Raw genomic sequence first — 144,179 nt, forward strand, 5'->3', positions numbered from 1 at the left:
TGGTCACACGCCTTCACAATTTTGTGTCTACTGTTACACCTAACCTCAGGCGGATTCTTATCCACCTAACGTTTAACTTTCAACCCAGAGCATTGAACGCCACAATGGTAGTAAAAAATCCAGAACAATCTGCTCTACCTTCCTTCCAATTATCATGAGAAAGCTCAAAGCCCATCTATGCCATCCATCCTGAAACATTTAATAGGATCCTGGTTCACTGAAATTCAAAATAGTTCTTATAAGAACAGAGCAACTAGACCAGGTGGTTCAATGGCCACATACTGAAAGTATATAATAAAGGTAGCGATTTTCGACCAGTTGTTTAGGTTACATAATTAACAATATAATTAATGATGAAAAAACATACATCAATAAATCATGTAATAACGGAATTCGAAAACGAATAAGCAGCGCACAATACTCATATAATGCAACACATTTTAATGCACCAGTTGCTAAAGAAGTTCAAAATGTTTTTAACGAGAAAAAAAAAGAAAAAAGAATATATATATATATATATATATATATATATATATATATATATATATATATATATATATATATATATTGTACCAATCCCATATTTGGATTTTAGAATTCAGATTTTATTACTCTCGTATGACTAAATTGTATATTATAAGACACTGCTCATAAGAAAGTCTATACTATATGAAGTAGATACCAATTTAATTGGATTGCATTTGCTTCGTCTACGGTTCCATGGTCAATGAAACTTTTGGACAAACCTCAGATTATTTTCGTCTGACCTTTTCGTCCGAAAATTTTCGTCTAAAAATTTCCTCTGATAATTTTCGACAGAGTATTTTCCTCTGACATTTTGATATTTTATTAAATCAAGATAATCGTGTTCTTGCCCTCAACGCATTTTTTTAAAAAGTAACTAATTAGACAAACAGACTGAATTTTGTCGGCTAAATGAATCGAATATGATTGCCTTCTGTCTAATGACGTCCGCTGTTTCCGAGATCGAAATACACATAAAGTGAAGATTTGTTTGTGTAATTTTAATCTACTGAAATTACTTTATTCTAAGGGTTAATTCCAAATGATGGTTTTGCTAAGTAAATGAAGTGGAAGTCTGATTTCATGTTACATTTTTGTTTAAAGTATGCCTAAAGAACATGCGTTGCTTAAAATATGTGGTGACATGTTTATGCTGATTAAAGAATAACATTTGCAGTGAATATTGTTTTTGACAACCTGCTGAAAATTGTATTAAATCTTTCTGATGAGTCACGCCATAATAGATATTCATGCAACAATGTTATCGAATGAATGAAACTATATATTTGCTTCGATCACTCCACTTGCAGATAAAATGCATAGGAAGAGATGATCAGAAACACTAAAACATTGGTCGTGATTATTGTATGAGAACTTTTCTTCTAAATTTACCCCAAAATGGTGTTTTCATCACCTTCGATGGCATTTCCTCAACACAAAACGAAATTCTTTCCACTAATCCGAAGCAAAGAGCTTTCATAAAAGAGTGAATTTTATTTGCTCTAATTTGGAGTTAATTTTATAATTACCTATATGTACACACGAACAGGTCGCAATGATTAATTATAGATCGGTCATAGCAATGCCTTCATTTCCGTCATCACAAATATGGATAACAAGACGTAGCAACTACTAAGTGGCGTCAGTACTTACCTTGCCTATCTGTGCTCGCTTAAAAGTTGAGTCGGACTGTGAACTACAAAGACCCTGAACAACCGTAGCATAATGCGAATGCACATCAGGGTCTATGTTGTTTTTCTGCTGATTACTCCTAACAAACTGCACAGATCTAGTTTGACAGGGGCATTTTGCGACGGCAGATCTGGATCTGTGCAGTTTGAAGTTGACCTCGACTTGTAAGCAAGTAGAGACGGTAAGAGTACCGAGTAGGTACAAAATCTTGGAGATATAGGACGTAAAGTGACCTTGCAGTGACTTCTGTCTCCTATTAAATAAAAACGACATTATTCCACAATTGTACAGATAGCAAGAACAGCCCTGTGACGGAAATTGCATAAAGTCAAAGAAAAATTTACGAAATGTTTTAAATATTTGCAGCGATTTACAGCCTTTAGTGTACAGGGTGCGCATATACTCTGTTTTAGATACCTGATCTGTCCTTTATATTTGTGTAACGCTAAAATAACGTACTTGTCAACGTACCCTTTTCTGTGTGCATTTCAGAAGAGGAATCTTTAATCTTGAGCCTCTGAAAATTAGACTTTTTAATACTCATTCAGCGAGTATTTTATAGGCAATTCACGACAGGATAATGTATTCCATATTTTCCTTCTTTCTGTGTAATGGCCCTTACTTGGGAACACGATATTCAACCATTACTGGGAACACGATATTCAACCATTACTTGGGGAACACGATATTCAACCATTACTGGGAACACGATATTCAACCATTACTTGGGGAACACGATATTCAGTCATTACTTGGGAACACGATATTCAACCATTACTGGGAACACGATATTCAACCATTACTTGGGGAACACGATATTTAGCCATTACTTGGGGAACACGATATTCAACCATTACTGGGAACACGATATTCAACCATTACTTGGGGAACACGATATTCAACCATTACTTGGGGAACACGATATTCAACCATTACTGGGAACACGATATTCAACCATTACTTGGGAACACGATATTCAACCATTACTTGGGAACACGATATTCAACCATTACTGGGAACACGATATTCAACCATTACTTGGGGAACACGATATTCAACCATTACTTGGGGAACACGATATTCAACCATTACTGGGAACACGATATTCAACCATTACTTGGGAACACGATATTCAACCATTACTTGGGAACACGATATTCAACCATTACTGGGAACACGATATTCAACCATTACTTGGGGAACACGATATTCAGCCATTACTTGGGAACACGATATTCAGCCATTACTTGGGGAACACGATATTCAACCATTACTTGGGAACACGATATTCAGCCATTACTTGGGGAACACGATATTCAACCATTACTTGGGGAACACGATATTCAGCCATTACTTGGGAAAATGTGTTCAACTCTCACATATTAATAAAACATTCAACCCTAACTTGGGAATATATGTTCAATCCTTTCTTGGAAATATATATTCTATCCTTATTTGGAAGCAAGGATCGTAATAAAATGAACTTAGTATATGTATTGTTCCGTGTGCGTGGATTTCTTGTTTCCTTAGCTTTGTAAAAATATACATTTTTCAATTGATCAAATGCTTTGTATTTATCCTTAATATCAGCCTACAAAATAAGCTTGATGATATAACGTTTCTACTAAATGTTCGATACTTTAGTTGTAGGTGATATTTTTATTTTGGAAATGTATGTGTATCATTAATTGACGCAGAATAAATTTAGATATAGGAAATAATTTCCAGAACGATTCATACGTCGTATGTTGGGGCTAAGAATCATATTAAAGAACCGTTCTGATTATCAAATGAGTACTAACTAATGTATTGAATAGCATCATTCAGTGGAAGGATTATTATCCTGAATAAATTTCTAGCGATTTCCCTTGACGTAAATGGCATGACTTACTCCAGTTGCAGCAGAAAACTCAGTTTATGTACATATATTTCACTCAAGCTATAAACCGTAAGTGTAGGCTAATAGGACGAGTCCAACTGCAAACTGCTCAGACCCAGTTCACATATCATGTTCTGCAGAAACAGAAAAATGCACATATTTGCTGAAAATAATTATACGTCTATGACTATTTAACAAAACGAATTTATATTGTATTTGTTAAGTATTGAATCAAAGCTACTCACCGACGCTGCTTTATCCTTTTTTAAATGGAATGAAACCTTGCCAAAGGATTAGTGAATGGAAATGAAACTCAATATTGGCAGGTAATTTGTTAATCATGCAATTACGTGTAAGCTTTCTGTTGCAATTCCTCGTTATGAATCAGTTTGTCTGTGAGGATTTGCTATTTAAAACCGAAGCCTGTAAATACAAATGTTTGTTCTAATATAGAAACAGTGTATCGTGTACCCGTCAAATCTAATTCATTATATGCGATATTGTTTTTGCATATAGCTGCAACATAGTTGTTATTGAATATAACTGCACAAATCTCCAGCTTGCCTCCTTGCCAAATAACTTTGATCTCCTTTTTTTACAATATTTATTACTCAATAATGTTTTAGGGATCATTCCGCACATCTTAGTAAATGCAAGATTTAAACAAGAGAACCATCCAACTAAAACGTACATTTTCTAACAATCACAGTACCCAATTTTTCTCATGTCAAACCCAATTAAAACATATCTATTGTTTTCCTATAATAAATGAAGCAGTGTGAGAACTTAAAGTTTTTAATGACAAAAATATGTCTATAAAGTATCAAATCAATTAATTTTTAAATGGCTTGAGATAAAAGTAACTGGCTTCAATAAGACCAGTTAACGTATAGACAGACATTATCCTCTTAACACACGACAAGAATCTGATTTATGTATGTGCTTAATGCTGCTTTCTCCGCTTTTAGCATGATAGAAAGCGTCAGTTGCCTAAAACACAGCAACGCCATTGGGCCTTACTTAGACTACCCGATTCGGCAAAAGACTTGATATGAACACTGAAGAAAAAAAAGTTTGATTGCCGTCCTAAACTTATTTACCGTTTTCCTTGGTTTTTTTTTCTTTTTCGAATTAGTCACGTGATTTACTAATTCAGCTTGTATTCTGCATAGTCCGACTTCAGTAAAATATACTATGTTTGAGATATGAATATACCCAGTTTGCTGTTGTATATATTTATATTGCAGAAGAGATAAATGCGGTGTTATTTAAAGATTTTTTGCTATAATTACGCAGATATAATTTCATTCTGATTGATTGGATCTATATATTTAGTTATTACATTAGTATTCTGGTATTTTTGTTTATTCTTTTAAGTACTCAAGTCAGTTTTGCACTATTTAGCTGGCAAATGGTAAGATATGTAGCAAAATGGCAACAGGATTGGCAACTAACAGTTGCAAACAGAGCAATATAGGGAACAAAGGGACACAACTGGCAAAAGAACAATATAGTTGGCAACACAGGGGCTGGATGACTCTTGGTTTGTATATCATTGGGAATCAGTCGCCGCACTGGTGAGTCATTACAAAAGGACTGTATATGGATGCGGTGTATATTGTTCTTAGGACAGTATCAGCATTCCATAATGAAGTTTTATGAATTCCAGGAACTCGTTGAGTTCGGAAAGAGGGTGAAGCATCCCCGGGATAAATTCATTCGAAGAATCGGAAAATTTAACTTTAAACTGTGAATGTTGAATTTTTCAACAGTACATCTTGTTATATGAATCACACCTGCATTTGTATTAAAGCACATTCATATTATGGCGAAGGCAATGTTGGTGATAACGACATTATCATTTAGCATATCGTAATTTAGGGGAATGTCAAACTCCAGCTTTGGTGTACGTGCTAATAGCTTGTTTACGTAAATCAAAAAAAATCTGTGTACGAACATTAATGATGTGTGTAAAGCGATGAACATCGTGTCCCGGTTCCACTTCTCAAAAGAGTTTTGTTGTTTTATGTGTTATCTTTTATTGTATATTTTATCATTTTATTGTTACAATCATATTTGTGGTGGGGTCTGTAGAGACTCACAAAATGTATTATCATAAACATATCGTTTACATTGTGTTAGGTGGGTACCGGTGGTCCGAGTAGCCGAAAACGCTCACCTTTTCCGATCACTGACATCTTAACGTCTGTCTGCGTGGGTGAGAGTGTCGGCCAGTAGCTTCCCGTCGGTCCGTGGTTCTTTCCGGGTTTTTCTCTGGTTCTTCTCCGCCAGTTGTACTGGCCGTCCCCAATAGCCTATAATGCGCTATAAAACCCAAAGCAACAACTACGCCCATTCAGTTTCAGTATCGTTACAACAGTTCAATTTTCAGTGTGATTTGTGTATGTGATTTAGATTTTTAACGTAGCTTTAACAATTTTCCAGTCATATCGCTACGATGTCTGCAGTGTGGCAGTTTAAAATGATGTCTAGCACTGGGGCATCATGCCGCAGACATGTAGCATGATGTTCCACCCAGTCAGATTATCCTGACACCAGGCAAACCAGTCCTAAAACTAACCTCCTAATTGTGAGCGCCTAGCGAGGCAGCTGTTATTACCGTTTTTAGAAGTCTTTCGTATGACTCGGACGGGTTTTGAACCCATGACCTCCCGCATCCGTTCAATTTTCAGTGTTATTCATATAACACAATTCTTACAAATCAAAGTTTAGCGAGCTTATGATTATGATTTGGAACAATTTTAACATAGTTAATGTAGGTTACAAAATTTGTTTGTTATAAATTCTGTAGCATTTATAAATAAGTCCTCTTTTATACCAAGTACTTCTTAATGATGATCTATCTCTACGTCAAACATTAGGAGACGCTAGTAACCCAACATATTTAAAAAGATCGACAACACACGTGATAAATTGGTCCAAATTTAGTTGTCCTGTCTGGTTGTTCCAAAACGATGCCAGAATTAAATCGGTTTTAATGAATGTTGTAAAGTCCAGATAAGCTTTGTTTTCTAAAATCTGCATCAATTTTAATGTATTTATGTGCCAGCACTGTGGCTTAAATTAGTAACAGGATATTTCAAAACCGTAGTCGCCGCACGTGCAATATGTTTGCGTTATAATACAGTAATTAAAGTTGTCTGTTATCCAAATTTTAGTCGTGATGAGAATTAGTTATATACGAGAAAGAATTTAAAATATTGTACGTGTTGTAATTACTTAAGAATATTTTAAAGAACCTTAGTTCTTGCATAATTTTACTGATATGATTGATATTAATATAATTATGATTTTTCACGACTTTCAGTGGTGAAATTAATTCAAACGCTTGCGATTTCCGAGGCTCACAACGTTCCTCGTGCAGGGCCCTAAAATCGATATAGGTACATAGTATGTAAATTCAAGTCAAGCGGAGATTCGGTAATGGTAAACTTTAACTGTCCAATTATGAGTTAACTTTAAAGTAAAATTCTGTTATCATTATTGGGTTGAGAAGTCAGATGAGAATATGATGCTAATTAACCTTTACTCTGATTATTCCAGTGAATTGTTCTTTTAGTCACTAATACGTTACTATTCTTTCTCCCAAGATTGTACACAGTGCTCTAGACAATTTGCACAGCCAAAGATGAAAAAATGATAGGTATATTTGAAGTGTCTATGAACGGGTTCAAAGATTAATTTCGTCCTAATAATTCTCAGAAATGGCAATTGAACAAAATGCACGTTGAGAATTAGAAGAATATATAAGAACGACATGGTTGAACAGCCATGCGTTACATGATTTCACAATATGTTTTCTCCATGCAACAAGAAAAGGTTTTACACCATAATTTTGCACTACAAAAAACACAGTTCAGGCCTGTTTTCTTTAATGTGTGACCTTGTACAGTTCAATTTCATCTCCAAAATGGGGAATTGCACCATTTGAACTTATTAGTATATGAGTATAAAACATTCTTAAATGGATTTATTTTCCGATTGACGATTATCCAATTGAGACTTTATTAGTATCAGATATTAAAACATTCTGACATGGATTTGTTTTCCAAATGTGTATTTCGTATGCATTTAATTGAATATAGATATATTTTGGTTGCATTTACATTTTAGTGTGCCTCTTGCGAATGCCTCAGAACTTCAGTTTAGTGAAAGTCATTAGAGCCAAAGGCTATTGAGTTTAACACTGAGAAATTTTTTAGCCTTTTAAAAGCAATAACTATTTATAAATGACCCATCGAAATCCAACGTATAGAAACAAATTTGATTATTTGATGAGACTTGCAGTTTATTTTCATTTCTCTTCTGATCCGGCTTGTTGAAGTAATTGCATATCCAGCTCTGTTACAAATGACTCGCTTCTGTTATCGCACCATAAAAGATTTAGTATGGAATCACACGCATTCATTTTAGCCTACTGTTATATACTTCAGACTAGAGACATGGTTTCACACCGGAATAACCACACAAACCGTATATATCTGTGGCGTGTGAATTCAAATGCGACTTCCCTGATGCCTCCATGGAATCAATTCCAACGTGCTAAAATATTCTGGCCCTAGACAATTATTTTCTTTTATTGATCATGACAGACGTTCGAAAGTAGCGGATATTACGCTGTATTCGGCATTTTACTTTAAATCTTTTAAATCTTAAACTCTGGTAAATTGATCGATAATCAAAACATCCTATTCTACGTCAACTATATATATATATATATATATATATATATATATATATATATATATATATATATATATATATATATATATATATATATATACACGTTTTAGGTGCGTTGTGGGCAGTCATCCCGAAAGTGGGTTTACGGGAAGGACATGATATAGTTTACATTTCAAATCAAAATACATATACATAGGTTGTATTTCTTACATAGTAATTATGTATATGTTGAAAATAAGTATATACACTTATGTTATAGTCCTATTCATGTTTTCGGTTCGTGGGCAGATATATAAATTTCATGGGCAGTTTTGACCTTTAGGTTGAAGATGACAAAGTAACTGCCCAAAAATACGTTCACGAAGAACAAACATATAGCATTCTGCCCGTGAATACGGCCCCGGGAACAATATATAGCGTACTGCCCACGAATACGTTCACAAGTAACAAATATATAGCATGACTTTCCGGTGTGCGCGCGCAAAATGGTTGTCAAGACACGACGATAAACATTAATCTATTAAAGCATCCTTTGCAATGGCCAGCGTACATATAGCGGACGTGAGGTTCGTTTTTCACAGCTTGTTTGAAATAAATGGATGATTATATATCCAGTGTAACAACTTGTCTTGACAGCTTATGGATGCTAATGTTTGACATTTATTGTGAAGATGATTGTTCACTGCTTGTTGATGAATTCGTAGCTTCTGTTAATCGATGTTATAGCTCAATTTAACTGTCATACACTGATATGTTTAAGTCTGCTTGCACAGTTAACTATGCAGAGTTATGGAAATATAACAAATTGGTTTTAATAACTTTCAGAGTTTGTTTTACTATTACTCAATATTTGTTTCAAGTACTATAAAGGCTGTGATAGGTTGGGTGGCTTAGATTACAAATCAGGCCCTTCTCACTTGGGGGGTGGGGGGTGGGTACTGCCCATTATGAATATTACTGGTCCTAGATGTCCAACCTGATATTTATGACATACAGGTTCAACATCTTACTGCCAGCAGAAATGGTGTTCTGTAGTATTTTTCCCAGTCAATAGTTTATGGATATATTATGTCATGTACTATGCTTGTTTAATTCTCTCATCTCAGTTCTGACGTTACCATTGAATGCTATAATGTTCCCAGACATCCGGTATTCTTGGTTATTAAAATTATATATACACACAGATAACTGAAGGTGAGTTCTCATTATTCCCTAACAATTGTAATTAGTGGGGCTGTAGCAATTGATGGTCTGAGAATTCAAGTTAACTGGTTCAAAACTTGGGTAAACAACAAACTGTTTTCTTCCTTTGACAGGCATCATAAAGTTTTGCATCTTTGTCACTCTGATGACTGTGGTACACAAGTTACAGACTTTGCCTTAGAATGAGCCTGATTTTTGATACTTGTTACTGAATGGGGTGGGGTAGGGAAGTAACAAAATTATTAAAGGTGGAATGTATGCAAACCATGCTGGAAATAGATATGTGCCAGCAACTGCAACATGTAAGCTTCAATCAATTTGGAAACTATAAGCTTTATCCTGTAAATATTAACAGTTCACACCCTGTATAAAAGATGATTTTGTGTTTGATTAACTGGAACTGTTAATTTATTATGTTAAGGAATTTATTGTTTTAACCCTAGTAAATGTAATATAATTAGGTCAAAAGTTCCAGTTTGTTTATTGTTTCCAGAGTTGATTATTGTAACTTGAAGAACCTGTTTCTAAGTGTTAAATGAAACGAAAGAGATATTGTTTACTCAAGTGATATAAAATAAAAGTTTAAAATGAACTGAAAGAAATATTGTTTATTCAAGTGATACAAGATAAATGTAAAAGTGTATATTCATTAAGAAGTGTATTGTCAATTGCAAATAAATGAAGATTTATCTTATTTTGTTCTTTACTTGTGTACAAAATTATACCTGGATTGGGCAATAATTACTTGGACTCCATTTGGAAAAGAAAAATCTATATGTTCTAAATACCTAATGTTCATATCATAATGCTCTTTTAATGGATGATTATGCTTTTCAGCTGACGTTACCATATTGCCAAGTGAACTAATAGTATGGCTTTCGGTGTGGCCCACTAATCACATTTGTAAATGAATTATGCATACAATAGAGAAATAGCTCTTAAAATATCTTAGGAGTTGAACAATGTGTGTACACAAATAAACATGAAGCAAATCTTTGAACTTGTATGCCACACATGCAAGTGAATTGGTGGTTTTCATATGTAACTTGTGTACTCTTATGGCTTTTGTCTATATTACTTTTAGCCATTTCTATTCACACACCAGAACACAACCTTTTTTGTCTGATTCAGGTACTAATGCAAAACTTATTTCAGCTGTAACTGAAGTATACAGAATTTTTCCTGATACTGAGGCCTACTGTGTAGACAGTATAGCTGTAAGTCATCAAATCAAATGGAAGACAACAGTGTGCAGTTGAAGAAAATGATATATACCCAGTACCATTTAGAGTTATCTTAAAGAAAAGTCACAATGCACACTGATACAAGTAGTTTTAGAAAATGCATTTGTTCCACATACATTTTAACTTAACCCAAAAGTTCAGTCTCTTGCCTAAAATTCAATCAGATGTATGCATTTATTCCATAAAACACAAAGACATAATGAACCAAATCATTTTCATTATTGAGTTAGGTAGTAGGCTATGTTAAAGAGTGCAATCACTTTATCGATTTTTTTTTCCATTACATTTTTATTTATTATAAAATGACATTTCTTAGTGGAGTGCTAGCAACTGTAACTTGAGGAATATTTTGTACATGCTGGCCTAAGTGTCATGAATATACTGTGCTACATTTTGCTTTATTAGGTATAATACTATCATGAGACTTGCTTGATTAAATCCTGAATTTGTCAGCTACACTTACAAGTCCACTGGTAGAATTTAAAATCTGTGACAGTTTGGGAACTTTTTTTGCAGTAACTGCAAATCACTTTGCCTTCACAGTCAATGAATTCAAGCCATTGATAATTGTCAAACCATTGTGACTGAAAATGTGATTGTCTCTTAGTTGTGTCCTATTTGATAATTTTGCTGCCACAGAGTCTGGATTGTGTCTCTGAAGAAATAGTTCATCTAGACTATGTTGCAGTATTACATTTTATATGTTCAATTTAATGAATTTTCTTTCTTTGAATCATTCTTATGTCATAACTTGCGAAAATAGTTTAGTTAACAATATTTATTCAAACAGAAAAGATAACCTCACTTGACAAATCATCCTACTAAAGTGATCATGGCATACACTTTTATCTTTGAAATTCAAATATTGCCCACTCGTTAATTAACATAACTAATATTGCACATTGAAGGTGATCATATGTATCATCAGTTTAAAAAAAATAAAGACATAATACTATCATTTAATCACTGCATACAGGAAACAGACACTTGTGTCTGTAAAATGCCTTTCATTGGATTACTTTGGTTTATTAAAACCAAACAGTGATCCACTCAGGATTTTCTAGGGTAGATACAGAGAATATATTATGGTCATTCAGAATGCTATCAATACATCAGACCAGATTGTTTTTATTATTATTTAGGCAAAATAACTTAGTAAGTCAGATGGCAAACATGAGGATGGTGATAGGTTATGTGGAATTTGCATTGAATCATCTGATCCCAGAAGATTTGATACAATGTCACTGGTTGTGGTAATCATCAAGTGCAGTTGCACGGCACCATAAGACTTATCAAGATACCATAAGCTAGAAAGATGAAGAAAAAGAAAAACGATGACCCAAAGACAAATCCTGCAAACTGTGTGCAAAAACGATTCCACAGATTATAGATGAAAACTTTACTATATTTAGCTTCAAGATATTAATAAATTCGGATTACTTCCTCCAGTCTGCTACAGTAATTCATGCCCATTGCACTCATAAATTGATTATAGTCCTTGCAGTATTTTGTGTGGGCCACAATATTTTAATTGATGCAACTGATGCTCCATTCTTCAGTTCAGTGTTGATTCAAACATAGCAATGTCCCTTTGGGATGTGTGCATAAATAAAGAATGCCTGTCCCTTCATTACCACACTTGTTGAATTTATCGTGTCTCTCTGAAAACTGTACCATGTGAGAAAGAATTTTATAAAGAAACTGGACATAAGTATTGCTAGACATATACTCAGACCTGAGACTTCATAAAAGACTGCTTACTTGTGAGGCATTATTAGTGCTAGGGTTTGAGGTAATAACTTGCTATATGTTTGGTAAGGCAAAATAAGGGGCCTTATGACTTAAATTGAAACTGTGAAAAAACAAAAGGTTCAAATGCAATAAACTTTTGTTTTTCCTCATTTGTTATATTACAGTGCCATGAAAGGTCATTTCTTTTATCTTTTTAATCCCTTGCCAATTTTAAGTCATCATCACTAACCAAGTCTCTAAATCAATTCTTGGCATATTTAGCTAAAATGGTGTCTACTGTTCCATTATATCATTGATTGTTTAGCTTGCTTGTATGGAGCTTAACACCATTTTTCAGGACATCATAGACTTTACATGGCAGCCAACATATTTATTGGAAGAAATCAACACACATAACGCTACTGGCAAGCTTTCCCATATACACACATTGGTTGGACTAGAGAGAGTTGATTAGTGATGTGTATGCCTAGACCATTCTATAATCCAGGGCCCCATGATTGAATACAGCTTAAAGAAATTAACCCTAATTCAATTTCCTTGTTGCATTTAAATCATAACACCCACCATGCAAAGTGACACGTCTCAAGATTTTCAAATTTGTATATGTTTTGCAACTTTTAATTCTGAGTTGATGCATGTGGATGTGGAAATTCAGTTACTGAATACTTAGCTACTTATAGAAGGAGCTCTCACACTGGTAAAAGCATGCAGTTGGGATTTTATTTGCAAGAGGGCAATTAATTGTTCAAAATACTGTTTTAGCTAACTACATATGCGAAGGGTTGATGTATAAAAAAGAGGATCAAGAAATCCTAGCTAGTAAAGATAATTGTATCCAACTTGATAGAAAGTCAGAAGGCCTTTTAATTTTGTACAGCAGTTTCATTAAGGAACCAACTATAATACCATTAGAAGTTTATGAGCAGCAAAAACCACATTTAGGACCAACTAGACATCAAAACCATATGCATAGTTCCATTTACGGCCAACCAGACATCAAATAGGTCATCTAGTGAAAGCACAATGTCAAAATGACCAGCCATCTAGGAGAAGTAGCAAGGAAGGGGTTTTCCAGATGCCCATTAAAACAGCCATATTGGAGGTTAGATTGGCACTATTTTCATTTACGTCCAACTAGACATAAGAAGTCTTTCACTGATATGACGATTCATTCAGGAGAAGTAGTTATAACAAGATTTTCAGGATGGCCACATTGGTGGCCTTATAGGATGTCTGTACAGCACCATAATTCTCATTCAGGACCTGCTAGACATGAACATAAGTATTTTGTACACATGTTGACACGCTGACACAATTATCCATTCAGAAGTAACGATAAAAAGTTTCTTAATATGGCTACTGTGGCAACCACATTGTATGTGTGAGTGGCACCATCTTGTATTTTCTTCCAGATATTTTCACACAAATATCATATTTAAAGATAACATGAATTCATACAAGATCTTGTCGGTTTATTTCATAACAGATTTTTCCCTCATATTAATATAATCTTTTGAAAACATTTATACATTATAGTTCTAGAAATTTTTCATGCTCTCAGAAACTATTAAAATCACAGCAGAAAGTGTTATGTTATATCTTTATTCAGCACTGAAAAATATTTATGAACTCTTAAAGTTTTTTCCCCTATATTAACTTAATTTAATGAAGATGTTCAGACAATAACCTTTCCATTGGATTTATTTTTTCAAACATGGCGTAAAAAGGATGTTATAGTAACCAATTTTTACATTGCCTTCACCATCGCAGAAATCTCTATAATCAATTTCCTAGTAAAGAAAAGCCAAGAAAATAAATGGACAGTTAATATTCACTTCAGGATCACAGACCTCAGGCAAATATGTCATTGTTAAATCAAACATTTTTATTGTGTTTCCTTAGACCTAAATATATATATATACTTGCTGTTACTCTAAACGAAGGCTGGTGATCCAGTTGATAACCTTTTGGGGGTTTTAAGGATGTCTTTAAAATTAAGGCCTTAAAAATGTTGAGATCTTATATTAAAAATGACAATTTGAGCCTTGCAGATTCATGTCCACAGGTGCCCAAATAAAAAAAAAGGGGGGGGGGCAAGGGGCAAGCTTGTTGGTGTGTTATAAAATAACTGACTTATCATCGGTGTGCTGACAGGTAATGTGTAATTAAATCACTGTTGTAATATTAATAATGAGCGAGTCTGCACAAAGGAATTTCATACAGCTAAACTAACTCAACAACTAGAGGCAATTAAGAAATATATCCACATTCATGATTCTGTCAAATGGCAGATACAACAGCATCAGGAAGCTCAAGTGGCATTTACAGAAGGTAAAGAGCCGCTATACTTGTTATCTTTTTAGGGATGTGCTTGGATTTTGCCCTCAAGCTGGAGCAGTCATAGGATATATAATAAATCGCCACGGTCGGAATTTATCCCCAAGCTGGGGTAATCGATGGGTAAAGTCTTATCCACAGTCGGGGATTTATTCAAGCTTCAGGTGCAAGTTTTTGTGCATCTCCATGCCCTTGCATAAAACACAGTTACACGTTTTTTTATATAGATATTTTTCAGTTGTAGACAGGAATAATATGTATTTGCGAGTGTTTGAAATGAATGGGTTCATTATGAATTGAGTGGCACTACATTTCAAAAGCAAAATTGGATTGAAATGCAAGAACTGTAGTACGGAATTAGTGTTGGTTCTGGATCATAGAATGGAATTGTGTGTGTGTGATTGGATTTTTAACGTAGCTTGAATAATTTTTCAGTCATATTGCTACGATGTCTGCAGTGTGGCAGTTTATAGTGATGTATAGCACTGGGGCATCATGCTGCAAACATGTAGTATGATGTTGCACCCAGTCACATTATCCTGACACCAGGCCGATCAGTCCTAACACTAACCTCTTAATGCTGAGCGTCTAGCGAGGTAGCTGTTAATACCATTTTTGTAAGTCTTTGGTATGACTTGGCTGGGGTTTGAACCCATGACCTCCCGCTTCTGAGGTGGACGCTCTAACCACTAGGACACCGGAGTGGTCAGAATGGAATTGTAACAATTACAATGGAAGCAATTTGTATTATGCTTGTTGGGGCATTCCTCACTGATGGCTGTCAGTGACATCATCATGGGAATGTGTAACAGCCACATTTTGTAAGAACAAGGTGTAGTTGGTGAACAATACAGACACTTTTCTGCCATTTCCACTGGCATCATCTCATATGATGTTATTTAAAAAAACTTCCTACAACATACTCACAACATATAAAACCTATATGGAAATCTGATGAAAGCTGCTTGTGTTTCTGAAACACATATTCCATACTGGTGGCAAGAATGTCCAAATCTACATTACAAAAATGAAAACATTACCATCCACCTAGGAGTTGCAAATGTATGAAATCCTCTTGTTGGGTAGTTTTACTAACAGGCTTTACAGCAGGGCCTTCCATTAGATTTAAATGTGGCAGGTAAGTTGACAAAGTAGGGTGGGGGGTTGGGGGGACCTACCCCAATGGGGATAATTCATTTTTTTTTTAAAGTAGCATGGTGTAAAGTAAAAGTAGATGGGCTGATAAGGAATCCACTGAATTTACAGACTAAAGGTTCAGACATTTGTTTTTAAGAGAAAAATGAAAGAAGGAAACAATACAACAGATATTTTAATATGACTTTAATGTTTATTTTCTAGATTTAATTAAGATTATGAATCAGAATCAGTCTCCAACTCCACTGTAAAGTTTATCTATTACTTCTTCTGCTCAGGCACCTGCAAATTAAAACAAAATTGTAATGCTTAAATAAAGTCATATCATCTCAGCACTAGTTACATATGCAGAAGTCATGTTAATCAGCATTATAAAAATGTATGAAATTTTCTTCACTGCACTTGTGCTTCCCTTACTATCGTTAAGCCATGATACAAGATAACTTTGCACTTACTTATCATTTCTGGCAAGTGGATGGTGCAATCAATTTGCACAAAGATGAATTTATTTCATCCAAATATTTCATGTGAATAAAAATTCCAAATGGAGGCACTTGTCCGATCAGACAAGATATATGCATATTGTAGTTAGCTGGACTCTAGCTTTGATAGTCCTGGGCAATAGGATAAGCTGGTTTTGTTATCAGTTTAGAAATGCATCCACTTTGCAAATACTATGCTTTAAAAGACGAAACTGAATCCAATATTGATGAAATAAGAGTCATTTGGATTACCTTGTTTTTTATCATTCTGCGTTGGTTGGGTGCATATTTGAGGGTCTCTGATATGGTCTCTTCCATTCCATTTGCCTTTGCTTTGCCATTAGTTTTCAAGCAGGCTTCTGCAAGAGTAATACAATGTTTTAAAAAAGTTTCACAACAAAGGATGCATTGCATTTTTCTAAATGCCAGCAATAATCAATGGAATATTTTTAAAACATGTACTTTGAAATGTGGTCTCAAGTTACTTTATCAATTCATTTAAAAATCTCTGGCAAGTCACATGAAAAACACAATTTAAATCAAGCCATACTTACTTATCAAAACCTGACATATCACAAGCTCTTGAAATGCTTTTTTCCCTTTATGTCCCTTTGGACTATACTCTGGCCAGTCTTTTTGTTTTAAGCTTTTTCATCATCCTGCAGACACTATCCCCAATTGTAAACCTGCCAAGGGAGCTCAAGTAGCATATCTGAAAATAATAATAATAATAATATTACTATTTTTTGATTTTGATATTATTATTAGTAGTAGTATTTCATGATCGATGTGACAAAATATGCTTGTATATAGTTATTTTTTGCCATGGTTTTGCAAGCAAATTTAATTTCTCTAACTTGAAAAAAATTTGATAACATTAACTATGCAACACAATGTACTAATAGCAATTATAAACCAAATTAACCACCGTGAATCTATTAACTTCATAAATGACATTCACTCAAGGATTGAATTAAAGTAGCCACATAATATGTAATAGTGTATATGTAGTAAAATACCTGTTACATGTTCATCTCTAAACATGTTTTGGCCTACATCCGTAAGACAAAACAGCCGACCACTACATGTTCACCCCACCCCCAAAAATAATTATACAGGCACTGCAGAACTTGCATAATGCATATTGAGGTTCACAACAGCAAATAAAGGTTATAACAGTTTTTTTAAATAGAAAATAAAGCCCCAATTTACCATCTTCTTGGAGAGTTTGGGATTCTCCTCCAACCTCTGGCAAAGGCCCTCTAGTTCCTCCACTGAATCACATGGCATTGCAAGAATTTCTTCTCTATATTCTGTGTCTGGGCCTTGTGTATGAACTTGGAGGGCCAGCTGCTCCAACAAATTCTCAATATTTGTGTCCAGTTTCATAAGTACATTGAACTGGAAATCTGTAACAGATTTGTGATGAAATTAGTTTTGAAAGATCAAGATCATTATTATAAACTCCTTAAAAAGATCTGTACAGTGAACATGGGTTTAACAATGAAATATATTTATGGAATGAAATACATGGTTTTTGTACAGTTTATATGAAAACTTTTCCCATAATCCTTTATTTTTTTATTCCCTGGATATGTTGTTTCACTGCTGGTGTCTGTAAAGTCTGCATTCAATGTAGATGGTTTAGGCGTCTGACTTACACAAGACAATGGTATACATCAGAAAGAAAAATAAAAAAAACCAATGGAATGATGAACAGTCGACACATCAATGAAAAACAACTCATTGTTTATTTGCACAAATAAGTCTTGAACAGTATGTTTTATGACCTATAATTTAATTAATTAACATCTCACAATGTTCTGAAATAACAGTATCTAAGCTACAAGAGCTTGTGCTTTCATGTCATAATCTTCCATTTTGCAAACAAATTTTGATGTTGAATCAATGTATATGACCTTAGCATTGAACACTAACATTCAAAATGTCTACAAGATGACAAGACTATTATCAACTGAAGTGACAACAAACCAATGAGTTTTACGTGCATTGAACATAAGCATTTTTAAATGCTACAAAATGTGTTTTTAGTGTATGGCCACAAATTACCCAACATTTTGTCAAACATAAAACAGTTCTACTACCTTAGATGAGAATTAAATTCATAAATACAGTGTATAATTGACCTACTCGTATTTAGAGAGCTGTAAATGAAATAAGAGATTATATAAAAGTCAACACCTGTAGTATTTGTTTCATTATTCTATAATGTACATTTTTTTTCCATCCTCAATACTTACTACTTGCAGAGGAACTGGCAGAGAGAAATCTTTATATTCTCCACTCCAGAGTGGATGGGGATGGTGATGGTGTTGTCCTTCTGGATGCAGCTAAGAGTATAAAGATTATCACTACTCCTTAATTGCAGTAAAAAAGAAACAAAGAAATCAGACTGGATTTTTTGGCATGTAAACAAAATGCATACTGGTTGCAATGACCACTGTATATAAAGCAGTGATACAATATATCACAAAATGCATTCTTTTTTAACAAAACATCTAATCTCATATATACAGCATCATGAGTAAGTAAGTACTCTTAAACACATCTTATTAAACAGACAGAAAAATGATGAAATTTATACATACTTTTGATAAAGAATTTCCAATTGTGGCATGGTATAAAAGCAATTGATAAAACATAAAAAGAGACCAGATAAACTAAATAGAACATACCAGCAGGATAAGAGGAAATCTTGGAGTCTGCAAAATACTCTCCATTTCAGGAGGTTTTGGATGAGATGGCTGACCAGAAAGGTTTCCACTTGAGATTTTCATCTTTTTTCAGTTCTTCATTTTCATCTGAAATGTCAATGAGAACTTGTAAATACTGTATGAGTCCTTGAATACACTGACTCCTTGTGACATACAGGGTTTGCAGAACAATCGCTAGCAATATTCACCACTTTTAAATCCAGCTGGTGAATTTTCACCATGAAATGCATCCGAATGCAGTGAATAATCCTGGATTAAAGACAAAATAGTGTACAGAAATGTGCAATAAATTAGTCAAGCTCCAGACAAAACAAAGATATGATTTATCTCTGATTCATAATGACTTTTCTTGTGCTACACATTTTACCAATGCAAATTACATTGAATTTTGTAAATTAAATGGTACAATTAAGATATGTATGTCAAAAGATTACTAATCTTCAGCTTTCCAATTAATGCTAAACACAAGTATCAAGTCATGTATTTAGTCTCTCACCACCAATAAATGCATTTTTAAGTAATCATCCTAGAGTGCACCAAAGTCATGTGAACTTGATCCAATTCCAACATTACTGCTGCTTGAGTGCTTAGATCCAGTATTGCCTTCACTAACTGATGTTATTAATACCTCTCTCTCATCAGCATAATTTCCATCATTTTTCAAAACTCCCATTGTAAAACCTCTGCTGAAGAAACTAACACTACACCATAAGGATTTAAAGAACTACTGCCCGGTTTCTAATCTCCAATTCATATAAAAAATCTTACAAAAGGTTGTTCAATCCCAGCTTGCATCTTGTCTGAATTCAAACAGTCTTTTTAGCAATGTACAATCTGCATATCGCCCTTGCCACAGGACACAATTTGTGTCTGCAAATAGATTACACTCCAGCCCAGTTGATCTATGTTGTGGTGTTGCACAGGGGTCTGTTCTTGGACCTGTTCTCTACACTCTATACACTCAGCTGCTCTCAAGTGTCATAGATCATCATCCAGTGTCTCACCAGTTGTACACTGATGACACCCAAATATACAAATCTAGCCACCCAACTGAAGTTGATGCTACCATCCAAGGTGTAGAGATGTGCATTTCTGATGTGAAATCATGGATGACTTGTAACAAGCTGCAGATGAATGATGATAAAACTGAGGCCATTCTGATTACAACACAAAGACTTTCTCATTCACGTCCTTTACCTCACACAATAAATATCAGCAACACCAACATTAAATTCACACAATCAGTACAAAACCTAGGTGTTACTCTGGACAGTACTCTCACACTGCACCAACATGTCATGAACATATGCAAGGCTGCATATCTTGAGCTGAGACGCATCAGCTCCATTCTCAGATATCTTTCAGTTGATGCCACTAAAACACTTGTGTGTTCATTAGTACTTTCAAGACTGGACTATGGTAACTCAATTCTGTCTGGTTCATCTTAATATCTACTGCAGAGACTTCAAAAAGTTCAAAACATAGCTGCTTGGATCATACTTAGAGTACCACAATCAGAGCACACCTCCCCGCTGCTCTGTACCCAACACTGGCTATCCATTCGATCCAGAATCAAACACAACATTAGTTCTCTGTGCTACGTTTCACTGACAGACTCTAGTCCAACATACCTATCCGACCTCACCTATGTGTACACACAAGAAAGATACTTACACTCCTCTTCCGACAATCATATACTCATTATTCTCACTATGAAAACAGAGTCACATGGACAGCATTCTTTTGCATACCAGGGCCCAGCAACATGGAATGAATTGCCCACTGAACTTAGACACAAAGACGCAGTGATCCCATTCAAGAGAGCTCTCAAAACTACTTATTCTGACTGCAAAAACAAACTTAATGACTTAATAATGTTAACTACCTTAAATATTCTCAGCATGTTTTTTGTTTTCTAATTTCATGGTGTTTGTTTTTGTAATCATATCATTGTGTATGTTTTTATGTTGTCTAATGTTGCAAAGCGCTTAGAGCTTCTAAAGATTAGGCGCTATACAAAGTCCTCATTATTATTATTATTATATTTAGCTTGGATGAATATTTTTTAAATCAGTGGCCATAACTAAAACAATGGGATTTTGTTTTATGATCATAAAAGTATGTTGGACACCATCCATGATGTACAATGCTGTCTGACATTTCTATGCACCTAAGGTTTCCATCTCAAATATTAAAGCAAAATGCATACCAAATTTGACAGATTGACGAAAATAAAAAAAAGCAATGCTTACCATTTGAAAAGAGGCAATTGTCACTAGAATATTCTATTCAAAATGATATTAATTTTGGACACAGGGGATACCACCCCCATGTTTTCCTGACTCGTGATATGTCGGCCTATTCTGTGCACATCTTTAAAAGATGTAATGTTTATCCATCGAGCTATAGAAATGAAATACATTTACTGTAGACTGTTTCTGTCAGCAGTTAAGTTGAGTAATTAGGTCAGGTTTATAGCTAGTTTACAAAATTCAATGTAGAATGCCAATAAATGACAAGATATATTTTTGCAAACTAAAGTGATCTTGAAAAAAGATTAGTAAAGTTTAACATTTTATAAAAAATAAGCTATTATGTGGAAGAGAAACAACAATGAAATAGGATGCAATGTGTTTGCGTCTTGTTGATGGGGGAAAATTACTAAAGAATTTAGAAACAGACTATACGCTGGGGAATTTTTTGAGAATTTATGTTCTGGCGACAAGTTTACATATTGGGTAGCAGATGATTTTGCATGTGCGGGACAACTTCTTGCAAAATTGGAAACTTGGATTAAAATGCAGTATTGTTTTAAGGTATACATTACCATATTTTATATAATGTATTGTATGATTCTAAAAGATGCATAGTTAATCGGAATTTCTGGGTTACAGATTCAAGAAGGTCATGGAGTGGGTCTACATGTTGACTAATAAATTACTATTTGATCCCCTAGGTGATATTTCAATTCTAAATTAAAACTAATAATACTTAATGTATAACCAAAAATGCGACAACCTGGTGGAGAGGCGAAAATGGATATAAAAAACTTCCATATAGCCTCAGCAAATTTAAACTGAATAAATAGGGAAAAAATAATTAAACTAAACAACAAGACAAATTATGATATGATTTTCATACAAGAAACACATAATAAGTTGACTAAAGAACTAATAACTTCATATGAGGAAAAATTAAATGGGGTTATAATTGTGAATGATTATAAGGAGATGTAAGGGGAGGGGTAGCTACTTTTATCAAGAATAAAATGGGAGTAACTTGGGAGCAAAAAAACAAGGGAAACTTTTTTGCAGGAAGATTGATACATATTGTGATACAGGACACTCATTTTATAAATGTATAAATACCTGCTAATAAAAACAAAAAGCAACAATTCATTGAAAACCTGTTTAAATATGTAGAAACAATTTCAAAGGCCCCCCTCCAATCTGTGTTGATATTGATGGAAATATTGTGGATCTGATGTGCAATCTTACTGCATGCAAATCTTTCCAGAAAGCACCTATGTACTGTTTAGACACCGGTATTTGGTAACAGCCATATCTAGCGCAAAATTCAAAATGGTCATACGACAGAAGGTTGAGTAGGTACAATGTCATAGCCTCAATGTCTCCACGAAGTAGGGATAGTAATATTTGTGCTAGGGTTGTGCTATTCCATGTCGATTTACAAGTAACCAAACAGGATTTGATTTGGAAATATTTTTCGCAAAAAGATCTCTTCTGCCAATGGTAGCTCAATGGCTGGGAGAAATACTGGCAAGTCAGATATGTATAAAATGTACAGCAATGTGTGCAGATAAAATTGTCAAAAATGTTTGCAGGTTTTAATGAAAGGGCTATATCAGCCTTGAAAGTGCCAGAAATTATCATTATAGATGTGGCTTGAGTCTACATGTTTTCAGTTAACAAAAACAGAGTATCAAAGCTAGTAACTGGCATCCTTGTTAATTTGACTAATAACTATTTTTAATTAACCATTTCAGATTTATAAATATATACTCAATAGTAGTGAAGTGGGATGATATAGCGTCAATGGGACTTACCATTAAAAACCACCCTGGGACGATATAGCGTCAATGGGAAATTTAACATTATGGAAACCCTTGGGACGATATAGCGTCAAGGGGAATTTAACATGGGAATATGGGACTGTTTAGCGTCAAGGAGAATTGAACAGGGTGGGACTGTACAGCGTCAAGGGGAATTTAACATGGGCAAAAAAAAAAAAAAAAAAAAAATCTTGGGCCTGTTGAGCATCAAGGGGAAATGGAACAGGGTCAGGACCCTATTTTAATAAGGTCCCGACCTGATGGGTCTATGGAAATGGAACAGGCGAATATTGAAACAGGGAGGGGTCTCTATTTTTTATTTTTTTTAAAACAAAAAAAAAAAAGAAAAAAAAAAGGGTAGGCAATGAAAGTCAAGATCTTTTCGAGACCTATGAGTGGCCCTGAAAAGGGCCTTTGGGTTTCTTCTTCTTCTAACTCTTCCACTTCTTCAACCATCTTCTAACTTTTACCAATATTCCTGTCATCTTCTTCTTTATTTCTGACTCAGGCATCCAGTCAGGATGACCTATCACTCGGAATTTCTCCTGTATTCTTATCCAGTTATTGTTGAGTTTCTCAAAGCTTTTTCTTCTCTTTCTATTTTCTTCTTCTTTTCTTTCCTTAGACCACTTTTCTTTGATGTTCTTTACCTCTTCCGTCAGCACTTTCCTCATTACTTCTTCCGTTTTTGTCAACTGGTCGAACCCCCATTTTACGTATCACCACTCCATCCAATACAATACTTTTTCCAGGAAGCACCCGACTTGGATGACATGGTCCAGTGCTTCCTTCAAACTTCCCACTCTGACATAAGGTGGGTCAGTAAATCCTCTTGACTTGTTGACTTCTTCTTCTATCATCCCTGCGATGAGATCTCCGGCCACCTTTAGTCTTTTGACTTGAATAGTTAACAAGTCTTGCCTATTTCCATCACTCCATTCCTTTTCTATTCTTCCTACAACATATTCAACATCCATTATCCAAAAATAGATATCTCTTAATAGATTGAATAATTTTGTCACCTCCATCTTCTTTGTTTATTCCGTGGAATGGTCTGAACGATTGTTGTTGTTGTTGAGTTGAATTATAGTGGCGTGCGCTTCGCATTGAGCATGTACCACTGGTTTATGATGCCACAGGCACCTAACTGATTACTCCTTGGAGGAAGGAATGGAGCCACTTCCTCCAGGCATATCTGTGTTCACAGAACACTAATTGATTGGGCCGTCAGGTCAAGGTACTTTTGTGTACACATCGATCTGATTGTAAGGCCTATGTTTTGTTTGAGTGGGATTGGACCCAGCACACACTCTGTCATTCATTTGCATTGATTAGCGACTAGTGGGATTGGACCCGATCTAGTCCGTATTTTTAATTTATGATGCGTGCACTGCACGTATGTGTTTTGATGTCTGTCCGTCGCAAAGGGCGAAAGTGGTCAGGCTCGGGCGGAGTTGTCTTGCCACAGGTTAGCAGGGTTTTTCCGATCCAGGGTATTTTTGTTCTAAATTTCCGTCTTTGGAATTTTGAATCATAAAAACTCTGTGCTGTTTTTAAGAGAGATAGAGTCTATTGAGGTCGATGTTAGCTTTTAGGTGACAGTATTTGTCGATTGGTTTTGCAGCCTTGTGCTGCTGGCCCTGGATGGAGTTGGTGTTTTTTCCATCTTACTGAGTAATTGTTTTTGGGTCCTAATTATCTAGTTGTAAATTTTGGTTGCAGCCTTGTGCTGCTGGCCCTATAGTCACTGGTTTTTTTTGACTACCTTATACAAGTAATTTTTGGGGTGGTATTCTATATATTTGTTATATTTGCAGCATTGTGCCGCCGGGCCCGATAGTCGTTGGGTTTTTTTGACTACCTTATATGTGTAAGTTTAGGGTCTTAATACGGGGGATCCCTGATGGTCTATTCTTGCGACCACCTTATACGTTCTATTTTGGGACTATATGGTTATACCTAGTATTTGTCTTAGCTGTCACCTATGTAGAAGATAGACTTTTGGAGCTGTTAGTTAGGGTGTTAGGTGAGCATTAAGTTAGGAGAAGTGGAGAAGGTTTGTTTTGTTTTTCCCACCACCCACCCCCTGTATATTTCTTCCTGGTATTTGAACTAGGTGTTTTTTAATTTAATGATATTTGTTTGTAGAGTTTTATCAGTCAGTGGGCTAGTTTTGATAAAATGAGTTTTTCTATTGTTCAGAATTTGGTACTTGTTTTGTGAGTGTATTTATTTTGTAATACTTTTGGCTAGATTCGGATTAGATTCCCTCATCGATCACACTCGCCTCTCATAAATGGAGAGTTCGGGGAGACCGAATCCTTGTCTTCGCCATTGGTCCAAATTTGATATATATATATTTTATGTAAGTATTTATTAGTGTAATTTAGATAATTTCATTGCTTAGCCGGTTTCGGATTAGATTCTCTCGTCGATCACACGGTCTGAATGACGAATACTGTGGGTTCTTATAGTTAAAGCGCGGACGTGAAGGAAAACATCCCCCTAAGACTAAAATCTTATATTACCAAGATCATCACTTAAAACGTACAATTCACAATCTTCTCCTAAAGCAAAAGTAATCCACATAGTGAGTAATTTCAGACCACTGCCATTCAGGGTAACGTTCAAGAATCTCACTGAACTCTTTTGATGTAAACGGTCTAAAGCGATATAATAGTATGAATGCACCCTTGACCCAGAGAAATCTAACACACTGGTTGACTTTTTTCACTTATCTCTTGTGAATTTCTCGGAATAAAAGTTCTACAGTTATCCATTGAGATTTCACTCTGGCAAGCCCCTGCCAAACTTCCTTGTAAATCTTCTCTTGCAGTTCTTTAGGTAATGATTCAATATCGTTTTTGAAATGAAGTTTAAATACTGGTCTCGATGATGTCCAACATTTGACTCCTAACCAATCTGGTTTCTTCTTTAACGACATGGTAAGTTACTTCAATGTCTCGGTCCCACTAAGGGTAAGTAATGACAATTCGGTGACCAACGAGCATGTTCTAGATAGGCCGAATCTTGTGGTTCCCAGTGGTGAAGTGACACACCGCAACTGAAGCACTTGACTTTATCCCCTTCGTGCAAGTAGAAAAATCTGGCTCTGGCTAATTCTTTGGGGATCGGTCCTCCCAGATGCTTAGGCCATTTTCCTTTGAATGATTGAAGACGATTTTCAAAGTCGCAGTATTCCGACAAACACACAGGGAACGAATATTCGTCTTTCACAGGTTCGTTTCGATGAGGGCTGGGTGACATGGACAGGAGTTTGCTCAAGTCTGGATGACATCCGTAGGGGGGTAGACGTGAAGGTGAACATCCACATTTAAAATGAAACCCAGTAAAGTGTCCAAGAGGACGAGCAGCATCGCTTTCGCATCCCTCAGGTTTGACACGTACAGCATCACTTTCCATGAGAGGGGTAGTGAGAACAAAGTTCTCATGATGCTTTACGGCATCGCTAAGGTCACAGCGTACAGCATCGTTCCCATCGCAAGGCTCACAATCACATTCCACTTCAGAAGCCCCAAACTTGAATTGTGCCTTTCTGAACTTGTTTTGTGTTTCTCTGAAAGGATTCATCTTGTTCGCTTGGTCTTGGTAGTCACAATGAACTATCGATCTTGACCATAGCCCCTTTTTATACTAGTCACAATGCAGTCTCAAGCTTGTACATCATTCCTTTTTTATATCTAGTTTTTGAAGGTACTGTCTCTAAGGTACCGTCATAATTGTACCGTAGTGTAATGGGTGGAAAGGCCATAGAAAGGTAAGGGCAGTGCAAAGACCATCGAGTGTGTTCCAGAATAGCTGAACCTTTATAGATACATAGATCCATTCGTAACTTCAGTCCACAAGCGAAACACTGTACTTCGTATCCCAATCCTGACTCAGGTCCCAAGTAGACAAATCCTGTTCTAGCTAAAACATGCGAAGAAGGTAATCCTTCCCTATCCGTAAACTATTTCTGAAATGTGTCCAATCGACGGGCACAATCACAATAGTCAGGTAAGAAGACTGGAAAATGGTAGGGTTTGAACTTGGAGTTCTCATCAGGTTTCTCACTTGATTCTTGCTGTGGCATAGTCATGCTTCTGGTGAGTGGCTATCCACTTACAACCAATGTTTTATACCGACATGTCCATATGGCAATATAAAGTGATTGGGAAGCCGCACTCGCTTCTGATACACGATTTGACAGACTTTTTCCAAGGGTCGACTGACGATGTGGTGAGTGGGTAAACGTACAATCTTGTTCGGTTGATAGGTGGTCACTTTAAAGTGTTCATCTTCTCTAGACTGCAAAGCTTCTTTCAATACCCCAAAGTTCACCACTCGACTGGTACGATAATTCAGAGTCAATCCTTTCACTTTACACTTCGTGTGCACTTCTCCTTGTTTGTCCCGGTATTCGTAGCCGTAATTTTTAAGACCGCCACTGGCGAAACTTAGAATCTTGTCGTCAGAATGCTCGTCTGTCCAGGCTCCTAAACGGTCTCCTTCGATGTTAGGGTGCTGTTGACTCGGGTGATCGATGTAGATGCAACTATCCGTGTCAAAGTACAGGACGCGTTCCCCTAACAGTTCTAAAGCTTCGTACAGTTTTAAGCGAGCATGAGCTGTCACGTAAGCTGCAATGATGACATTTCCAAAAGGATCGGCTTCTACAAAGTCCAGATCTTCTTCATAATTGACTAAGATCAAATCTTCACGAACGACGTCCACGTGTTTGATGAATTTAGTTTTGTTGTGAATCATCTGGAAGTAGCAGGAAGGTTCTGTCAAATATTCTGTCTTGGGTAAACACGGTCGTTGTGCCATTTTACCCCACAAGCAATTTAACATCACTTTGGCAAACGATCGCCTGCCTTTGTTTTTCTCGATGTGATCTAAAGTAATGCCTTCTTGTGCCCAGTATTTCTCTTTGAATGTCTTTTGGTCTTCGGGAGTGTGACACCAGGACGGATAACCACTGGCTTCTTGCTTTAGTTTCAAAAAGGCATCCACGTAGTCTGCCAAAATGCCTTTCTGAGTGGGGTCACCCTTGTTGTATTGTTCTGTCTTGGGAAAGTGACAAATTTCATACACTTCTAACAGTTGGTATCCCATGTCCAGAGCTTTGAACAATTCTACGCTGACCCACGTCCCCGTCAAGGCCCGTTCAGCCTGGGTGTGCTGACAAGGCAGGCCTTGGTTGCACGTTTCAGCACAAGTACGGCACAAAGGAAACATCAGTTTGTCTTGACAATGGTGAGGTAGAACGGGATGGTACAAGTCAGTGGGAGCCAAAACTTTACATTTGATCAAGCCTTCATATTGTCGAATGTTTTTCAAATCGATGTGTTCCGTCAACAATTGTGGGTGCCCTGCAGGAAAGCGACAATATTTGCACACGTAGGGATACAGTGAACACACGTCCAAGTATTTGATTTCTTCTCCTTTCTCTTCGTCGGCTTGGTACAGCAAACTGGTGGCATTGGTCCTTCTTCCGTACAAACTATCCCTCGTGTTCAGGGGGTCCATGAACTGGTAACTTTCCACGAGGTGTTTAAACTCGGGATCGGTTTTCAAACGGTGATGGTACTCGTGTTCCCACATTTCCACCACTTAGTATCCTTCCTGTTCTAACTTTAGGCGTTGCTGACATGTGGCCTGGTACAAGTCTTCCATGGTTCATTGTAAAAACTGATTTTTAGTGCCACGGTCAGGGTAACAGACGGGGCATCAGTGAAATAAGCAACCTTTAAACTCGTACACAATCTTGGGGTTTTCTAAGTCCCAACCATCGACCGAATGCATTCTGATGGTCTTTTCACCCCCTCCGTTGCGGGCATGCTGAATCCATTTGTCTTCCTTGTCGCACAAGTAATGTAACCAGCGTAGGGCTTTGACCGAGTATTGACGTTTGACATAGTTGGTCATTTGAGGACTGATGACAGCCACGGTGTTTTCAGGCATGAATCATTGCCGGTACACTAAGGAACATGCTTTGGCAATGGTGCAAGCTTCTTTGAAAGGATTGACCCCTCCGTGTTCCATGAACAGTTGTCGAAATTTTCCACAGCAACACCGTAAAATGTCCACGTCGGAACGACAATACTTTAGCATTTCTTCCTGAAAGTCGAAAGGGTCAGAGGCGTGAGCCTGGTACCAAGCGTAGAAAGCTTCTCGTTGTTCGGTACGCATGTTGTCAGGGTCGTAATAGTGAGCCTCAGGCAAATGGGGTAGAACGGTGTGTTGATTGGCTTCCGTATTGAAAAAGTGTGGAAAGCACCCTTTAGCCATTTCTGTCATTCCAAACGTTTTAGGCATTCGACTCAAAGGCATGGCTAAGTAACTCATCGAATCTTTAAACTGTACTTGTCCCACTTGCATGAAAATGATTTTGGCTCCATTCAAAGTGACTTTAGGACGTTCGGTGCCATGTTCTGTATAGTATCTGTGAAGAAACTGTCCATCGTATCCGGAGAAATTGTGAGCCATCACTGTGGCATGACGATGACAATCTCCGTAACGTTCGATGTCCTCTTGGATCCACGTCTTGTCGATGGGGTGTAAGACCCATCGAGCGAAATCAGCTAGCGTGTTCGGTCCTCGAAAGATTTTTTCACGTCCTCCAGAAATCTTGCTGCAGTGAAGGCAATGACTGAAAATAGGTTCTTGAATGCACTTCTCGCACGCTCGATGAGCCACGCACAAATTAGGAATGTGAATACCAGTCTCTTGCATGCATTCAAAATCGAAAAAGATGAAATTGCCTTTCTTCTTGTGACCGATCTCTTTCTCTGGTTGGGGTTGGTATTTTTGCACATAGCATTCGTGTTCCAAGTCCACGATGTGGCAGCAAATGTGACATTTTTTCTTTCCTCGACACAGGTGTGCCTTGGCATTATTGGTAAGTATGCCTTGTCCACAGGTAGGGCACAATCTCAGCAGCTGACAAGCACATTTCTTCTGTGAACCTTGCATCTTCAAATGTTGTTGGTAACAGGCAGGGCTGACAAACGTGCGCAGACCAGTTGAACAATGCACTCGTTCTTGTCCTTCGCTCAGACAGGGTGGAGAGGCCAAACATGCTGAGCATTTCAATCCACATCTCGGTGATGAACCCTTCTGCTTTCTCTAACAGTACTTCGGACTTGAAATCTTTAAACTTCACCATGTATTTGTAAGCTGTAGTTCTAAATTTTCTAGAGGGATGCTCTTCCGTCTCTTGAATGGAATAGTACTTTTCACGGTTGACTAAGGGTGGTGAACTTTGTTTAGAGGGCTTGGATTCTGGTTCACTCATGTCCTCTTCAAAATCACTGGCATGAATTTGTGCCAAGACTTCAGCCCTGGTACGAGGCGATAAAGCACGTTTCTGCCTCTTACTTTCTTCTTCTTTCTTCTCAAATGAATTGGATCATTTCATCTTGATAGCAAAAAGTCAAATGACTAAAGTTTAAACACCATGGACTAATTTATAGTCATAGCAGACCAGCGTATATAAAAGGGTATGTGTCTTGTCCTTTCACTCTTCATTTCACTCTCAAACCGAGCACAACGATGGAAGAGACTACCCAGATCGAACGTTTCATCAGAGCTTTGCGAGGGGTCATCCAAAAATTCTCTTCAGACCAGCCGAGGGACTACTCTCCTTCCTTTCAAGATAAAAGTCAAGATACTTGCTATATCTGTCAGAAGAAAGGGCATTGGTCTTCAGAGTGTCCAGACCGTCAAAAAAGAAAAAAGGGGCTAGAAAAGACAAAAGTCAAGATACCTGTTATTATTGTCAAGAAAAAGGACACAGGTCTCCAGATTGCCCAAAAAAGAAACAAGGAGTCAGAAGAAGAGAGGGATTCTTCAGAGGAAGAAGAGGAAGAAAACAGGTGAAGAAAAAGAAACAGGAGAAGAAAAGAAGAAGAGAAGAAAGTGAGGAGGAATAGGAGGAAAAGACTGTGGTGGTGAAGAAATTCAAAAAACTCAGAGAGTGAACAATGAGACAGAAGAAGTTTATGAACTTTTTAAAGTGCTCTGTTGTGAATTGTGAATTGGATTGTAAATATTTATAAAAGAATAAATTAGGTATTAAAAGGTAAGTGACTTTGGGTTTTGATTTTAAAATAAGAACCTACACTCACACACTCATACACACGTACTACAGAGGTAAAATGTTTTTTTTTTATAGTTTGAATGGATGTTTGCAATTGAAAGTCTATCTCTTTTCGACAGACGTGGGTGGCCCTGAAAAGGGCCTTTTTTGGTGTAGGGGTGAGTTTAAGCAATCAACTTTAACTGCCTTAAGGATTTGCCACGGCCAAGGCCTACTTCTGGACTGCGTAGTGTTGATGATGATGATTTGGTTGAAATCACTAAGGGTGGCACGGGAGGCTTAGTCACAGGGTTAGAGTGTTTAGCTCGGGAAGGTCGTATTCTCTTTGGTCGTAATAAAGAAGTCTGATAACATTTGTTTCAGACTTCTTAACTCCGCTAAAATGTCTAACAGTACCGTGACCATTTGATTTTCACACCCTTGTTTCTTTGCTGCTGCTTCTTCTTCTTCTTGTTTTTTTCTTACCTCTTCTTTTTGCTGCTGTTGCTGTAGGAGAAAAGCTTGTTCCGCTTCCTTTTGCTGTTGTATAAATTTCTCCAATTCTTCTTTCTGTCTCTGTCTAAATTTCTCCACGTGTGGTAATGAAGGAGAAGGTGACGAAGGTTCCGGAACAAATTCTTGCGAGGTAAGAAAATCCACAAAATCCCAATTCACCTCTTCTGAAAGTAAGTCCGGTTTCCCTTGGGTAGTCTCCACAGCTGGTGCACCCCAATTTATCATTTTCTGAGTTTCCGTCATGTTGAAAAACTGTCGCATGAATTGACTGCACACAGGTGCTAGCAAATCTATACAGACCACATGACGTCACAGACTGCTCTCTTCGGACTGGATGTGGGCTGACTGAATTTTGTAACGCGTGTTTGGATTGGTCAGTGAACTCCGTTTCAATCCTTCCTCTCCCTATAAATAAGTGTAGTTCACTGCATTCCTTCACCTGTTCTCGGCACCTCAACATGTGGACCAACGTTCAATCTTCTACGCTTGTGTCTTCGATGATGTTCAGGACAGACATACCGATGTACGTCCGATCCAAGTGGACAGTTGTCCATAGGACAGATACCAGCCTATGGATACGTAGGATCTATGTGGAGAGGCAAGGATGTCTCAAAAGAGTTTTAGTCTATGGTCCTGCAGTCAGGCGAAGCCTAAGAACAAGAAGAAATCACAGATGCCCTTTATGTTAAGGGCATATTAACATAAACCCAAAGGCCCTTTTCAGGGCCACTCATAGGTCTCGAAAAGATCTTGACTTTCACTGCCTACCCTTTTTTTATTTTTTTTTTTGTTTTAAAAAAAATAAAAAATAGAGACCCCTCCCTGTTTCAATTTTCGCCTGTTCCATTTCCATAGACCCATCAGGTCGGGACCTTATTAAAATAGGGTCCCGACCCTGCTCCATTTCCCCTTGACGCTCAACAGGCCCAAGATTTTTTATTTTTTTTTGCCCATGTTAAATTCCCCTTGACGCTATACAGTCCCACCCTGTTCAATTCCCCTTGACGCTAAACAGTCCCATATTCCCATGTTAAATTCCCCTTGATGCTGTATCATCCCAGGGGTTTCCACAATGTTAAATTTCCCATTGACGCTATATCGTCCCAGGGTGGTTTTTAATGGTAAGTCCCATTGACGCTATATCGTCCCACTTCACTACTCTCAATGTGTTTATACCAATATTAAGTTTCTGTATGTCACTGTGTTTAAGTTTTGATTTTCTCTGTTTTATTTCACTTGATACAAACACATGCTGACTAATCTTGTCATGTGGTGTATCTCGATCATACTGTAAAAGTGCATAGCTTAACACAGGTTTCGAACTCTTGCTATGAGCAGCAGCAGTAAACATGGCATGTACTACTAGAAATCAACTTTTTTTCTTCTTGGCTATAAAATCATTAGGTACTAATGTGTAAACTATTAAGTTGGTAATTTTTTAAATATAATTATTGTGCAGATTTACTAAATGTACTTTTGCGATACTAAGTCCCATGTTTGTTTAAAGGTTCTAACAAGCTGGGGTTTTTATGCAATATGTCATAAGTATATAAGGTGTTGTGGGCTGCATGTATGAAGACAGCTCAGCAGCTTTCTAACTAATATTGCAATTACTATGAGCTTTTTTAAAAGTTATTTATTTTCTTTAAGTTGTTTCTTACTGTTCTGTATATAGTTTAGAAACTTTAAGCAATATTTTGGACTAGTCCGATAACATAAGACACATCACCCAATATATTTGTTGGGGGGCTGATGGGTCTTACTGCCTAACGAAGGGTGCTGTGTGAAGCGTTTTGATGTCGACTAACAGTGTAATGAAAGTCAAATTTTCAGAAATATCACACACAACTGGTAACCAATAACAATGCATTTCTACAAAGTAAAGTTATAATGTTTTTGTCAGACTTCACTTATCCTGATGTCTTTTCTCTAATAAATTCAAATTCTCACAAAAGAACCAGACCTGTTTTCAAGTTTTGTTGGCCCACATTTCAGTTGGCTGGAAAGCGATGAAAGTCAGGAATGCCAAAATCGGGTTAAGCTGAAACATTATTCTTTAAGGAAACAAATAAAAATATGTTTTGCCTATTGGAACTGTAAGCAATGTTTTGTTTCATTCAAGAAACATATTCCCCACATGAACCTACTTAAACAAACTTTGGCGTACCTCGACTACCGTTGCATTGCAACAAATTCAAATGTATGTCAATGGAACATGAAAATGTGTCCATTTGCTAGTGTCATATTTTCACTCCACCAGGATAAAGACAGCACTGTAAGTATATTAATTACACATAAATTAGTGGAAGAGTGTCGATATAGGCTGCCAAGTGTGTGAGCTATTCCTGAAAGATGGACTACTCATTCCGATGACAATTGACATTGGAACACATATACATGGCCGTTATTTGGGTAGTAAGACATAGCACTAAAACAAAATATTTTGGACTTGTACATTTTTGTTTAAGATTTTATTTAAGCACAAAATATTTATTGATGGAATTTAATGTGCTTTTCTCTATTCTAAATTATATAATTAATATTCATTCCTAACTTATTTTACAAGCAAACTACATATAGTTATATCATTTGTTATAAGAACTTGGCTATATTGTCAAGTGAGTGTTATCTTCACATACCAACACGTTTATTTTGTATGTACTGATTTTCTGTATTTAAGACTCTAATTCCATGCCTGAGAAATTTTTCTTATGCTGCAATACATGATTCAATTTCTTATACAGTATAGGTCCAAAAATGTTCTTAGGGATATAGAATACCCAAGTCATTGTGAGTGCTATCCTTGCTGATTTGATCTTTGCAATACAATTTAATCATTACTTAATCCATGATATGATTGAGGTTTTTTTAAACTAGTAATTTTTTTAATTACATTACATTTTTTTGTAATGTAACAAATCCAAATCACACACACACACTTAATCTAGCACTTCACACACATAATTCCAATGTCTTCACAAAAAGCTCAAAATGTCAAAGTCACTGTGAGTGTTATCTTCACTGACATAATATTCTAACTTCAAGTCAACAATAACTTATTAATCTAGCAATCCAGAAAAGCATAATTTAATGACATTTTTCTTTCATAATTTACTAGTTGTCTAAGTCTGAGGTGGGCAAACTATTTTTCAATGTAGCCACAGGTGTGGCGAATGAGAAGTGAAAAACATCATACGATGCCACAACTGAGCCAAACTTACATGGCCAATTTGCCACTTGTGGCAATTGGTGACAAGGTTGCCCACCCTGGGTCTAAGTCAGTGTGACCATTGTCATTACCAGCCTGAAACCCAATTTAATGCCATTTGTATAAATTCATTTCAAATAAATATTATGATATAGTTGAAGTGTAAAGTCAAGCAAGTATTCTGTTTGCAGATTTTACATTTTAGATATTACAGTAAAGTCATATTTTCTCTTGTGTAGTGAACTTTATTGCAACTGGTTCCAAAATAGTAAAACTTATTCAGTTTTCATTCACCAGAATAGGTATTAATACAATCCTGAATTAACTGTATGGTACTAAAATATACCCTGATCTTGTGTGAGATTGTAATATACAGAACTATACCTCAAGACAACAATAATATATTGAATTTATATTATATCAAGACTGTCATGGTTATGAACTCCAACTTTATTCAGGTTTTTTCATAATAAATGATCATCTTGTGTTATGGCTGAAAAGAAATCAGAGTTCATTTTAACTCCATTCTCTCCACATTTGTCAGTTGTTATGAGGCATACTCATCATCAGTGTTATAGTAAAATGTAATCTTATCTGGATCAATCTTGCTGGTGTAATATACGAATGGAGAAAGAATATTATCATCCAGATTAAAATATTTTTTATTCAGACTCTACTGAAAATTTTAGCTGGATATGGGATACGGAGCCTGATGTGTACGAACAAAGCAATGTGTACCATGACCTTTTTAATTTAACATTTTAAACTCCTGCAGAAGAAAGAGATTTTTAGATCCATTAAATTGTATTAACAAAAACATTTCTTCAGTATGATTTTCCTTTACTTAGTAGTGACACAACTCATATTTTAAAGTTGTTGTTTTGTGTTTGGTTTGGCTTTTTATGGTAAAGCAACACAAGTAAGTTATTTAGTGCCAAGGCACTTTAAGTATAGTGCCTTGCCCAAGGACGCACCATGGTAGCTAACCCAGGTTGGTCCGATGGTAGAATTTGAACCTACCTTATTTCACAGGTCCAGAAAGCTAACCACTGAGCAACTACAGCTCCCCATCTTATAGTGGAATGCTGGTATACTTTATGATCAAGAAGGATGGGTTGGGGTATGCATGTTGCATCTGAAAAAAGTGATGGAATTTTTGTTTACATAATATTTTAGTCATACAATATGAATCATTTTCTATAGATTTAAGATGTATCAGATCAAGTTAAGAAAAATTATATATTCTGTTTCCTGGGAATGTACTAAAATTCACTGTTAATGTTTGATTTTTTTGGTAGTAAGCTTACTTGGTATTTTTTTCTTTTTAACTTGAATACCTAATTTGTTAACATCCTGTCCTAAATCTTCATGGTTCTGTCTATAAAGTGACAACTGTTGATACATGTAGGGAAGTTTTTGTTTATATCTTTTGATTTTTGTGGTTCTGGAAGTTGCAGTATTTGTTGTTGTATTATTAACCATTTCAGTAATTTAATGAATGCAGAGTATACTGCTCTATAAATGAAATTTATGGGAAGATAATGTAAAAGTATGTTTCACTGCAAATATAAATTGTTTAAAATAATAATATATCATTTATCATATGACTATTCAATTGTGGTAACTAGTATTCCATCCAATATCTATATATTAAAATATGTCTTTTCATACAGCTGGTGATCATTTAGATACAAGTCCAATTGAACATAATCAAATTATCAGTGCAGGTGTTTTTATTAGTAGTAGTATTGCAAGTATAAGTGTTAGTATTAAGATTTCATATACAGGTATGATAAGTGTATCATAATGTTTAAATGATGCTCCTTGTTACAACATAAAATATGTTCATTGAAACAAATGGTTCACTGGTAAATTGGCAGTAAAGGTCTTCACTGAATTATGTTGCATAAACTATTTTACAATAAAACATATATGATGCATCTCAATTATGATGATGTGGAGGAGGAGGATTAATAATAATGCAGTTTAAGTTATCTTCATCACATAAGTTCTAGCAGATGTGTCATTTTTATGTGGCTCATTATCAGTTTGAAACTGGTCTATGATTCCTGGATCTGGACATATCTGGCCCCCTGCTGTTGTGCTGCTATGGTCTTTACAGTTCATTAGGATATCAGTTACACTTGGTTTACATTTAGAACCCCATGGGATGGAATGCCCAGTTTGAAACTGAGAGAATGGTTAATTATCCATAATATAACTCCTGCAGTTATTATTAGGTTTGATATCAAGGTCTTTCATTAAAAGCTTTTCAACTCATGTTCTGTTCTACCATACAGATAAATAAAGTCAAATTCAAGGCTTTCAGAATTGTCCAGTTTGTTTCATGTGTTGTCAGTTTAATGGGCAGGTAACTAAATGTGCAGCAGACGGACTGTATATTGCCACTGTACCACATAAATATCAGTGCTTAGTCTGCTCTCAGTGGCTGTGGTTTGATTAGTTACAAGTGTCATCACATGTGACTAATTATTAACCAATGTAATGAAACTTATATAATTAGAAGGCTGTATTTAAAAACTCTAAAGATCTTAAATGTGTGCTAGAGGGTAGGGTTAGCAGTTATAATCCCAATTATGTTGTGACGAGCAAAAAGCACTGCACACATTTGAGCTTTTAGTTTGGTTCTGGTAGGGTCAAAACATGCAGGTACATTTTGATCTTTAAAAATTAACATAATTCCCATGTAATACTTTCCAAACCTAAGTATGCAATTGATCTGATAAAAGTTTTGAGATTACTGTTTAGGCTCTGTTCTTACAATACTAGATATACCTGACTACTCCACAGTGAAATGGCCAACTGTTAAGTTATATAAGCCAGATGAGTAATGTTAGCCATTTGTTTAAGTGTTTTCTCATTAATTTCATTTGTGTCACAGAGTTGCATGCAATATTTCTTTCTAGAATAAATTTATTTTATTTTCTAATTGTGTATTTTATGGTCTCACTGGACATTTTATCTGGTGAATTTTCATCCGACAATGACCAATTGCAGAAAAATGAGAATAATTTTACACTGAAGATACTAACAAAAACAAACTAATGATTTTTGTAGAAAGCATACATGTGAGATTTTGACTGCAGTAATCAGGTTAATTCCTGATGCAGCTATTGATTTCTATACTGAACCATCACTGCCATCATCTCCTAAATTTTACATTCATTTTTGACAAGAAATAGCTATTTTCAATATTTTTCTGTGACAAGGCAGCTAAAAGAATCAGTATGTGGCTTATGCATGAATAAAGTTCACTAGTACTATAACAAATTAGCATACTTTTTTCATCAACCCTCAACCATCTAGATTTTTTTATATTTGCCTCTGTAGCAGACACACATAAAGGTCAGCAGCTCATTTGCAGATCAAGCATTTGATCTCCAATGCTCATCTAACTGTGACAGGCAGTCACTAACAAGCCAACCTATTTCCATGCCTAACTCAAAGTAAATCTAAACCACATTATAGATTTAGCTTATGTGTGAATTTAGAAATGCTAGGCTTGTGATAATTAGGTTCATGCCTTCTACCTTAAAAATTAGGTGTATGTCAAAATACAAAATTATCCAGTGAGACCTATGATGTTAATTTTAATCCCTATGGGATTTGTGACATAAAAAACCCAAATGCTTTATGTATGAAAAGGTAACTAATGGGGGCAGGATCTGCAGTGAATCAATGGTATGTATGATAGACTCCTGATAAAAATGTTTGTGTTACAATCCTGTTATCAAGTCAACCAGGTTACCTACTGCAATGTACCCTTGCCTTACTCCAATTCCCTCAGTACTCAGTAAACAACTAGTGTTGCTGTACATAACAAAACCAGTCCATACTGATTTTACCTATTTTACTAAATCCTGACAAAAATAATTCTCTAAATAAAGCATGATTAATATGTGAAGGTCTCGCATGTAATCAAACTCTTCCAAGCTTTTAATGATATGAACCGATTTATCAATGTTTATCAAATTTACATGAAAAACTATTTCTTATTTGTTATCAAATATGTTAGATGTTTTGATCATATAAGCATTTCTGCTACATTAGATCAAAATAATCTTTTTGTCAGAAATAGAGCCCTTATAGTATTTGCAAGGTCAACCAATCAGATGCAGAATTTGAGTTTAATATGAATATTTTTTTTACAAAATTGCTCCTTTGCTATATCTTGATGAGATAAATCTATTTACCAAGTCTGATAAAATTAATGAGAAATAGTTTTAAGAGCAGTAGCAAGAATGGCGAGTGAGATGTAGAACCACCACATTATTTGCATAGAATTTGCTTACAGCCTCAGACATACAAGCAAATAATTAAACAAGTCAGATCTAAATTTGACCATAAACACTGTTGTGCAAGTCGTAAGAAACTCTGCCAATCAGATGCAAGGTCACTTCATTAACATACCTTTATCACACTCATAATAAGCATCATTGTGAAGCTTGACTATAGAAGCCCAATGGCCAAGTATGATCAAACTTGAATCAGCAGTAGTGGTTATAACCTCGTGTATTTGTATGCATCTTCACTTCTTCAATCTAGATCTCATTTATATAAGCATGTATTCTAAATTTAGTAAAAACTGCACTATATGCATAAATACTGCATGCGGTGGTAACATGCTCAGTCAGGTGAAAGATCACTTTATTATTATTAATGGTTAATACTCATCAAACTTCGAGGACAACTTAATGATTTTAGTCTATATTGTGGAAGTATGGCTTTTAGGTTGGTTAAAAGAACTCAACTAATCTTATACATGATCACCTCGTGTATATACTTGGATTTTGCTCATTATTAGATTTATCCAAGATGTTGATTTAAGCCCAAAACCAAGTTTTATATAAACAAATTGATCAGAACTATGGACTCCAAAGTAGCTAATTTCTTACTGTTGAAAGACAGAAGGGATGTGAAATAAATAACACACTCTGGACCATTACATAAACCCACTTAGCCTTTTGACCAGTTGAGATAAAATAGCAACAATAATGTTAATTCAGATTGATAAATTATGTTTTCTCACATTACCTCTAGCCCTTTTCAACATGGATGGTATTTTTCTTCCACATATGTCAGCTCTTAATTAGTGGCCCTTTTCCATCATGAATGTTGTAGGTGAAACTCTCAGAATTAGGCTTTTTAATTTGTATCTGAAAAAGAAAAAAATTATTGGTCTGCATATATCAATGTCACCTTTTCTGTATTAAATTAAAATACCATATGTGTGTGTGTGTGTTCATTTTAGAATTTAAGCATACTTGTCTCCATGTGTTTATTTTACAATTGATGATGATAACACATAACTGGTTCAATTGATAAAATGTTATTTCTGACTTCTTACAACTGCTCATTATATCTGAATTTACATTCAATGTTTGTTTTAATTAACATATTTTGGATAATGGGCAAATTATTTATTTTGTAGTTTATCATTATATCATTTATCAGTAATTTATCATTCAAATATTTAAAATATAGTACCATTATACTGACTTCATATTCTATATGATATCCCAGCAATACATGTTAAGCAGATAAGTGCAAATAAAAATGTTTAGAATGTAAAAGCTACTCCAAGCTCAAAGAAGGTCTGCAAAAGATGATCTCCGACATATTACCAAACAAAAAGCGAAGTTAACGCAGTTACCTTTTTTATGATGTCTCAAACACCAACGGTACTGTACAGCTACGTCTTCTGAGTTTTACCGTCATCTTGTCTTTCAAACCAGAATTAATTTCTTGAGTTCTTACAAAATGAAGAAAATTTTAAATACTATAATTTATGCAGCTTCTTTACATGACATAAGATAAATTATGGCACAGTGTTATGTCTTTCAGCACGACGCAACTTCACATTTGGACGGCGTGCTGTGTGGGCATCCCTGACACAGCAACTGACATGAATCCTTTATTAGCAGACAATAATTCGGAATAAATCCTCCGCAAATCTAACATTCTCGATTTTTCATAGTTCCACTTTTTCACTGTTGCATTTGTTTGATTGTGCTCATGAAGTTCAATGAATCAAGTTCATCTGCTGTCTGAAATCCCGGTTCAGTTGGTATTTTCTTCCGCGCATGATGCCGTGTAAATACAAGTTACGGTCGACATTCAAAGTGGTTTAGGTTAATTTATTATTTTCCTTTATTAAGGTCATTTGCAGAAAGTGTTTCGCTAGGATGAGATAATTTTAAAAAAATATATCAAAAATAAAACTTTCTTTTCCAACTCTAATACTGGATATATTTCAATTTGTGATTGATACTATAAATAAATATTTAAAAAAACATTTTAGCCCGTGGCTTCGGCGCGCCACTCGTTTTTGTGGGTTTTTTAAAATGTTGTTGGTGTTGTTTTGGTTTTTGTGTGTGTATCACACTAAGAAACATACCAGGTATTAGGCCTAACGTAGGAAAAGAAATTATCCTCTATTTGTTACTATTCTTACTGTAAAATGACGCAAAAGTGATCAAATTGCTATTAAGATTTTGTTTTATATAACACTTACCGCTCGTTTTCCTCGAGATAAAGCAGCCACTTCAAAATGATTATAAAATCTGTGACAGATGAAGAATGTGGTTTAAATAATTCGTAATCGCCTGCCTTAAATACTGTAGGGATTTGCTAATGTATTTCATGGCCCTCGTTTGAATAGATAACAACGATCATGTATATCGACCAAAATTTGTATATTCCTGCCCACGATCATGTATTTTGTATTAAACCGTATATTACACAAGCGCTCTGTGGCGAACTCGGCGCGTGGGGGGGGGGGGGGCTCTATTATACCCGCTATATCAGCTGAGAAATATATTGAACAGATCAGGCCCCAATACTCTCGCTCTGACAAACATTAAAATAATTATATGCAGAATATCGGTATGTCTCCCTCTTGCCGAAAATGTCAGCACCATATATATTTTGCAAGTAATGTAATGGGTATAGTAACACACACACGCACACACAAACACACTTTTTTTGGGGGGGGGGCGCCGGAAATATGCCCCCCCCCCCCATTTCCAAAAAATTAAAAAGTATTTTATGTTTGTGTCTTTCCCCCTCAGGTGTGTTGTATGTTTTATTTAAAACAAAATTTTATATAAAAAAATTTAGTTTGTAGATATTTTGATGGGGTATTTATGTTTCCATAGTGTTATCTAAAGGGTTGTTCGTCCGAGTCTGGTTTCCCTCACCTTGCTCGAAGTTCCTTCCCTTGAAATATTTTGTGACCTTTGCTATATGTCGCCTAGGTCTCAGTGTTTGCTATATGTAATGGTGCTATATTGTATGTATGCTATATTTTCTTTATGTTTGAGACAGCAAGTATAGATCAACTATCTTTCCCAGTTGTATTTCTTCCTTTATGATGTTATATTGTATCTTTTAATTTGTTTTATGGTTTTCTAATTTTGACGATGGAATGGTGTACTATTTAGATTTTGTTTAAAAAAAAAATAATTTCTCATTTTATTATTCGAGTGATAATATGATCGTTCCTCATAATAGGTTTTAAAGATGTTGATAGGTAGGTTACGCTCGATCCAAGGTTCACGCTTCTTTATTCTTTATGTGTTTCTCCTGGGTCGCGTTAGGCTTCCTTCATTTAGTTTATCTGATTATGCTTTATTGAAAGATCCAAACGTATGTATGAGACCACATTATTGTGCAGTGGTCAACCATGCAGTGCGGGAGCTGTATGGATTTTAAGATATAGAAGAAGTTAGTAGGGTTTTAAACTAAGTGTTATACAGTATGTATTTGTGTCTCTGTTTTGTCTGTTTATGTTCTACATGGCGTGTTTTCAAAGACTTTTGATGGGCCTGTCCACTTCGCTTAGCGCCATGTGACTTAGCCCCATGATGTCATCGCTATTTACTTCCCCCTTATATTTTCCCTGTATCCCTTACTATATATGTCTTTAGAATTTTTTTTCATAGAAAGAAAAAAAAAAATAAATTACAAAATTCTTTTATTGTTTTCTTTCTTCCTTTCTTCCCTTTTCTCTTTTAAAAAAAAAGTTATATGGGTTTCTTTGAAATATTTGAAATATAATTTGAAATTTTCTTTAAAATGTGGCTGTTGTGGGGTGCGAGGAGGGGGTATGGGTATGGCATCAGCTCGCAATTGCGCTACGCGACCCTTCGGTCTGTCATACCTATTCCTCTCTCCCCCAATTCCAACATAAATTGCGTTATATCAGCCTGACGGTAAGTATCTGTTCGTCGTAAGACGTACTGAGTTCGTATTGTGGTTAATATTCTTATTTTTACGGCGTATCCTATTTAAAAATCTTTATCACCTGTTCACAGGATATCATCGTAGTTACTATATAGTCTATACATTTTTAGAACGATTTTGTTTTCGTAGTCTACATCTATGAATAAAATGTTATTTTTTTTATACTTATATTTTTTTGCAAATTTCCATTATTAACTTTATCCTATTATGTTTAGTTTTTTCACATTGGGCAATCGTATGTAGTTTGGTGAAGTTCGCTGTTTTACATAAAGGGCATTTCGGCATTATCCTGAGCATACGACGTTTGATTGCTTCTTCGTCTGTTAGCCAGGTGTTGTGCAGGTATTTAAAAAATTATACTTTGTGTTTGACAGATCTTATTTTCACCAATTTTTCCAAGTAATTTGTCCAATTTATCCCCCAGTTGTCCTGCTCTAATCTACATTTTATATTTTTGGTTACCTCCTCTCTAATCCAAGCGTCACTTTTACTTATTTCTATTTTCCATAAATCTGTTTTGTCTCTATATTTTAAAATTAGTTCTCTTATATATTTAAATTTGCGTGGCACTTCAATTTTTTATATTAATTTGTTATTTTTGTATATCTCTGGTCGGTTTCTCAAGGTGAAGCCGAACCAGTAGATGTACAGTGCTTCCCACGCTGTAGCCGGGTCTGATTGCAATTTTTTAATCTATTGATTATGTTAGTTAATTATAGTAGTAGGGGGCTCGGCAACCCCAAGCCCCCTTTACTTTTGGCCCTATATAATGTCTCTTTTTTTACATAATGCATTTTATGATTCCATATATAATCTATTATTTCCTTGTCTGTTTTGTTTAAAATAGTATTATCCATATATATGTATTTAATTATGTAGTTAATATTTGAGTATAAATAAGTCTTGGCCACTTGGGCCCGCTCCATGATACGTAATGGCGTCATGGCCAGATTTTCATATTTTCTCTTATTTTGTTGATAATATGTTCATAGTTTTCTACAGCTTCTTTTCTTTTTTACCAAAGTAAACCCTTAGAGCCTTTACCGTGTCTCTCAGTAGGTGTGTGTGTGTGTGTTGGGGGGGGGGGGGCAATCCAGGGTGGTTGCCCCTCCAGTTAACTATTTTTAAGATTTCGTGCTTGTTGTGGTTTATTTTGGAACCCGACGCTTTACCAAATTTTTCAAATTCTTCTACTAGATGCATATAGCATTTCCCCTCTCTTATAAAGTTGGTGCAATCATATGCATGTTAGAGCATTTTTTATTCTTTTTTAGGTTTGGTATTTGTATGCCTTGCATTCAGGGGCGGATTAAGGCTCACTGGTGCCCTAAGCACTGACAAATCTTGGTGACCCCCTCCTTTCAACGTACACCTGGGAAGATAACCCTAGGGTGTACCATGATCAAGAAACAGAACATTATGATCAATTGGCACTAGTTTTATCAATTTGTTTTTACAAATCTTCATTCGCTTTTTTTTTTCTTTTCACCCTTTTCTCAACTTTGTGGTGCCTCCTTTGGCCCTGGTGCCCTAAGCAAGTGCTTAGTCTGCCTAATGGTTAATACGCCCCTGCTTGTATTTCTGGGTTGTTTCTTATCGTGTGACTTAGGATTTCTATTGCCATTACGTATTGTAGCATTGATAGTGGACATCCTTGTCTCACTGATCGTTTTATTTCAAATTATTTCGTGCATTTCCCGTTTAATTGTACACATGAAATTATCCCAGTTTGTAGGATTTTGGTCCATTTCAGAAACTGGGTCTGAAATCAAATTTTTTAAAAACATTCTTTATATAGTTTTGTTTAAATCGGTCGAAAGCTTTCTCCTGGTCGAAGAGTACCATAACACTCATCATACATGTTTCATTTATGTAGTTAATTATAGTTTTAATGTTTAAAATTTTGTTTTGTATATCCCTCCCCCACAAGTTTGATTTACAATAATTATTTTGTTTATCCTACCCGTTACTCTATTTGTTAAAATACTACTTAAATCTTATAGTCCGTGTTTAAAAGTGATATGGGCCTCCAGTTTTTAATCTCGTCTCTATCCCCTTTCCCTTTGTATATAAGTGTGATAACTCCCTCCCTCATAGATTTGGTCATTTTATTTTTACTTAAAAATATATTGTTATACAAAGCGTTTAAGATCGGGGTCAGTTCACCGTGGAACTTTTGATAGAATTCCACGGTGAGTCCATCGTTCCCTGGCGATTATTGTGAGTGTAGATATACTTTTTGTGATTTCTTCATCTGAGATGACGTCATCACATTGGTCTCTATGTTCTGTTGATGTCATCTCACAGTCGACATTTTTTAAGTAGCTGTCGAATGTGCTGAAGTATATGTTCTGTGTGGTGTATAGTTCTTTATAATATTGGGAAATATTATTTAGGATATCTTCTTTTACAGTATGGGTTACAATGTTTATTTTGATTTTGTTTAAAATTGTATCACCCCCTTTTCTAAATTCTTCTCGCTTATATATGTTTTTTGCCTCGTTGTAGATCTCTATAAATTTTCCCGCCCTTATTATTCTCCCCTGATTTTCGTCTTCTTCAACGATTATAATTTTGTCTGTCAATCGTTTTTTTTCTCCATCGTCGTTTGTTGTTTTGCTTAGTTCAAATTTGAGTTCGTGTTTGTCTTTTTTCTGTTTTTCCGCCCTCTATTTGAGTACTGAATATATATTCTTTTCATTATGTTTTTCAAAAACATCCCAATCAATTATTATATTAATATTTTCTTCATTTTTGAAGGTTTCAATTTCTTGTTTTATTTTATTATTTGGCCCATATTTTTCTATTATTTTTTTTTTTTCATTTTTAGGTCAATAGTGAACATGAAATGGTCTGATAGTTTTTGGTTGGTTATTGCAGCATTAATATATATTAATGGATCATAAAAATTCCCGTAAAATTTATAAAACCTGCTAGACTGGTTTTATTTATAGTTAAAGGTAAATTCTCTTCTTAAAATGTTCAGTTTTCTATGAATGTCATGTAAATTGTGTTTATTTAATAAATTTACCATTTCAGTTCGGTATATTTTGTCACTTGTTAGGTCAGCCGTTCTGTCAATTTCGTCCCCTACCCAGTTGAAATCTTCCCCTATGATTAGATTTTCCATCGAATATTGTTGTAGGTAGGTATGTAAGTTTTCTTTAAAATTAGTTTCTTATTTTTATTAGCTGGCATGTACACATTTATAATATGGCAATTCAACATTTTAACATGTAGCAACCGTCCCTTAAAAAATTCCCCCACCTCAAACCTTTACTAGCTTACTGCCTGTTTTATTAAAAAATATTATTGTTGCAACCCACTCTAATATCATTGTTTGTAAAATTGTTGCATATCTTTATTGCGTTAAGTTTGTCTTCTACTAAAATTTTGAATTCTGGCTTAATTCCATAGTGTGTTTCTTGTATCATTATTATCTCAAAGTTTGTTTCTTTGGCTATTTTGTCTGCTTTCGCTTTGTATATCCCCTTGCTGTTGATAGTAGCGATCCGGAAGTTTGTTTCTTCCATTTTTGCTTTACTCCCAGGTGCCGCATCACTTTTAAATATAATTTAATTGTATATATTTCAGTTAAAGTTATTATATTTACACACACACCAGCACGCTCGACAAAGAGCGCTTGAGTAATATACAGTTTGATACATCCTACATGGTAGTGGGCAGGAATATATATATAGGTCGCTATCCTTCTGGACCGAAGTAGTAATATTGTTCCAATGTTACCACTCGACGTCCTCGATTTGTGCTTCATCGTATTTGCAGTCTATACACTTAAAGTTACAATGGAAAAGTGTACATGAACATATTTATACCATAGACAGAGCCTTGAAGTACTACTTATTTCGGTTTAGAAATGTAAATTAAAAAAAAAAAAAAAAAAAAAAAAATTATAAAAATAAAATAAAAACCCGGCTTGTGATAGTTCATTTCGATACATTTGCACAAGAGCATTTGACGTTCATTTTGATGTCAATATTATTTATATTGACTAAGTGCGATTTGTTTTCAAAGTTACTTTATTGCTGGTAGTGCTTCTGTTTTCAAGTTCGATATATAATAAAACCATGGAGCAGTAGTAATAACACAAATCATGAACAGCAACCATCATCATCATCATCGGGATTATTATTATCGTATATGTTGGTCACAGCTATGATCATTAATAAAAAGCGGTTGAAATATGAACAAGATTCCATCTCTTTAAATAGCAAATACCCTAGTAAAGTGTGTGTGTGTGTAATTTTTTACGTAGCTTTAAAAAAATGCAATCATATCGCTACCATGTCTGCATTGTGACAGTTTATAATGATGTGTAGCAATGTGGCATCATGCCACAAACATACAGCATTTTGTTCCACCCAATCCCATTATCCTGACACCTGTCCGACCAATCCGAACACTAACCTCTTAATGATGGGCGCCAAATGAGGCAGCTGCTAGTACCATTTTTACAAGTCTTTAGTATGATTCGGCCGGGGTTTAAATCCGCGACCTCTCGCATCCAAGGCGGACGCTCTGTAGAGACACTGCACCACCGGAGCGATCGCTTAACAAAGAATGTACGATATTGGTTCCTGTTGTTCTTGACAACTCGACCTGGAGACCTACCTGAGGGAAAATGAAGGCGCATTATAAGGTTATAATATACGAATCCAGAATTTTTTTGATAATTATAATTTTCAAGAAAGTTAGTGCCTGTTAGAATTTGACAAAGTGTGCTTGCAGTAGCGTACTAAGGGGAGGGGGAGTTTACAACATACTTCGATGCTGACACTACTGATTTCAAGCATAAAATTAAAGCTAAACAACAGCATAACATGTTAATATATTTTATTAAGTACGTCTTCATTTGTCTTACCGTGCGCCAAATGCCTTCCTACACGAACATGTTCCACATAGGTAAATAAGTTGTACCAATCGTAAACGACCACCGATTTCGACATATTTGATATCAATTTATAGGTTTCTCATCAGTTTAAATCGATCTATGCCACACACACACACACACACACACAATAAAAAAATATGGCGAAAATGAATAATAAAAAGTTGCTATTTGTGACTCATTGTCGCTTGCGACTTTACCGATCTTCGTATCCTTGATGCTTCCATCCTTGCCGTTTAGGATGGTAGCACATAATTGGATGCTAATACTATAGATTTGAAGCATATACTTAAAGCTGTATAACAGTAAATAATATGTGTATGTATCTTATTAAGTAAGTCTTCATATATATGTTCGTGCGCCCAATGCCTTCCTATACGAACGGTTTCGATATAAACGAATAAGTTATACCAATAGTAAACAAACACCAATTTTGACAAATTTCATATTATTATATAGGTTTCTCATCAGTCTAACTCTATCTGTGCCGATAGACATGTGTTAACATGCAAAATACAAAAAAGTGTACTTTTTACTGAATATTGGGTTCGACTTTACTGATCTTCATATCCTTGCTACGTTCATACAGCGTTCCCGTTCTGCGATGGTCGCACATACTTCCATGCTAATACTATAGATCTGAAGCATAGAATTAAAGCTGTACATAATTATAAAATATGTGTATGTATCTTATTAAGCACGTCTTTATCTGCCTTTCCGTGTGCCTACATCTGACCTATACGAACGTTTTCCATATGGGCGAATAAGTCATACCAATCGCAAACAAAGAACGATTTTAACACGTTTGATATCAGTTGACAAGTTTTTCATGAGTCTAAATAGATCTGTGCCAATATAAATGGGTGAAAATGCAAAATAGAAAAGTTAATATTTTTCACTCAGTATCGCTTGCAACGTTACCGATCATCGATTCCTTGCTACGTCCATCTGCCATTCCCGTTTTGCGATCGTATAACATTTTTACGATGCTAATTCTATAAATCTGAAACATATAATAAAAGCTGCACAACGGTAAATAATATGTGTGTATGCATCTTATGAAGTACGTCTTGATTTGTACGTCCTTGCGTTTAGTGCCTTCCTAACCAAATATTTTCCATATAGGTGAATAAGTCATACCAATCGCAAACAACCAGCGATGTTGACAAGTTTGATATCAATTGATACGTTTCTCATGAGACTAAGTCGATCTCTGCCAACAGACATGTGTGAAAAAGCAAAATAAAAAAGACTGTTCTTTTTACTGAATATCGCGTGCAAAATTACCGATCTTCATATCCTTTGCTACGTGAAACTACCATTGCCGTTTTGCGATTGTACCACATATTTCGATGCTAATACTATAAATTTGAAGAATATAAATAAAGCTGTACATCAGTAAATATTATGTGCGTGAATCTTATTAAGTACGTCTTCATTTGTCTGACTTTTCTCCTAATGTCTTCTATACGATCGTTTAACAAACAGGTGAATAAGTCATTACAATAGTAAATAAACCCCGATTTAGAGAAATTTGATATCAATTGATAGGTTTCTCATCAGTCTAAATCGATCTGTGCCAACAGAAATGTGTGAAAATGTAAAATAAAATAGTTTGTATGTTTGACTCGATATCGGTTGCGACTTTAACGATCTTCATATCCTTGATACGTGTCTCTGCCATTGCAGTTTGCCACGGTACCACATATTTCAATTTTAATATTATAGATCTCAAACATATAAGGAAAGCTATACAACAATATATAATATGTGTATGCATCTTATAAAGTGCATCTTTATGTGTCTGTATGTCCGCCCAATGTCTTTCTCAAAGAACTTTTTCCATACAAGCAAATAAGTCATAATAATAGTTTTAAAACTCCGATGTTGACAAATCTGATATCAATTGATAGGTTTCGCATCAGTCTAAATCGATTTGTGCCATAGAAATGTGTGAAAATGCAAAATAAAAAAGTTGGTATTTTTTTACTCAGTTTCGATTTAGACCTTGCCGATCTATATCCTTGATACTTGCTCTACTATTGCCGTTTGCCACGGTACCACATACTTCAACGCTAATACTATAAATCTGAAGCATATAAGGAAAGCTATACAACAGTATATAATACGTGTATCCATCTTATTAAGTAAGTCTTCATGTGTCTGTCCGTGAGCCCAATGCCTTCCTCAAAGAGTATTTTTCATATAGGCAAAAAAGTCATACCAATCATAAACAACCACCGATGTTGACAAATTTGATATCAATTGATAGGTTTCTCTTTAGTCCAAATGGATCTGTGCCAATATAAATGTGTGAAAATGCAAAGTAAAAAGGTTGATATTTTTCACTCGGTGTCACTTGCGACATTACCGATCATCATATCCTACCTACGTGCCCTCTACCCTTGCCGCATTGCGATGGTACCATATAATTCGATGATAAGCATTTGTCTGTTTTGTGCGCCTAGCATTTTACAACACGAACGTTTACCTCAGAGGCGAATAAGTCATACCAATCGTAAGCAAACAAAGATTTTGACAAATTTGATATTAATTGATAGGTTTCTCATCAGTCTAAATCGATCTTATGCCTATAGAAATGTGTGAAAATGCAACCTAGAAAAGTAGGTATATTTTACCCCGTATCCTTTGCGACGTTACCAATCTTCATAAACTGGATACGTACCTCTATCCTTGATCTTTTGCGAAGGCATCGCATACTTCGATGTTTATACCAATGATTTGAAGCATATAATTAAAGCAATACAACAGTAAATATTATGTGTATCTTATTAAGTACGTCTTCATGTGTCTGTCCGTGCGCCAAGATCCGAACGATACATTGTCCATATGGGCGAATAAGTCCTGCCGATCATAAACAACCACGGATGGTGAAAAATTTAATATCAATTAATATTTTGTCCATCAGTCTAAATCGATATTTGCCAATTGAAATGTGTAAAATTGCAAACTAAAAAATTGGTATATGTTTATTCGATATCGATTTCGACTTTGCCTGTCTTCGTGTCCTTGCTACGTGCTTCCACCCTTCCCGTTTTGCGATGATAGCGCATGCTTGGATGATAATACTATAGATTTGAAGCATATAATGAAAGCTGTACAACAGTAAATAATATGTGTGTATGTTTCTTATTAAGTAAGTCTTCATTTGTCTCTCCGTGCGCACAGTGCCTTCCTATCCGAACGTTTTCCATATAGGCGAATAAGTCATAGCAATCGCAAACAACCAGCGATGTTGACAAGTTTGATATCAATTGATAGGTTTCTCATGAGACTAAGTCGATCTGCCAATAGACATGTGTGAAAATGCAAAATCAATCGTTTTGTTCTTTTTACTGAATATTGGATGCGACATTACCGATCTTCATATCCTTGGTACGTGAATCTACCATTGCCGTTTTGCGATCGTACCACATATTTCGTTGCTAATACTATATATTTGAAGCATGTAATTACAGCTGTACAACAGTAAATAATATGTGCATGTATCTTATTAAGTACGTCTTCATTTGTCTGTCCTTTCGCCCTCTCTTCCTATACGATCGTTTTCCATATAGGTGAATAAGTCATAACAATAGTAAATAAACCCGGATTTAGACAAATCTGATATCAGTTGATATTTTCTCATCAGTCTAAATCGATTTGTGCCAACATAAATGTGCGAAAATGCAAAATAAAAAAGTTTGTATTTTTGGCTCGGTATCGGTTGCGACTTTAACCATCTTCATATCCTTGATACGTCCATCAACCATTGCCGTTTGCCACGGTACCACCTACTTCAATGTTAATAGTATAGATTTGAAGCATATAGGGAAAGCTATACAACAGTATATAATATGTGTATGCATCTTATAAAGTACATCTTTATGTGTCTGTATGTCAGCTCAATGTCTTTCTCAATGTGCGTTGTCCATATAAGCAAATAAGTTACAACATTAGTAATTTTTTTAAAAACGCGATTTAGACGAATTTGATATCAATTGATAAGTTTCTCATCAATCTAAATTGCTCTGTGAAATATATAAATGTGTGAAAATGCAAGTAAAAAAGTTGATATTTTTTACTCGGTGTCGCTTGCGATATTACGGATCATCAACGGATCATCATATTCTACCTACGTGCCTCTACCCTTGCCGCTTTGAGATGGTACCATATAGTTCGATGATAATCATTTGAATGTTAGTGCTCCTAGATCTTTACAACACGAACGTTTATCTTAGAGTCGAATAAGTCATACCAATCGTAAGCACACAAAGATTTTGACAAATCTGGTATTATTTGATAGGTTTCTCATCAGTCTAAATTGATCTATGCCTACAGAAATGTGTGAAAATGCAACCTAGAAAAGTTAATATATTTTACCCATTATCCTTTGCGACTTTACTATTACCAATCTTATATTCTTGTTACGTGCCTCTACCATTGATGTTTTGCGATGGTATCACATATCTCGATGCTGATACTAATGATATGAAGCATATACTTAAGCAATAAAACAGTAAAAGTTATGTGTATGTATCTTAAGTACATCTTCATTTCTCTGTCCGTGCGCCTATATCCTTGCAACATGATCGTTTTCTATAAGGCTAAATATGTCATGTTAATCGTAAAAAAACCCCCAAAGATTTGGACATATTTGATATCCATTTATTGGTTTCTCATTAGTCTAAAACGACCCGTGTCAATATAAATGTGTGAAAATGCTACCTTGAAAGTTGCCTTTTTTGTCTCGGTATTGCTTGAGACTTACCGATCTTCATATCTTTGCCACCCGCTTCTACCCTTGCCGTTTTTTGATGGTTTGTATATAATCAAATAAGTCATGCCAATTGTAAAGAACCACCGATGTTAACACATTTGATATCAATTTATAGGTTTCTCATCCTCCAAATCTTTCTGTTTTTAAGAAACGTTTTTCTAATTCAACTAACGGGTCATCACGCTAAAATTATGCTACTGACAAATGTCATCTTAATATCCTACATACTAAACTTAGATAAGCAGGTAGTCTCCTGAATTCCGACCTTTACATGGTGAATTTAGTTAACTCTTTCACGTGTGCATGTGCTTATGATAATGAAGAAGTTGAGCACTTTGTCTATTGCCCCTTACCTAATGCCAAAGATCCCAGCTCTTTCGCTCTACCTTTCAACACACTTCTTGGTTAAGTCTAGATTTATCATTGAAAAGTGACGTGACTACCCAGCTACAATAAGATGTCTTTCTGCTTGTGTGATGACCCGTTAGTTAAATTAGAGAAACGTTTCTTAAAAATAGAAAGATTTGGAGGATTTCGGATAGCATCAGGGAGAGAGTTCTAAAGACGAATCGTATATGGTAAAAGGTCGTGTGAAAATATAAAGTTTGGTAGAGATTGGTGTGATACTTTGAGAGTAACGTAGACGATAATTAGATGCCTCATATCTCCTTTGTGGAAGAAGTTCGCTTAAATAGTTAGGTACTTGAGTATTTATAATCGAATACATAATGCATAATCTCTTCCTTTTCCTTCGTTGTGCAAACCAAAGAGTTTCCGCATAAAGAGACTATCTAGAAGAATTAATGGGTATAGATCTGGAACGATCCGTGCATCTTCCATCTGATTTTCCCCCCTTTATTCTGATCTTTCCGAATCTTCATTAGAGCAATTATCCCAGACTCCAGAAGTATATTCTAAGGTTGGACTTATGAATAGTGTATATAATTTAGCCGAAGTCAACAATTAGTCTGTATTTAGACGGTAGTGTTTTATCTCCTTTCTTATACATCGGTATGTCATACGCTAGCTTGCACTATGTTAGGAACACGCTGGCTGGGAGTGATTTATTTAAAAGTATTTGCAATGGAACATACATTTCTTCAACTATACTTGTACAAGTTTATTACTTATTGGATTGGTTCCAGCGGTTTTGTTTAGGTCAAGACTAGTTATTACATCAATAATTTCTTGTTTATATATAATGATGGCAGAAATAAAAGTTTGATTTCTAACTTCAAAATGCGGTAACTGTTTATCATAATTTTTTAAACGTGTAACATATCAAACTTGCGAGTTCAACAGATCGCACTTCTCCTGATCACTTTTTGCAAATTTAGATGATCATTTCGTACGTTTCAGTGGAAGTAATAGGTTCCATGTCTTTGTAGAATGTACTTGTTATCTCATCATTTTCCAATAAGGTCGAGGATTTGATCCGATGGCAGGGGTTGAACCTGCATCCTTTCGGTCGCAGGTCTGAGACGCTAACCACTGAGCCAATGTGGCTCCTCTTAAGATTAATATACCCATATGATATTTTCCAGTATCATACGTAACTATATGATACGTTTAATAACACCCAATAACTCAGCAAATGCCGGCATGACGACATATGAATTGAAGGTGTAATGACGAATGTAATTTAAAGTCAATTATGTAACCTATTTTTATGCTTTTTATTGAATATCATTTCTGTCATGTGATACACATAACATAATCTTACATTTAAGATTATTTAAAATGAAATTTATGAAATTCATTAAATAGTTTCAATCTTTTGCGACTCTCGTAAAAGATCCTTCATTGTTGTTCATGTAATTTTACATGTCATTATATTCCTTTATTGATTTGCACTTTGGTTACAAAAGAGACAACTTTGTTACAAAAGAGACAACTTTGTTACAAAAGAGACAACTTTTGCAATTTAAAACTTATTTCATCTATACTACACTAGTATAGCTCATGAAATGAAGGCAGTTTACTTGGCCTCTAATTCATCTATAGGGAATGATACCTGCGGGAGACTGCTCTATCTGATCAGTGTGTAACTATGGAAACGGTAATTTAGTGACCTCTTCTCCAGCATCGAGCTTTAGGTTAAGACTGAAATTCGCTGTCTTATGTAATGTTCTGTCTCTGCAGTTTAAAGCTGGGAGAATTATACAAAGAGAAAAGCAAGTAAACCCTTCTGTAAACGGAGCAAACTCGCACTTTTACATTGTAAAACTAATTTCTCTTACAATCATTTATGAATAATTAAAAATTACTGAGTAGTAACTAAGAATATATAAATTCTTTAGATGGAGACCCAAATTTCATTTTTTAAATTATCGTATTTTTTTATGTTTACTTTCCAGATACATTTTAAAAAAATTTCTCAAGAAAATATGAAATCTAACAAAAGATGAACGAAAGTCTTATTATTTTGATTTTTTGTAAAGAGCAAAGAAAGAAAACTATTGATGACATAACCTTTCATCATGACATATACACACTAGCCTCCACAGAAGTACTTTTATGACAGTACGGTTAAAATAGAAATAAATATGCATATCCAGTTGTAAACTTTCCCGATTTATGACTAAACATTTATACTGTGATAGGGTGTTCTTAGTAAGTAAAATGTGTATTATACAATAAATGAATAGGAGGTATTCGATGAATGGACTGCATGCATTTCAGGTGCAGTGGCTACTCAAGATTATTTACTGATGCACAAACTAGTTAGAGTTGTCATACTGGTTGTCATTCCAGGGATACTGACAGTCAGTGATTTCCACCTTGTAAAATCTTTCCTCTAGGGCGGACAATAATAATAGTTTCTGAAGCTGATTTTATTAGCAATGGTTTGCAAAACAACAACAAATATCCTTGTGTTTTATCAACTCATTATGGTTCCGCTGCTTTGATAGAACAAAAAGGAATGCTCTTTATTGTTTTATGAATGTTATGCCCTGTGACAATGGCCAACATTATGCAGGTCACGATCACTTTGGCATAAACTTATTTTATGCATGGCAGTTGGAAACTACGAAAATCTTCTTAAAGGCGAGCTGTATAATCGGCAATTACATTGTTATTCTGAAAGAGTTCTGATAACTAAATAAATAAGTAAATAAATAAAAACACCAACTTTTATCATTAAAAGTTGCCAAGTGTTGTTTATACATTGTACGTGGCGTAATTCGTAAGTTTACTCGGCATCTTTTCAACTCAGTAACGCCTGGTAACGGTCATAATTTTACCTAAATATGTGGGTCCTTTGAGAGCATCGTAAATGTATGGAGGAAAAGAAATTGTCTTTTATGCTCATCTCAAAAGATTTGTTTGTATTTCTGCGAAATAGTCATGCCTAACCAAAGAATAGCAAAGAAAATCCCCCCCCCCATTGTAACTACAAAACCTTGAACAAGTGCGAAGTTACCAGTTAATTTTATTGTTTGTTTCTATTTTTCAAGTTGTCTTCGTGTGTGTAAATTGAAAGCTTGTTATTACTAGTCAATATCGTCAATCATATTTGCTCCATTATTCCATGCAGATAAGAAAGGAACTAATTTTGTGTTGAATTTGTGCCCCCACCCCCCACCCCACCCCGGCACGGTACAATAAACAAACACTTGATTGAAAATAAAATAAAAGAAACTAACCTTGCATTGTTATAATGTATTCCTTCTTTTTTCATCATGCGAAATTTAGAGAACAAAATATATCAACGAACTCCGTAAATGTAGCGGATGCCGGCATGCGTATGCATCCTTACTGTGTGTGTATCGCTAATGTCAAATAAAAAAAAAATATCGCAAAAGAAACGAAAATATCACCAGATTGCTTGAAGGCGCCTGCCATTCACGCATGTTAAGTTACAAGGTGCAAACGGACCAAGATTGTATTGTATCCAGGTTAACTATACGACGATATCTCGCAAATAAAAAAAAAAATCATTATTTTAAAGAACATACAATGTGACTGCAAATGATAATCTTTCGCTAGTATGGGTTACGAAAGTATTATTATTTATTTATTTTTTTTTTTGGGGGGGGGGACGCACCAGACAGATGCACCCCCCACCACAAAAATAAAGTGTTTTCATGTACTCTTGTATACCCCAAGATGTGTGTGCTTGTTTAAAGTTTTAAAAAAGGAATTTTGATCAAACGTTTAGTTTATAATTAGTCCCAGTGTTTTCTAAAGGGTAGTAGTCTGAAACATGGGTCTTATTCCCATTTTCAGATTTCATATCCTTGATTTTTAGTGATCTTTGCCAAGGATTTCCTATGTTCCGTGTATGCTATGTGTATCAATGCTATGGTGTGTGTATGCTACATAGTCTGTGTATAGGGACAGCAATACTATGTCAAATTTGTCCCTGTTGTCTTAATATATATTTTTCTATGGACTTTTCAAATTTATTTGTTTGTCCTGGTATAAATTTAGTTGCTTTTGAATTAATTTCAATTTAGAATTCCGGCGAGATGAACGGTATACTACCAGTTGAAATTAAAATAAAACCTATTGTTTTATGTGAGTGACTATGGTGTGGCGTTTCTCACATTAAAGTCTATTTTCAAAATGAGGCAGGTTGTATTCGAGTCAGGGTCCGCACTTTCTTTATTTATTTGTGTTTCTCCCAATTCGAGTTAGGCCTCCTCTCTAGTATTTCATTTATAATGTAAAAGAAGTAAATATCCAACCCAAAACCCCTTAGGAAGCTTTATACATTTACGGGTTTGGTTTTAGCATGAAAAACATAAGTGACATCTACAAAAATAATAAACTGGTAAAAAGACTAGAAAAACCAAGGACCTTTAGAAGTATAAAGGAACTTTTATGTAAATATAGGGCAAATGAGGAACTTTGGGGAATTGAAACTAAGGAAACATATAATTGGATAAGGGAAAACTTAACCTCTAAAATTAAAAATAAAGTAGAGGAGGAAATATCTCGGTTAATTGGGACAGACCTTGGAGGTACTGGACCAACATCGGCTCTCCAAAAATACAAAGCTTGATATTCAAATATCTACACGACATATGGCTGACTGGTAAAGTGGCACTCCGAAGGAGAATGATACGCATACATGTAAAATATCTCATGTGCAAATGTGCGAACTCCACAAAATATCATGCGATAGCACAGTGCGAGTTTAGGAAACAAGACAGGATACAATTATTATGGAGATATCCAAGAAATAAGAATACAGAAGAAACCAAATTTTATATCAAGACGGCAACTTTAACAAAAATTTAATAGGAAAAATAACAGATTACATAACTAAAACCATGATGGCATGTGACCAAGTCATAAACATAAAAAAATGAATAGGCCAATTTTTTTGTAATCCTTTCAAATTAATTAGAAAAAAGACCTTCTAGGAAGATTTGTGAATGGGAGGGACGGGGCTGCAAAGGGTGAAAAGAAGGGGAGGGAGATGGGGCAATGGATAGTCTCCCCTTAAAGGGGACCACCACAAAGTGAACCCTTGCCCCCATACCCCCACCCCGGATTGGAATCTGCTGTAGCCGCCACCCTTTTAATTTCTTATAAATTTTCCTAAAAAGCTTCAGTTTCTTTTTATTATCCATTAAAATTAAAATTAAATAATTAAATAGACTTTAATTATATTACGCAACCTATCACAAATCTTAATTATCGGGACAGAGAAACTATATGGGAAAAGTACGAGATAATGACGTCATGGGGCTATGAAAGAGTCGGGGAAAACACCCCATATAGGAAACTTTACATACAAACACGAAAACAAAGGATCTAATAAGTCTCTCTTCTAATTCTATTCGCTCTAAATGTGCAGCTCTCGCACTGCACGGTAAATCCCCACTGTGTGTGTGTGTGTGGGGGGGAAGAACAACCATTTTTAGAGATTTTGGCAGAAATCCAATGAATAATTTGAGACGGCCTAACTCTAGGTGGGAGAAATACAAGCAAATAAAAAAGTGTATGGACTCCAACTCGAGTACAGCGGATTTCAATTTACAAATTCAATATGTGAATAATGACACAATATATTTGCACACAGAACACATTAAGGTTTTTTTTTCTTAATTAAATTATAATACACCGTTACTTCGCCAAAATTCCAAAATATATTAAATGAATAAAAATAAACCTTTTCTTGATCCGATTATAAGGTCCTAAGATTACTGGGGAGATTTGGGAAAAAAAAAATGTAGGAAAACCCAACATGGAAGCAAAATATAGCATACACAAACTATAGCATATATACATATAGCACACACGGGATATAGGCGACCTCTAGCCAAGGTCAATCAAGAGTATAGGGAAGGGATTTCAAGTCAGGTGATGGAAAGATGGAAACCTACTCGGAAAAACAACCCTATAGATAAAACTAAGTTTAAAAAAAAATACCCCGTTAAAAATTAGAATTAAATGTTTTTTACCTAAATTCTTTTGCATAATATAAAACATACAACACATGGGGGGGGGGAATAAATACACATAAAACACCATAATTTTTTGGAAAAGTGGGGGGGATCTGTCTGGTGCCCCTCACCCACCACCCACCCCAGTACTTCGTCTTGTGGGGATAAATGTACGTCATTTCCTGCTGGCGTCCTCTATAGGTGGAAAATCGTAGCTAAGTAACAGTGATGTATACTTTTATTTCGAGAAATTAAATTATTTTTTCTGTACACTTGATAGTTTTTTTTTTTTGGTTCTTTTTGTTCAAGTATAACTACTTTTAATCATGTTATGCAAATCTGATGCAAAAAGAAAAATGTTGGTGCATGGCCGGTAACTTTTATTCGTCATGGCAACGGAAATTAAATTCCGCGCATGCGCATTTTGTGTGGGAGCACAAAAAACCCCACACAAAAACAAGCAAGTGAATGCAAACATCTACTAAAACAAGCCATTATGTGAGAACTTGGCCTGAAAAGAGCAAATATAGGTACTATAAAATGTTGTCTAGTCTCGGATTTGACAATCCTTATTTTTTTATGCTGATGAAACATTTTTCAGTAGAATTTTTTATCCTACAGTTTAAATGCCTATATTTACTGTTTATAATCATACCTGTTCAAACGTACTGGTCACATATAATAATATCGTCGAAATATTAACTAATACCATGCTGGATTTAAATAGAATGTCTAAATAATCATAAAACTAAAGGTGTAATTGATTATAACCAATATATATTGTTTGCAATAACAAGATAATGAGATCCGAACATTGACCAAACAGTACTTAGAGAAATTCAATATCGATTAGTTCATCCTCAACCTCCAACTGATATACTTTATTGCAAGGGGTAAATGGTACCCTATTGAAATGGAACCGTATTGAAAGACGTGTTAGGATAAAAGATACCATTGTTAAAGAATATTCTGACCGACTGAGATCTCAACATCGTACATCATAGCTGAAAACAGTGCAAGCCAGTATACATATTTGCATTATGCTCACGCAAAAAATATTGTATCAACCAAAGGGGTTTCTTGACCGAGCGATGTCAAGCCCTTGCGCGAATCCCGCTACGAGTCATAAGTTTCCCCTGATTCAAAGGAATCCTGTACAACTACTTCTGCAAACTGGAAAGTCCAACGCGTCCATTCTATCAATAATGTTACTCTAATTAATACATGACCACAAATCCCAATTTCCCAATTGAATGTCAAGGTCACAACTGCAAAGCTTCTCTTCGTTAACTTTCCGTAACTTACCACCAGTATTTCACGCCGTGAAACTATACAACTCAACAACCTAATACAGGGAACCGTTTTTACTACGCCACCTTAGGCCATTTAAATCATGATTTTTTTGCTTAATTACGCCTGTAACTTTGTAATATATTTACCACCATAGCAACAATAAATGGCGCCTGCCGAAGGCGGAACAGTCCTTTCCTGTTGATTCCATTGTATAATTTACCAATCTCCAGTCATAAATACTGCACCTGGAGTCACACGATCAATTCACGCAACTAGATTTGAATAGGGACTACTGAGTGACAGGGACACTCATGCGGCTCTGACCTGAATTCACCAAAAGTAAACCATGTCATCTTGAAACTCACTTACACTTCACTCCGTAACGTTTGCCCCTAGTAACTGGCTAATTATTTCGGTCTAAAGACTATAATCCCAGCACCGACTTCCCATATTCAAGCGAGTATATAATGAATCCTTAAAATGGAGAGCTGTAAACAAATGCGCATACTCCAAAATATATTACAATATATACATACTTTGGAATTTTATTAACTATTTTTGTTTATATATTTTCATTGTACTCGTGAATGGGCAATGTGATTTTGCGTTCTGCCTTGCTTATAAAATGTATTGTCTTTGGTCAACAAAAGTTGATTTAGAGTGGATAAGAAAAGAAGTTTTGTTAAACGATGATGGAATTAAATAAACACTGGGGACAATATCGTACGTTGCATCAAAATGATAACACATAAATCGCAGAGATTAACTGAGATTTTGCTTAACGGTCAATCAGTCCGCACTCGCAGTAGGGAAATAAGTGAATAATGCAAAAGCCGACCATTGTCTGATAATCGACGTACATCTGCCACTGCCATATATTGTAAAAATCCCATTACTACAGGGAAAAAAGAATTAACTACAACTGCTTCTTTGGGGCGTCATGTGTGACCAGTGTATATTAGTATTGTGTTAGAAAAATATTGCGACAAACCAAAGTAAAGAAAACAGTCACTTTTATCAATCAGTCCATATCGTTTTACAAATTATACTGAATAATTGACTTCAGTAGAACTCAGAAGAATGTATTCCTGTAAGCACATCACGATTGCGGTGTTTGTACATTTATATAAAGTGGGATCATTTTACAAGCAAAGTATACATTTAAAAATTAATACTACAAATGAGACAACACATAAGTACATACGGATTATAATCGTGAGATGGCAAAGAATGGTTCATATGTTGAGAGGTAACCAATACACCAACAAAATAAGAGTTCGTAAGAACATCTTATTTCCTTCTAAGATATACTTAGCCATAATGCAAATTGTTTCATAATATGAAACATTTAAACATATTCTGACCATGCTGGAAACAAAAATAGTAAATTTAATTTAGTTTAGAGTAAACTGTAAGTTAGTTCTTTCCTTTTGGCATGGTGTCTGAATAAAAAAGTATATTTCTCAAATTTGCTAACCACTACACTGTCATTATGTAATTAGATACCTAATTGTTGTACCATGGTTGTATACATATATCTATAAATATATATAGTTTTGTGGACATGTACGGTTGAATAATACCATCCCGTGTTTGTGTAGGACAATGCGTACATCACAATCGCACTCATAAATTTGAATCAATACCATCTCATGAATGGTTAGGGGCCGTCCATTTAGTATGTACGCATAGAGGGTGGAGGGGGGTAACCCAAATGCATAGGCTTGCGTATGGAGGTATGCTGATAATAAATGTACGCATTTAAGGGGGGGGGGGGCGCTGAAACGTCGAAAATAAGTTGTATAATACGTATCCTGTTCGACTTGGTTCAGTAGGCTTTTGCATTTTAGCGGACACAAGACAAACTTGTCCCACCCAGTCACACTATCCTGACAACAGGCCGGCTAATCCGAACACTAACCTCTTAATGATCGGCACCAAAAGTGGCAGCTGCTAGTACCATTTTTTATGTCTTTAGTATGATTCGGCCGGGGTTTGAATACGCGACCACTCGCATCCGAGGCGGACGCTCTATAGACACATTGCAAAACCATCGGAGAAGTAACTTAGAAAAGAATGTACGATACTGGTTCCTGTTTTTCATGACAACTCGACCTGGAGACCTACCTGATGGAAAATGAAGGCGCATTATAAGGTTATAATATACGAGTCCACAAAATTATTAAAATTATAATTTTCCAGCAAGTTAGTGTCTCTTAGCATTTGACAAAGTCTGCTTGCAGTAGCGTACTAAGGGGAGGGGGGTTACAACATACTTCGATGCTAATACTACTGATTTCAAGCATAAAATTTAAGCTAAACAACAGCATATAACATGTTTACATATATTATTAAGTACGTCTTCATTTGGCTTTCCGTGCGCCAAATGCCTTCCAACACAAACATTTTCCATATAGGTAAATTAGTTGTTCCAATCTTAAACAACCATATATTTCGACATATATAATATCAATGTATAGGTTTCTCATCAGTTTAAATCGATCTGTCCCCCAAAAAAGTCGAGAAAATTAATAATAAAAAAGTTGGTATTTATGACTCATTATGGCTTGCGACTTTACCGATCTTCATATCCTTGATATGTGCATCTACCCTTCCCGTTTAGCCATAGTATCACATACTTGGATACTAATACTATAGATTTGAATGATATAACTAAAGATGTACAACATTAAATAATATGTGTATGTATATTATTAAGTACGGTTTCATATGTCTGTTTGTGCACCCGATGCCTTCCTATCCGAACGGTTTCCATATAGGTGAATAATTTATACCAATAGTAAACAAACACAGCTTTTGACAAATTTCATATTAATATATAGGTTCTCATCTACCTACATCGATTTGTGCCAATAGACGTGTGTGAAAATACAAAATAAAAAAGTTCCACTTTTTACGGAATATCGGGTGCGACTTTACCGGTCTTCATATCCTTGCTACTTTAATACACCCTTCCCGTTTTGTGATTGTAGCACATACTTCGATGCTAATATTAGAGATCTGAAGTATAGAATTAAAACTATACAATATTATAAAATGTGTGTATATATTTTAATAAGCACGTCTTTATTTGTCTGTCCGTGCGCCTAGATCCGATCTATACGAAAGTTTTTCATATGGGCGAATAAGTCATAATAATCGCAAAAACAAGGTTTTGACACATTTGATATCAGATGAAAAATTTGATTTTAATTGATATGTTTCTAATCATACTAAATCGATCGGTGCCAATAGACATGTGTGAAAATGCAAAATAGAAGGTTTTGTTCTTTTTACTGAATATCGGGTGCGACTTTACCGATCTTCATATCCTTGCTACGTGAATCTACCATTGCCGTTTTGCGATCGTACTACATATTTCGATGCTATTGCTATATAGCTAAAGCATATAATTAAAGCCGTACAACTGTAAATAGTATGTGTATGTATCTTATTAAGTATGTCTTCCTTTGTCTGTCATTTCGCCTAATGTCTTCCTATACGATCGTTTTCCATACAGGTGAATAACTCATAACAATAGTAAATAAACCCCGATTTTGACAAATTTGATATAAATTGATAGGTTTCGCATCAGTCTAAATCGATCTGTGATAGTAGAAATGTAAGAAAATGCAATATGAAATTTTTGGTATTTTTGACTCTGTATCGGTTGTGAATTTAACGATCTTTATATCCTTGATACGTGCATCAACCATTGCCGTTTGCCTCGGTACCACAAACTTCAATGTTAATAGTATAAATCTGAAGCATACAAGGACAGCTATACAACAGTATATAATATGTGTATGAATCTTATTAAGTACATCTTGATGTGTCTGTATGTCCGCCCAATGTCTTCCAAAGCGAGCGTTTTCCATATTGTGTATTGTTCCACTTCCTATTTTTACACTACCTAATTTTGACCTAGTTTAATAAACACCCATTTCTACAGAGGACACATCTGTCGCAGCCTCGACATTTGTTTTACACATATCAGCATTGAGTCACGCAGACAAAAAGATTTGTCAAAAGTCATATCATTATTATTAATGAAGTGAAACAAGGACACATACGATGAAAAAAATAATACATTTCTCAAATTCACTTTTTTCCAACCAGGAAGTCCTTTTACAATCTTTACCAACTATTCTGACAAGGCAAATACAATTCCTACCATACCAAGCATCCAGTCTGCTACTCAACATGTGTTAGCTATGTGACTCACAGCTGATAACTGCATCTCCAACACTTTTTTAGAATTGTGTTTTGTGTTTTACATGAATATGTCATTACTGATTTTCTGAGGTGGTTCTTGGATATTTTACTTTGGAGTAATGAACATGAAACACACGTTTATGGTATATTTCATAAATAAATCAGCATCCTCTACATTACTGTTAATTTAAATAAAGTACATGTATTACTATTAGGATTTTTCTCTCAAAAATAGGCAATTTTACTTTAATACTAAATTTTCAAACGTCCATTAAACTAATCTTGATATTTAACTTATTTTGACAAATTAATTCTTTCTAACTGTCTTCTGTCTCCTATTATTTGCACTATTAGATAAATAAGTTATGAAGTATGCAAAACAGTTTTGTACCTTAAACAGTACATGTACATTACTAATTAGCATTATTGAAAACTTCTTAGATATCATAATAAATAGTATATATGTAATTATGTATGGTGCTTTTTGGCGACATTGGCAGATTATTCACTCCACATCCTGGTTCCCGGGCAGTTGTGATCTCTCACAATAATAATCACGGGCACAACGGCTCGTTACAAAGAAAATCAACAGATGTGGGTTCTAACCTGTAACAATATTAACATATTATATTGTTACAGGTTAGAACCCCATCCCTTGATTTTCTTTGTAACGACCCCCTGTCATCATGGGCAGTAAATTTGAAACATACTACTTCCGGGTCAATCTATTTTTACCATGTAAGAAATGCTTGTACATAATGGGAGGTAACTCAAGTTGTGCTATTCAATTCAATTCATTAATGAAAAAATGGAAATAAATAGGTAAAAAGGCAATTATTTATTTTGCAGATGAATATTTATCGAATATTTAACATTCAGCAGCGTAAATATGCATTTATTTTATTTATATTTGTGGCAAGAGTGCAGAAAAGGACGACGTGCTTCATGGGCAGATTTCCATCTGCCCACGAAGCTTTCATCTGCCCACGATACCAGTCCGAGGACGACAAAACTGCCCACGACCCACCTTAAATAATAGTATATATATATATATATATATATATATATATATATATATATATATATATATATATATATATAGCGAGAGAGAGAGAGAGATACGTTGCTTTCATATCGCTACAATGTCTGCAGAGTTGCAGTTTATAGTGTTGTCTAGCAATTGTGCATCATGCCTCAGACACCAATCCTGAGACAAACCGATGAGCGTTGTGTGTGAAATTTAGATTTTTAACGTAGCTTTAATAATTTTCCAGTCATATCGCTACGATGTCTGCAGTGTGCCAGTTTAAAATGATGTCTAGCACTGACATGTAGCATGATGTTCCACCCAGTCAAATTATCCTGACACCAGGCAAACCAGTCCTAAAACTAACCTCCTAATGGTGAGCGCCTTGCGAGGCAGCTGCTAGTACCATTTTTATAAGTGTTTAGTATGACTCGGCCGGGGTTGGAACCCCCTATCTCCGGCATCCAAGGCGGACGCTTTAACCACTTAGGCAACCGGAGAGTCAATTTGCAATATGAACAAAGAGATAAGAATGTCATTAGATACGATATGAACAAATATAAGGTGTGCAAAAAGCCCTAAAAATATTCACGTTTTGCCTACCTAGTGCTGTGATCCAAGAGAGTTTCAAGACAGGAGAAATGGCATAAGTACTAAAATGACGATTTAATATCTGATTTTCATGCAGAAATAAATTGTATTACTAAACCTATACTAAATCTTTTAATTGATGAAAGGCCCAGAACAGAGTGGCTTTAAACTGAGAGTATAAATTGTTCAGACAACAAACGCATCGTTCTGGTCTTCGCAGGCTGTCAAACAATGCATAATTATATCTTGTAAATTAACTTTTGTGCACGATTTAGGCAAGAGTAATAGCTGTATTTATTGAAGGTAACCACTTGTTCATGCCTGATATATATGGATAGATTCTTTCAAAATGTACGATAATACAGCGGTCAAACTGGGGAACTCTTGAATTCTATCCAAAAAGTTCATTAACTCTTTGAGAATAACAAAGGCAAATATAAACCAAATTGAAACATCACATACTCAAAATATGTGTTGCTACTGGTTTGCTTTTTAAAAAGTCCGTTAAATGTAAATGTTATCGAACCTGAACTTAGTCTTAATTCTTTTTTTTCTGATCCAATGATTATTGACCTTTTCAAAACTTTATTATAAGCACTGCTCACGTTCATTTGTATAATACGTTGTTTTCTAATGTATCAAAAATATTAAATTTAAAATAAATATTACTGAAACTAAAAGAAGTGTTCAAAATTTAATATAACCAAAACAATATTTTTTAAAGATATTTTGGTGGAAGATTACTGTATAGTTTCTATGCTGTATTCCAAGTAGTGTGAACTTTTCCAACCTTATGTACACAATGCTACTAGAGAAACAAAAATTGCCCACGTGTTGTCCAACATAATGTAACACGATGCAACGAGACAAACCAAAATTTCCCACATCTTGTCCAATATAATGTAACACGATGCAAAGAGACAGACCAAAATTTCCCACATGTTATCCAAGATAATGTAACACATTGCTTCCAATCAAAAGGTCTCATTTGACAGCCATCCAACTTGTCATAGGAAGTTAGAGGTTTGCTGTGTAATGTCATGTCAGTCCAATATGTGTTCAATTTATACGGAGTTTAGCATAAAATGGCACGTGATCCTCAGTATGGGGAACGAGAATGAAATTGATACACACAAAACTCTTAGATCAACGTTAATAATGGCCCGCGTTCCTCAGCTTGTGCGACAAGAGTGGCATTGTCTAACATATGCCTTTGCTAAGTTGTAATGTAATTATTGATAGGGTTATGTTTCTTCTAATTGTTGACAGAGTAAGTATCTATTCAGACGTTGATGAAACGATATTTATTAGAAACAAAGGACAATCATATACATAGATTCTTTAAATGATATTATATCATAATATGTTCAAGTGCTTATGTAAATTTGTATCACAGATTCATATATCGATGAATATACAGTTTGTTTTATCATTGCTTCCTTGAGCATGTTATACATAAATTATAAAGTGTCAGCGTTTAACATCTCAACATGTTTCAAAGACGAAAATGCGTTTCTGACAATTAAAGAAATGTTACATAGAAAACATATATACCAGATTTCATCTGACACTAAGAATGCCTGGCACATTTAGTTATTTGTCGATGACAGTTACAAAACAGAAACACAAAATAAACCAAAAGAAAGCGTCAAAGTTAACAAACTTTGCATGACGATGTCTACCAGTAGTATCGTTGTAGTACTTCACATACAGCAGGTAATGCTTATTTAATGGATAAAAGTATATGCATGTCAAGGGTTGTATAGTTCTAGTACAGTCTAAATGATGCGAGTTTTATAATCTGTATTAATGCTGAATTTTCTTTGTCATCTTTTTGTGCGTGTATACACGAATTCCTAATCCGAGCCGACTTATTTTCTCTAAATGGTCATGACAGAACTAGTCATGTAAGGTAATCGGTTCAATTAATGAAGTGTTTTATGCAAATCGTTATAGAAATAATTGATCTAAACACATTTCTGAGCCATACTTACAGATTTTCGTTATACATTCCTGAGCGTCATACGTAAGCGTATCTTTGTGTGCCGCCCATTGCAAGCCATTGATACGTTATATAACCTTAAATGACTATCTCAGGGAAGATTACTTTGTATGCCACGGACTGAAAGCGATGAATATTTATTACACGGTTTTCAAAACAGATGCTCACGTTGTATATCACAGCTTACAAGAGATGAGTAGGCATAAAGCGACCCAAAAAACGAGACTTACCACAGGTAGTACTACATAACAACCGAATACAAACAATGAATGAATATTATGCAATTTTAAAAAGATGGGCTTACTTTTTATGCCACCGATTACAAGCGATGAATGTATATTTCAAGACTTTAATAATGAAAATTACGTATAATAAGAGATTGAATTATTACGATTTCGCAAAGATTTTGTTCTTGCAGATCAAATATATTTTATCGGCAGACACCTCCCCCTCAAAATTGTACTTGTGCAGGTAATATATCTGCTGAATATCATCAATCATTTGTTGTTTTTGTTTTGTTTTGTTTTGTTTTTTGTTCTAATTATAGTATTTACCTTAGCCGCATCGAACAATGCTTGGTACACGTGACTGTAGCGCACATAAAGCAGGTGTGGTTGAAGTCACATGTAAAACTGTATGCTAGCCAGATACCTGAGTCAATCTATAAAATCCCAGCGTCTGAGCCTACGAAACGTGTTACCATTATTAAGAGATAAGATCATTTCCGGTAACGCATTACTTGTTATTTCATATGCAAAATTATTCAACTCTTTTTCCCACAAAACGCAAAAATGTTGTCTTCTCAACTTTACACAGTGTAAACATTACTTTCCTGGCTGACTTTCTTTTATTGCACGACATGTTTACGTTTTCGAAATTATATTATGTTTTATGAACTCATCCATCTATTTCTTGAGGCAGAGGAACAAAGATATTATAATAAAGAACAAAGTGTATATTATGTTGGTTGGAAGCTTGCACTAAAGTCATATTTAATGTTTGTAATGTACACAACCTTAAGGACTCGTGGATTTTCTATGTCTTTATGCTATTTAAATAATGGCACCTAAAACTTGAAACAGCTAGTAATTGCGCTTATATTAAAATTCTTAACAACTAAATGGTCGAATTTTCCATTAAAGGTGACATTAAAATTACAAATGTAATATCAATATCCCGACCCCTTGAATTTGCCTACACCTGGTTATGGAATCCTTCCAGATGTTTTAGCTTCCTTCCCCAACGACACAACAAAAAGTTTTCAAACTATGGACCTAATATCAATAATGCTCAAATTAAATTCAGATCTGTCAAATGTAATTCAATGTTAAGAATATATATATATATATATATATATATATATATATATATATATATATATATATATATATATATATATATATATATATATATATATATATATATATGTGTGTGTATATATATATATATATATATATTATATATATATATATATATATATATATATATATATTCTAACCTATATTGTTCCCCCTCTTGCAATTAAAATGGGTTTTACGATGAATGTTTTCACTACCTGATCATTATTATATAGCAAGTATAATCTTCAGCTTCTCTTTTTATTGTAGCTGTTATGGGCATACCAAAATATTTACTAGTAGGACGACGATACAATATCCAGATCTGTTACAGTTACAGTGTGCTCTCGTTATGCAGTGGCTCTTCTTTGACACGCCGCAAGGTTGGATACAAACAACGGCCGTTTCGATCGTGCACATGCACCAATTCTTTAGACGTGAAACGCACTCGCAGGCGGAATCCATCTTTGTTAGCTTCTGCTATGATACAGCTGTGAGGTCTTAGTTTGTCTGTTGAGGTTCCACTACTAGAAGACGAGAAATGGTCCCGACATTTTATAGTTAACTTATTTGTGTTGTGAATAAAGCAATAGGTCATGCCATTTTCGGGAAGTAACGATTGGTTCTTGTGTTTTTTGGCTAATCGCCCTGGGCAAAATACGTCCATTAGGCCAGGTCCTAGTTTAATATTGAATATTCCGTATAAGAAAGGGTTGACTGCACTCTGAAGAAGCGCAACCGTTTCTGCAAAAGCCATGACAGAACTGGGAATTTGGTAGGTGTAATTACTATATATCCTTATCAACGTTGTGACAAAATACGGTGTCCAACAAGCAATGAATGTAATTATAATGCAAAGTGTCATTTTAATTGTTTTCATTTTTGCCTTTGAAATTACTCCTCTGTTCGCCACAGTTTTTCTCAAAGAAGAGTTGTCGCTACTTAACTTGATGTCTACCTTTCCTTGTTTCCATACTACTCTTGCTACATTGATATAGCAGTATGATATTAAGATTGATGGGATAACCAATATATATACAGTCATAAAAGTGAAATAAACCTTCCTCTGCCACTCGGCTGTATAACCGCGGCTTTTACAGCCATATTTCGGCATACCATTTTCGTGGGTACCATCTACTGTCTGAACAAATATGAGTAATTGTGGAATAGCAAAAACAAATGCCAGTATCCAGGATGTAGCGATCATCTTCCTCGCACGAGAAGTGGAAGGTGTAAACCTGAATGGAATACATATTGCCATAAACCGGTCGAAACTCATTGCGGTTAGAATAAACGTTGTACTTGCTAAGGTAACAACTTGAGCATACGTCAAAATCTTACAAGCAGCGGGACCTAAAACCCATTCTCCAAACGCAACAAATAAGATCTCTGTAGTCATTGTCACAAAACATACAGTAAGATCTCCCACAGCTAGATTTATTATGAAGATGTTAACTCGGCTGTACCTTTTTCGATACCTGCTACGGTTAAGAACAATCAAAATAGCTGTATTGCCGGCAAATGTTAGAGTCATTATGAATACCAATGACGCAATTCGTTGTATTACATCCGGAGTCCAAATAACTTCTACTGCCGGCGTTGATAAAGACTGTGTTGTTGATGTCTCTGGGCAGAACACTGATGTTTTATTTTGAAACGGGTCACATAAAAGCGTCGTTTCTTGCCTCTGCATTGTATGAACTTGCGTAAGTGTCAGTGACAAGGATATATTTTGTAGCTTCTGACTGTTGTAGTCCAGACTGTGATCAGCCTTTTCAGATGGTTGTACCATCTTCTGAAAATAAATGAAAAGTAACCTAAAGTTAAAATCGGACACTTTTATCAAAACCTTTATTGGATGATCTAAATATTAGCTAAATATTTCCATGTGTGCTAGTATTCACTTTTAAACGTTTCTTTTGTATTCATAGGCACTGTTTATATGATGACTTACTTTATCATTGTATAATATTTTAAATTTTTCATGTATATTACTTCTTATTTCATTTATGAAACCGCAATGACCGCAGTATGTATAACAAATAACGTTTAACATAGCTGCAATGATCTAAATACGGACAAATAGTGTTTATTGAGACACACTGCAAAGCTCAATGCGTTCCACACTATGCAAAAATATAGAGATAGACAGATTGTAAATCAGGAAACACAACGGAGATCATATTTGATGCTGTCAAAGCTTTGCTTGTCGCCATTGCTCATATTTAATCTATAGGATTCGTTGCAAGAATTCTAGCATTTCACAGTGCGTCACATAAAATAGTTACGGAGTACCACACACAAAAAAAAAAAAAAACGTTCAGGGAAAAGCTGCGATGCTATATGAAGGCATCAGCTGACCACATCCTTGGCTTTCTATTGTTAAGTTCATATTCAGGTTTGGTTAATATGACTTAAAGAGAGAAATAAATGACATGCTTTAAATAAGATACGGGCAAGAACGGCGACTTTTGTCTTTTATGGTGTTTACATGCAATCAAACAGATTTTATTATAAATGTCAAAATACATGACCACGATGACAAATAATGAACGCGAATTAATTTCAGCCATTATACCGGTAACTAAGCTATGTTTCAATGGACCATTTAAAGCATGATTTGGGGAGGCCAGTGCAACAAGTACCGGAGTCGTAAGTGACGAGACACAAAACTGTAATGTGATGTGATGTGATTCTGATTTTTAACGTAACTTTAACAATTTTTCAGTCATATCGCTACGATGTCTGCAATGTGGCAGTTTATAGTGATGTCTAGCACTGGGGCATCATGTCGCAGACATGTAGCATGATGTCCCACCCAGTCAGATTATCCTGACACCAGGCAAACCAGTCCTAACACTAACTTCTTAATGCTGAGCGCCAAGCGAAGCAGCTGTTAGTACCATTTTTGTAAGTCTTTGGTATGACTCGGCCAGGGATCGAACCCACGACCTCCCGCATCCGAGGCGGACGCTCTAACCTCTAGGCCACCGGAGCGGTACTACAAAACTGTAAATTAATGGCGTACGTTTTGTGAGCGTATCGATTCTGATTACATCCCTTTATTAAATTGCTCATAGCCATCATAACTGTACGAAAGAACCATTCAAAACACCTCCTTTATTATGAACGTCTTTTTTCGACTTGTTTCTAATGGTTTTTATTTAAACAGTGAAACATTATCAAACATGTTCTGTTAAATAAGACGCAATGGAAACGCAGTATTCAGATAGCTAAGTAATTTATTAGTTATGATGATACTCTTGTCGCATGTAAAATGCATAGGTCAATGAACCCCTGTACCTGAATGTATGTATGTATGTATGTATGTATGTATGTATGTATGTATGTATGTATGTATGTATGTATGCATGTTTGTGTGTGTGTGTGTGTGTGTGCAAGCGTGCGTGCGTGCGTGTGTGTGTGTGTGTGTGTGTGTGTCCCATGGGACAAAAAAAACATACATACGAAAGTACGACACGTCTACGATGTAGAACAAGAAATAATTACATTATACATAAACGGTTTTTAGTCAAACGACTTTGTTGAACTCCAAGTCTATATTTACTGGTAATGTGTTTTAATCCTACATTTCACTTGTTTCAAGTTAGATTGAACGTTATTTTCCCCAGTGCAAGCACAAATATCATAGGTCCCTAAAGATTCACTAAGTGCCGTCTCTTCCTAATCGTGACACTAATCGAGATGAGTCTTCCAATGTAATTAATATCTCTGACCATCCAAAATCACAAAAATGACCACTGGAGAAATACAAATTACAAATAATAGAACCTAAACGAATTATTAGTCACTTCAAAAACTCATTTAATCAAACTTTAGTCATTTCCGTGCCATGGGCCTATGTGCGATAAAAGATCGTGTATGATAAGACCTTTCCAATACGGTTTGGTTGCACGTGTATGGTTCTTAACTACCAGTGTATAGTGTCAACCCTGCAGTTATGATTCTATAATATTTTGGTCAAAATAGGTACACAGTGTTCTTATAATATCTAGAAAGACAGTTATCTTAACTGTCGGAAATATTTTTAATTATTAGTAACGTCTTATGCTACCAATTTTTGGCGCCATTTAGAACCTCTCCTTTGGTGCTTCTCTTGCCATTTTTCCGTGTGGCTTCATTACAAATGACTAGTTTTCCAATGTCTCTGCTCTGATCTCAGGCGTCCCTTCTTACGCTTTACACCTTTCCTGAGGATAATGATTTGTTTAAACCATTTTGTCTTCGTACCTTTCTGACATCGTAAACACCGTACTGAACGAATATAATTGTGTCTTTGTACTGCTTCCATTATTGCAAAAGACGTTTAAGTACATTATTCTAAATTGTACTAATTGCTACTAGATAAATGCCCTTTACAAGAAATCTCATCTTTCCCTTAAAGGGTACATATATCGTAAGCTATTAGCTGAAATTAACTGGCGTGCTTGCCACTAGATACCGTATTTGACGTCTTAAAAATAGTATACGCTTAACAGATTTGACTATATATATATATATATATATATATATATATATATATATATATATATATATATATATATACTCTAAGCTTAACAAAGTATTACTCGTGTACGAACGAATTTGGTGAGATTTAAGCTCGTTGTAGGAACCTCACACAGACGATATCAGAAACAATATTTCTATTACTCTTATGTACATACAAGAAGAGTAAGCTCCCATTTTCTATGTTTGGGATTTCTCCACTGTGGAGGTGAATTTTCTATTCCAATATGGTCGCACTATAACCAAATACAAAATTCATTTATGAGAAAGATAAAACCCATTAATTAAGGTAGCATGGGCTTTAACTGCCGCATCCTTTCTACTTTGCATGCCTGAATGGAGAAACGTGCTTTTTTAGGGCAACTTTTGCTAGTTTGACTAAATGTGCATGCTTGGTAAAACACATTTGGGTATTATATCTAAGACACGAGATGGAAACTATTATTGAGATATCAATAGTTTGTTCTTATTTCTCATCTGTTTTAGTACACTTTTTTTGTTTTGTAATGTCAGATTCTCTGTGAAAACAGGTGCCTGATAATAAAAATGATCTGATCTTGTTTTCAGGATTGCATTCTATTGCTTTTGAGCCAAAAGACCTTTCAGTATTTTGCCAACGGCTCATGTACATTACAAGATTACTGTATAATTTTATTATGCTGAGTAAACGTAAGATGAATATAAAATCTGAGCAAAATTGAAGTATTAGGTTTTTTTATTATGCCTGCAAATTGCGACAAAGCTCCCATAATTTAATTACATATCGTAAGGTGTCCTACGTTTTGTAATGACTCATAATGGCCTTAAAAGCATAGCCCTCTAATTGATTATTGGTAACGTGATGGGGATTTGCTAAGTAAGGTTGTTTGACATGTAGGAAGAGTATATTTCCTCCACTTTCGATAAAACCAAGAACACTGGTAGTTCGTCACCGAAAAAATGCCTATTTTGAAAGTATGGAAGCAGCAGGAAATACTGTGGATCTGAAACTGCACTTTTCAATCCGAAGAAAGGATTTTAGCTGTATTAGACAACACCATTGATAGGATCTGTAAATTATGGCATGAAAGCCTGAATGTCGTTGTGCAAAGCACGAACTTAATATTGACAATGATTAGGAGGAAATGTCAATGAATCCGATGGGTAGTCGCCCTTACAATACAAATACCTGTGAATACCAGACTAATTCAGTAAATTTTATGAAATTTAAATTAATTCAGACCTTCATAGATATAAAGGTCACTCACGAACAAACGTTGCTTTTCGTTTTTTGCTTTGTTTTCCTGTTTTTTAAAATAATTTTTTGGTAAATTTAAATGATTGACCTTGAAAATAAAATATGAAAACCAACAGCAGCATCGTAGTTCGTTCATTTTTAATTTCAGTCATAAATATCCCTAAATAAATGACCAACTGATCCCTGTAAATTTCCAAATATACCATTGCTTTCACCTATAAGTTAAAACTGTTTCTTTCGTCCTGACATGTATACGGATTTTATAAAGAGAAATATTTATTTTTCTCTTCAGTTGGAGTAATTCGGTTCATGCGACAGAATGAGAGGATTCTAATATATTGTCAATAACGATTTATACCCTTAACGAATCAAATTTAGAAGCAAAATGTGCTTCAAAACGTTCAATATTCTTATCCATTCATTTATGCTTGAGCGTTTCAAATAGAATTCGAAGATTTCTCAGTGAAGCCCATCCGTCTATAAATGAGTGCAAATCTTCATCCGCCATTCCAGATGAGACTTTACTTCATGGAATTTGATGATGGGTATCTTTAACTGTGCACAATAGTTTAAAACGTGTGTTATCCATTCAGGTAAGTGTTGGTGGTGGGGGCATGGAATATGATGGTGGGGATCTACGAATTGTGCAGTCGTTGAAACTTTGTTTTATTCATCCAAAGGAGGCGAAGGTTGGAGTTGTGGACATGGAACATGATGCAGTGGATAGATAACGTTTGGTACAGTTGTTTAGAACTTTGTGTTATCTATCCAGAGTATATATCCAGAGCATATATAAGATATAATGCGAATGCTTAAAACGTTAATTACTTGGCCCCCGGGTATCTCACGTGTAAAGTAGGACAGTAGGAATGTGCCGGTATTTATCATTATGCCGTTCATTGCACTTCCATTATAAGAAACTTGTATATAATTGCGACCCGCGGCAACTGCCTCAACAAGGCGACCATTGGAAGCAGAAAATGCGGCGGCTCAGTGACTAGCCTGTATTAATGGAGACCAGAACGGTGCGGATTCGATTCCTACCACTGTATCAAACCATAAAGCTTATTAGGTGGTAAGCGTAAATATTCCATCTCAAATAAAGAAGGTAAGCAGAACCAAACTTTGTAGGGGAAATGGCAGGGATCCTTAATTTCCAGAGGTTAAAGTAGAGATATTACAATCTATCTCAGTCAGAATCGAGTTCAAAAGATTTGTCGATGTTTAGTGTTTAAACATTTCATCCACTACCACCACACATGCGGTCTTTTTTTATTTTAAGGCAGAGCTACTGTTGTGGTAGAGCCCTGATTTGAACCATTTTTCGCTTTATTGAGGCTAATTTAATAAACCAATCAATGAACTACATAAGCTCGATATGATTAGTATTCGTGCATTCATAACAGCGATGTAATATCGATCCTCGACGAAAGAGATTACAGTTTTAAGCCGTTTTCTGAGACTCATATTAAGATCTCAAGTTCCTTTCGGTTTTAATATCAATTATGCAAATCCTCCGAGAAATCTTTGACTGATTTCGTCTGCAAGAGACAATGGAACACTTATCCAATTTCCAATATAGGAAATGTTCTCAACATATTAGGATATTCTGTGAAGCAATTTAGTTCTAGAGAATATCGGCACCTTTTAGCAATGTCATAAAGAGACTACGTGTTTCACCAGTCTATCATTTATTATATATATATATATATATATATATATATATATATATATATATATATATATATATATATATATATATATATATATATATATATATATATATATATATATATGTCAATATAAGTAACCGATGTTCATTAGGTGCAAATCCTGCCTTCTCTAAAGAATGCATTAAAAGAGTGTAGCATGTGCTAACCACCTCGACCTTTCTACAAGAACTATCAAAGGACATGGCCACGGCCACCGAGGTTTCTACAAATAGAAAACCACTGAATTCTAGTAATTTCCAAATACGTTTTGTATTTTTCATGTTTATGACTTTTGGCTAGAAATGTAAAAAGAAATTGAATTTTTTAAATGTTTGCCAAATTCATATTATTTGTTTATGTTCCACATATTTTACTTGTAAAAAGTTTAGGAAAAGATAATTTGTAACTCTGGCAAATTTATAAATACTACTGTACAATTTGTAAAACGTACTTTTACAATTTTGAATTGCTTTCGGATTGACTTCAAGTCTCCTCTAAACACTGCATTTTTTCGAAATTTTATTATTACCTTTAGTCAGGATAATATTTTAAAGTTCATCTTTGATTTTGTTTAGTCTCCACTAAATCCCGAGAAAGCTTTGGAAGTTTTATTATTACTTTGTTCCATAGTTAAAATTTGTGTCTAACTTTTTGTTTTACTTCCGCTTAAGTCCATATTTGTTGCACAATTAATGTATTATATTTTGCAAAAGCCATAGAGTTTATACTTTATTCCTGATTTGTTCTTTCTCCGCAAAATGTCGTATTAGGGTTAAAATCTTATTATCATTTATACCTTATTGTGATTTAATCTCCTTAAGAGTTTCTGAAGTTTGGTATTGTACTAAGTTAATTGCCCGTCCTAGGTTGGGAATAAAACATGTACAGAAAATAATTTGGATCAGCGAGTTTAAAAGAAAGTCTGAACATAAAAATACAAAAAAGTTAAAAGAACATTTTGGAATGCCACCGAAATTGCTGCCTCTTGTTTGGCACTCAAGAAACACAGACAGACAAGAAAGAAAGAAAGAAACAAACAAACAAACAAACAAACAAACAAACCAACAAACAAACAAAGAAGGAAAGAAAGAGAAAAGAAAGAAAGAAAGAAAGAAATGTTAGTGTTTAATTTAGTACATCCACTATAATTTAATCCTTTGGGTAATTACTATATGTGGTTGATAATCAGTACAACTGCGTGTTGATGAAAAGATGTTGGTGATAGTCAAAACTAAACTTCCAACCGAACATATTCTTTATAAACATGCAATCCAAAATATCCTCTGATGTATTTGCCTCCCATCTCCTCTGCATCGAATAGCCGACAATGTGTTAAAAATGCCATTACAAACTATTCAACCAGTCAAATGATATTTGTTTAATTGTGACTCGAAGCAACGGTATAGCTATTGTCAAATGGTTCAGCCTATTAAGTGCAATTTCATATGCAAATCTTCAATAATGCAAACTTATAGCTGTGTTGTATTGGATTATATGTTAACCTGGTTTGAAAACGTCGAATAGTACCCTTGACATCGTTCCCAGTCTTGTGCAATCTGGTGTTAGATTATGTACTCTTCTTTGAACCAACTTTGAACATTTCTTATCAGTTTCATTGAGTGACAAGAGGGCTTTGATAGCATCTACGATTGATTTACGACATTCAGTTTAACTCCTGATGTAAACTACATTAATTAAAACAAATTAGGCAACCTTCAACATGTGCCAGAAAATGTATCAAGTAAAATTAGATTTTATGGCTAGTGACTTTCCATTTCATTCCTAATCCCCAGCTAATGATTGAATAATGTGACTAATATTAAATACATACAGATGACTCAACGCATGTAATTAATTTCAAAAGAGATTGTGTCCATATGCTTTCCCAAGCTGTCGGTATCGTTAATGATATTAGGCAAACTCTTTAAAATCCATTCCTGTAAGCAAAAATGTTAATATTTTCTCTATTCATAGGCGACCAGCGTGTTTATCAGATGTGCTTCTTAGTAAGACTTGTTATGTGGCAAATAAATGTTAAAACTCAAATGTGTTACTTAGAGCCAGGACTGGGTTAAAGTTATGAAAAAAGACAATGAAGGGCTACGACTCCAGTGGATTTCTTGGATTCAGATAAGTAGTTAGCCTTGAAACAATGAAATACTTAGACAGTAATGTGTGTCTCGGCATAAATAAAGAGTTATGCACGTTCAGAAACAATAACATGTTGAGACAACAATGTGTGTCTCGGCATAGTTAAACGGTTAGGGACTTTCAAAGACAATTAATTGTTGAGACAACAATGTGTGTCTCGGTATAAATGGTCAGGTACGTTCATAGACAATAAAATGTTGAAAGAACAATGTGTGTCTCGGTGTAAAGGGTTAGGCACGTTCACAGACAATGAAGTGTTGAGACAACAATGTGTGTCTCGGCAGAAAGGGTTCAGAACGATCAGAGACAATGAAATGTTTAGCCAACGATGTGTGTCTTGACATTGTTAAATGTTTGGCACGTTCAAAATCCATTAATAGTTTTAATCCGAGTTGCGTTTCTCAGACTTAGCCTAATCTACAGACATAAAAATGTGAAGACTTTTGTTGCTTGTGCTTAGCAGAATAGAACAGGATTTGCCCCATGTAGCAACAAGCAGCATCTCTCAGCGACAATAAAACATTAAGCGTTTTGCCCTGTTTATTGATGCTCTGTCCTCAGTTAGAGACAAACACAATTTTAAGACGCCAATGTTTCCGTGTTTCTGATATGGTTTAAACTCATTTATATACAATAAAATGTTGATGATAGTCAGGTTCGGAAACAATTGCTTAAAACTCGAGTATGATTCTTGCAATAAATCCTTCTTTAAACAAGATCATTACACAATAATATAATGATACATTAAGGTTTACAAATCTTGTTGAAGTTGATTGAAGATATATAAAGATATAATTACGAAATACTCATGTGAAGGTGTAGATTTAGATTTTTAACGTAACTTTAACAATTTATCAGTCATATCGTTACGAGGTCTGCAATGTTACAGTTTATAGTGATGTCTAGCACTGGGGCGTCAAGCCGCTGACATGTAGCATGATGTCCCAACCAGTCACAGTATCCTGACACCAGACCGACCAGTCCTAACACTAACCTCTTAATGCTGCGCGCCTAGCAAGCTAGCTGTTAGTACCATTTTTTAAACGTCTTTGGTGTGATTCGGCCGGTGTTCGTAGCCGCGAACTCCCGCATCCAAGGCGGACGCTCTAAACATTGGGCCACAACAGCGGTCGCAATGAAAATATGCATGCTATTATGTATCATTAAATTGCATTAATCCATCAATTTATGCCTCTTTAAATGCAAGATGTTCTTAATAAATATAAAGTATGATTTTTTTATAAAATTTGATCAAATCGAAAATCCTTCAAAAGAAAACTGAAGGGTGCAAACCTTCACATAATATTTGCAAACTAAGGTCCATTTTGTCATCTTTATGTAGATTCATTATCATCTAATGTTAAATGCCTAGCATGGAATGTGACGTACACAACTTGTAACAAATCTAAATTGTGTGTACGTCGGGGCTAACGACAAGAGTTAATTCATATTTTGGGAAAATCTGATAACAAGCAACACTTTTATGTGGAAAAACGTATTTGTAAATAGTTCTCAACATTATCATTGACCTAATAATTTTGACGAAAACAACATCCTGCTGAGAGGCTATTAAGACAACCACAACCACCTATCAGCAAAATGAAGTCCCACATAACGCAAAAATCAGAAATCTTTTCTTAATGAACCACTATTAATGTAGTTTGGTTGGAATATATAAGTAGCGTTATGCTGCAAATAACTGCCAGTGGTATAATATAGCTTCATGTGCACGTAAATACCAGACCATTGCCCCTTTCTGTTCCTGACTAAACATTCAAGTCTCATCACACAATCAACACATGCAATGAGAAAACATAGTCCTTGAATCGTTATTTGTTTGATACACTTATCCTTTCCAAATGCATCTGTCTGTCCACCTATCGCTATTTTCTCCTTTCGAAGTTTAATGACAAGATAAACAACTAGTACAGGCATGAGAATGACAAGGACACAACGTTCAATAACACCTTTCTCCAAGCTGTGGAGTCATGTTATCTCTGAGGTAACCCGGAGGGGTTACTTTTGAGTTAATTCATTTATTTATCGTCGTTTTGTTAGTGAGCCATACAAAGTGACATCCATCAAGCAAACAAACATTCCGATTAGTTGCAAAGTTCATGTAAGCTTACTGCTGAAACTATTGCAGCTGACATCATAAAATGTATGTAGACTTCGGGGCCATTCAGTCCACATGTATGTGGGAATTCCTTCTGTAGTAAATACTTAAAAACATATTCGTCAGATATGTCATGAAGATATACGCAAAGTAGACTGATAATGTGAGACCAAAATAGATCGCTCATTCTTTCCATATTTGAACACGAGGAAAGCATAATACAAAGAATTACTCCTATCACAAATTTATAAACACTTATATATTAGAACATTCTCATAATTCCTTATGTTAATAAACTAAGGAAAGTCCATTTTACGAAATTATCCAACACTACTATAACAGGTCAAGAATAATGTACATCATGGTGTCTGTTCCTAGAAATTCACTAATTCCAAAGTTCTAGAAAGATCTTTCATCCAAAATCTACTACCATATAATCAACAAAAAATAACTAAAATAACAAAGCTAAAACCGGAGACGTAAATACAAAAACTAAACCTCTCTCTCTCTCTCTCTCTCTCTCTCTCTCTCTCTCTCTCTCTCTATATATATATATATATATATATATATATATATATATATATATATATATATATATATATATATATATCCAAAATATCCAAAGCCGATATCAGATATTTTATTTTGCATACTGAAATAATTAGATAAGTATTTGTCTGGTTTAAAGCAATTGAAAATTCCCACAGGAAATTATTTCTCTACCCTTGTTTTTAATATTTTCTTTTTAAAAATAAAATAATATTTAACAAATAATTTGATATCGTTGAAGCAGAGAAAAGTCTTCGTGCAATAATATCTCAGTTTCCTTTCAAACTAAAATTAAATAACATCAGGAGCTTGCATGTGTTCTGATTTTTATAATTTGCAATCCGCATGAGTATCAATGCGATTGACTCCAACTTGCCGAACGTATTGTTTGCTCTTATATATTGATCTTTTGGTATTTTAACCACTCGTATTTGAATTGAGAGAATATTTCGTTTCGCTGCGTTTTCCGTTAGCACATTTTTGTTATGAATAATGATAATAATTCATTGAATTTATTTACTTCTATCTAATTTCAATTTGTTTTGCCAAGAATGAGTACAAGGAAATTGAGGTTCCTAAAATAACCGCTCCAGTGGCATAGTGGTTAGAGCATCCGCCTCGGATGATGGAGGTCGTGGGTTCGATCATCGGGCTTAAAAAAACAAGGACTTACAAAAATGGTACTAACATCTGCCTCGCTTGGCGCTCAGCATTAAGAGGTTAGTGTTAGGACTGGTCTTCCTGGTGTCAGGATAATGTGACTGGGTGGGATATCATGCTACATGTCTGCGTCATGATGCTCCAGTGCTAGACATCACTATAAACTGCCACACTGCAGACATCGTAGCGATATAACTGAAATTGTTTAAAAGTTACGTTAAAAATCCAAATCACATCACATCACATGTTCCTAAAATAGAATGAGTGTATCACTAGGATAGGATCCAAATACGAACATCATTGGATACTACAGTGCTATCAAGCTGCAATATATCTCTCCATCCTTTTGTACGCAGACACGATGTATATACCTCTTCAAATAAATTTCGCAAACTTGATGGTTATGTTGCCCAAGGCAATAATGCAACGTAACTTCGGAAATCTCATACCAGAAGAGGCTTGTCGATTAATAGCGCAAAAGCAACTGATAGACTCTAAAACAAAAGAAAAAGAAGAAACAAATAAGAAAAATATGAAAAAGACATCAAACTTTGTTAGAAAAGGAAATATAAATACTTTATCTTAGTGCTATACTCAACTATTATTAAAATTTATTTTTGCTAACTGTTTACAAAGAGTGGGTTTGTAACTACTAATGAAATGATCAATATTATTTTGGACGTTTTATAAACTTATTTTCCATCCTGACTTAAACTTGAACCAGCGCAGCTTCCTCAGAAATACAAAAGATAACTACACAGTCGAAGATTGGCAGGGAATCATATTTCTTTGAAAGTCGCAATACTTTGTTGAGATGTTTCATAGTAATTCAGTGTGTAGTTACGAAATAAAAGCTGCATAGTGTCAGGCTCGTTCTCGTATATATTTCCGTTTAAATCTGAAAATATGACATCAATGTCCTAGCCACTTGCATAAGGAATAGACCTTGTATAACGGTTGCCTACGTCTTCCATGTCTGTAAAAATATGAAGGAAGGTAATCTGAATAAATTAATGCACCCTATTTAAGCTGCAAACAATCACTTAGACTTACTTCGTTTGCTAGAAAGCAATTATTACCACGTTGATTCCTAGGGATCGTCAGAAATAATTATCTGTTTTAAATCTGCCATTTACAAGAAACTATACCCGATTCTCTGCCTTAAAGGATAAGGAAAATGGCATCATTCGAGCCATTAAAATGATGTGGATTCAAGTGTGAATGGACCTGTTAATTACACAGAGTAATGCAAAATGATATTTATTCCGATTATGTAGTCCCGTATCGTCTGAGACTTCAATTTATAGTCGTTCGCTGTTATAACATGATGTCCAAAATGAGAACATAGACTGGTTCCGTAAAACTAGTAGCTTCAAGATCCCTCAAAACAAATCAATTTGGCTGCTGTTACCAGAACATAAAGGCAATACTGAATCGTGATGATGGCTCTCCAAGGACTCATTTCCTATCAATATTTCGCTCTTGTTGTAGCCATTTACGACCGCAACAGTAATTTGAATAAAAACAACATATGAAAACTTCTTATACAAATTAAGGTATAAACCACAGATACACCAGAAGCACTAAAAGCTTTTTAATCAGGTACACAGAAAATATACTTCTCGTCAATGAAACGTGTATAAAATCTCAGAGATACTATTTTGAAACGTTTTATATTCATTGTTTGAAGTGTTTTATTCAAGGCATGGACATTAAAGCTCTCAAGGCTGAGGGACATTTTTTGGATATGCACGTATGATAAAGCAAATTAATTTCGGAGATAAAAATATATAAACGCCTATATAAAAATATAGATGGAAAGTGTATATTCCATCATGGAGTAGTCTGTATTTACTAGTGATGGGATAGGCGTGTTTGAAATATTCTTAAGTTGTATCACCCACTCTTTGCAATATAAATAATGGCATATATATAATTTGAGACATGGCTGTTAAAGAAAGCTGATTAAAATAAAATAACTAAAATATATGAAAAAATTTACAATCCGAGGACATACTTATATATTTCGTTAGTGGCTTTCCCATCCCTCATCTTCAGATATCTGATGATTGGATATGTTACATTTCAGCCCGATTATTCTTTTGTGGATAAATTAGTTCTAACTAATGAAACTAGACACTTAAGGTTTTCTCAGTCAAATTATGAACTTGCAGAGCAAAAACAAAATTCTTAGATGATTTAATATATGATTTAGGCTGGAACCTTTGATATGCAAATATATAAAATCTTTTAAACGAAAAGCTTACAAAAAAGTAATATTAGAAATTCCAAGTAATGTCTGCAGTCGTGATTGTTGCTATGAAAAAGATCTCTTTCTCAACTTACATAGTCATAGTAGTCCGAGTCTTCACAATATTGCATGCGGTGTGTATATTAAACTAAAATATATCTTACGAATTTAAAAAAAAAGAATCACAATGTTTATTTGTACGGTCTATAATTATTTCAAATGTCCCATCTTAGGAACGTTTTCATAGAAACTTACACACACCAAAAGGACACATTATAAAACTAATACACATCAACGTATAGCAATTTATTTACATTAAATGTACCTATTATTGCAATTAAAACACACAAAATGTACCTTAATCGAAACTAATGCACACCAAATGTACACATTATAGAAACTACTATAAACCAAATGTACCCATTATAGAAACAAATACAAGCCAAATGTACCTATTACAAAAACTCATACACGCATAAAATGTACCCATTATAGAAACTAATACACACCAAATGTACCTATTACAGAAACTAATACACGCCTAAACTGTACCCATTATAGAAACTAATACACAGCAAATGTACCTATTATAGAAACTAATACACACCAAATGTACCCTTATCGAAAGTAATACACACCAAATGTACCCTTATCGAAAGTAATACACACCAAATGTACCCCTTATCGAAACTAGTACACACCGAATGTACCCATTATCGAAACTAGTACACACCGAATGTACCCATTATCGAAACTAGTACACACCGAATGTACCCATTATAGTGCACAATATTTTTACAAGATCGCTTAAGTAGCTTATATCGACTTTATGGTTATCTCCATGGCCTAAGCAAATAAATATACATAAACAAGTTACGTTTGAAAGAAGCTAGTTCATATATCTAATTTGATTGGTTTGTTTTCTAACACAAAAACATAAAGAAGAGAAATGTTAAAATGGAGCATACTTGTTTTATTTTATTTTTTAGGAAAGTAAGGTCATATGCTGATCAAAATTTAATATCTGATTAGTATTGTTGAGATATTGTTTACCTTGGTGTTTTTCTCGTTATATTATATAAATTATTATATTACAATATCAAAACAATATATTATAAGGCGTCTAGTATTCTGGTCAATGATAACATTCAATACAGTTTATAAAATGAGCTGTACGTTTTACTTTGATGCCTATAACAGAAATTAATTTCATTGTAATTGCTACGGCTCCTGTGCCCTAAGTAGTTAGAGCGTCCGATGCGGGAGGTCGCGGGTTCGAACCCCGGCCGAATTATACCAAAGACTTATAAAAATGGTACTAACAGCTGCCTCGCTAGGCTCTCAGCATTAAGATGTTAGTGTTGGGACTTGGTCGGCCTGGTATCAGGATATTATGACTGGATGGGACATCATGTTAAGTGTCCGCGGCATAATGCCCCAGTGCTAGACATCACTATAAACTATCATACTGGAGACACCTTAGCGGTATAACTGACATTTTTTTAAATCTATGTTAAAAATCCGAAGCACACCCCCAACACACCATGCATATACATATAGATACACACACACACACACACACACACACACACACATATATATATATATATATATATATATATATATATATATATATATATATATATATATATATATATATATATATATATATATATATATATATATATATATATATATATTCCCACCCGTTTTCCACCACCAAACCATCATATATCAGATCCTAATTAGTATCTGAATGAATGTCTGTTTGTGTGTTTGTGTGTTCATAAGATTTCACTTTATATCTAGGTTATCGATACATATTTACAATACCACATAACATCATCGCTTTATATTTAGCTTAAATATATATGCTTACCTTTCCACATAACACCATCCGCTTCTAAACATTATTTAATGACCATCTCAAATTTAAACGTTTTACACATCACGAAAACCTTTCGAAAAGAACAAGCATGCTCTTTGCCACATAGAACCATCACACATCATTATTCTGTGAGCTTGTTCGAAGCTTTTGATCACACATAATTCTGAAGTCACACATAAATCCGTACACATACATATTTTTCTTGCGATCAAAATGTATTCAGTGATAGTATTATTACACGAAAGGCAAATGTTAAGTAATGGCAAATCCCGTTGTTCTGACCAGAAAGATAATATATTTTTTATATTTAATATTGAGCACCCAACAAACGAAAAAAAACATAGCAATGGTCTTCTAGAATAACTTTTACAATACATTCTGTAAAACAAAACTTAAGTATATTTAACTTGAAATGCAGTTTTATCCTCGGAATAGAAGACTTATACAAAACACCTTTTTATATTTACCTGTTAAATGATCCAGCTGTTATTCAGTCGAATTAACAAAGAATAAGAAAACGAATATTCCCATAAATGTAGCAGTTTTAACAGTAAGCACAAATACGGAATATACACGTATTGGTCTCTGCAGTCAAGTCATTATGTACTTTCCCGGCTTATTTCCCTTTCACAGTGTCAGCAGTTGTCTTAAACCATCCATTGATCCTGCTGAGAGAAAGACGCTGTTCCACCGATAAGGATGTTTATTGGAAGCGATCGCAAAGTTATATACAGAGTCTCTTCACGATGTCAGCGCATGAGTTCTGCACATCGATTACCTCAGCGTGTTTATAAATATTTATTGGGGTCAAGCTGAGACAGTTTTTTTGTTCATCCAGTATCTCTATACACATGAATTACTTTCCAATTAGAGCGGACTTGTCCGATACATTTGCTTCATAAGGTAATCAATACAATGTTTGCATTCCTATTGTTACCTTGCGTGTTTAATCAAGAAAAAAAAATTAAATTACGCGGACACTGCTGCACAATATATTCTGTTATGCATGCTTTGCTTTATTTGACCAATCTTTTTATTTTAGAAATGACAGTTTCAATACATAATCAGCATGCACTTATGTCCAAACCAGCAGAAATCATAATTAAATGTATTGATTTCTGAGAAACATGGATATATATATATATATATATATATATATATATATATATATATATATATATATATATATATATATATATATATATATATATATATATATATATGTATATATACATATATATATATATATGTATATATATATATATATATATATATATATATATATATATATATATATATATATATATATATATATATATATATATATATATATTTAGATACACATGCTGTCAATTGACATATTCATCTGATAGTCCTTCCATCAATCCATCCGTAAATCGATACTTACCTACTTTCTAACATAAATACTATTTTATAGGTGCTTGTTCTTTGAAATGATCACTACCTTACTTATAATATTGATATATTTTAGAACGGGCTAGCTCAGTCGGTAGATTTTTTTTCTCTCACTCATAACAAGTTATTTGAGAGACAGAATGGTTGTTTGACAACCCACGAGATAGGAAACGTGCTTGAGGTGTTGTTTGAGGCAAGTACTATTTAAAAATTGTTAACGTTTCTTGAGCAACTTGAGGGCAGATATTCGGACAGAACTAATACTCTTGCAATTTCTTATCTATGATCTAAACATCAAATATTATGCATGCGTGTAAACGTTGAAGAATCCGGCTGACATATCGTTCATGAATCAGGAAATTGATGAAAGAATACAATACCATTTACCATTTTAGAATTGTCATCTGACATTAATTACCCATACAATCATGTTGGTCTATGAAAGGGAGGAAAGAAAGAATTAAAGAATAAATGCATAATACGTATATTTAGTAAATGATATCTAATTACATTACCAAATCACGCATATGAATTCAAGATTAAATGATACAAAAAACAGATTTGTGTTTGTAAATAATTGTCCTATTCGAACTGTTGGATAATAATTCTGTAATAAGTTTGAAACCAGTGGATTGGATTCTTTTAGTTTCAAAGTCACGTCGAGACTTGTCGTTAGCGAAGCAATGACGTTGGTCAGTAATTAAGAGATACAACAGGACGGTGCTCAGTAATTACAAAATACAATAGGACGGTGCTCATTAAGAGATACAACAGGACGGTTCTCAGTAATTACGAGATACAATAGGACGTTGCTCAATAATTACAAGATACAATATGACGGTGCTCAGTAATTACAAAATACAATAGTACGGTGCCTAGTAATTACAAAATACAATAGGACGTTGCTCATTAATTACAAAATACAATAGGACGGTGCTCAGTAATTACAAAATATAATAATACGATGCTCAGTAATTACAAAATACAATAGGACGTTGCTCATTAATTACAAAGTACAATAGGACGGTGCTCAGTAATTACAAAATACAATAGAACGTTGCTCAATAATTACAAGATACAATCAGGTATTGACAGAAAACGTTAAACCTTAGCTGGCAAGCCAATACTCTTAGCAGGTTCTTGTTTCTGTCCTTTTTGTCTTTGTTTAGTCCTCTTTGTTTTTGTTTTTGTTCTTTTTGGAATCTTTACTGTGTTATGCTACATCAGTAAATATAAAAGTTTTGTATGAGTTACCTCTCGTACTCTAGATGAGGAGCTGATTTGATCATACGCCAAAACTAGACGATAAACGAATAAGTTAACCAATAGAACGTTTCTATCGTGTGATGAAATATATGTAAGTTATAAACGATGAAACTGCAATAACATGTTAGTGGTCCTCTTTCTCGTTATCGCGGCATCAACATCACCTAGATACAGCTATAACAATATGAGAAATTATACGATGTGTTAACATACTTTGAACTTTAAATCTGCAAAAATATGTAGTTTTACCATTTTATGAAAATATAACCGGTAAAGGATTCGCTCAGATGCTTAATGCTCGGCGTGTACAGGCAATATTCCTGGTATTAGAAAGGATTTTTTTTCTCTTCATATTTGCTACCTAGTAATCAAAACCGGAGAAATACATCTTTCAAACAGGGAATTTATTTAACGATAGTATTTATCTTTTCCCCAGTCTGCGTTTCGATCTCGTCAGATAAACTAACTTTGGTTAATTTAAGTAGACATTTTCTATAAAACTTGTGTCAAAGAATATTCATATCTCATTACCAATACTGGAAATGGCATAATGAAATTTAACTTCATGTTTGTCAGCAAATAAACTTATGAAATTGATACATTGTTTGTCACTAAATTATTTTTTGCATATGTTCTACTGATCTAAGTACATACATGCATACATACGTACTTACGTACGACGCACTTACACACATACATGCATGCATGCATACATACATACATACATACATCCATGCATATACATACATACATACATACATACATACATACATACATACATACATACATACATACATACATACAATCGGCTGAACACTGAAAAGATTGCATTACCTAGTTTATAAGATAGATTTCCTTCAAAATCTTTATATGCTGAATATGTTTATCATTCACAGGCCTTGTTTTTTATTTTTTATTTTAAGCAAGTAACATTTATTCATCTTGTAAATGTTAAGAACCTGACAGGGTTTACTGGCATGGAAGGAACTGTGAAGCATATTGCTGAAATTGCTACAAATCATATAAGCCTGTCTTGTTCTTTATAATTGTATTGAACGTTGTAAGACTCATCTTCTATACAGTTTACCAATTCTTATAACGGAATTTCGTTTCCAGCCAGCGACTTATGGCAGACAGATAAATTGTAGTACCGGTGTACAGTGATTACACAGTGGCAGATAATATGATTGCAGAGACAATCAGAGCGATGGTTCGGTTTTGGAACACCCTAGAATGACAGAAAATAAGGGCAGCGGTAGAGTTAGAGCAATCTCGAAATACTAAAAGAAATTAAAACAGCTGTGAATCACTTGACACAGCGAAACAATCATTTATACTGATATTAGAAATGTCTCAAAAAATTATTATGTTTTATTTTAAAAACGATAATTAGATTATGATATGTACATAGACATATTGTATCAATAAGACCATGTGAAACAGTCAATTTCAAGAAATATAACCCCAAACAAGAAACACTGAAACAGAAATAAGATTAATTGATCGATTCATCCTAACAAAATGCAAGTGGCACAAGGCATGCAGCCGTAAAGATTCTATGTAGTGGATTGTCACATGTTGTCATTTAAACAATTAAAAAACAACTTATTAAGGATATCTACTTCATTTAGTATGATATACAGAGGATCTCAAATGGGTAACAATTTAATTCTGAATTTATGAAACGAGTTGAATAATGTCCAGCGGCTCGCAAAAGCTGGACATTATTTAACGAGTTTCATGAATTTAATATAAAATCATTACCGAAGAACAGGAAAAGCAGAAATATTTTAGGCGTGAAAAACGTCAGAAATGTTTTACATATGCATCAATCTAGAGTAAATTCATAACAATAATTTGCATGACATCATGCGTGTATGTACATAACCGAGCATGCATGTGATCACACACACACACACACACACACACACACACACACACACACATAACAACAACAACAACTAAATACTGGGAAGGAAGATAGACTCGAAAACATAACTCATCTTAGGTAGTAGGTTTATATGCATGTTTATACGCATGTCATATTTTTGTCTTAGCAATAGTTTTCATTGCTCTATTACAAGGTATATGGATCATGTCGAGGCTACAACACTGTACTTAGGAGGATACTGTGAAGTTTTGTACTAAAGTTATTCGTCAAATGGAAAACAAATATATTGTGTGTGTGTGTGTGTGTGTGTGTGTGTGTGTGGTTTGGACTTTTAATGTAGCTTTAACAACTTTTCAGTTATATTGCTAAGATGTCTGCAGTGTGACAGTTTATAGTGATGTCTAGCACTGGGGCATCATGCCGCGGACATGCTTATTGATTTCATAATTTTCAAAGCCTTATGTGTATGATAGACGTTATCATTTGATATTCAGAAGATATTGACTGTTAGAGTTTAAAACTGTGAATTCTTGTAATAACAGAATTTAGTCTACAAAAATATTAAAACAACAAATACAACTTGAAAATTATCATGGCAAGGAAATGATACAAGGTAGTCGTTTTTTGTACCATCATTACATACATTGCCGAACTGATAGTACAATAATGCTATTAAGTTGCTTGTTGTTGTTTATGTTGTTGGTCGACATCATTCGTCGGCCTCTTCTATATTTAACTACCCTCATCCCAATATTCAGATCTGAGATAAAGAATATCCCAAACATTGTGATGAGAAACAAGAGCAAAAGAATATAAATGATATTCCACATTCGAAGGTCGGTTATTGTTAAAGGAAAAGGGAGACAAACTGCATTTCTGTCTTGCGACCGATAAAACAGGTGAGCAAAAAACAGTTTGTCTTCGTTTTTCTGTTATTCAAGGAAGAGCACAAAAATGATAGTTCCTGTGGTCTTTGAAGAAGCAAATATATTGCAAACATTTTTTCATGTGCGGGCGAAATCGGCCGTATTCCAATACGGTCCTCTAAATTTAGATGACATAATTGTAAATAATCTAACGAGTGTTGTCTCCATACAATGTTTAAGCATGTCAAGAAATTTTTTGTCTGTAATAAATTCTTCATCCATATTTCTTAAGAATGTCGTTGCTTATGCCAAAGCTATTTTATGTGTTCACTGTAGTACAAACGCCAGTCTAGATGTAGTTCTTACTTGATCGTTGTAGATATGCAAGGGGCAAGGGACCTATGAACGCTGATGGACTTAAATGTTCTCGTTTGCCACGTGTTGCACATGCAACACGCAGCAAAGATGTGTATTCGAGCAATAGGTTTTTCAGCATACCTTAATATTCTATAAGAAGGTGAAATTGATTGTCGCATACGGACCATCTGAATTTTCTACAAATATCTCCCATTGTAGCACAAAGTTACACTTTTATAGACAAATGTGACTTCATAAGAACGTGTGTATGACGTTATCTCAAAATAATTGTTAAACATCAATTGCAATGTTACGGTTTTCAAATAGTTATAACTTCGACCATGGTATTCCAAGATCAACTACATTTTCCAAAATTTAAATTTTTTAACCCACACCCCCCAAAAATTAGAGTTTCGTTGCGAGAACTTTTGCAAAGGTGAAAAACAAACTGCTCTATTTGTACACTGGTTAAGAAGCACATGCAAGAAAATCTCTACCCATTATGTATCTCGATTAGTGAGAAGCTACAAAAGACGATGAAGATATTAATTCGGTCGTTTTGTCAAATATTTTGGTCTCTGTACTTCCCAATGACATAACACTGGACCATTTCTCTGTCATGTAGTCCATTAGCTCTATAAAAAAAATTTAAATACTTTCAGCACTTAAACAGTTTTGTCGATATTCTTTCGAGTGCAAAAATGACAACGCAAATTTTCGCCCTTGACAGGAATATGATCAATCCAAATACAATTCGTCGTAAAATTATTTATATAATATTCTGTGACCGTACTTTTTGACAAACTTCCAACGTTTTGCACGCCATTAGATCTTTTTTATATGGGAAACTAAAATTAGAGCATCGCATTTTAGTCACAAGAGATTGAAAGAAATAACTTCAAGCACACATGAATACGCTGATTCACTGTTTCCCAATATTGAACTGAGCATAGGTAAGGTAAAGAGTTTGGAAAGAAAAGTGCAAAGGCAGTCATGCCATCTGCTCCAAGTTACATTATGACCAATGGGGAGCCTACGCAAGATCCATCTGGACATATCCATTTAAAGCGGATCAGATGAGGAAATGTAAACCTCAGACTTATGGATGATTTACTTTGTATGGAGCATGAATCGACCCTAATAATTCTTACTATGATAACGATTGCGGCTTAATCGGTACTGAAGATATCGAGAAAAGGTAAAACAATTATGTAAAAGCTTTGCTCCAAGCAGCTTGTAAATACTTTTTTTCATAATGGCCGTAGTAATCTGCACGTATATTCTGGTACGGACACGAATGCAGAAAGAAGAGTAAATTTCTTTGTTTCTTCTTGCACAGGACTTTTCAATTTACAAAATCTATCAGAATATTTTTAACGGCAATGTAAATAAAAAATTCTTGAAAACTATGGAATTACTGTGCACATGCAACGAACGCGCACTAGACGCAGCGCGTCACGTCCCATTGAGTTAACGTAGCATGAGTCGGTACACACTTGACATCAAGCTTTACGCGTTTGTAGTCATTAAATTATTTCGTACTTCATTGTCTTTGGTCATCTTTTATAAAGTAGTCATAAACTAATTTTACTACTATCATGTTTCTTATTGAAAATTTGATGAAAAGTTATGCTGGAAATAAAAACTTCAACACTATTCTCTGTGAAAAGAAAATAAAGGGACTTGACTGACGCTAGTTTTAGCGCTACAAACATGCCGCATTTCCACTAAGTGTCCTCTGTGACCTAAAAGTAAACACTACTTCTGTTTGCAATTAAATAATCATTTTGTTGCAACAAAGAAAGGGAACTATTAAATTTCACATCTGTTCTGTACTTCTTGAATTCGAATTTTGTATATTTCAAACATTTCGACTCACTTGAGTATTATTTTCCATACGATAGCTATGACACTTAACTTGTCCAACTTAAAAGAACAGAGAAAACCGTAAACTATATACGAAAATTACATTTTAAATGAAATCATAAAAACCCACTAAAATTAAAATGTACGTTGCAAATATATATATATATATATATATATATATATATATATATATATATATATATATATATATATATATATATATATATATATATATATATATATATATATATATATATATATATATATAAGTAGTATATGGGGACGATTCAGGGTCTATGGGACTTATCATTAAAAACACCCCTGGGACCATATAGGGTCTATGTAAATTTAACATGGAGAAAACCTCTGGGACGATATAGGGTATACGGGAATTAGCATTACAGACCTTCTTGGGACTGTATAGGGTCTATGTAAATTTAACATTAACACCCCTGAGTCTGTATAGGGTCTATGTAAATTTAACATGGACAAAAACCCCTGGGACTGTATAGGGTCTATGTAAAATTGAAACAGGGAGGGTCTCTATGTTTTGTTTTTTAAAAAAAGGGTAGGCAATTCAAAGTCAATCTCTTTTCGAGACCTATGAGTGGCCCTGAAAAGGGCCTTTGCGTTTATGTTAATGTATCCATTAACATAAGGGGCACCGCATTGGTCTTCTTCTTGTCCTTAGGCTGCGTCTCACTGTAGGACCGTAAATCAGGACTCTTTTGAGGCATCCTTGTCTTTCTACGTAGATCCTACGTATCCACAGACTGGTGTCTGTCCTGTGGACAACTGTCCACGTGGATCGGACATACATTAGCATGTCCGTCCTAAACATCACTGAAGACAAAAGGGTGGATGATTCAACTGTGGTCCACATCTTGAGGCGCCGAGAACAGGTGAATCAATGCAGTGAACTGCGCTTATTTATAGGTAAAGGAAGGATTGAAACGGATTGAGTTCATTGACCAATCCAAACACGCATTACAAAATTCAGTCAGCCCACGTCCAATCGGAAGAGAGCAGTCTGTGACGTCACGTGGTCTATATAGATTCGCTAGCGCCCGTGTGTAGTCAATCCATGCGACAGTTTTTTTCAACATGACGGAAACAAAGAAAACGATTAACTGGGGTGCACCAGCCGTTGAGACTACACAAGGGAACCCGGACTTACTTTCAGAAGAGGTGAATTGGGATTTTGTGGATTTTCTTACCTCGCAAGAATTTGTTCCGGAACCTTCGTCACCTTCATTACCACACGTGGAGAATTTTAGACAGAGACAGAAAGAAGAATTGGAGAAATTTATACAGCGGCAAAAGGAAGCAGAACAAGCTTTTCTCCTACAGCAACAGCAACAAGAAGAAGAGGTTAAGAAAAAAACAACAAGAAGAAGCAGCAAAGCAACAAGAATGTGAAAGTCAAACCGTCACGGTACTGTTGGACATTTTAGCGGAGTTAAGAAATCTGAAACAAATGTATCAGACTTCTTTATCACGACCGAAGAGAATACGACCTTCCCGAGCTAAACACGCCAACCCTGTGACTAAGCCTACCGTACCACCCTTAGTGATTTCAACCAAATCATCATCATCAGAAGTAGGCCTCGCCCGTGGCAAAGGCTTAAGGCAGTTAAAGTTGATTGCTTAAACTCACCCCTGCACCAAAAAAAGGCCCTTCTCAGGGCCACCCACGTCTCTCGAAAAGAGATACACTTTCAATTGCCAATAACTCAAAAAAAACAACCCATTTTACCCCTATAGTACGTGTCTCTGTATGAGTGCGTGAGTGTAGGTTCTTATTTTAAAATCCAAACCCAAAGACACTTACGTTATATAATTAATTTATTCTTTTATTAATAGTTACAATTCAATTCACAATTCACAACCAAACACTCTAAAAAGTTCATAGACTTCTTCTGTTTTTTGTTTACTCTCTCTGTTTTTTCGATTTCTTCACCGTCACAGTCTTTTCCTCTTCTTCCTCATCACTTTCTTCCCTTCTTCTTTTCTTCTCCTGTTTCTTTTTCTTCACCTGTCTGCTTTCTTCCTCTTCGTCTTCCTCTCCATAATCCCTCTCTTCTTGCTCCTCTTGTTTCTTAGGGCAATCTGGAGACCAATGTCCTTTTTCTTGACAATAATAACAGGTATCTTGACTTTTGTCTCTTTTAACCCCTGTTTTTCTTTTTTGACGGTCTGGACACTCTGAAGACCAATGCCCTTTCTGCTGACAGATATAGCAAGTATCTTCACTTTTATCTCGAAAGGAAGGAGAGTAGTCCGTCGGCTGGTCTGAAGAGAATTTTCTAATGACCCCTCGCAAAGCTCTGATGAAACGTTCGATTTGGCTAGTCTCTTCCATCGTTGTGCACGGTTAGAGAGTGAAATGAATAGTGAAAGGACAAGACACACACCCTTTTATATACGCTGGTCTGCCATGACTATAAATTACTCCATGGTGTTTAAACTTGAGTCATTTGATGTTTTTCACTCAAGATGAAACGATCCAATTTATTTGAGAAGAAAGAAGAAGAAAGTAAGAGGCAGAAACGTGATCTATCGCCTCGTACCAGAGCTGAAGTCTTGGCACAAATTCATGACAGTGATTTTGAAGAGGATATGAGTGAACCAGAATCCAAACCCTCTAAACAAAGTTCACCACCCTTAGTTAACCCTGGAAAATACTATTCCATTAGAGAGACGGAAAAGCGCTCCTCTAGAAAACTTAGAACCACGGCTTACAAATACACGGTGAAGTTTAAAGATTTCAAGTCCGAAGTACTGTTAGAGAAAGCAGAAGGGTTCATCACCGGGGTGTGGGATTCTTTGCCCACCACACTGAAGCGATAATGTCAACCCAAAGAAGACGATCGCTTAAGACTCTCCATACAACACGACGGTTTGAAATCCCCTGTTTGGATCGAGTTTAGCAGACCCGCAGAACTAACCGCTTCCAAAGTCATGGACAAGATTCAACACGTGCACAATCTAATGACCAGTTTGACATCACCGATAGAAAAGCCACACTGGACATGACCCACGTCTCTCCTCCTCAAGGGACCGGACAAAGCAATAAGGTGTTACTGGTGAACGACCTTCGCAGCACCAAAAAGAGTCTCGTCCGAATTCACAATTCTCAAGACCAGATGTGTTTAGCCCGAGCCATCGTGGTGGGACGAACCTATGCCAACAAGAACGACACGACACAATGGAAAAGAGCCTGGGAGAACATTCGACAATCGGACCGAGCCAAACAACGAAGTGAAGCAGAACTCCTGTTTCGACAAGCTGGCCTATCCAAAGACACACCCTGCGGCATTCCTGAGATGCAAACATTGCAAGATGCCCTAGCTCCATTCTACACCTTGAAAGTGCACCCTCAAGAAGTGCGTGGGCCTCTGTTGTTTCGAGGCCAAGACTTTAAGGACGGAAAATACATTCACCTTTATCATCACGATGACCATTTCGATACCATTACCAGTATCACTGCATTCCTGGGATACGGTTATTACTGTCAGAAATGTGACCATGGTTATAATAATCGAGAGCAACACAAACATTGTGGATCGAAATGCTCAGGATGTTTGGCCTCTCCACCCTGTCTGAGCGAAGGACCAGTGCATTGTTCAACTTGTCTGCGCACGTTTGTCAGCCCTACCTGTTACCAACAACATCTGAAGACGCAAGGTTCACAGCAGAAATGTGCTTGTCAACTCCTGAGATTGTGCCCTACGTGTGGACAAGGCATACGTACCAATAGTACCAAGGCACACGTATGTTCAGGAAAAAATGTCACATTTGTCACCACATCGTGGACTTGGAACACCAATGCTACGTGCAAAAATACCAACCCCCACTAGAGAAAGAGGACGGTCACAAGAAGAAAGGCAATTTCATCTTTTTTGATTTCGAATGCATGCAAGAGACTGGCATTCACATTCCTAATTTCTGCATGGCTCATCGAGCGTGCGAGAAGTGCATTCAGGAACCTATCTGCAGTCATTGCCCTCACTGCAGTAAGATTCCCGGAGGGATTGAAAAAATCTTTCGAGGACCGAACACGTTAGCCGATTTTGCCAAATGGGTCTTAGACCCCATCGACAAGACGTGGAGCCAAGAGGACATCGAACGTTACGGAGATTGTCATCGTCATGCCACGGTGATGCTCACAATTTCTCCGGATACGATGGACAGTTTCTTTTGAGGTACTATACGGAACAAGGCACCGACCGTCCTAGAGTGACTTTGAACGGAGCCAAAATCATTTTCATGCAAGTGGGACAAGTACAGTTTAAAGATTCGATGAGCTATTTGGCCATGCCTTTGAGTCGAATGCCTAAAATGTTTGGAATGACAGAAATGGCTAAAGGGTACTTTCCACACTTTTTCAATACGGAAGCCAATCAACATGCCGTTCTACCCCATTTGCCTGAGGCTCACTATTACGACCCCGACAACATGCGTACCGAACAACGAGAAGCTTTCTACGCTTGGTACCAGGCTCACACCTCGGACCCTTTCGACTTTCACGAAGAAATGCTAAAGTATTGTCGTTCCGACGTGGACATTTTACGACGTTGCTGTGGAAAATTTCGAGAACTGTTCATGTAACACGGAGGGGTCGATCCTTTGAAAGAAGCTTGCACCATTGCCAAAGCGTGTTCCTTAGTGTACCGGCAACGATTCATGCCTGAAAACACCGTGGCTGTCATCAGTCCTCAAACGACCAACTATGTCAAACGTCAATATTCGGTCAAAGCCCTACGTTGGTTACATTACTTGTGCGACAAGGAAGACAAATGGAATCAGCATGCCCGCAACGGAGGAGGCGAAAAGACCATGGGAACGCATTCGGTCGATGGCTGGGACTTAGAAAACCCCAAGATCGTGTACGAGTTTAACGGTTGCTTATTTCACGGATGTCCCGTGTGTTACCCTGACCGCGACACTAAAAATCAGTTTTTACAACGAACCATGGAAGAGTTGTACCAGGCCACTTCTCAGCGACGCCTAAAGTTAGAACAGCAAGGATACTAAGTGGTGGAAATGTGGGAACACGAGTACGATCACCGTTTGAAAACCGATCCTGAGTTTAAACGCCTCGTGGAAAGTTACCAGTTCATGGACCCCCTGAACCCGAGGGATAGTTTGTACGGAGGAAGGACCAATGCCACCTGTTTGCTGTACCAAGCCGACGAAGAGAAAGGAGAAGAAATCAAATACTTGGACGTGTGTTCGCTGTATCCCTACGTGTGCAACTATTGTCGCTTTCCTGCAGGACACCCACAATTGTTGACGGAACACATCGACCTGAAAAACATTCGACAATACGAAGGCTTGATCAAGTGTAAAGTTTTGCCTCCCACGAACCTGTACCATCCCGTGTTACCTCACCATTGTCAAGGCAAACTGATGTTTCCTTTGTGCCGTACTTGTGCCGAAACGTGCAACCAAGACCAACCTTGTCAGCACACCCAGGAAGAACGAGCCTTGACGGGGACGTGGGTCAGCGTGGAATTGTTCAAAGCTCTGGACATGGGATATCAACTGTTAGAAGTGTACGAAATTTGTCACTTTCCCAAGATACAACAATACCACAAAGGTGACCCCACTCAGAAAGGCATTTTCGCCGACTACGTGGATGCCTTTTTGAAACTGAAGCAAGAAGCCAGCGGCTATCCTTCCTGGTGTCACACTGCCGAAGACCAAAAGACATTCAAAGAGAAATACTATGAACAAGAAGGCATCCCTTTAGACCACATCGAGAAAAACGAAGGCAGGCGATCGTTTGCCAAAGTGATGTTAAATTGCTTGTGGGATAAAATGGCACAACGACCGTGTTTACCCAAGACGGAATATTTGACAGAACCTTCCGCTACTTTCAGATGATTCACGACAAAAATAAATACATGAAACACGTGGACGTCGTTCGCGAGGTTTGATCTTGGTCAATTACGAAGAAGATCTGGACTTTGTACAAGACGACCCTTTTGGAAATGTCATCATTGCGGCTTACGTGACAGCTCATGCTCGCTTAAAATTGTACGAAGCTTTAGAACTGTTAGGGGAACGCGTCCTGTACTTTGACACGGACAGTTGCATTTACATCCATCACCCGAGTCAATAGCACCCTGACATCGAAGGAGACCGTTTAGGAGCCTGGACAGACGAGCATCCCGACGACAAGATTCTAAGTTTCGTCAGTGGCGGTCCAAAAAATTACGGTTACGAATACCCACAAGGAGAAGTGCACACGAAGTGTAAAGTGAAAGGATTGACTCTGAATTATCGTACCAGTCGTGTGGTCAACTTTGGCGTATTGAAAGAAGCCTTGCAATCTGGAGAGGATGAACACTTTAAAGTGACCACCTATCAACCCAACAAGATTGTACGTTTACACACTCACCACATCGTCAGTCGACCCTTGGAAAAAGTCTATCAAGTCGTGTACCAGAAGCGAGTGCGACTTCCCAATCATTTCACCTTACCGTATGGACACGTCGGTATTGGTCTGTATATAAAAAGGAACCCTAGGCAAGATCGATAGTTCATTGTGACTACCAAGACCAAGCGAACAAGATGAATACTTTCAGAGAAACACAAAACAAGTTTAGAAAGGCACAATTCAAGTTTGGGGCTTCTGAAGTGGAATGCGATTGTGAGCCTTGCGATGGGAACGATGCTGTACGCTGTGACCTTAGAGATGCCGTAAAGCATCGTGGGAACTTTGTTCTCACTACCCCTATCATGGAAAGTGATGCTGTGCGTGTCAAACCTGTGGGATGCGAAAGTGATGCCGCTCGTCCTCTTGGACATTTTACTGGGTTTCGTTTTAAAGGTGGATGTTCACCTTCACGTCTACCTCCCTACGGATGTCATCCAGCCCTGAGCAAACTCCTGTCGATGTCACCCAACCCTCATCGAAACGAACCTGTGAAAGACGAATATTCGTTTCCTGTGCGTTTGTCGGAATACTGCGACTTTGAAAATCGTCTTCAATCGTTCAAAGGAAAATGGCCTAAGTATCTGGGAGGACCGACCCCCGAAGAATTAGCCAGAGCCGGATTGTTCTACTTGGGCGAAGGAGATAAAGTCAAGTGCTTCAGTTGCGGTGTGTCACTTCACCACTGGGAACCACAAGATTCGGCCTACGTAGAACATGCTCGATGGTCACCGAATTGTCATTAGTTACCCTTAGTGGGACCGAGACATTGAAGTAACTTACCATAATCTGTTTATGGATACTTTACAAGAGAACATTCGTGCTTTGCCTGTGGAGGTGAGAGAACGCATTTACCGAGAGCTCGTCAAAATACAAGTCAAACGTAAAGAACAGTTGCATCCGTTACGTCACCGGTTTTTGAATCACTGGTACCTGAATGCTATACAAGGACTGATTCAGTTGAAAGTGTTCCATTGGACAGACATTGATCAACGACCCCCTGGTCATAAAAAGAATTGGTTTGGTATGGATGATTCTATCTACTACATTGTAAACGTACTGGATCCAATTCCAGAGGAAGAGTTAACGAATTACCAACACCCAAGAAGTGGCCCAGTATTCTCGAGAGTTGTGATCCTTCCTTTCAACGTCCAAAGAAAAAAGTTACTTTTCAACCTGTGTTAGTGACGGTGCCAGAAGAACCCGTCACCCAGGACAGGACTGTCGTGGACAGGCCTAAAAGACCCTTTCGGGAGGACACTTGTGTGACCTTACCCCCTATAGAACTGGTCAGAACATTACCCAAAACATGTTGTACAGACACTTGCTTTTATTCCACGTTGATGGTTATCATGTGCTTTTTATCGTTGTACTTAAGCCTTTGGCTTTTATGTATTTTTGTCTTTCGTGTACATGTTTAAAACATTCAATAAACGTGTCCTGAAAAAAGTATATAAAATCTTGTCTTGTCTGTTTTCGTGTCACAAGTGACATTCCTAACACTATGGCTACCTATGCTGTCTCTGCTCCCTCTTCCTCCACTGTCAAAGTCATCGACGAACACTTAGATCGTGCCACTTGGGAGGCTTTCTATCTTCGCCATCCCGATAACATGCTCATTGCTGGACCTAGCGGTTCAGACAAAACCGAATTCGTCAAACGTTTGATTGATCGACCACCTCAGCGGATCGTGTGGTGTTACAAAGAGTGGCAGTCGGCGTACAGCCTCTTGCGAGAAAGTCAAGGTGATTCCATCGTGTTTGTGGAAGACATTCCTAAAGAAGACGACGGCATCGTCTCTGACTCCCGTCAAACCCATTTGGTCATTTTCGACGACATGTTAGGAGAAGACGAAGAAGAAATTAAACTGTGGTTCACGCGCAAAGGTCATCACCGTAATGCCAGTGTCGTTTACATCACTCAAAATTTGTTTCAACAAAGTAAAGCCCATCGCACCATCAGTCTCAATACGCATTACGTGGTCTTGTTTAAAAGCCCTCGAGATAAATCGCAAGTGCAAGTCTTAGCAAAACAGTTAGGAACGCCTTGGCTGACTCAGGCGTACGACGATGCCACTCAAACTCCACACGCCTATTTACTCGTCGATTTGAAACCTACGACCCCCGATGATTTGCGATTTCATACCCACTTGTTTCACCACTGGTGCCAAGACGGAGGGCCTGTCCTGTACACGTCTCCGTCCTCGACTTAACTTCATTCCACAAAAAAATCTATAAAAGCCTCAGACCCTTTTCGTCTGTCTCACACACATTTTGAACATGACGTCCCTTCAGTCGCATCTTCCCGTCAAATTAATTCGTGCCTTGTATGGCATCAGTCGAGAAAAAAATCCACAAACACGAGCTCGTGTCTTAGAAGCTAGTCTCAAAGAAGTCTTACGATGGTTCACGGTGACGGCACGTCAATTACTCCAAGGGATCATTCAGATTCCTCATCAAACTAAACGCTTTTTTGATCGAAACAAAGTCGCTTTGGTCCAACTGGCCGATCCCCGCATCGACACTCAAACCAAAAAACAAATCATTTTGAAACCTGGAGGGAGCGGTACTCTGGGGGGGGTCATCATTCGCTCTCTCTTAAGATGGGATCCTAATGCTCCCAAAGTTCTCCCCAAGAAAAAAGTCAAACGAAGTTCCAAGAAGAAGAAAAGACCAGGTCCCCAAGGAGACCCGTGTCTCCAAGAACTTCTCCAGTGGCGGGACCCTATTCTTACCAGTCACCACCCCGGAAAAAGAAAAGAAGCCCCCAGAAAAAGAAACAGAGAAAAAGTCCCCAGAAAAAGAAAAGCCCACAGAAGAAAACCAGTCGCAAGAGAGGCACTTCGGCCAGGACACAACTTTACACTCGCAAACCACGACCTGCAAAGGCGGTGACCGCGTCTCCGGTAGCCTCAGATTCATTCACTTCCCCGTTGATGTCACCAAGAACTGAAGAGTATTTGGAGACGTTGATTACACCAAGAACTTCTCCGTTGATATCCCCAAGAACTTCCCCAGTGGCAGGACCCTCCAATTTAGCGGCAGTGGCTGCCGCTCACAAAGTACCTTCTCCCAAAATCAAAGTCCAAGAAAGATCGGGCATGTTACAAAGTTTACTGGATTTGTCCAAGCAAGAACTGGCTCGATTTAGTCCCTTACGTACCCTTGCACGAAGTGTCATGCCTGTCCTCAAGTTGATACGACGTAAAGACAATCAGTGGCGACGCGTTCCAGTATAAAAAAAGGTGTGTGACCAGGTAGGGTATCAGTGTTTTGGTGCTCCTGAAGATGTCACCCTCCAGAAAACATCCCTCTTCTAAACAACCCCAAGGAAAGAAAAGTAAAGGACTGCCTCCTCGTTTAGTCAAACATGGGAACATGTCATCTGTCCTGTCCAAAGCTTCTCCACCCCTACGAAAAAAACTCATTCAATCGGCCTCCAAAGAGGTCATCGATACCGTGTGCGAATGTTGTTTGAACGTCTTGAAAGGCACGATCCCTTTGTCCAAACACCAGAAACAATGCTTAGGCAAACATCGTCACGTTCTTCGCCAAATGGTTCAAAAGAAAATTACCATTCGTCAAAAGAAGAAGATGTTGGTCCAACGTGGAAGTATTTTACCCCTCTTGTTGGGCCCATTGCTGAAAGGAGTCTTGGGAATCATGTTGGGAGAACTGGTGGGAGCAAGATAAGAAGGCGCTCTGAAGTCCCAAGATCTCAGAATCGACCCCTGACAACCCCATGGAAGGACGAAAACTAGCTTTAGGGCCTTACAAACGATGGATGGAATACCATCGTTGGCAAGAACAACGCACCCCGCATTTACCTCCCAATCCCCATTTGAGCGAGATGTCCCAGTTACAACACGGATTGCAGTCCTTGATGGATCGCCAAGATTTGTCCGAAACAGAAAAATCGCAAAAGTACGCTCAACTCTTGCAACGACTGCAACTCTTTCACCAGAAAGCTTTAGACGAAACAGCTCTACCCACTCTGAAAGATTTTAAGACCTTGATGAAAAGTCCAGCACCATTACCAGTACCACCACCACCGCTACCAGTGACCAAGACAGAAAAAGGAGAAGAAGAAGAGGAAGGGTTTCAAACTCCACCAGAAAAAGTACGCAAGTTATCAACACCACCTACCTCCAGAATTGGATGGATTAAAAAGATGATGACCACCCCTTCTTCATCACAAGAGAAAAAGAAAGTGAAGACAGAAGTGAAACAAGAAAAAATATCCCCTGTTCTGACATCCTCATCCTCCTCCTCGACACCTATTGCCGGTCGCACACGCAAAGCATTGCAATCCAAGAAAGTACCCCAAGAGAAAAAGAGTAGCATCTTCCAAGAGTGGGTGCCTTATTAACACACAAACAAACAAAAAATGGAAAAAGTCTTAGCCAGCATTTACTACGATCCCTCCCATCCTGCAGGTTACGCAGGAGTTCAAAAGTTGTATCGTGCTGCCAAAACTCGACTGAAAAGTCACCGTTTACCTCAAGTGCAACGATGGTTACAAGAACAAGCTAGTTACACTTTACACAAACCCATTCGACGCAAGTTTGCCAGAAGTCGCACCCGAGTGGAAGGCATCGATCATCAATGGCAAGCCGATTTAGCCGATGTCTCTCATTTGGCCAGCTACAATTGCGGCTACAAATATTTGCTTTGTGTCATCGACGTCTTTTCCAAATTTGCCTGGGTCGTGCCCTTGACTTCCAAATCGAGCAGCGAGTTAGTGCGAGCCTTGCAACGGGTGTTGAAACAAAGCGGTCGTCACCCTCTTCGATGGCAAACCGACAAAGGTACCGAATTTCTGAACCAAGCTTTCCAAAAAGAATTAAAGAAACGTGACATTCATTTTTTTACCACCGAGAATCCCGAAACCAAATCCAGCATCGTGGAACGTTTTCAACGCACTTTGAAAGAGCGCATGTGGAAATATTTTACGCATCACCACACTCTGAAGTACATCGACATCTTACCGCACCTGGTGCAAACGTACAACCAATCTTACCATCGAAGCATTGGACGTGCCCCGCAAGAAGTGACTCCCGACAACGAAGTACTGGTGTTTGAGCGCCTGTTTGGTACGTCCCCGACGAGGGCTGTCCCCAAGAAAAGTGGAGAGTTGACCGTAGGAGATTGGGTGCGCATTGGCAAAACCAAACGCACTTTCGACAAAGGTTACTTACCTAACTGGACGACCGAATTGTTTCGTGTCACTGGACGAGTGCATGGCAGTCATCCTGCCGTCTATAAATTGGAAGACATGAACGGAGAAGTGCTCAAAGGAACGTTTTATTTGCCCGAGTTACAACGTGTCACCAAAAAAGAAGACGACGTGTACGACATCGAAAGCATTCTCGAACGTAGAACCCGTAAAGTGGGCAAACGACGTGTCAAAGATGTCAAAGTACGTTGGAAAGTATATCCAACCAGTTTTGATTCTTGGATCGACGCTTCGCAAGTCATCGACTATAAAAATAAGTGACCATCATGCCTTTTCACACAGACGCAGCTACGTCGACCACTCCTTCACCCAGTTCTTCTGTGCAAGATTTACAAAAACAACCCTTGTGGGTGTGGTGTGGAGAACGTGTGCCTAAAACGCAAATCGTCTTTTTCTGTCAAATCTTCGTGGTGTATTGTGTCATCGGGGCAGCCATCGCCAATTTGAGTTTGCAACAAGGAGACAAACAATTGTGGACCATTTTACTGAGCAGTTGCATCGGTTACCTGCTTCCCAATCCCTCCCTGAAATTCTCTTCCAACGGGAACCACGGAAACCTTGTGTCCAGTGCCAGTGTCAGTCACCACTCCAACCACAACAATAACAACGCCATTTTGGGCGGAGACACGCCTCTGAGGTCCAGAGACCCCTCGGACAGCCACAGAACTCTGGAATTATGAGTCACCAAAACCAATTTTACTTAACCTTACCCAGTGACAGTTCCATGGAGTTGATTCCCCACAATACGTTGTGCTGTTACACGACCAAATTACCTTAGGCCATCCCATTAGAGCACGAAGCCCATTGGGAAGTGGCTTTGGTAGAAATGATTTACCCAACACAAATCAAAAACATCACTGAAACTCAAAACACTTTTGACGTCGAAATTCAGGACCCAACGGTGCAGCAAACGATGACGAACACTCATCAACATAAATCATTTCTTGCGAAGGACCCATTACCCCGCAGCAGCAGTGAGACTTCTCCTCCTTTTTACGTTTATCACTTTAAAATTAACCCAGGCTATTATTTTAGTGGCCAACATCTGGTGGAGGCCATCGCTGACAAATTCTATGCAACATTTGACAAAGTTCTGACCGGACTAAGACAACGTGTCACCACTGAGTACCACAAACTGTCTCATCGTCTACTCATTAAATTTGAAAGTGAGGAAAAAAGTATACGTATTACATTTTGCCCTGAATTGTATGACATTTTGGGTGGAGACCTCAATATGGTCACGGATAAGCAGACCAAGAGGATTCACATCGCAGACATTGACAACAACGGGCATTTTGCGAGGTATTTTCGTTTCCCGGTAGAACTGAACCAGGGACTGAATTTGATCTTCGTGTACTCCGATGTGGTGAAATATAACGTGGTGTATAACGTGGTGGGACACACCTCCGTGCCGTTACTGCGTGTCATTCCTTTCAAAGTAAATTCTGCCACGAACACTGACGAGGAAGGTGGAAACACTTATCACGTCCACCGCGAATTTGTACATCCTCATTATTTGCCTGTCAGCAAGTCGTATTTGGACACGGTCAACATTGCTATAAAAGGAGATCTGGGACAAAATATTCCATTCACCAAAGGAAAAGTCACGGTGAAACTCCATTTTCGAAAACGGTTCTCTAGCGACTCGTAAGTCATGTATCTAGTGTACCGAGGGGTTGCACGACAGCGAGGACACGGTTTAGGAGATATGTTGAAATCGGCCTTTCGTTCGGTGGCTCCGGTGTTGAAACCGATGGTGACACGCGGATTGCATGCCTTGAAAGATGCGGCACTGACGCAAGGCAAAGAATTTCTCCAAAATGTCATCATGGACAAACAAAACCCTAAAGAAGCCTTCATGAGGGCAGGCAAAAATGTCTTGCTACAAACGGGCAAAGACCTTTTGGGCCGACGAGAAACACCTATAAATGCCCTGCACGCTACCGAATCAGGCATTCAGCAAGGACAAGGCAGAAAGAGACGACGAAGAAAACACCCTTTCACCAGACTTCACACGTCTAAAGCTAGAAAGACAAAGAAAAGAAGAACCGTTCGAGACTTAGACGTTTTCGATTATTGAGACACAGAAAAAAATGATGCACCGAGAGTCATGCGCCTGTTCCAAGTCGGAACTGGATCTGTTTGCCATGCCCCCCACCATGATGACGATGCAAGAATCCCAATGGGTGGAATTTCACCCCGTTTCCTCTTTGACAGATTCCGCTCCCATCGAGTTTGAAATCAAGGGACAGCCCGAAGATTACATCGATCTGAATAGCAGTTACTTGTACTTGAAAGTCAAAGTTCTAGATAAGAATGGAAGTGCTATAGACGGTGACGAGAAAGTAGCTCCCGTCAACAATTTCATGCAATCCTTGTTCAGCTCAGTGGACTTGTACTTGAATAACAAACAGTCAGCAGCAGCATGGATACTTACCCTTACCGTGCCTACCTGGAAAATCGCTTGACGTACGGAATAGATGCCAAGAATACTCATCTCAATGCCTGTGTGCTATGGGAACCTGACGAAGCGACCAAGTTTGACACAATAGATAAAGACAATAACGGCTTTGAGGAAAGACGAAGCAAAATCAAAGATGGAAAGAGTTTAGAACTGATGGATCGTTTGCATTTGGACATGTGGTTGCAAGAGAAATATTTGCTGAACGGGGTAAATGTTCGCTTGAGACTGAATCTCAGCAGTGCCGCTTTCCATTTGTTGGCTGATACTACTGGTGGCAATCCCAAAAGCCAGATCGAGGAGGCCAAACTCTACGTACGACGCGTGGAAGTGTTACCTAAAGTGGGAAACGACATCAGTCAGACGTTGAGCAGAACGACCGCCAAGTATCCGATACGACGCGTGGAAGTGAAAACATTCACCATTACCGCTAACCATCATTCCATAATCGAAGATCATCTGTTTCAAGGACAGTTACCCAAATGTTTAATCCTTGGTATGGTCGAGAATTCAGCCTTCAACGGAGACTTCAATGAAAATCCTTTCAACTTTATTCACTTTTTTGTGAAGAAAATCGAAGTCAGTCGCGATGGCAAGACCTTGTGTACCCGACCTTTCGAACCTGTCTTTAGTAAGGACGTGACTAAGAAGAATTACTTGAGATCGTACTTGTCCTTGTACGAAGCCACCGGACAATTATTAACCAACACCAGTCACGGTATTACGTACGACGATTACGCTGGAGGCTACGCTTTGTGGGCTTTTGATTTCACCCCAGACCAAGGCAGTGACGAGGGACATTTCCACCCTATAAAATCCGGCCATATTCGTGTGGAACTTCAGTTTGCAGAACCACTGGGCAAGACAGTGAACGTCATCCTGTATGCAGAATTCGATAATACCATAGAAATCAACAGTTTGAGAAAAGTCATTCTAGATTATTAGAAGCTATGGAAGACTGTTATCCCTCTTTACCTAGTGGAGAAACTTTGGAGATGGAATGTGAGGAGACCGTGGAAAAAGAATCTCAAGACAAAGACGACGAAGTTATGATGAAGTCGAGATGGCCAGAACAAGAAGCGCATTTAGTCTCCTGTTTTGCCAAACACTTGGTCGAAAAAATGACGGAATTGATCAAAAAAGATTGCTATGGATGTCAAAACGATCATCACAGTCAAATTCAACACGATAAATGCCTGATGCTGAGTCAAGAAGAAAAATTGGACAAGTATCTGGACGAAGCTTGGAGTCTCATCTCGGACGAAGTCGTGTTGCACCAGTGGTATAAAGACTTGCGTGAACATTCTTGTCCACCATTAACCACTCAAGAGATCCATCGTATCGAAGCTCTCCTGAATCAGAGTGAGGAGACGAAGCGAAGAAACGGTTATTTGTCAGACATTTTCAAGCAAAAAGTCAGGATCGAATTGATGACTTATTATTACCTGTGAAGAAAAAAAACACACAAAACATGGATACCTGGGAACTTTATTACCTTTTGAGCCACAGTTCGTATACGGCTTCTTGGAATCCTGTCGTCTGTGCAAAAGATGAACTCCCTCATCGCAAACCTCAAGACCATCAAGCTTATGTGATCAACACGGACGACAGTCATCTCCCAGGAACCCACTGGGTAGCCGTCTACTTTCCTCAAGAAGGATGTGTGGAATATTTCGATTCGTACGGATTGCTCCCTTTGGAAGACGATATCATTGACTTTATGAGAAGAAATGCTCAGACCACCCGATTCAATAATGTGAAATTACAAGGCACAGATTCCTTGGTGTGTGGACAGTACTGTGTGTATTTTCTGCATCATCGCAGCCTGGGCTATTCCTTGGAACATTTAGTGACTCATTTTGATCCTCGTTCTTCTTCTAGAAACGATGTGAAAGTAGATCGATGGTTTTGTGACCATTATGCTTATCTTTCGTCTCAAGCTAGGAAACGTAGTGTCAATCAATGGCCTAATGACTTCCAACAGTGGAAATCACAATTTCATTCACAACGTTGTCAGCCCTGTTTAAAGTAGAGTGTGAATTGAAAAAATGTTTGTCATTTGAAAAAAATGTTTGATGTTATATTGTTGGACTATTGTTAAAAATGTTAGAGTTGTTGGCTAGTGTTAAGTGATTTTGAATTAAAAAAAATGTTGTGTTTTGAAAAAGAATGCCTTTGTCTTTTGTTTGGCTATAAGAATGTTGATTCATGCTCTTTCACTTCTCTCTATCTCTCTCTCTCTCTCATGACACTCATCCTCCTGCGAAGATGTGCTCCAAACTAGCTAAGCTAAACGAAGCCTACGTGAATTTGCACAGGGTCAGACACAATCTGATACCGAAGCCAGAAGAGATAGAGAATTTGAGAATGTTAAAAGTCACTGAAGACCTGATAGAAGAGCTCTTCAGAGAAGAAGTGAACACACGAACAAATGACTTAGCCACATACTCCCGCACGAACACCCCCACATTTAAAGCAGTTCTAAAACTCACAGGACAAAATAAAGGGATAAACAATGAAACCCTCACTGCCAAACTCAAAGACAGTGGTACCCCCATAAATAGGGCGTATAAACTCAAAAATCATTTAGGACAGGAAACCAATACAGCGATACTAGAATCAAATTCTCCACTCTCAACCATGATAAGACTAGATCACTCTGGGGCACGCCACCGCCTTGAGACATACATAAACAAACCCAGGTTCTGCAGCAACTGCCAACACTGGGGACATTTCTCTAACAGATGTAGATATACCCAACTATGCTACAAATGTGGAGGAAACCACAAAGATGTATGTTGTAGAACCACACCCAAATGTACCAACTGCAGGGGCCCGCACCTACCTAAATCCCACGAATGCCCCAACACTATCAAGGAATATCAAACCATAGATATCATGAACAACAAGCAAATCCCGTATCATGCGGCGAAAAAACTAACCCCCAGTAATAAAAATTACCACATCATGACCCCAAACAAACCAGCAACTGAAGCAACCACAGCCCAAACACCCAACCTACCAAGGTCAAACAAGGTCAAACAAGATCAAACAAGATTAAATAAACAAGATACATTCTTAATCAAATCCCACAAAGACTCACAACTCCACCCCGAAGAATCAGACAACACTAACACCAAAAACAAATCACTGTCAAACCCGACAATAGAAAAGTTACTCACAGAGATCAAAGCCGAACTTATCAACAACCACCACTACATCGTGGATAAAATAACACAGATAATAAGCATAATAAGCAAAATCGAATCAAATTTGAAGTTAACATAATAACCCTCAACACAAAAGAATCAATAAATGACCACCCCAATAATGGATTATACAACAAACCGGAACATTATAATATGGCAATGGAATGCTAGAGGCTTAATAAGTAATATCAGTGAACTCAAAGCCAAATTACAAAGCTTAGAACACAAACCAGATATTATATGCATTCAAGAAACAAAAATAACAAGTAGAACCAAACAAATACCCAAACTCCCAGGATATGCCCCAGGTCACTTCAAAAATCGAACCACGGGACAAGGAGGTGGGGGTTTAGCCATCTATATAGCAGATAACATCCCGAATGTAACAACAATAACCATAACACCAACCCCAGGTAGCAACGAAGCATTCGAAATTCAGTCCCTCATAATTCATACAGGCAAGGGTCAAATACAAATATTCAATATTTATGACCCAGGGGGAACATCAGGCACAGCTAACTTAATTACTTACAAACAAATAAATGATCACAAACGAGTAAATCAGATCGTCATCTGTGGAGATTTCAATGCCCATAACGAGCTATGGGGGGGCGGTGTGACGGACAAAAGAGGCAAATTGATTGAAGAATGGACCGCAGAATCTAACTTAGCCATTTTAAATGACGGTACAAAAACACGCCTTAACCCAGAAAACGGTCTCATGTCCGCCATCGACCTCACCATTTGCTCGCCATCAATAACCCAGGTGGCGGACTGGAGAGTGGATCAAACTGACCCCTTGGGCAGTGACCACTTTCCAGTAATAGTCACCCTGCAGATGACGGTCCAAAACAACTCGCTAAAAAGAACCCCTAGATGGATATATTCAAAAGCAGATTGGACCTCATTTAATGAAACACTAAGCAAAATAGACACCAAAAACATAGAAAATGATAATATTAATAAATATTACGAAGACCTGATTGATACCATACTAAAGGCAGCCACCACTAACATACCCAAAACCAGTGGTAACCCACATAAACAAGGAGTCCCATGGTGGAATGATGAATGCAAACAAGCCATCACTGATAAGAAAAAAGCCCTCAATAAATTCAAACGCACTAAAAACTCTATTGATTTCACTATATATAAACAAAAGGAGAAAAACCTTAAAAACATAATTAAACAGGCAAAGGAATCAACTTGGCATAATTACTGCACGAATATCAATATCACAACTAGTACCAAACAAGTCTGGGATAAGATTAGATCAATTAGAGGAAAGACAACTAACACCACTCCAAAAATAGCTGGAGCCATTACTAATAAAGAAAAGGCTGACCGACTAGCTCAGCATTTCTCAGATATGAGTAGCAACACCAACCACACCCCAGCATTTCAATTACATAGGGACAAAGTAGAAAGAACCCATAGTAATCTATTTAAAGACCTCGGTCCCAAAGTCTCGAACCTAAATAAAGACATTACAACTTACGAATGGGACCTAGCATTGAAAACCAAAAACGAAACTAGCCCAGGGGAAGATCAAATAGGATACACAATATACAAAAATATCCCAAATAACATTAAACAAACAATTATTAAATTACTAAACCAAATATGGACCTCAGGCAAACTACCCGATAAATGGAAACACGCAATAGTAATTCCAATACCCAAGCAAGGAAAAGACCCTAACGATATTAGCTCCTACAGACCCATTTCCCTAACAAACAACATTTGTAAGATCATGGAAACCATAGTCACCAACCGACTCAAACACCACCTAGAGAGCAATAATTTAATCTCCGATAATCAATGCGGATTTAGAAACAAAAGATCCACCACGGATCAACTAATACGATTAGAAACCGCAATTAAATTGGCGTTCAACTCCAAACGCAAAGCTGATAGGAATTTAATTGCAGTATTTATTGACCTCGAAAAGGCATTCGACCTTGTATGGACCAAAGGCTTATTAGCCAAACTCAACCACTACGCCATCACAGGTCGAATGTTTAAATTCATTGAAAACTTCCTCGCTGACCGTAAAATATCAACCAGAGTCGGCGACACCTACTCTGAACCACACACACTTGAAAACGGTACACCACAAGGGAGCGTACTCAGCCCAACCCTTTTCAACATCATGATTAATGACTTGGACACCAACTTAACATCAAAACTAATTGAACTCTCACAATTTGCTGATGATAGTGGATTATGGAGAGCAGGAAACCCTTCCAACCACAAAGTAATCAGCGATATTCAAACAAGTTTAAACAAAATAGGGAAATGGGCTGATAAATGGGGTTTCAAAATATCCCATGAAAAAACCATAGCAGTATTATTCACCACCAAACGTAAATTACAAAATCAGTTTCCCAAACTCACCATCCAAAATCAAGAAATTAAATTCGTAAATGTAGCACGATTTTTAGGAATGCATTATGACTCCAAGCTAAACTGGGGACACCACATAAACGAACTAGTCAAAAGGTGTAATAAAGACCTTAACCTCCTTACAACCCTTAAAGGAACCACCTGGGGATCCAATCAAGAAACCTTACTAGCTTTATATAAATCGTTAATTAGATCTAAACTAGATTACGGATGCCAAATTTACAACTCGGCACCGCAAAATAACCTCAAAAAACTAGATAGCATACAAAGAAAGGCCCTAATTATTTGCACTGGTGCACTACCATCCACATCACTAGTGGAACTTCAAATCTTAACTGGAGAACTGCCGCTCCACCTTAGAAGACAAGAACTCACCCTCAGATATGCAGCCAGGCTAACAACACACCCCGACACACACCCCACCCGGCTAGCTATAAATAAATGCAACATACCTTTTATAACTAAATTATCACAAAACATACCAGCAGGGAAATTAGTCCATCAATTAGTTGAACAACTTCCTATAGACAAACTCCAAGCAGAAATTGCAAATCACTATGACAAAGAACCATGGATAAATATCAACCCCACAGTTAACACCCTCATTACGAAATATGGCAATAAAAACGAACAGGAACTCAAACTAAACACAATCTGTACAGAAGAAATCAACTCAAAATATTGCAACTACATTAAGATTTACACTGATGGATCCAAAATTACAGAACCACCCAGAACAGCAGCAGCTTACGTAATCCCCGAACTTAACATTAAAGTAGGAAGAAGACTACCTAACCTCTGCTCTATATACACAGCTGAATTCTGGGCCATACTTGAAGCACTCAAATGGATCAAAGAGAACAAAATACCCCAAGCGGTAATAATAAGTGACTCGCTAAGCGTCATAAACTCAATACTTAATAACAACACCAAATCAAGAGAAAACTATCTTAGGCAAACCAATTTATTGTTAAAAATACTGAACAATAATAACTTACAAGTAGAATTTATGTGGATACCATCCCATATTAACATACCAGGTAACGATATGGCAGATATAACAGCTAAACAAAAACTAAACGAAACCACTCACATCAACCTAGATTATAGCATATGCGAACTCAATAGCATATCTAAAACCCTCATTGATAATAAATGGCAGGAATTAAGGAACACAAGCACTCAAGGCAGGAAACTAAAAACCATCATTAAAGAAGTATGTAGAAATAGGAAACCACCCAAAACAAAAGGCAGTGAACAAAAATTCATAAATAGAATACTCACGGGCAAAACCAAGCTGGCTAACAGCTTCGGACAGTACATAGGACCACAACCACATAACCCTAACTGCTACCACTGCAGGGTCCCAGAAGACATAGAGCATATTTTTAACAACTGCCATACACTTGAAAAAGAAAGGGCTAAGTTTAAAGTTAAACAGCATAAAATTGGATCCCCTACAACATACCCAGAATTCTTGATGAACACAAACCCCAATATTAATCTAACATTCAAAAATATCATAAGTTTTATACACGAATCCAATCTACTCAAAAAAATCTAAGAAAGTAAATCAAAGACCAGTTAAAAATATAACAAATCACTGTTTGGGAATTATGACGGCCGGCTCGGTCTCGTGGGTTCACAGACTGACACAGCCGTTCATAGCCCGAATAATAAAAACCAGTTAAGGACGAATATTACAAAATCACTGTTTGGGAATTATGACGGCCTGCTAGGTCTCGTAGGTTCACAAACTGACACAGCCGTTCATACCCCGAATAATAAAAACCAATTAAGGCCACAAAAAATTAAAATAGGAAAATAGGAATTAATTAAAACAGGACTCCATAATAACATACAAACAACCATAAAAACAAGTTTTCATTCCAAACCAATCAGATAGGGAATCAAAATAAATAAGGAATTGATGAATAAAAAAAAAAAAAAAAAAAAAAAAAAAAAAATACTCCAAACCGTCTCCTTGTCTCTTAAACAACATCTGGCTGAACTTTTAAATCAAGCTTCCACAGCTATTTCTACTAACATACTCAGCCAAATCCAGGCAATGTTGGCAGACGACACTGAAGAATTTGAAACTTCCACGCTGGCAGCGGCCCTGGAAGTATCATCATCCAGCGGCGATGAAGCTGATGAACCTGCACCACCTAAACAGAGTGGAAAAAAGGAAGGCTCTGTCTACCGGAATATCGGACTGGGAAAGGCAATTGATGATATCAAAAAAGCGGGCCACTTCGTCAATGCCACAAGACCGGGTGTCCTAATGTGACCTCATCGCTGCCGACCAATCCTGGCGGGAGTCACATACTGCTTGGTTTGACACCTGGGGCATTTCAATCCAACTAAGAAACACGAGTGTGTGGTGTGACTATTCCCACTCATGTCTATTAGCCTTTCAGTCAGGTTGTTAAGGACTAGTTAGTCCTACACCTGAGTGGCTAAATTAAAAAGTACTCTTTGAGTACATAAAAGCCTGGGGGATGAGGCTCCTTTTCCTTCCCCCAGGAGTAATTAAAAATCACGCAGTGCGTGAATAAAAAAGTGGTACATGTTCAAAAGAACGAAAACCACTATAATCCAACTAACTAACTAACTATAACTTTGGTCTTAGGGGATGTTTTCCTTCACGTCCGCGCTTTAAGTATAAATTGAAACTCGCTTGGCAGTCTAGCTACCCTGTTCATTCCTAAACAAGACAATGAATACCAGAATTGTAAAGCTTCTAGAACTCCAGATGCACCTGGAATATGCCAGGCGCATACTAAATGAACTGGCCGCGGAGGCCATTGTCGAAGAGGGAAGGATGAAAGAAGAAAAAAAGAAGAGGAGGAAAAGGAGAGAAGAAATTTCAGAATCCAAGAGACAGAAAATTGGGATTCTGAAGCCACTTATCCCACCTCTGCACTCCCAAGAAAAAAGGTAAAAGGAGGCTGGGGAAGAAGATGTGTGTGTGGTGCCAGGCCTGGAAGGTGCCATCATTAACCAGGTGTCACTGGTGTTCAAAAACAAACAGCCCTTTTCAGGGTTACCCAAACCTTTAGAAAAGATATAACAATCGATTTGCCAATGTGTGTATGTAGAGTAGTGTGAATATAAACACTGACTCTTTTTTTCTTGTGTGTGTGTGTGTGTATATGTGTGTGTGTGTGTGTGTGTGTGTGTGTTTGTGTGTGTGTGTGTGTGTGTGTGTGTGTGTGTGTGTTTGTTTGGAAGCGCTGACGTAGGTTTGTGTAGATAGTAGATATGGGTTTAATTTTAATGCTTTGCGTGTGTAAATAGTAGATTAGGGGGTTGTTTATTGATGCTTCACGTATGTGGATAGTAGATCATATGAAATGAGAAAAGTAGGGATGTTTTCCTTCACGTCCGCGCGTTGTTAGGTTATGATCTAGGTAATATCAATTTTATGTCTTAGGGGGATGTTTTCCTTCACGTCCGCGCTTTCACTATAAGAACCCACAAAGTTTGATGTTGGAACCATTCTAAGGAATAACTGAGACAAAATGACTCAAGTATCAGTTTTATTTAATCTATTGAGAGACATCTATTTTTGGATAATGGATGTAGAATATGTTGTAGGAAGAATAGAAGAGGAATGGAGGCATGGAGATATGAAAGACTTGGTAACCAGTCAAGTTCAAGGCCTAAAGACAGCAAGAGATATCATAGCAGGGATGATAGAAGAAGAAGTCAATAAGTCAAGAGGCTTCATTAACCCACCTTACTTCAGAGTGGGAAGTTTGAAGGAAGCACTGGATCATGTCATCCAAGTCCGGTGCTTCCTAGAAAAGATATTGTACTGGACAGAGTGGAGGAATGTAAAATGGGGGTTGGACAAGATGAAGAAAGGGGAAGATCTGATGAGAAAAGTAATGGAGGAAGAAGTAGAGAAGATTAAAGAGAGATGGAGGGAAGAAAGAAAAGATGAGGAAAAACAAAAAGAAAAAGGAAGAGTTTGAGAGGCTTAACAACAATTGGATGAAGATACAGAAGAAGTTTAGAGAGTTGGGCCATCCTGACTGGTTACCGGAGTCAGATATAAAGAAGAAGAAAGGATTATTAGAAAAGATAAGGGGATGGATGAAGAAGTGGAGGAAATAAAAGAAGAAGAAGAAACCCAAAGGCCCTTTTCAGGGCCACTCATAGGTCTCGAAAAGAGATTGACTTTCAATTGCCTATCATTTTTTATTTTTTTATTTTTTATTTTTTTTTTAAAAACAAAACATAGAGACCCTCCCTGTTTCAATTTTACATAGACCCTATACAGTGCCAGGGGTTTCTGTCCATGTTAAATTTACATAGACCCTATACAGACCCAGGGGTGTTAATGTTAAATTTACATAGACCCTATACAGTCCCAAGAAGGTCTGTAATGTTAATTCCCATAGACCCTATATCGTCCCAGAGGTTTTCTCCATGTTAAATTTACATAGACCATATATGGTCCCAGGGGTGTTTTTAATGATAAGTCCCATAGAGCCTGAATCGTCCCCATATACTACTTATATATATATATATATATATATATATATATATATATATATATATATATATATATATATGTGTGTGTGTGTGTGTGTGTGTGTTTGTCTGTGTTTGTGTATGTAGTTCTCCTGTCATAATTTAAATAATACTATATTATCCCACAGAAATGGTATCTGAGGAGAACTGCTTCTGATTTGAATTCATTTGAATTACTCATTGATGACAAACTCCAAGTTAAAAAATTCTCTATGGCAGCCGTAAAGCACATATGCACACGGGATTGTGTAATTAACTTACAATCTAATTTGTGAAACACCCAAATTTGAATGAAACAATACAAATCAACGCTATGAAATACCACGTTCTAATTAACTATTATACCCCAAGCTACAACTAATCCTGATGTAATAAAGGCAACCATATTATTGACAATAATTAAGTGATCCATTTTTATTTTACTTTCAGTTTATTTAAGTGAGGAAATTGCTTTCTTGTGACTGTTTAAATGTCATATTGTTCTACTTCTAAGCATGTTGCTATGAATGGTTTGCGACGCAACTACGAAACTAATACATTCTAACTTAAAGTCTCGTGAATACTGTGCAGTGTGGCGTCTGATATTAGTCATTGGCTAATTACTCGCTTTAACTAGTATCTTCCCAACCCAAGCTCTCCACAGTAATCGCTAACATACAAGAAATCTATCACCAAAGACGTAAATACAAATAGCACATACCCTAGATTCGTTAAAATAAACTTGATATTTCTCCATAAATGAGAAGGTTGGTCATTTTGATCTTTCTAATTTATTCTCAATTAATTTATATTTATTGACAGCAGTTTTACCTGATATCGTCTAGATGGTGCAATTCTAATATTTTGTTTTCAAACCATAGTAGGAATTATTGAAAAGGATCCAACAAAAATAGCTATTTACATTAGTGTGTTATACCCGTGATAAGAATTTATTCCTTTCATGAGCATATCCAATATTCCGCTGTGTAGATCAGATAAAGGTCCTTTGTTTACTTTATCAAAGTAGTAGTTTTTTTTCATAACAGGGTGCCAATGACGTATATTTTGTAAATGTTCAACATTTTAATATTTCCTAACATATCAGAAAGAAGATAATCAGTTAAACATAAACAGAGTCACAATATGATAACTTCGATGTGCACAATCGAATTGCTATAGAGACTAATGACGTCAAAAGATTCACTTTTAATTCTACTTAACGATGTGCCAACCCTTTTATCGTTTCTGGACAAAAGACCAACGCTAAAATCTTATTGCCAACAGGATACATGTAATAAAAAGATCTACACACCAGAATGCATTTAGACGATGCATATAAAATCCACTTTGATAAAAGCGATGCTACTCTAATAAAAAGTTTCCGAACAAAGGCGATAACTGTTAAGTCCAATTTACAATTGTGCAATGAAAAATCATATTTAACGTTTCAGACTTGAAACATTTAAAAGCAATGTTCATCATCAGTCTGGAAAGATATTTAAATTTGATTGTGACATATATATATATATATATATATATATATATATATATATATATATATATATATATATATATATATATATATATTCTTATTTTAAAATTATATTAGCAAGAATTTGACCTGATAAATGGAAGAATTGACGGTTGGAACGGTAATTGATATAATTACCTATAAAAATGCATCGTATCATAATTTCATAGGATCATATGGATCACACAATGCGCTATTACAATAATTTATACACCAAAGAAATAAAAATAAAAATATAATCAAATATTTGAAAACTCCACAAGGCGGAAGTTGGAAAGATGGATTATTGGCATTTTCTGTGAAAATGGCTAATTATTATGCGTATGAAAGGGTAATGCAATGCAAGCAGACTACATAAGGGAGCTCAGTGTTTGATGCTCTAAGCAGTCAAAACAAAAGGAAAACTTGGTGAAAGGAATGGCAACGCAAACATGTATTTCCACTAACATTCAATTCGCCTTTCATTAAAATCAAAGAATAGCTCCGCCTCAGTGGTTAGCGTGTCCGAAATATAGGCGAGGTGGCGGCAGTATTGTGAAGTCAAACATAGTACTTTACTCTAGCTGCGTCTGTACGATATAACATTGTATATGTTTATGTGCCGTTAAGTACCAAGCAAAACAAAACAAAACTGTAAGGATCACAGTAACATCGGATGGTTAGTTGCCTGATTGGTGTTTTACTATATTAGCACATTAAAGCCCGGCTAGTGTAGCGTCATATTGCGGACTGTCCATGACTGGTCTGGACAAATATTGAACAGGCAATACATTAGTTATAACTGACCACTTCTCCTCGTGGACATTATACTATCTTTACGAAATATTTAAGTGTCATTGGAAATAAATTGTTGTATGGCGGAAAGATGCACCGATACTCAGCTTGTGGCCTTTCTTCACCACAACATATCTCATAACAATATTTGCTATATTTGGAACACACAAACAATACAATGAATAGAAGGATAAATATTTATCAAATAGTCTGTACATTTTTCTTGTAGTATGTGCAGTTTCATATTTTTTATATCACAACGTTTTAAATATCACTTTCTTTGATTAATACGAACATGAACTTATTGTACAGTATTTTCTTGACTGATTGGCTGCGATCGTTGGAAAACCGATCTAATCCCCACGTCTGGAATCTGTTGTTTTCGTTAAACATTTTGGCAGCCATTTCTCGACTTGAGTCATGAAAGGGGAAAAATGGTCTCATTTGTCTGAATATGGCCAATTTATCCCCACAGATGTTTGTTATGTCATGTATAGTTTAGACTCGAATAAACAGTAACAAAACAATGAATGAAAACAACAAGCATTGAAAAATTTAACGAATAATTTGTTTCCCTGGAAAAATACTGTAAAAATGAAAAGATAAGAACTTATGTTCCAAGAATCAAATCCAAAAATAATCCAAGAATAGTCCACGAATTAAATTTTAGAAGTCACAGTAATGAAATGTTCTATTGACTTAAAGTTTGATTCACGACGAAACATGAATTATTGTTTTGTCTTTTACCTAATAGTGACTCAGGTCTTAAATATTGAAAAGTTGGGTAATATTTTAAATAGTTATGACGTAATGATTTTAACATTTTCCAGATCATTTTATAATTTTTTTCGCATATTCTTATTTTCATTTTAAAACTTTTGTCTAATAAATTTGAGGAAATAATATAATGCGTACTCACGCTGTCAGTTTTCTACTACTAACGTTTTACCTTTTCATTCCTTGTTTTGTCACAGTTCTCCTAACTACAGTATGATTAAAATTTGATTTCAACTCGCTGAATCATAAATTACAAATGTGGTGACTCAACAATCGAAGCATCTTTGCATTGTTATTTGGGCTATAGTTCTCAATAGTAAATTCATTTTTTCGACTACATGCTCTTATCAATCAAAAGACATTTGATTTCAAAACAGGGGTCTAGTGAGCACTAACATAGTATCATCCGTCTTGCTAGCATAACGCAAGGCTAATACTTCAATTTATCTGCGTGCCACAAACATCTGGTTACAAGCGATAGCGCTTATTGATAATTAAGACATTTCTAGCAGAAATGAGAATCACTTGTTCAATGAAATTAATGAGATAGAATAGAGATTTGTTAAATTTTGCTGCAAATTCAGAGAATGTTTGTGTGCGCTCAATATCCAGTGGCATGTTTTCACAGTGATAGCATCTTGTCCATGAATATGGGTAGGAAATAAAATATATGCCTTGAGGGAACATATTAGGTAAAACTATGGTCAGGGCCGATAAATATATTTTTCCTCCTAATATGTGTTAGAAACATTTATTTCTAGAACTCAAAACCGAATATTGTTTTCCAATAAAAACTTTGTCCACAGAATCAAAAATGCAAACATATTGCTTGGTCATTTGAATTCAGGAAATAACCAAATAATCTTTTGCATTACTTTGTGAGTCTTACGGAGCTTTTGTAAATCTGATAAGATGACATGACATGAACTTTGTCAATGAAAGATAGAATACATCTATATTCTTGAGCATGCCTGAACCTAAATGGATAGAATACATCCCTGTTCTTGAAATCTACAAAAATACCTAAAACAAAAAATATTGAATACACCCCTGTTGTTGAAAGCTACAAAAATACCTAAAATGTAAGAAGGTAAATTAATAGTCACTTTTGCCAATAAATGGTAGATTACACTTCTATTCTTGAAAGCTACAACATAGACTCGAATCTAAAAAGATATTATAAATACAGTCACTTTTGTTAATAAAAATTTAGTACATCTTTATTCTTGAAAGCAACAAAAATTGCCAAAATCTGAAAAGGTACAATAATATATATTCTTGAAAACTACGAAAATTAATACGATCTAAAAAGATAGAATAAATACAGTCAGTCTTGTCAACAATATGTAGAATTCATTTCTGTTCTTGAAAGCAATAAAAAAGCTAAACAGAAACAACAAATTCTCTCACTTTTGTCCATAAAAGATTAAATACAGCTCTGTTCTTGAAAACTACAAAAGTACCTAAAATATAAGGCAGTAGAATGCATCTTTATTCTTGAAAACTACAAAAATACCTAAAATATAAGACAGTAGAATGAATCTTTATTCTTGAAAGCTACAAAAATACCTAAACTATAAGACGGTAGAATGCATTATTATTCTTGAAAACTACAAAAATATCTCAGATATAAGACGGTATAATAAATCTTTATTCTTGAAAACTAAAAAATACCTAAAAAATAAGACGGTAGAATACATCTTTATTCTTGAAAACTAAAAATTACATAAAATATAAGACGGTAGAATGAATATTTTTTCTTGAAAATTAAAAATTACCTAAAATATAAGACGGTAGAATGCATCTTTCTTCTTGAAAGCTACAAAAATACCTAAAATATAAGATGGTAGAATGCATCTTTATTCTTGAATACTAAAATATACCTAAAATATAAGACGGTAGAATGAATCTTTATTCTTGAAAGCTACAAAAATACCTAAAGTATAAGACGGTAGATCGCATTTCTATTCTTGAAAACTACAAATACCAAACATTTAAGAAGATAGAATACATATTTATTCATGAACGCTACAAAAATATACATTAAGTCTAAAATACAGAATGCATCTCTATTATTGAAAGCTGCAAAAACAATTTTATTAGAAAAATCGAATTCATCTATGGCCTTGAAAGCCTCACAAAAACTACAATATATCTCTATGTTCTGAAAAGATACAATATTACCTAGAGTCTGAAAATATAGAATAATTACAGTCACTTTTCTCAAAACCTGTTTCTGATATGATTCGCGTTAACGTGCATTATGCTATGGAAAAGGTTCAAAAGACCTACAAATGTTCAAATTTTCCATGTTTTTTTATGTATTAAAATGGAACAAGTACAAAAGATATGCAAATTTTCAAATTTTCCATGTGTTTTCCATTAAAATGGAAAAGGTAAAAAAGACTTAAAACGTTCTAATTTTCCATTTATTTTCCATTAAAATGTTCCATTAAATACTGGTCCACTAAAATTAAATTCATTTAGCTGCATTTTATGATATAATAAAAAAAGAATACAATATTAATACAAACCAATTAACTGACCTAACTTACAAGACAAAATCAATTTTCATTGTAAATTTAAAGTTGGCATTAAGTTGATATTAAATATAATAGGAGACAATTAAAAAATAAGAACAAATTAATTCGAGCGTGGGAATGGTCTTGGGTATACCTTTCCACTTTTTCTACCCACTGAGCTACGGACCACCGAAATTTTGGCTGGTGATTTAAAGCTACTATGTAATGTTGAACTTAGCTCTGTGTTGAGGATGCTCGAATTTAATTAATCTTTGTCAAACTATGGAAATATATTCCCGAAGTCTCGTTTTTTTTTGGCAAGTGGCCACTATATTAAAGAAAGTGTTTTGAGTGTTAAACATGTTTCAGCAAACTTACCTTTACCAAATAAAGCTGAGGATTGATTGTACATTAGATTTCTGCACAATACGATGGACGTTCTTTGGTCTTTCTTCTGATACATGGGCGGTCTTTGTTTTCTAAAATTAAACGAGTGGCTATTTACAAAGATAGTGTTGGAACTGCTTCAGATAAAAAAAGCACGAACAAAAATAACTGCTGCTATAAATCAGAGTTTGCAATATCGATAAACTGCAGGTCATTTTGTTTTATAACACGTTAGTAGTATATGGGGTCACCCTAGCGTCAAGTGGACTTACCATGCAAAAACAGTCGATTCACTCTGGCGTCAAGGGGAATTTAACATGGGAAATTTTAACATGGATGGAACTGTAGAGCGTCAAGGGGAATTGAACATGGAAATTGAACAGGACCGGTACTTTAACGTCAATGGGACTTTAACGTTAAAATATGGGGTTTGCACTTTGTCGTCAATGGAAATTGAACATGGGAATGTCACCTGGATGTCAATGGGAATTGAACTTTGGGTGACGTCATGAGGTTTATAGGGTCAAAACATTTTATAGGGATTTTAATGTATTTGTAAGGACAAAGGGTAGATAGGGACAAACATACAAATACACATTTAAACACACAGAAAAGACGACAGAAATGTTCTAAAACAAACCTCACAGAGAGAATAATGGCTCAAAAAAGAAAAGTCTATTGTATGGGTTCAAAACATTTATTCAAGTATATACATGGGTTCTCCGGCCTGTGCTTTGGTCTAAGCACTATCCATTTAATACATAAACATTTCTACATCAAACAAACCTATTTACTAGTTATTTAGTTCTTGGCTCTAGTAAACCTGTTTACATTTAATGTTCATTTATAAGAAAAAGCTAACACAAAACAAGTAACATGCAATCAAATAGGACAAAGTTCATGTTTCTCTCTCTCTCTATTCGTCTCACACGTTGTTAAAAATCTGGTCAGCTAGCACTTGTGTCCCAGCGTAGATATTTCCCATCACTTAATCCGTTTCATTCATAAATCAGCTGTTATATCCATCGTGCTAGGTACACTTATCAGTAAGCAGATCAAGTGCAGTCATCGTCTTCTTCCCATGGAGGTACAATGTATACCATATGAATGGTTACTTTTCCTTCGTTGATGTCAAATTTTCCTCTCATCGACTGCACGTCTTCAATAGCCCTAAAAAGTTTGGACGAAGTTATTTCTGCAGGTGTGCTAAATCCGAGACATACAGGTGAAGTCAAACTGTCGCGATACATAGATAGACTCAAACGACCTCGATCTTTGACTTGGCAATGACATTTGAGTTCCTCTAACAGTGAGTCAAGTAGGTCCGTAATGAAACCTGCTACTTCCTCGGCTGAAATGTCAGACGCGAAGTCTCTAAATTTCACCGTGTAGGTGTAAGTTGTCGTTCTAAATTTTCTTGAGGTCGCTGTCTGAGTCATTTGGATGCTAAAATACTCCTGTAGGTCTACTGAATCCTTTCCCTTCTTGGACGCACTTTGCTGTGAAGGTATGGTAGTGAAAGAGGTCAGTGATGTTTGTTCCTTCTCTTTTTTCATCTGCGTAGAATGATTCATCTTTCTCGTTGCTTGTCCTCGCAATGAAGTGTCGTTCTTGGAAGTCGTCCCTTTTTATACTGGGTGATATCACTATGTCCATAAGGTAAAGTTTTGTGGTCTGGAAGTTTCACTAGCTGCACGTAGTTTGTCATGGCGTTAGTACATAAATAACTAAGATGTGTTACTGCATTGGTGATGTGATAGTGAGGCAAAGAATCACACCTGAGTTTCTCGTTGGACTTGAGTCTTACGCTCTATACTTGCTGTTTGAAGGGATTCATTTTTTCTCAATTGGTCTTAGTAGTGACAATGAACTGTTGGTCTTGGACGTTGTCCTTTTTTATATGCTGACCAATATTGATGTGACCGTACGGCAAAGTAAAGTGGTTGGGAAGTCGCACTCGCTTCTGGTACACGATTTGATAGACTTTTTCCAAGGGTCAACTGACGATGTGGTGAGTGGGTAAACGTACAATCTTGTTCGGCTGGTAGGTGGTCACTTTAAAGTTTGCATCCTCTCCAGACTGCAATGCTTCTTTCAATACGCCAAAGTTGACCACACGACTGGTACGATAATTCAGAGTCAATCCTTTCACTTTACACTCTGTGTGCACTTCTCCTTGTGGGTCCCGGTATTCGTAGCCGTAATTTTTAGGACCGCCACTCGCGAAACTTAGAATCTTGTCGTCAGGATGCTCGTCTGTCCAGGCTCCTAAACGGTCTCCTTCGATGTTAGGGTGTTGCTGACCCGGTCGATCGATGTAGATGCAACTGTCCGTGTCAAAGTACAGGACGCGATCCCCTAACAGTTCTAAAGCTTCGTACAATTTTAAGCGAGCATGAGCTGTCACGTAAGCCGCAATGATGACATTTCCAAAAGGGTCGTCTTGTACAAAGTCCAGATCTTCTTCGTAATTGACCAAGATTAAATTCTCTCGAACGACGTCCACGTGTTTCATGTATTTGGTTTTGTCGTGAATCATCTGGAAGTAGCGGGAAGGTTCTGTCAAATATTCCGTCTTGGGTAAACACGGTCGTTGTGCCATTTTACCCCACAAGCAATTTAACATCACTTTGGCAAACGATCGCCTGCCTTCGTTTTTCTCGATGTGGTCTAAAGTGATGCCTTCTTGTTCCCGGTATTTCTCTTTGAATTTTATTTGGTCTTCGGGAGTGTGACACCAGGAAAGATAGCCGCTGGCTTCTTGCTTCAGTTTCAAAAAGGCATCCACGTAGTCTGCGAAAATGCCTTTCTGAGTAGGGTCACCCTTGTGGTATTGTTGTGTCTTGGGAAAGTGGCAAATTTCGTACACTTCTAACAGTTGGTATCCCATGTCCATAGCTTTGAACAATTGTACGCTGACCCAGGTTCCCGTCAAGGCCCGTTCTTCCTGGGTGTGCTGACAAGGCTGATCTTGGTTGCACGTTTCGGCACAAGTACGGCACAAGGGAAACATCAGTTTGCCTTGACAATGGTGAGGTAAGACGGGATGGTATAGGTTCGTGGGAGGCAAAACTTTGCACTTGATCAAGCCTTCGTATTGTCGAATGTTGACCAGGTCGATGTGTTTCGTCAGCAATCGCGGGTGCCCTGTAGGAAAGCGACAATATTTGCACACGTAGGGATACAGCGAACACACATCCAAGTATTTGATTTCCTCTCCTTTCTCTTCGTCGGCTTGGTACAGCAAACAGGTGGCATTGGTCCTTCCTCCGTACAAACTATCCCTCGGGTTCAACGGGTCCATTAACTGGTAACTTTCCACGACACGTTTAAACTCGGGATCGATTTTCAAACGGTGATCGTATTCGTGTTCCCACATTTCCACCACTTGGTATCCTTGCTGTTCTAACTTCAAGCGTCGCTGACAAGTGTCCTGGTACAGGTCTTCCATGGTCCGTTGTAAAAACTGATTTTTAGTGTCACGGTCAGGGTAGCAGACGGGACATCCGTGAAATAAGCAACCGTTAAACTCATATACGATCTTGGGGTTTTTTAAGTCCCAGCCATCGACCGAATACGTTCCGATGGTCCTTTCGCCTCCTCCGTTGCGGGCATGCTGAATCCATTTGCCTTCCTTGTCGCACAAGTAATGTAACCAGCGTAGGGCTTTGACCGAGTATTGACGCTTGACATAGTTGGTCGTTTGAGGACTGATGACAGCCACGGTCTTTTGAGGCATGAATCGTTGGCGGTACACTAAGGAACACGCTTTGGCAATGGTGCAAGCTTCTTTCAAAGGATCGACCCCTCCGTGTTCCATGAGCAGTTCTCGAAATTTTCCACAGCAACGTCGTAAAATGTCCACGTCGGAACGACAATACTTTAACATTTCTTCCTGAAAGTCGAAGGGGTCAGAGGCATGAGCCTGGTACCAAGCGTAGAAATCTTCTCGTTGTTCGGTACGCATGTTGTCGGGGTCGTAATAGTGAGCCTCAGGCAAATGGGGTAGAGCGGCATGTTGATTGGCTTCCGTATTGAAAAAGTGTGGAAAGTACCCTTTAGCCATTTCTGTCATTCCAAACGTTTTAGGCATTCGACTCAAAGGCATGGCCAAGTAACTCATCGAATCTTTAAACTGCACTTGTCCCACTTGCATGAAAATGATTTTGGCTCCGTTCAAAGTGACTTTAGGACGTTCGGTGCCATGTTCCGTATAGTACCTCAAAAGAAACTGTCCATCGTATCCGGAGAAATTGTGAGCCATCACTGTGGCATGGCGATGACAATCTCGGTAACGTTCGATGTCCTCTTTGCTCCATGTCTTGTCGATGGGGTCTAAGACCCATTTGGCAAAATCGTCTAGCGTCTTTGGTCCTCGAAAGATTTTTTCACGCCCTCCAGGAATTTTGCTGCAGTGAGGGCAATAACTGAAGATAGGTTCTTGAATACACTTCTCGCACGCTCGATGAGCCACGCAGAAATTACGAATGTGAATGCCAGTCTCTTGCATGCATTCGAAATCGAAAAAGATGAAATTGCCTTTCTTCTTGTGACCGTCCTCTTTCTCTGGTGGGGGTTGGTATTTTTGCACGTAACATTGGTGTTCCAAGTCCACGATGTGGTGACAAATGTGACATTTTTTCTTTCCTGAACATACGTGTGCCTTGACACTATTGGTACGTATGCCTTGTCCACACGCGGGCCACAATCTCAGCAGTTGACAAGCGCATTTCTTCTGTGAACCTTGCGTCTTCAAATGTTGTTGGTAAACAGGTAGGGCTGACAAACGTGCGCAGACAAGTTGAACAAGGCACTGGTTCTTCGCTCAGACAGGGTTGAGAGGCCAAACATCCTGAGCATTTCCATCCACAATGTTTGTGTTGCTCTCGATTATTATAACCATAGTCACATTTCTCACAATAATAAACATATCCCAGGAATCCAGTGATACTGGTAATGGTATCGAAATGTTCATCGTGATGATAAAGGTGAATGTATTTTCCGTCCTTAAAATGTTGGCCTCGAAACAACAGAGGCCCGCGCATTTCTTGAGGGTGCACTTTCAAGGTGTAGCGTGGAGCTATGGCATCTTGCAATTTTTGCATCTCAGGAATGCCACAGGGTGTGTCTTTGGACAGTCCGGCTTGTTGTAACAGGAGTTCTGCTTCATTTCGTTGTTTGGCTCGGTCGGATTGTTGAATAGTTTTCCAGGTTCTTTTCCATTCTACCGTGTCGTTCTTGTTGGCATAGGTTCGTCCCACCACGATGGCACGGGCTAAACACATCTGGTCATGAGGGTTGTTAATTCGGACGAGACTTGTTTTGGTGTTGCGAAGGTCGTCCACCAATAAGACCTTTTTGCGTCCTGTCCCTTGAGGAAGAGAGACGTGAGCCATTTTCAGTGTGGCTTTACCATCGGTGATGTGAAACTTGTCATTGGATTGTTGCACCTGTTGTATCTTGTCCATGACTTTGGAAGGGGTCAGTTCTGCGGGTCTGCTAAACTCGATCCAAACAGGGGATTTCAAGCTGTCGTGTTGTATGGATAGTGTCAAGCGATCGTCTTCTTTGGGTTGACATTGTCGCTTGAGTGTGGTGAGCAAAGAATCCCACATCTCGGTGATGAACCCTTCTGCTTTCTCCAACGGTACGTCGGACTTGAAATCTTTAAACTTCACCGTGTAGGTGTAAGCCGTGGTTCTAAATTTTCTAGAGGAGCGCTTTTCCGTCTCTCGAATGTGATAGTACTTTTCAGGGTTGACTGGTGAACTTTGGTTTGGAGTAGACTCTCTCTGTCTGGTCGCAGACGTGGAAGGTGTTGGTTCAGGTTCGCTCATGTCTTCTATTTGAGCGAACACTTCTTTTCGTGTGTGAGGCGATACGTCACTTCGCTGCCTCTTACGTTCTTCTTCTCTCTCACTGAAATCGTGCGATCGTTTCATCTCGATTGCTGATTCAGAAATGATTTAACCAAGTTCATTCTTTCCATATATACCCTCTCTACCTCTCGTTGTGACAATGACTTGGTATATTTCACAAGGCAAGTGAAAGCCAAGCATATAGGAACCCAACGACAGCGTTGCGTCTTAAACACCTCATGCATCTTGACGACCCTTCGATTCAAACCCTACCACGAAAGAAAATAGTTGCAAGAAAAATAAAACAGACAGTTGGTGTCTTCAAGAGAGCTAGAGACGGCACTGTGTCGCTGGGACACGTACGTACGTACTCCAGAAAACTACGCTACTCGACAACGTGAGTGTGCTTGTCAAAATGTTTGAATAAGATTAAAAATGTTTGTCAGTTTCAAAACGCGAACCAGTACTGTGGCCGTTTAATATTTGATGTGGCAAGAAGAAATGGTACAATACGCAACAAAGGGTTTGTACGTTTACACTCCAATCTGTCTGTACTGCAATGGTAACAGCGCTCTTGCGTTGGCATTATCTTGCCACACTACCTTTTAAATAAAACAATGCATCACTCATCATAACCGATTTCATTGGCTATACTTATTTTCTTACCGCTTTCGCTTCGAATTGACTTCAGTACCTTTTCGCACAGCGACAAGATCGGACGTGTTTTTTTATTCTGCGTCTGGTCGCTACACTACTTGCCCTGAATTTACAACCAAACAATGTGTTACACATTGTAATTGACTTCATTGGCTAACCGATATTTTACACTTCTGTCTCTGTTGATGTGAGTGTGCTTGTCAAAATGTTTGAGTAAGATTAAAAATGTTTGTTAGTTTCAAAACGCGAACCAGTACTGTGGCCGTTTAATATTTGATGTGGCAAGAAGAAATGGTACAATACGCAACAAAGGGTTTGTATGTTTACACTCCAATCTGTCTGTACTGCAATGGTAACAGCGCTCTTGCGTTGGCATTATTTTGCCACACTACCTTAAAAAGAACCCCAATGCATCACTCATCATAAACGATTTCATTGGCTATACTTATTTTCTTACCGCTTTCGCTTCGAATTGACTTCAGTACCTTTTTGCACAGCGACAAGATCGGACGTGTTTTTTTTTATTCTGCGGCTGGTCGCTACACTACTGCCAACAAGCCCTGAATTTACAACCAAACAATGTGTTACACATTGTAAGTGACTTCATTGGTTAACCGATATTTTACAATTCTGTCTCTATTGATGTGAGTGTGCTTGTCAAAATGTTTGAGTAAGATTAAAAATGTTTGTCAGTTTCAAAACGCGATCCAGTACTGTGTCCGTTTAATATTTGACGTGTCAAGAAGAAATGGTACAATACGCAACAAAGGGTTTGTACGTTTACACTCCAATCTGTCTGCACTGCAATGGTAATAGCACACTTGCGTTGGTATTATTTTGCCACACTACCTTTAATAAAACCCCAATGCATCACTCATCATAAACGATTTCATTGGCTATACTTATTTTCTTACCGCTTTCGCTTCGAATTGACTTCAGTACCTTTTCGCACAGCGACAAGATCGGACGTGCTTTTTATTCTGCGGCTGGTCGCTACTCTACTTGCCCTGAATTTACAATCAGACAATGTGTTACACATTGTAAGTGACTTCATTGGTCAGTCGATATTTTCCACCGCCTTAGCTTCAAATTGGTTTCACTTGTTATTCGCACCGTGAGATGATCAGACACGTTTTTCTGTACCTGACCATTAGTCACTTCACAAACAATAAAACTAAAACACAAATGATCACGCCATGAGCGGCTCATGGAAATTATGTTAGTCATGTTACGAAATATAGCACGACTTGTTTGGATGTACTTTTCTGTGGTCACTCTTTAATTACATGCGTCTTCAGTTCACTCTTGTGATATTTTTTGTAAAGGGTGTATTTTTTCTATGGATGTGATTGTGTTATGTTCTATATGTTCTTTTATGTTTTCAGTGATTTTACTTTATATCTATATTTTAATTTAGATGTATAGACTATGTAGTCTGAAATAAAGAATTTTTATCTTATCTTATGTAAATGGAATGAGTGTTTCTTTGAAACTTTCATAAGGAAAATGTGCCATAAAAACAAACGTACGTGTCGTCATATTTTTAAAGTAGGAATACATTATCTCTCTCTCTCTCTCTGTCATTGTAGTTTTGCAATATGTCACGCAAAAAACTTTTTTTTTTTTCTGAAAAACTGTAAATCTAACGTTAAAAGAAAAAAAATTGCGTGACATCTTGCAGTTCCAAAACCGGATAAAGTTAAGAAACCAGAATTGTGCAAACTCAAGCTTTTATTTCATACAAAGATTTACTGATGGAAGAAAAAAAATCGTTCTACAATTTTTTAGAGTGTAAACTTTTGAAAAAAATGACATGAACAGTTCACGTAATTATGGTGACTACTGATCACAATTTTGGAGAGGTATCTTCAAACGGGAACATATTCCATTAGGGTATAAATCAAAACTACAGTGAGAGAGAGAGAGAGAGAGAGAGAGAGATAATGTATTCCTACTTTAAAAATATGACGACACGTACGTTTGTTTTTATGGCACATTTTCCTTATGAAAGTTTCAAAGAAACACTCATTCCATTTACATAAGATAAGATAAGAATTCTTTATTTCAGACTACATAGTCTATACATCTAAATTAAAATATAGATATAAAGTAAAATCACTGAAAACATAAAAGAACATATAGAACATAACACAATCACATCCATAGAAAAAATACACCCTTTACAAAAAATATCACAAGAGTGAACTGAAGACGCATGTAATTAAAGAGTGACCACAGAAAAGTACATCCAAACAAGTCGTGCTATATTTCGTAACATGACTAACATAATTTCCATGAGCCGCTCATGGCGTGATCATTTGTGTTTTAGTTTTATTGTTTGTGAAGTGACTAATGGTCAGGTACAGAAAAACGTGTCTGATCATCTCACGGTGCGAATAACAAGTGAAACCAATTTGAAGCTAAGGCGGTGGAAAATATCGACTGACCAATGAAGTCACTTACAATGTGTAACACATTGTTTGATTGTAAATTCAGGGCAAGTAGAGTAGCGACCAGCCTCAGAATAAAACAACACGTCCGATCTTGTCGCTGTGCGAAAAGGTACTGAAGTCAATTCGAAGCGAAAGCGGTAAGAAAATAAGTATAGCCAATGAAATCGTTTATGATGAGTGATGCATTGGGGTTTTATTAAAGGTAGTGTGGCAAAATAATACCAACGCAAGTGTGCTATTACCATTGCAGTGCAGACAGATTGGAGTGTAAACGTACAAACCCTTTGTTGCGTATTGTACCATTTCTTCTTGACACGTCAAATATTAAACGGACACAGTACTGGATCGCGTTTTGAAACTGACAAACATTTTTAATCTTACTCAAACATTTTGACAAGCACACTCACATCAATAGAGACAGAATTGTAAAATATCGGTTAACCAATGAAGTCACTTACAATGTGTAACACATTGTTTGGTTGTAAATTCAGGGCTTGTTGGCAGTAGTGTAGCGACCAGCCGCAGAATAAAAAAAAACACGTCCGATCTTGTCGCTGTGCAAAAAGGTACTGAAGTCAATTCGAAGCGAAAGCGGTAAGAAAATAAGTATAGCCAATGAAATCGTTTATGATGAGTGATGCATTGGGGTTCTTTTTAAGGTAGTGTGGCAAAATAATGCCAACGCAAGAGCGCTGTTACCATTGCAGTACAGACAGATTGGAGTGTAAACATACAAACCCTTTGTTGCGTATTGTGCCATTTCTTCTTGCCACATCAAATATTAAACGGCCACAGTACTGGTTCGCGTTTTGAAACTAACAAACATTTTTAATCTTACTCAAACATTTTGACAAGCACACTCACATCAACAGAGACAGAAGTGTAAAATATCGGTTAGCCAATGAAGTCAATTACAATGTGTAACACATTGTTTGGTTGTAAATTCAGGGCAAGTAGTGTAGCGACCAGACGCAGAATAAAAAAACACGTCCGATCTTGTCGCTGTGCGAAAAGGTACTGAAGTCAATTCGAAGCGAAAGCGGTAAGAAAATAAGTATAGCCAATGAAATCGGTTATGATGAGTGATGCATTGTTTTATTTAAAAGGTAGTGTGGCAAGATAATGCCAACGCAAGAGCGCTGTTACCATTGCAGTACAGACAGATTGGAGTGTAAACGTACAAACCCTTTGTTGCGTATTGTACCATTTCTTCTTGCCACATCAAATATTAAACGGCCACAGTACTGGTTCGCGTTTTGAAACTGACAAACATTTTTAATCTTATTCAAACATTTTGACAAGCACACTCACGTTGTCGAGTAGCGTAGTTTTCTGGAGTACGTACGTACGTGTCCCAGCGACACAGTGCCGTCTCTAGCTCTCTTGAAGACACCAACTGTCTGTTTTATTTTTCTTGCAACTATTTTCTTTCGTGGTAGGGTTTGAATCGAAGGGTCGTCAAGATGCATGAGGTGTTTAAGACGCAACGCTGTCGTTGGGTTCCTATATGCTTGGCTTTCACTTGCCTTGTGAAATATACCAAGTCATTGTCACAACGAGAGGTAGAGAGGGTATATATGGAAAGAATGAACTTGGTTAAATCATTTCTGAATCAGCAATCGAGATGAAACGATCGCACGATTTCAGTGAGAGAGAAGAAGAACGTAAGAGGCAGCGAAGTGACGTATCGCCTCACACACGAAAAGAAGTGTTCGCTCAAATAGAAGACATGAGCGAACCTGAACCAACACCTTCCACGTCTGCGACCAGACAGAGAGAGTCTACTCCAAACCAAAGTTCACCAGTCAACCCTGAAAAGTACTATCACATTCGAGAGACGGAAAAGCGCTCCTCTAGAAAATTTAGAACCACGGCTTACACCTACACGGTGAAGTTTAAAGATTTCAAGTCCGACGTACCGTTGGAGAAAGCAGAAGGGTTCATCACCGAGATGTGGGATTCTTTGCTCACCACACTCAAGCGACAATGTCAACCCAAAGAAGACGATCGCTTGACACTATCCATACAACACGACAGCTTGAAATCCCCTGTTTGGATCGAGTTTAGCAGACCCGCAGAACTGACCCCTTCCAAAGTCATGGACAAGATACAACAGGTGCAACAATCCAATGACAAGTTTCACATCACCGATGGTAAAGCCACACTGAAAATGGCTCACGTCTCTCTTCCTCAAGGGACAGGACGCAAAAAGGTCTTATTGGTGGACGACCTTCGCAACACCAAAACAAGTCTCGTCCGAATTAACAACCCTCATGACCAGATGTGTTTAGCCCGTGCCATCGTGGTGGGACGAACCTATGCCAACAAGAACGACACGGTAGAATGGAAAAGAACCTGGAAAACTATTCAACAATCCGACCGAGCCAAACAACGAAATGAAGCAGAACTCCTGTTACAACAAGCCGGACTGTCCAAAGACACACCCTGTGGCATTCCTGAGATGCAAAAATTGCAAGATGCCATAGCTCCACGCTACACCTTGAAAGTGCACCCTCAAGAAATGCGCGGGCCTCTGTTGTTTCGAGGCCAACATTTTAAGGACGGAAAATACATTCACCTTTATCATCACGATGAACATTTCGATACCATTACCAGTATCACTGGATTCCTGGGATATGTTTATTATTGTGAGAAATGTGACTATGGTTATAATAATCGAGAGCAACACAAACATTGTGGATGGAAATGCTCAGGATGTTTGGCCTCTCAACCCTGTCTGAGCGAAGAACCAGTGCCTTGTTCAACTTGTCTGCGCACGTTTGTCAGCCCTACCTGTTTACCAACAACATTTGAAGACGCAAGGTTCACAGAAGAAATGCGCTTGTCAACTGCTGAGATTGTGGCCCGCGTGTGGACAAGGCATACGTACCAATAGTGTCAAGGCACACGTATGTTCAGGAAAGAAAAAATGTCACATTTGTCACCACATCGTGGACTTGGAACACCAATGTTACGTGCAAAAATACCAACCCCCACCAGAGAAAGAGGACGGTCACAAGAAGAAAGGCAATTTCATCTTTTTCGATTTCGAATGCATGCAAGAGACTGGCATTCACATTCGTAATTTCTGCGTGGCTCATCGAGCGTGCGAGAAGTGTATTCAAGAACCTATCTTCAGTTATTGCCCTCACTGCAGCAAAATTCCTGGAGGGCGTGAAAAAATCTTTCGAGGACCAAAGACGCTAGACGATTTTGCCAAATGGGTCTTAGACCCCCATCGACAAGACATGGAGCAAAGAGGACATCGAACGTTACCGAGATTGTCATCGCCATGCCACAGTGATGGCTCACAATTTCTCCGGATACGATGGACAGTTTCTTTTGAGGTACGATACGGAACATGGCACCGAACGTCCTAAAGTCACTTTGAACGGAGCCAAAATCATTTTCATGCAAGTGGGACAAGTGCAGTTTAAAGATTCGATGAGTTACTTGGCCATGCCTTTGAGTCGAATGCCTAAAACGTTTGGAATGACAGAAATGGCTAAAGGGTACTTTCCACACTTTTTCAATACGGAAGCCAATCAACATGCCGCTCTACCCCATTTGCCTGAGGCTCACTATTACGACCCCGACAACATGCGTACCGAACAACGAGAAGATTTCTACGCTTGGTACCAGGCTCATGCCTCTGACCCCTTCGACTTTCAGGAAGAAATGTTAAAGTATTGTCGTTCCGACGTGGACATTTTACGACGTTGCTGTGGAAAATTTCGAGAACTGCTCATGGAACACGGAGGGGTCGATCCTTTGAAAGAAGCTTGCACCATTGCCAAAGCGTGTTCCTTAGTGTACCGCCAACGATTCATGCCTCAAAAGACCGTGGCTGTCATCAGTCCTCAAACGACCAACTATGTCAAGCGTCAATACTCGGTCAAAGCCCTACGCTGGTTACATTACTTGTGCGACAAGGAAGGCAAATGGATTCAGCATGCCCGCAACGGAGGAGGCGAAAGGACCATCGGAACGTATTCGGTCGATGGCTGGGACTTAAAAAACCCCAAGATCGTATATGAGTTTAACGGTTGCTTATTTCACGGATGTCCCGTCTGCTACCCTGACCGTGACACTAAAAATCAGTTTTTACAACGGACCATGGAAGACCTGTACCAGGACACTTGTCAGCGACGCTTGAAGTTAGAACAGCAAGGATACCAAGTGGTGGAAATGTGGGAACACGAATACGATCACCGTTTGAAAATCGATCCCGAGTTTAAACGTGTCGTGGAAAGTTACCAGTTAATGGACCCGTTGAACCCGAGGGATAGTTTGTACGGAGGAAGGACCAATGCCACCTGTTTGCTGTACCAAGCCGACGAAGAGAAAGGAGAGGAAATCAAATACTTGGATGTGTGTTCGCTGTATCCCTACGTGTGCAAATATTGTCGCTTTCCTACAGGGCACCCGCGATTGCTGACGAAACACATCGACCTGGTCAACATTCGACAATACGAAGGCTTGATCAAGTGCAAAGTTTTGCCTCCCACGAACCTATACCATCCCGTCTTACCTCACCATTGTCAAGGCAAACTGATGTTTCCCTTGTGCCGTACTTGTGCCGAAACGTGCAACCAAGATCAGCCTTGTCAGCACACCCAGGAAGAACGGGCCTTGACGGGAACCTGGGTCAGCGTACAATTGTTCAAAGCTATGGACATGGGATACCAACTGTTAGAAGTGTACGAAATTTGCCACTTTCCCAAGACACAACAATACCACAAGGGTGACCCTACTCAGAAAGGCATTTTCGCAGACTACGTGGATGCCTTTTTGAAACTGAAGCAAGAAGCCAGCGGCTATCTTTCCTGGTGTCACACTCCCGAAGACCAAATAAAATTCAAAGAGAAATACCGGGAACAAGAAGGCATCACTTTAGACCACATCGAGAAAAACGAAGGCAGGCGATCGTTTGCCAAAGTGATGTTAAATTGCTTGTGGGGTAAAATGGCACAACGACCGTGTTTACCCAAGACGGAATATTTGACAGAACCTTCCCGCTACTTCCAGATGATTCACGACAAAACCAAATACATGAAACACGTGGACGTCGTTCGAGAGAATTTAATCTTGGTCAATTACGAAGAAGATCTGGACTTTGTACAAGACGACCCTTTTGGAAATGTCATCATTGCGGCTTACGTGACAGCTCATGCTCGCTTAAAATTGTACGAAGCTTTAGAACTGTTAGGGGATCGCGTCCTGTACTTTGACACGGACAGTTGCATCTACATCGATCGACCGGGTCAGCAACACCCTAACATCGAAGGAGACCGTTTAGGAGCCTGGACAGACGAGCATCCTGACGACAAGATTCTAAGTTTCGCGAGTGGCGGTCCTAAAAATTACGGCTACGAATACCGGGACCCACAAGGAGAAGTGCACACAGAGTGTAAAGTGAAAGGATTGACTCTGAATTATCGTACCAGTCGTGTGGTCAACTTTGGTGTATTGAAAGAAGCATTGCAGTCTGGAGAGGATGCAAAATTTAAAGTGACCACCTACCAGCCGAACAAGATTGTACGTTTACCCACTCACCACATCGTCAGTCGACCCTTGGAAAAAGTCTATCAAATCGTGTACCAGAAGCGAGTGCGACTTCCCAACCACTTTACTTTGCCGTACGGTCACATCAATATTGGTCAGCATATAAAAAAGGACAACGTCCAAGACCAACAGTTCATTGTCACTACTAAGACCAATTGAGAAAAAATGAATCCCTTCAAACAGCAAGTATAGAGCGTAAGACTCAAGTCCAACGAGAAACTCAGGTGTGATTCTTTGCCTCACTATCACATCACCAATGCAGTAACACATCTTAGTTATTTATGTACTAACGCCATGACAAACTACGTGCAGCTAGTGAAACTTCCAGACCACAAAACTTTACCTTATGGACATAGTGATATCACCCAGTATAAAAAGGGACGACTTCCAAGAACGACACTTCATTGCGAGGACAAGCAACGAGAAAGATGAATCACTCTACGCAGATGAAAAAAGAGAAGGAACAAACATCACTGACCTCTTTCACTACCATACCGTCACAGCAAAGTGCGTCCAAGAAGGGAAAGGATTCAATAGACCTACAGGAGTATTTTAGCATCCAAATGACTCAGACAGCGACCTCAAGAAAATTTAGAACGACAACTTACACCTACACGGTGAAATTTAGAGACTTCGCGTCTGACATTTCAGCCGAGGAAGTAGCAGGTTTCATTACGGACCTACTTGATTCACTGTTAGAGGAACTCAAATGTCATTGCCAAGTCAAAGATCGAGGTCGTTTGAGTCTATCTATGTATCGCGACAGTTTGACCTCACCTGTATGTCTCGGATTTAGCACACCTGCAGAAATAACTTCGTCCAAACTTTTTAGGGCTATTGAAGACGTGCAGTCGATGAGAGGAAAATTTGACATCAACGAAGGAAAAGTAACCATTCATATGGTATACATTGTACCTCCATGGGAAGAAGACGATGACTGCACTTGATCTGCTTACTGATAAGTGTACCTAGCACGATGGATATAACAGCCGATTTATGAATGAAACGGATTGAGTGATGGGAAATATCTACGCTGGGACACAAGTGCTAGCTGACCAGATTTTTAACAACGTGTGAGACGAATAGAGAGAGAGAAACATGAACTTTGTCCTATTTGATTGCATGTTACTTGTTTTGTGTTAGCTTTTTCTTATAAATGAACATTAAATGTAAACAGGTTTACTAGAGCCAAGAACTAAATAACTAGTAAATAGGTTTGTTTGATGTAGAAATGTTTATGTATTAAATGGATAGTGCTTAGACCAAAGCACAGGCCAGAGAGCCCATGTATATACTTGAATAAATGTTTTGAACCCATACAATAGACTTTTCTTTTTTGAGCCATTATTCTCTCTGTGAGGTTTGTTTTAGAACATTTCTGTCGTCTTTTCTGTGTGTTTAAATGTGTATTTGTATGTTTGTCCCTATCTACCCTTTGTCCTTACAAATACATTAAAATCCCTTTAAATGTTTTGACCCTATAAACCTCATGACGTCACCCAAAGTTCAATTCCCATTGACATCCAGGTGACATTCCCATGTTCAATTTCCATTGACGACAAAGTGCAAACCCCATATTTTAACGTTAAAGTCCCATTGACGTTAAAGTACCGGTCCTGTTCAATTTCCATGTTCAATTCCCCTTGACGCTCTACAGTTCCATCCATGTTAAAATTTCCCATGTTAAATTCTCCTTGACGCCAGAGTGAATCGACTGTTTTTGCATGGTAAGTCCACTTGACGCTAGGGTGACCCCATATACTACTCACGTTGCATCCACCCTTACAATATCAACGAGAACAATATGGTACACTATCTCATTATAACCAAACTTCATCCCATGTACAAAAGGCTCTAGTCAAAACAGCATTATAAAGTATTCGGTTTATCTTTCTTATATGGACAAAAATTAAGCTGCAACATAACACAGGTTTGTGAGTTATTGTAATTCTGCAGAAAGCTGAAGTAGCCAAACAATGGTTTCGACAGGTGCTTTGATCACCACAAAAGTTCCATTAGTTTGCCATATTGTTTTTATCCATAAATCAAGCCCGTCAACCATTCGAACCATTAAGCCATTTTTATCTTAATGACACCCATTCAGACAATTATGAGATAGTCAGGCGAATAAATCCGATCATTATTTATATGAAATCGTTAGACTAATCAATCTGACCACTGTTTTTGTTTTTAATAAAACACGAGATCTGTTAACATTTGCGACAATACTGAGTGGGTTATTATATTCAGCAGGTGCTTTCTTCAAGTGACCTGAGGGACAGATGATGTGTTTGTCCGAGATATTAGCACAGAGTACTCGTTCCCTCATTATATTCTCTGTATCAAGCCCCAGTAGTTAGTTGTACATTGATTTAACTATACAGTAGTTCCCTGTTTTGAGCGTGGGTAATGTCATAGTATAGCCTAACTTTAACACGCACTGTTGCTACCTATGTGACGTGGGATTATTTATGTTATAAAAATAAAACATAGCGACCGGTGAAGATGATAACAGGGTAACGAAAATTAAGATCTTGTTTAGATTTGTGAAAATTATTTCAGAACCATGTATACATTAACTGAATAGCTACTATCGAGACTAATATAGTAGATCATAAGTATTAACCCATTCAGCATTCAGCATTTCTCTTTCAGTGGCGCTTTAATCGGTCGAACTGCCTCTTGGGATACCTTATCAGTATAATCTGTAGTTGATTTTGTAGCACACCACTGGTTCAAAATAAACGATTGTCCGCTAATGATTATTTAAACGCAAAGGAATATATGCACACAAAAAATGCTCTTTTGTTTCCATTAAGTTTACATTCTTAGAATAGTATAGTATTTTTCTATGCTGCATTGCTTCCAGTTGCACGACACGCATTTTTGAATTGTTGGATTTGTATGTGGATGAACTAAATAAGCTGTTTGGTCCATTTGAAAGTAGAGATGAGAAATGTTCATAACTCTTAACAAATCGAATTGTTCAGACTATGAGTGGTGCTCTCAAGGGTTTATTAAAATAGCACATAAAGGTATATTAAGGCCGAGGGCTAACCCGTCTTTCTCAGAGATGTCCCATTCTGCAAGTCAGTGAACACTAAATTCGATAAAACAAAATGCAACTGTAGAACGTGGGGTTTTGTAGAAAAAGCCTCACAGACAATAAGCCAGGACAACTATGAAACCTTTCCGCAGCTGCTTTTCAATTTCATCAGTTTTACTTTTGAAAGAAAGTGTTTGGATTTGTAGTAGTAATAAAAGTCAAGCAGTCCAAGGCTATCAAAAGTTGGATATTATTGAACTTGCTTCATAAATTAAATATTAATCTATTACCCAGTCGATCTGAAATGTTGCTATGATTACCAGAGTCTTCACAAGACGACCTTACCACTTTCATTCTCATCCGATGGTTATGTATTTTTTGTTTACTTAATACAGTTCAGATGACTTTGTAAAATTTTGAGATAAATTTCACAATGTACCTTTAAAATAAAATAAAAATTACATTCGATTGTTTAAATGATGTTTCGATCTTTGCTTGATATTAGATTATGGTTTTAAGATTCTTGAAACTGGAATGATAATTTTCGAACTTTTGTGTGACTGTAAGTCATCGTTAATATTAGAAGCTCATCGATGACCTTAAAAAAATATTAAATTTTATTTGCATATATACACATGACACTTATTAAGCCTACAAAGTTTCCATCAAATCTTCAAGACCTTTGGGGGAGGCATGACAAACTGACTTTTCAAAATATCCATTTCGACAAATTTTTTAAACATTTCCCCAAAATCAAACCAATAAAAAGCTGTAAATTTTGTACACATACCAATATCTAAAGTACATAGATTCAATAAATTCCTGCATGCAGTGTGGTGGTAAAAGCGATGCCTAACTTTCTTACAGACCTACAGAGGTACAGTTGGGCACACGGCATTTTCGCTTTTCACTGAAGTGCGGAGATTAAAAAGAATATATTTGGAAATGTAACTGTCTCGAAGGTAATGCGTATGCCAATTTGAAAGCATGCATTTTATTTTATGACGTACTACAAACACGCAAATATTACTATATAATTCATAGAGAGAAGGCTAAAGTTTTAATTATACTCTGATAACATCGCTATTAAATAGCTGATGCCCTTTAGCTAATGGGCACAAACAGTTAACATTACTTCTTCATTTTGAAAATGCATTGGTACCAGGGGAAAGATAATGTCAAAAATGTACATAGGTACTAATGCACTTACTGACTAAAACAGTCAGACATTTAAACATCGTCTAACTGGCCAGCACTCAAATCTACTGACCAGCTCGCACATCTGCTGACCAACACGGACAGCTACTGACGAACACACCGTCTTCCTGACCTACTTAGCTACATTCTGACCAACACACACTTGAACTACGAATGCCCAGTTTGACTAGCAAGAACGCTGTGATGTAAAATAGAAAGTAGAGTAAAGGAGAGTAACATTTGGAAGAGACAAAACTGCATTTCGCACTCACACTTCTACATACATACAACCCTAAAATTGAAAACGTAGACACAAACATACTTATATATTATCACCTATAAAAGTGTATGAGTGTTTACAAATGCACACATGCTGTATCATAACAAAATAAAATCACGTAAGACAGGGCAGAGAAGTAGACGTTTAAGTCATGTATCGAGGAAAAATCTGTTTCTATTTGAGCAGCCATGAAATGTGCAAT

At 36.8% G+C, this 144,179-nt stretch overlaps 1 protein-coding gene and 1 long non-coding RNA gene across 6 annotated transcripts; both read right to left on the minus strand.

Moving 5' to 3' along the window:
* Positions 1 to 16,161: 16,161 nt before the first annotated feature.
* Positions 16,162 to 41,297, minus strand: LOC149785669 (uncharacterized). 5 transcript variants are annotated; one of them, XR_016425436.1, is made up of 9 exons: positions 40,761 to 41,290; positions 40,142 to 40,263; positions 36,107 to 36,221; positions 19,169 to 19,294; positions 18,734 to 18,823; positions 17,685 to 17,881; positions 17,027 to 17,184; positions 16,725 to 16,831; positions 16,162 to 16,272 (listed from the first exon to the last, which is right to left on the minus strand). It is a non-coding gene; the product is annotated as an uncharacterized LOC149785669 (long non-coding RNA). The 5 variants fall into 5 exon arrangements; XR_016425438.1 differs by having other exon boundaries at positions 18,734 to 18,850; XR_016425435.1 differs by having other exon boundaries at positions 17,685 to 18,823; positions 40,761 to 41,297.
* A 28,940-nt stretch (positions 41,298 to 70,237) lies between these two features.
* LOC149785670 (neuropeptide S receptor-like) lies at positions 70,238 to 71,695 on the minus strand. Its single transcript, XM_089979919.1, has one exon. The coding sequence runs from the start codon at positions 71,693 to 71,695 to the stop codon at positions 70,238 to 70,240; it is 1,458 nt and encodes a 485-aa protein (XP_089836045.1).
* Between the last annotated feature and the right edge of the window lie 72,484 nt (positions 71,696 to 144,179).

This window comes from Sinohyriopsis cumingii, chromosome 13, assembly GCF_028554795.1.
Source record: "Sinohyriopsis cumingii isolate HCF-2022 chromosome 13, ASM2855479v2, whole genome shotgun sequence".
Classification (NCBI taxonomy): Eukaryota; Metazoa; Mollusca; class Bivalvia; order Unionida; family Unionidae; genus Sinohyriopsis; species Sinohyriopsis cumingii.

Excerpts from the sequence above, each read along its gene's own strand:
- LOC149785670 (XM_089979919.1), bottom strand. The coding sequence starts at position 71,695 with ATGGTACAACCATCTGAAAAGGCTGATCACAGTCTGGACTACAACAGT.